The following is a 144,179-nucleotide window of genomic DNA, read 5'->3' as shown; positions in this document are numbered from 1 at the left end:
CGTTGGGATCTACCTATTACAAACCAGGCATTTCATGCCGACACAACAATAAATTAAAGATACAACTCGATCTAAATACAATTGCTACATACAACGCAATACATGACGACACACACGGCCGTTGGCCTAGAAAACCGTGCACATGAGGGGTGGCCCACGGCTCACATGACACACGGCCTTGGGTCACTCCTCGTAATGTGTGCTTTCACTTAATCCCATCGAATTAGACATAGGGCTACGCACCAAAGCATGCATTAGCATAAACCGGGCCATGTTGCTTTAAACAACATGCGGTTTACTACGCTCCTACAAGCATTGGGGAACAACCGTCTAACCAAACAAGACTAAGGTTTTTAGAAAAGGTTTTGACTCAATAAAAGTAAAACAAACTCGAAAATTACAACTCGATAAACCAACGATAAATTACAAACAATGAAACAACGAGAAAACAAACGGTATAAAAACAAAACGAGAAAGGTAAAGAAAATGGCCACCTCACGGCCCAAACCAACGGCCACCCTCACGGCCAAGATAAGGCCAACCTAGTTCCTAAGTTAGGCTCATTAGTTAGATCGAATGATTGCGAAAAGGGATAGGGAATAAGTTAGAAAACGAGTTAAAAACGATGTTGATTGATTGTCGCGCAAGGGTGCATTCTACACGGCCTAAAGGGTCTAATTAGGTCAAATTCGCTAATTAATTTAACTCATCGAGTGTCAATAAGAAGGTGCTAATCACGCACTCTTATACTAGCGAGAAATTAGGTGAAAGAGGGAGATGCATTCAATTATTTACAGAATCGTCGATTGATTTTATAACTTACGTCGAAGCCACCTATCGTGTCTAATTAGGTTATTAAATTAAATTAATGTCATCTAAATACGTCATAGGTTAACAATCAGAGGTTAAACTAACATACAACGGGTCCTAGGGTATGTCGAATTGGCCGAAACAAAAGGGGGTCGAAAGCGAAGAACGAAGTTAGACAATTGTTTTATTTATGCCCTACCTTGAACACGAGGATATGTAAATGAGACGGGGGTGTACGACCGACAGAAGTAGCGGTTTCTTTTCCCATCTCAAGTCAACGCGGGTGTTCATGGTGGTACTTTAACTCATACTCGGACTAACTAGTTTCATAGTTAATTTAAAACAATCGATAAATAAAACGAAAACCAACAAAAAACAAACTATAAAAAGAGCATAAGAAAACGAAATAAAAAAAGGAAAGAGAAGGGGATTTGATGCACCCTCAACCTACATGTATCGTTGACACCGTCTTGGGTCGTAATCGATGGTAGATTTTATCTCGAGAGGCCGTCGTCGACGAAGAATAAAGCAAACACGCGTTTTGGAAACTTTCTGGACAGCGATTTTCAAACAGTGATATCTCCCTCGTTTCACGACGAAAATTCGATTCGAAAGATGTTTTGAAAACTAGAAAGAGAGGAGAACAGGAATCTTAAAGCAACCCCTGCTCGTTTTGGGTTATTAGGCACGAAAAACGAGCACAAACAGAACTGGACAGACAAGAGTAAACCGCGAAAACAGAGTGTTATTTCACTGCTTTTTTCGAGGGATCTCGTGTACTCTCAAGGGCAATTTGGCTCGTAAATCTTTGTCTAATGTGTAGATGGATGTTATGTGGTTAATTAGGAACAAGAAACTCGAATTTTGATGGAGGTTTGATGGAGGAACGAGTTGCTTTTCGAGGAGGACACACAAACAGTTCAGTTTGTGTGTCGGTTTTGTTTAGGGTTTTTGGGAGGCAATTAGGGTTTGTTTCTGAGGTTTTGAGCTTGTGGGTGATGGTTGGATGTATGGAGAACTTAGAGGAATGAATGTATGGTGAAGGGGTTGTATTTATAAGGAGTTAAAGTAGGTTAAAAGAGAGGGAGAGACAATCGGGCTTCATCCCGTATGGCTGCTGCCCAGCCGTTTTTGTGAGGGTTTGAGGGGGGTTTTCTTGGTGATTAAGCTAGGATAATATGGGTAGGATACTAGGGTATGGGTTAGGGTTAATGGGTACGGGTCTTGGTAGTGTTTGGAGCGGGTTTTGGGCTCGGGATTGAGCTGCCAAAACAGGGGGCTGCTCGGTTTAGTGCGGGCTGTTTGGGGCCTGTTTTGGACGAGAATTTGGGCCGTGGTTAGGGGGTTCGAACAAGGGTGGATGGGTATTGGTCTAGGTTGGTTAATGTACTCGAGATTCGTGCCAATTCGTAAAGGAAACGGGCTCAAAAACCGAGCTAAAATCGAGCTCAAAAACAAGTGTTCAAAACGACTTCTTTTCGATTTTCAAATCGATTTTTCAAATCAATTAACCCATTAAAATAAATGACTTTTCAAATCAAATATACTCATAAAATGATTTTTCAAATCAATTATTTATTTTATTTTCAATAAAATAAACTTGGGAAAATAAATTCAAAATAAAATAAAATAAATTGAATTTACCTTAAAAAAGCTTTAATTTAAATATCATTTAAATTAATAAAATGAACTCACTTAAAAACATTAATTTAAATATCATTTAAATTAATAAAATACTTCATCGACGACGCCCATTCTACATCGTAAAACGAGCTCCAAATAATGACAATGACAACTAAAGAATACATGCGTCCTATCATCATCGGGTGTTTGTCGGGTTCTCTATAAATTCCAATATCGACGGATACGGGTATCTCTGAGCCCCCACTTTGACCGAGGCTTGGACAAGGCGAAAGTCAAAGTATACCCCAGTCCCTCTCGACCGAGGATTCTTCGGGTCGTTTATAGTCCATTAGACTTGCGTATATAAGCTCGCCAGCCATAAGAAGAGATCATACCTGAAACTTCGTTGGGGATTGACTCTTGCTTCTGTTGTATCAAATTATCGTCGTTGGTCGTCGACCCATAAATTGCATATATGGTGGATTGAGCCTTATCCTTAGGGGCCTACGTATCCGTTTCGACGGAATCAAACCCGCGTCGTAGTTCGGCAAGAATCGCGACACATGCCCAAAGTTTATCATCTGCCGGCGTTTGTCCAAAATTCATCATCTCGTGACGATTGCCCAAAATTTATCATCTGCTGGCGCTTGTCCTGAATGGGACGGGGCTTTCCAAGGAGGTTGCCGCCGCTTTCATCATTTGCTTTCAGCTACGGAATTCTTCCATTTCATACTCTTGTATCGAATTGAATTCTGAGTGGATGTCATCCTTTTCATCTTGATAATGGTCTCGAAGCCAACGGCTTCGAGCCCCATTTGCATAATGGCTCTAAAGTCGAAGACTTTAGAGCCCCCAGTTGAAGCATATCCTGCTATATTTGAAACACAAAACGTACAAGCAATAATCATCACATAAGCACATTTGGATCATCGATCTTGAAATTGGATCATTTGAAATACTGGGTCATCGACCCGAAAATTGAATTTGAAAATTTTGAATGATTGGGTCATCGACCCGAAAATTGAATTTGAAAATTTTGAATGATTGGGCCATCGACCCGAATTTTGAATTTGACATCACTTGGAATGTTGGGTCGTCGACCCAAAATTTGATTTTGAACTTTGAGATTTGAACCTTGACTTGAAAGGTACCACTACTTGGATCATCTATCCCATAATTCGCAAAAAGTTTTTGAAATTTTGGAATTCTGAAATCTTTGGCATTTTGAAATCGAACCTTGACGGGTGAGCAGGAAATACGACTCAGACACTCTGTATGACCCGTAAACAAACGTGGGCGTAGCCCGCTACCGTAAAACAAAAAAGGAAAATAAAACCGTAAGTGTGCCCGGGTTTTAATTCAATTATTGACTTGTTATGGGTAGAAATGTAAATTGGCCATTCCGGCGCCAAAAGATGGCAAATGAGAATCACAAGGTCGTCGAACTTGGGACGGAGGTATCGTATGGCATGGTCGTGCTCCCGAGGGCACATGGGAATCAAGATCACTTGGCATTGACAAGGTGGATTAAACTCACAGAGCAACAACGTTGGCTTCGCCCGACACTAAACACAGACTGATTTTATTAGAATACTTAGACATCACACATCACTCCTCTTAGGAACATTCTGTCACTCTTCTCCTCGCCTCCTTTCTTTTCAGCGAGTTTCATCATTTCTTGCCACCGCCTTCTTTCTTTTCAGCGGGCTTTTACTATTTTTTCTTCCACGCCTTCTTTCTTTTCAGCGGGTTTTTCATATTTTCTGTTCCCAACACAAACCCACATCTATGTGACTCAAAGATCTTTGCCTAAACCATTAGATAAAGCTCATTCTGAGACTTAAAATATTCATCTTGAACCTATATCCTTATCCTAGCCTACATCGAGTGCTAAGACCGACTCAAACAAAGGTGGCTTCATTTGGACTTGGTTAAGACCCGTAAGAAACCGACAAGATGACAACTTGGTTGATGAGTGGATTGAATCCCTTATTCTGAAGGACTGCCTACGTATTCGCGTGGAGCGAAATCAAATCCGACGTAGTTCGATCATGGTGCATAAATATGGCATTTTGATTGTGTGTACACACTCTAAGGTTTCACCTAAGGTATCATGTCATATCCCATTCTAGCCTGTAAAGTACCGTTAAATCCCGTGTCTAGGGTTAGGTGTAAAAGGCTTGGATCTTCTGGGATGTGGAGCTTGGTAATAACAAGTTGGAATGGTTAACCATCATTCTGAAGGTTTGTTTTGTGGTGCTAAGGCCAAGGGCTATGGCTGCTGATGTGGTTGGAATGGGTGTCTCGGGTTTGATGAAACCCGAGTGCAAATGGGTTGAAAAATGATGTGGGTTCAAATTTCCATGTCTGGACCCTAAAGGCTAGGTATAACAACACAAGCGGAATGATTCTCAAAATTCCCGACTATCCCCTTGTAACTGTCTTAGGAAGGACTTAAGGGTAAAGAGGTTACTACTTAAGCTTTTGGGCTTCGCCCATTGAACCTCAACTATGGGTACTTGACTTGAATTCTGGCTTCCGTAACTTCGACATTCAACCAAAGCATTCCGCAATAACTTCAACATCTTTTTTTTTCTTTTTTTTTCTTTTTTTCTTTTTCTTTCATCACTTTTCTTTTTTCATTTTTCTTTTCTTTCATCCTTTTTTTTTCATCTTTTCATCTTTTCATTCTTTTTCATCTTTTTCATCTCTTTGAAAATGATCTTCTATTCATTCTCTTAGTCACAAATGGATACACCTTGAAAACTGGGCTTCGCCAACTAATTTGGGTAAGAACTAACAATTCCTTGTTAGAACGGGTTGATATCTTCTCTCTTCGAGATGGGATGATTTTGTTGGGGAAAAGGCTTGCCTTCCGTCATCGATATTGGAAACAAGGAGCTAGTCCGGGTTTGTCATAGAATCATCTAAAAGCTTGTCACAAACATTGGTTCAGATGGAGGTTTTCTACCACCAGACATGGAATAGGTAAAGGAATCAAACACGGGATCCTAGTGTACCTTACATTTTGAAACGGGACATATTTCTGCCCCAGGGATTCCTTCGAGTGTGTTGTGCGTTTTATCATGTTTCGGAATGATTGAGGATTGGAAACAAGACAAATTTGGAAACGAAACTGGAACTTTTTATTGGAAAGACAAATGCTTAACAGACTCGAAGGAACGATTCCTAGGACACACCCTAGGTCATCGCGGAACAAACGACTCAACTTCAGGAAAAGAAAGTCCTAGACTCGACTCAACTAAGATAAGAAAACAGATCCCGACTCATAATTTCAAATCTGGTCATGAGCTTTCCCTTGTTCAGATGTCTGCTTAGATGCTCGGTTCTAATCCTTGATCCCTATGAGGGTCTGCCTCCATCCCGAGGTAGTCCTCTGAGGATCTACGCTAGTGATGAAGGTTGGTAAATCGAATTGTCTTTTATTAACTTCGTTAATAAGAGGAGTACATTCTAGAGCAAGACTCCCGACTTGAATTTCATTCTTCGGGTTTGGCAAGAATTCAAAGCAATCCACAAATATTTTCCCGATAAACACCCCTTTCAAGTGACATGGGTAGATAAGATGGGAATAATCGACATTGTCTTCGACAGAAACAAAGTTGGCGTGATTGCCAAATGGATTGGTGATGTTATTGGGTTTAACAGCTGGGATCGGGAGTGTTCCACTCTCAATCATGTCTTGAATTTCGTGCTTCAGTCGATAACACCTTTCAGTATCATGGCCTTTCCCTTGATGAAAGGCACAGTAGGCATTTGGTTTATACCATTTACCTTGTTGATCAGCGGGAGGGTCCGGAGTTGGACCAATAGGCTTCAGCTTTCCTTGGGCTATGAGCCTTTGGAGAGCGTATGTATAAGTGCATCCGATATCGGTGAATGCCCTAGGTGTTTGGCGCTGCGACTTCTTCGATTGCCCTTCTAAGAGATTGATGGCTTCATCAATATGGGCCGTTGCTGGGGCCTTGCCCTTAGATGATGAAGCCCCTTGGTACCCTTTCGGCCTTTCAGCCTCTGCCCTTATGACATCATCTTCCACCTTTATCCCGATTCTTATCAATTCTTTGAAAGAGCCAAAATTCTGGTATTTCAGAGCATTGCGGTAAATAGGTCATAGATTCTTTACGAACTTATCTACCATTTCAACTTCGTCAGGCTTCTTGGCTAATTTCACGCTTTCAGTGCGCCATCTTGCAAGGAATTTAGTAAAGCCTTCTTTGTCTTTCTGTGTCATCACCTCCAACGTTCTTATGTTGGTTTGAATCTCGACATTATCAGCATAGTGCTTGCAGAACTCCACTGTGATATCTTCGAAAGTAGGGAAGTTCTTAAGGTCCAGATTGTAGAACCACGCCTTCGGGTGTTCATCCAGAGATTGAGCGAAAATTTCCAAGAGCATGTCAGCAGGTACTCCCTTCGATCTGCTAAGTAACCCTTATAGGCCTTAACATGGTGGATCGGATCTTCCGTGCCCTTAAACTTTGGGATGTCAGTGAGTACCATGTTCGTGGGCAACTTATCCCGCACCGGGGCATAGGCCCTAGCATTCTCATAGTGAATGTTCTTCCCCTTGGAGAGTTTCAAACGGTCTTCGATGAACTTGAACCGTTTTTCCGTATCGATCGGTGGTGGAGGGGAATCTTCACCCAGCTTAGATTCGATTGCATCCATTCGGGTCATCATGAGGTTCACGGCCTCAGTAAGCTTGTTAACAGCATCTTCCATTGCTTGACGTCGGGTTTTTGGCGGCCTTTCTACAAGAAAACCCCGTACTGAGTCAATATTTAAAGTAAGAGCCCCTGCACACTTAAGGACACGACCCCAACTTGACTCAAACAAAGACTCGACTTGAGACTGACTAACCAAAGGTTCGACTCACGGTTGGATTTAGACCTTGGTTCATTTTAGACTCGGCAAAACGACATGACTCAAACTGTCATAGCACGATTCTAAACCGGACTCGGTGTGACTAAACCCGTGATTGGACCAACATAGTCCTTAGGTTCGGGTGAAACGTCCTAAAGGGCCTAGCTTGGACGTGTCTGTGGACTATCCTAGACCAAATGGTCGACCAATATGACTCAAAGCCCAAGAGGTGAGCTTGGGTGACCCAACAAGGTCGTGTTCTAGACTCTTAGAACGAAACACACCCGGCCTAACACGGCCATGACCTGGACACGACTTGATGCATTTCATGCTTGGTTGAGGTTCGAGAGGCATTTTGGATTGGTTTTGAAAAAAAACGAAAGATTGATTCGAAAATGAGATTTGAAATGGGCAGCATGCCGGCTATAAAAGCTCATTTTGGGCCGAAAATTCTAGTCCTATTTGGGCAGCATTCCGCGTTTTAAAAACCATGCTATTTTGAAAGTAAGTTGTTCAAAAGTTCGGTTTTGAAAAGGACATGGGAATTTTCGAAAAAAAAAAAAGACTCGGGAAAACACATTGCACATTGTCATTCTCATGTTATAAGGATGTATGCTCCTAGACATCTCTAAGTCTCGGCAAGTCTTCTATAAGAAGGTCTATGCCCTCCATCCTTTTGCGGTCTTATAGAGCAAGGTGTCTTAAGGTAAAGTACCTAGAAGATCGTCCCCACCCTCAAGAACCACGCGAGGCGAAGTGGAAGCGAGCAATGTGCGCTTCCGGCATAGTGGGACGTCGCCCCCACGCATCACGAAGAAATCTTTGGGACGGCCCGGCAAGTCCTTAAGGGTTTATGCATGAACCGTAGCACTATGAGTAATGTTTTACTTTCCAACACTTTCTTTTCAAGTTTCACCTCGGAGGAAAAGACCCTAGAAACACAGTGTAACTAGTCCTCTTTTCCCCAGCAGAGTCGCCAAACTGTGGACAAGGCCCTCGGGAACTGCGTCCGCGGGATCCACACTAGGCATAATCGACTCGAGGTTCTTTCGAATCGAATTAAGACATATTAGAGTCGCCACCAAGTTTTTTGGGAACTTGGAACCATTCAAGTCAACTTTACACCTTTCATCGAAAAGCATAAAGCCAATCGACTACGAGTGATTAAAGATAAAGACTTGTACCCTATATCACTCGATTTGAATGACTCTCGTAATCCAATGGTATTTAGACGGATCCACAAACCATAGATCTTGAGTAAGGGGTGAGGGTACGTGTTGGGAAGCCCATAAGGACACCCAACCCCGCCCGTCGATAACGGCCTCTACTAAGTCAAGTGTCGGATTTCAAACAAGGTCATAGCTACGTACGATGTATGATATGCAAACGTTGTTTTAACCCTATCATGTGACAACAATTTCTATGTCGTTTTAGATGCAACTAAGCTAACTTTGTCAAAGTTGTAATTTAGCATGCGGGTTGATTGATCTAGCAACATTCAAACGAAACAAACAAGGCTTGATGGGGAATGGGGGAGCCGTTGGGATCTACCTATTACAAACCAGGCATTTCATGCCGACACAACAATAAATTAAAGATACAACTCGATCTAAATACAATTGCTACATACAACGCAATACATGACGACACACACGGCCGTTGGCCTAGAAAACCGTGCACATGAGGGGTGGCCCACGACTCACATGACACACGGCCTTGGGTCACTCCTCGTAATGTGTGCTTTCACTTAATCCCATCAAATTAGACATAGGGCTACGCACCAAAGCATGCATTAGCATAAACCGGGCCATGTTGCTTTAAACAACATGCGGTTTACTACGCTCCTACAAGCATTGGGGAACAACCGTCTAACCAAACAAGACTAAGGTTTTTAGAAAAGGTTTTGACTCAATAAAAGTAAAACAAACTCGAAAATTACAACTCGATAAACCAACGATAAATTACAAACAATGAAACAACGAGAAAACAAACGGTATAAAAACAAAACGAGAAAGGTAAAGAAAATGGCCACCTCACGGCCCAAACCAACGGCCACCCTCACGGCCAAGATAAGGCCAACCTAGTTCCTAAGTTAGGCTCATTAGTTAGATCGAATGATTGCGAAAAGGGATAGGGAATAAGTTAGAAAACGAGTTAAAAACGATGTTGATTGATTGTCGCGCAAGGGTGCATTCTACACGGCCTAAAGGGTCTAATTAGGTCAAATTCGCTAATTAATTTAACTCATCGAGTGTCAATAAGAAGGTGCTAATCACGCACTCTTATACTAGCGAGAAATTAGGTGAAAGAGGGAGATGCATTCAATTATTTACAGAATCGTCGATTGATTTTATAACTTACGTCGAAGCCACCTATCGTGTCTAATTAGGTTATTAAATTAAATTAATGTCATCTAAATACGTCATAGGTTAACAATCAGAGGTTAAACTAACATACAACGGGTCCTAGGGTATGTCGAATTGGCAAAACAAAAGGGGGTCGAAAGCGAAGAACGAAGTTAGACAATTGTTTTATTTATGCCCTACCTTGAACACGAGGATATGTAAATGAGACGGGGGTGTACGACCGACAGAAGTAGCGGTTTCTTTTCCCATCTCAAGTCAACGCGGGTGTTCATGGTGGTACTTTAACTCATACTCGGACTAACTAGTTTCATAGTTAATTTAAAACAATCGATAAATAAAACGAAAACCAACAAAAAACAAACTATAAAAAGAGCATAAGAAAACGAAATAAAAAAAGGAAAGAGAAGGGGATTTGATGCACCCTCAACCTACATGTATCGTTGACACCGTCTTGGGTCGTAATCGATGGTAGATTTTATCTCGAGAGGCCGTCGTCGACGAAGAATAAAGCAAACACGCGTTTTGGAAACTTTCTGGACAGCGATTTTCAAACAGTGATATCTCCCTCGTTTCACGACGAAAATTCGATTCGAAAGATGTTTTGAAAACTAGAAAGAGAGGAGAACAGGAATCTTAAAGCAACCCCTGCTCGTTTTGGGTTATTAGGCACGAAAAACGAGCACAAACAGAACTGGACAGACAAGAGTAAACCGCGAAAACAGAGTGTTATTTCACTCTGTTTTTCGAGGGATCTCGTGTACTCTCAAGGGCAATTTGGCTCGTAAATCTTTGTCTAATGTGTAGATGGATGTTATGTGGTTAATTAGGAACAAGAAACTCGAATTTTGATGGAGGTTTGATGGAGGAACGAGTTGCTTTTCGAGGAGGACACACAAACAGTTCAGTTTGTGTGTCGGTTTTGTTTAGGGTTTTTGGGAGGCAATTAGGGTTTGTTTCTGAGGTTTTGAGCTTGTGGGTGATGGTTGGATGTATGGAGAACTTAGAGGAATGAATGTATGGTGAAGGGGTCGTATTTATAAGGAGTTAAAGTAGGTTAAAAGAGAGGGAGAGACAATCGGGCTTCATCCCGTATGGCTGCTGCCCAGCCGTTTTTGTGAGGGTTTGAGGGGGGTTTTCTTGGTGATTAAGCTAGGATAATATGGGTAGGATACTAGGGTATGGGTTAGGGTTAATGGGTACGGGTCTTGGTAGTGTTTGGAGCGGGTTTTGGGCTCGGGATTGAGCTGCCAAAACAGGGGGCTGCTCGGTTTAGTGCGGGCTGTTTGGGGCCTGTTTTGGACGAGAATTTGGGCCGTGGTTAGGGGGTTCGAACAAGGGTGGATGGGTATTGGTCTAGGTTGGTTAATGTACTCGAGATTCGTGCCAATTCGTAAAGGAAACGGGCTCAAAAACCGAGCTAAAATCGAGCTCAAAAACAAGTGTTCAAAACGAGTTCTTTTCGATTTTCAAATCGATTTTTCAAATCAATTAACCCATTAAAATAAATGACTTTTCAAATCAAATATACTCATAAAATGATTTTTCAAATCAATTATTTATTTTATTTTCAATAAAATAAACTTGGGAAAATAAATTCAAAATAAAACAAAATAAATTGAATTTACCTTAAAAAAGCTTTAATTTAAATATCATTTAAATTAATAAAATGAACTCACTTAAAAACATTAATTTAAATATCATTTAAATTAATAAAATACTTCATCGACGACGCCCATTCTACATCGTAAAACGAGCTCCAAATAATGACAATGACAACTAAAGAATACATGCGTCCTATCATCATCGGGTGTTTGTCGGGTTCTCTATAAATTCCAATATCGACGGATACGGGTATCTACACTAATATGAGCACCGAAACCCTAATTCCTTATTCACTTCATAAAAAACAAAATTAATGAAATTAAAATGCAAAGTAGTGTAGGAATTACTTACTTGATGATGAAGAACCTACAAATTGAGCAATTAATCGACTAAATAAGCTAATATGGCGATTTTTTTTGACTGAAAACCCGCGAAACCCAAGAATCCTCAATTGACCGTGTAAAGTAGCGTAAATCAAAGGGAAAACAGAGGGCAAATGACGATTAATTAGCAAGGAACAAAATGTAGGTGGTGGATTTGGTAAATGGGCAAGAAAAATGGAGGAATTGGGGGTTTTTTTATCGCAAATAATGGGGGTAGGACGAAATAATGAAAGAAGAAATGAATTAAGAGTAAAAAGGGAGGAAGTTAAGGAGACTCCCTGCGCGTCATTTCCAAAATCACTCGATCGAGTGGTTTAACACTACTCGATCGAGAACTTCTTGTGTGCATCTACTCGATCGAGTAAAAAGTTACTCGATCGAGCACTCCCCTCTTCAGCTTTTGTCGATCGAGCAGTATGGAATCATTAGATCGAGCAAATTTCACTCGATCGAGTACAAAAAGTACTCGATCGAGCTCTTTTCCTCGTGTAAGCCTTTGAATTTGAGTATAATTCCCCAAACCTGCATAAAAACACTCGCAAAAATATCCCGAAATACCAAATACAAAAAGTAACAGTCTATAGTCTTCTAATCTATGCTAAAAATGTCGAAATTCTAATTGTCCTAATTAAAAGCAATAAACAAATCCGACGGAAATTAAAAATTGTTTATACAATTTGTTACACGGGGCATTTCCCCGCTCACTTCTCAAAGCAATTCAGCAGCCCCTCGGAGGGCTCCTGACTGGAGGACGTCACCTCAGCAACATTAATCGTCCTCTTCAATTTCCATGAGCTTGAACTTGAATCGTTAGGAAGAGAATAGTTGGCGTCCACATACGCGCGAACTTTTCTCGTCCTTACTCCTTTCTCACCAGCTTTAACATCATCGCTCCCACTATGACTGACATTAATTGCACAATACTTCTTGACAGCTCCTGCATTATCTTCATCCATTACTGCAGCAAGGAAAAAGAGATTTAAACTTTCCTCCTTTTTGCTCTCAATCTGAGGCGGAGGGGTCACGATAGCAGCACGATGTTCCAAATATTCATTTGGAGTGTCAATAGAAGGGTCAATAGAAGAGAGGGCATTGCAAGGCTGAGCTTGCATGGGAGCCCTTCGGGACTTAGACTGATGGAATATCAATTCCTCGTCCCCAACCTGGAAAGTCAATATCTTGCCCCCGACGTCTATCACTGCACGGGCAGTAAATAAAAATGGTTTCCCTAAAATGATAGGGGTATATATGTCCTCGGGGATGTCAAGTACAACGAAGTCAACGGGAATAAAGAATCTCCCGATCTTGACAGGTATGCGTAGATACCCAGTATCTGCACCTTCCAAAAACCACCCGATGATGATCGGACTGTAACGTGTTTTTGATATGCGTGCGTGGATTGACTATATATGAGACGGTTTAATGCACTACTCGGATATTAAAAATTATTTCAAAAGTTTTCTAACTTCATTTGCATTAAAATAACACTATTTAGAGTTAAAACCGTCTTCGGACCTAAAACCGACTCAGAAACCCGCAACTCGAGTCAACCTGAGTCAACCCGAGTCAACCCAAATCCCGAATGTCAAAATTAATGCCATGAATGTCTTTATCATGTCATTTCCATTAAAATGACCCTAATTAGAGTCAAAACCGACACCGGGCCAAAAACCGACTCGAAAATTCAAATCCCGACTCACACGGGTCAAACCCGAGTCAAGCACACAAAACACCTACCTCAAGTAACACCTAAAATCATCTTATTAGATGCCCATATTGTTACACGACATCCTATTTGATTGCCACAAATCAAACCAACCAAACAATGGATGGAGAATTGGCCACGTCCAAATTGAAAAGGACAGGGCACCCCATTGCATAGCAGGCTTGCTCGCGCCTCAATGGGATGTCTGCTTAGCCTCCAAGAAAACTCAACCGACCTACCATCCCACATTTCTATATAAATACTCACCATCGTACCCCCATAATCTTCACGCGAGAGTCCGCCCCCTCACATCTCCCTTAAACTTCTATACTCGACTTCCTTAGTCACAAAATCGACACGTGTTTACGACCTAACGATCGTAAACACAAGCCTTACACATATTGTTTGGTACCGTTGCCGTGCATTCGACCGACCCATTCGACCAACTCAACTCATTAATCAACATGTTTTAATTAACATATTTTCAACTCATTTTCAAAACCAAATCCTTTTTTAAGGCACTCTTTTTAAACTTCTTTGATCGCGAGTAGTCACAACGAGAAAACCGTCTCTAAAGTCGTCTATGACGCAAACATCAAAATACGTAAGTTTGAGGGTGTAAATATCTCATTTATTTTATGTCTTTACTGTTTTGATGAGTTTATAAGCACGAACGATGCATAACACGATTCAAATTTAGGTTAGACGAGCCAAAACTGAGTTTTGCCCTGAGGCAGAAGCCCCTTATTGTGCAAGGTGGCTCGCGCCTCTATGGGGTGCCCAGGTCAGACTCAAACGTGTTTGAGTTCGTCTTTCCTTCAACACTTTCTTTTATTTTTACTTCTTTCCTTTTACGGTTTTTACCATTTCGAATGTTTCAAATCATTTCTATGACAAACTTTTTAACCATAAATCATAATCACCCGTGGTTCCATATACCATGATGGTTAAATCCGTGACTCGGTGATATTAATTGGTTAATTACATTTTAAAGGAATTTATATTCTTTTATTTACCATTTTAATTCATTTTTATGATAAACATATTTTGACCATTACAAAAATCATCCTCGGTTCCTTATACCATGACGGTTTATTCCGTGACTCGATGATTTTATGGTTAATTACCTTTTAATGGGCATTTTAACACCCTTTTATTTTATTTACCATTTTTCTCATTTGTTTACATTTTTAAACATATTAGTCATAATTCATAATCATCCTTGGTTCCTTATACCATGTCGGTTTAATCCGGGTACGATGATTAACTTGACTAATTACAAAGAAATGAACTTAATATATTTAGTTCAAATCAAACATTTTACATTTCTATTTGTAAACTATGCTTTTCAAACATGCAAGTCCGACAACGAATATTACTAACATAATTGTAATTATTCCGAGTCATGCAAACAATACTTGCAAATTATTTAATCACAAATACGGTTCTAAACAACCTTTTCAAAAACCGGGAGACGCCCCCTTGGGTTGCCCCATGGCTCGTGCCCCAAGAGGCCCTCTGCTTTCATATTTCAAAACCGGGCAGAGCCCCTTACCTCGCCAGTAGGCTCGCGCCTTAACGGGGCTGCCTGGTACTGTTCTGCCTCGTTTTTAGCACTTGTCTAGGACGATCCCGATTACGGTTAATCCGAATACATGACGGATCTGATTGACAAGTTTACATTTTTACACTTTGTTATTTGACACCCTTTTTCAATAAATGGATCGTGTTAAGCATCATAACCCGAACTCGGTAAATGGATGTTTAATTTCCGTTCTCACATGCAAATCAACCATAAATCCAACTTGACATCTTATGCTTGATATTTGGATTAACAAACCGACTTAGGAAGCTCACATGTTAGGTTAACACTTTTGGATGTGCATTCATGCATTTACACCGTTTTATGAACACTTGCACTTAAACAACCACGATCGATCAGTAGAGGCCGCTAACGCGGGCGGGATTGGGTGTCCGATTAAAGGGCTTCCCAATATGTACCCTCACCCCTTACTCAGAACCTTTGGATAGTGGATGGCCTTATCCAGGGCGTACGAGATTCATTTTAGGCATAGAATGCTAAAAGGGGGACGAGTCCTTATCTTTAGTACCTATGTCAAACACTGCTTTGTGCTTCGTTTGACTAAGGTATAAAGTGGATTTCGAACGGGTTCCAGGCATCCCACAAATGCTTGGTAACGACTCCGAACATCTCTAATCGTTTCGAGACTTTTACCGAGACGAAACCAGCCAATCTAAAGCGATCCGGTCGAAAGCATTTTTACGCCACCGAGCATGGCTCTCTAGACTGTTGCATGTCCACATTTTGGCTTGGCGTGCAGGTGGCCCGTGACTACGGACCGGTAGGTGGCCCAAATCCACAGACCGAGATGTGGCCCATGTCCACAGTATGTCCTCTATGACACCTAGTGGCCGTGATATACTACGGTCGGCCATCTGAACAGTCATATTTTTGCAATTAAACTTGGTCAAACCAAGTCTTTTAGCCAGAGAGAGTGGTAAGACACTCACGCTAGCGCCAAGATCGCATAACGCATTATCAATTAAGTGGGTATAGTACCAATATGACACGGAATCGAAAAACTACCCGGGTCTGACTGTTTAGAAGGTAACTTATTCTGAACTAGGGTCGTCCCTACCTCGGTCAAAGCTACCGCCTCATGGTCGTTAATGTGCCTCTTACGTGATAAAATTTCTTTCATAAATTTAAGGTAAGAGGGTACCTGTGTCAGCAATTCGGCGAATGGCACAGTGACTTGCAAGCTTTTCAGGAGTTCGCCAAATTTGCCGAATTGTTGATTAGCCTTAGTACTCTGCAGACGCCTCGGGAAAGGCACCGTGATGGGTATCTCGAGCCCTTTATTCCTCTCTTCCAATGTATCAGCCGGATCAAGCTCTAAATCCTTCGATCGAGACTTCTTTCCTCTCGAACATGGTCTTTCAGGCGATATTTCACTCGATCGAGCACTAGAAGGCTCTCGATCGAGGTCTTCTTTATCAGCATCACTCGATCGAGCAGAATTATTACTCGATCGAGTAGAATTTTCAACAAAATCATTCGATCGAGCAGTTTTATTTACTCGATCGAGCTCTTCTTTTTCCTGTTCACTCGATCGAGCAGGAATTCCACTCGATCGAGTCCTTTCTTCAGCATTTTTACTCGATCGACCCCCAGAAACAAGCCGATCGAGTACTTTCTTTGTCGTCAGCTCTTTTTCTTCAACAGAACATTGTTCATCAGCAGTAATTTCCTTCCCCGGGTCTGATTTCGGTCCTTCATATGAATAACCGCTCCTCAAATTAATTAAATTCACCGTCTCATGTGGATTCTTATCGGCTTGTGACGGTAAATGTCCCGGTTTCCTTGTGGACTGGTTCGCGGCTAACTGGGCAACTTGAGTTTCCAGTGCCTTGATAGATGCATCTTTTTGTTGGTCACTTAACTGCCACTACTTTGTCAAAGACTGCAACATCGTCTTAACCTCACCTATCTCACTTACCCCACCAGAAGATGATGTACCTTGATTAGGTGTAGAAAAGGAAGGAGGCTTCTGAAAGCCTTGTTGAGCACTACGAGGAGGGACATATGGTTGTTGCTGCTGCGGAGGGGTAGGATTGAGCACATTTTTACTTGTCCACCTCAAATTGGGATGGACTGCCCGTTGGTTATTATAATAAGAACCCCCTCCTTGCCTGTATTGTTGAAAATCAAGGACCTGTTCCTTCTCTGTAAGACAGCCAACAGCAGTGCGACCGTCGTTGCTCCCACACCTCTCACATGTGACAGTCTCCCCTCTAGTAAGCAAATGAACCGTCTGAGGCTCCCCAGCAAAATGCAACTCCAACTTATCAAACCTAGCATTCATGGCTTCCATCTGAGCCACAACTTGCTTATCGACTGCATGAACTGTTCTAATACCATCCCTCGGGTTCCCATACTCAGCACAGTGGGTCGCCATTTCTTCAATAAGGGCCCATCCCTTATCATCGTCAGTGTTCTTTTGGAATCTTCCGTTGGATGATTCATCAAGTATGGCTCTGTGATCATCGTATAGCCCATTGTAGAACTGATTGGACAGAAACCACGGATCAAAACCATGGTGAGGAAGAGACCTCACCAACCTCTTGAAACGGCACCACGCTTCATAGAAAGTTTCATCAGGTGCCTGCTTGAAACTAGTGATTTTTGCCCTCAGCTGATTAGTGCGCTGCGGAGGGAAATATCTCTTATAAAAAGCAAGAGCAAGGGTCTCCCAATCTATGACCCCCGCGGCCATACGGTCCAAGTCGATCGCCCACTCCCCGGGTCGAGTCAAAAGAAAAAGGAAACAAAGACCTCCTTAATCTTGTCTTGAGGTACCCCCTTTGTGGCGGGGATAGTAGAACAGTAGTCCGTAAAGACCTCTATATGCTTCCTCGGGTCTTCACCTGCCACACCCCTAAAGAGATTTCTCTCCACCAGATTGATATAGGACGGACGGATGTCAAAATTATTCCCATCCTCAGTCTGGAGATTGAAACCTTTAGGAATAGATGATGCTTTAGGCTCCGAATGACTAGCAATATTCGGCATCTTTACTGGTTGGTTTACAGAACTGAAAGTGTCTTCTTCAAAAGATGGATTTTCTGTAAATAGGAAATGCTGAAGTTCGGGTTCGAAAGTACTCAAGGCTTCCTTTCGTGATTCTCTTTGCAGACGGAGTCTATGCCTGAACAGTCTCTCTGGCTCAGAATCAGCTGGAACTAACTCCAACCTAAGTGACCTGGGCATACACAATACTGAAAGAAAATGAATAAGAACTGCGTCAAGGAATAAAAAATTCCCTGAGACGGATAAAATAAACGAAACAAAGACAGATAGGGCAATTGCCTCCCCGGCAACGGCGCCAAAATTTGACAGGGCTGTCATATACCTATCAAAAATAACTAACTAAACTAACTATATAGCTAGGGAACTCAGGTCAATCTCCTCAAGGAGGCAAGATATCTGTAAGAGTCCATCTATTTGGTCACAAATAGGGGGTTTGTAATTGGTTTTCTAAAGTAAAAGGTTTAAATGAAGAGAAGCAAGGAAAGAGCAATAAAGACAGAAAATGAGAATAAACTATCAATAGAGAGGGGACATGTCAGGATTTCGGTTCACTACGGTAGTCCAGTGACTCAACTGTAAACAACTTAGATAAATTACTGCGAGACGGATATGGAAAGGTCCTTCCGGTCCACTTTCTATCCTAGATTCCCACCAACTTAACTTCCGTCCTCGTCAAGGTAGTCTACTGTTCATAGCAGGCCTATTTAGTCCAATCTTCCGATCCAGGATTAAATTTAACCAGATTAAAGGGGTGACTCAGAAGCGTGCACTCAACTAAGTCGATAAATACAGTTATATTGCTATGGGGACAGACTCTCACAATTAATTCATCTAACCTATTCACTACATCGTCGCATTTCTACCGTAGATCCCCTAATCCCAACATGAAATGATTTAGCTACTCATATCGCTAATGTTGTCAGTAATAACAATATTGAAATAACTAATATAAAGCATAATGAAGTAATAATTAAATCGCAATTAGGAAATTAGGGCAGAAAATTAAAGAAACAAGATGAGTAATTAAGATGAATAAATGAAAGATTAAGATTAAAAGAGAGTAAGAGATTACAATCGCAAGAATCTGGCATAAAGAATGACTAATTCCGAGCTAATAACCCCGAAAGCAAAGTTACAGTGAAAGGAAAAGAGAAGCGTTCAAGCGTAATGTCCAGAATGATAGGTGAGAACTCAATGCTAATGACCTAGTTATTATCCGTTTAAATAGAAAATTTACTAAGTCCATAAGCTAAAACACGTTCACGGACTAATTAAAGCCCATCAAAGACAAAACCACTCGATCGAGCAATCTGAAACAGCTCGATCGAGTACTTCTCCAAGTAATCTACTCGATCGAGTAGAATTGTTGCTCGATCGAGTAACTTCTAATTCCAGCTCTATTGGATCGAGTAATATACTACTCGATCGACCATTTCCAGCTATAGAAACCACTCGATAGAGTAATAAAACAGCTCGATCGAGTATTCTTCCTCCAGAACAGCTCAAACTCGTGACCGACTGCTCTGTACACCGTTCTTTCACGCATCCCACTGCAAGATCTCACTCTGAACAATCCCGTCTCCTCAAAATACATGCAAAAAGGGACGAAAATGGTACGATTCTACTACTTCCACGTTCATTTCTACAAAATGAACAAAACGAACCAAAGTAGCCAATTCGGGGCATAATACTATATAAAGAGTACAAAAGTACATGGAAATACGTGCTGAAATAGGCTAAAAAGACTATACAAAATGCACGTATCAGCATTAACATGTTGCTTTGGTGAGTTTGAGGCTTCTTCAAGTTTAGCCATAGGCTTCTCAAACGTCAAGTTGATGATATCAATATGAGCACTAAGTTGAGCACCCAATTGAGTAATAGAGTCCACTTCATGCTTTCCTCCTCTATTAGCCTTGTGAGGTCTACTATATTGTGAGTTATGGACCGCCATTTCCTCAATCTTGTTCCAAGTTTGATTATCGTCAACTTCGGTGAACATACCATTTGATCCCATGTTGAGAATGTTTCGGGAGTCTTCATAAAGACCATTCCAAAATTGTTGTACCAAGAACCACCCGCTAAGTCCATGATGAGGACATGAGCGACAAGTTCCTTTGAATCGCTCCCAAGCTTCATACAAAGATTCTTCGTCCGTTTGCTTAAAACCCGTGATTTGAGCTCTTGGCAAGTTAGTCTTTTTCGGAGGGTAGAACTTTTTGTAGAAAGCAAGAGCCAACTTCTTCCAAGAGTCGATTCCAAGAGTAGCCTTATCAAGGGTTTTTAACCATTGTTTCGCGGTACCAATTAGAGAAAAAGGAAATAAGACCCATCGAATTTGGTCTTGAGTCACTCCGGTTTGTGAAATCGCATCACAATAGTCACAAAAAGTCTCCATGTGGGAATGAGGGTCTTCACTAGGCATCCCCCCAAATTGGCTTCTTTCGACTAATTGGATAAATGCGGATTTTGCAATGAAATTTCCGGTCAAGTGTTTTGGTGTGGGAGTACCATTGGGTAGGTTCTCCTTGGTTGGTACGGAATGTGATGAAAACTTAGGCATTGTGGGTTGATTTTGTGGTTGATTTAGTGTTGGGTTCTCCTCACCTTCTCTTGCAAAAGGGTTGATGAACTCAATAGTATTTGGTTGAATATCTACAACCTCACCAATACCTCTCAAAGTATTTCTAGCAAGTCTTCTATTGGTTGTCAAAGTTCTCTCAATTTCGTGATCAATGGGTAACAAGTTACCTTGTGATCTTCTAGACATGCAAAATATCAAACAACTTGAAAACAATTAGAATAAACCTTGAGGAGTTTTACTTCCCCAAGGTAAAGAAAGACATAACTAAGAACAATCAAAGAAAATCAAATCAAGTTAACACTGTCCCCGGCAACGGCGCCATTTTTGGTCGGACTATATATTTTGGTTACTTGTCATTAGGAGCACCTAGACCAAAACAATATTTATAACTTCACAAACTACTCTACTATTAGTAAAGAGGTAAGTAAAGGTCGGATCCCAAGGGACGGGTATTGATGTAGGATTGTCGATTGCAAGTAATGGTGTCTAAGGGTGTCACAATTTGGGTTGAGATAAGAAGATCACTAAACTAAATAACAATGTAGATGAACGAGCAAGATGATTAAGATGAGATGTAAACAATCGATTAAAAGCACTAGGGTGTCATGGGTTCATAGGGGATTCATGGTATTTGATCATACAAACATGTTTTCAACTAGATGCGAGCAATTATTGTTGTGATGGGATCGAGTTAGTGTATATCTTACAATCCCTAGGAAGGTTTGGGTCCCGGAGCTAAATCGATTAGATTGTAAAACACCTACAAGTCGACTTAATCCTCCCTATCCAACAATATGCATGGTCTAATAAGACTCGAGTTGGTTTATGTCTTACAAGTCTCATTGAAAAGATAAGTTATGGGTAAAAAATGCAAGGATTCATAGGCTCGCATTTCATCAAACATAACATGTGCATAAGTTGAAATCACAACAAGTAAGCAAATTAATTATGAAAGCATATTAGATTAAGCATGAATCAATCCCCATGTTGGTTTCCCATAATTCCCCATTAACCCTAGTTAAGGAAACTACTCACTCATTATCAAGTTTAACATGCTAACAAGGTCGTCAATCATATTAACAAAGAAAAACATGATGAATAAATGAAGATGATTAACAATAATTAAAAAGGGATTAAGAGAATTATACCTAATGATGATTCCAAAATAATAAGCAAAGAATAATAGAAGTACTTGATGAATGATTGGAAGGTTGTCAATCCTCCAAATAAACCCCGAATAATCTTCAATTACCCAAAATAAATGATGAACAATAGAGAAATTAAGGAAATGAGATTTGTATTAATGCCTAATTAAAAGTTGATTACAAGATTAAAGAGAGATTAGAAAGAACATAAATTATACTAAGGATTGATGATAATCTAATTAGTACAATGGGGTATTTATAGTGGGGATTAGGTACATAAATTAGGGTTACTAAGGGCTTAAATGACGATTAAGACCCTTAATAAAAGTTGAGGAAATGCTCCTCTCGAAGAAAGATGCGAGTCTCCTTTTTGCTAGTCTTTCAAAAATATGTGCATCCCGAGTAGAACAAGGAGAAGGCGTGCTGTACTGGATGACAATCCGAGCGGCCAAGGGGTCAGGACGAGCGGATTGTGGGGGTTGGACGAGCATACTGGAAGGTGGGACGCTTGGATTGTGGAGGCGTTGGACCAGCGTGCAGGCTGGAGGGACGCTCGGATTGTGGAGGCGTTGGACGAGCGTCCCGATGCTGTGACGGGCGGATTCTAGTTCAGCAAGCTTTTTCTTCTTTTCTTCTTCCAACAATCCTCAAGGATCTTGTCGGAGATGCAAGGATCGTCTTCATCATTGCCCATTATTTACAAAGGCCTTCTAGTCTTGTCTTCACTTTGATGCTTGGTCATTAGATTCGATCAATTTAGCTCCATTTTGCCATTAAAATGCAAGGTTTGCACTCCTCTCCTACCAAGAAAACAAAACCTCAAATAATATGCAAAACAAAGGACTAAAGATAGTAAATGACCCAATTATGCACTAAAAAGCATAGGAACGAGGCTAATTCGGGGACTAAATATGCTCAAATATTGGCCACATCAAGAGACCGTCTGATGATAATTTGAGAGCTTATACTTGTAATTTTTGGATTGTTGGTGAAAGTGTGTATATAGTAATTCTTTTAAATGTCCTTATATGAAAGTTTATATGTTTCAAGTATGTGTTGTTGTATATCTAAAATATGTGTTGAAAACAGATGTCGAGACCAATTGTGGGGACCCGTCAGTGCAAAAGGGGGAGGGCTTCTGAGCCCGAGGTAGGTGAGGGAAGTAGGGGACCTACGGTCCCAGTAGTGCCTGAGTACCCTTCTGTTATCTTTACGGACTTTACGCAAAGAGAAGCTTTTGTTGCCTTACAGAGACGACGGATGAGACCCGCCCGTTGTATTGACACAACTCTCTTGACTGACCTGGGAATTGAGACTGATGTTAGGCATATCTTCAATACCTTGAGTATGACCGGGTTGTACTATCTCCGGAAACACTCTTACGCCTTTATGACCTTAGAGTTTATGAGTTCTTTCAAGTATGATGCGGTGGAACAGACCGTTGAGTTTCGCCTCATGAACACCAGTTTCTTCCTTACCATGGACATGTTTGCCACCCACCTCGGCCTTTCTAGACCTGCAAAGGGAGCTCTTAGGAACATCCCGACTGAGTGTGGAGCTAGTAGCCTTATGCCTTGCTTTACCGGCAAACCCGCCCCCACCTCTAGCAACATGTTGATTAATAATGTTCAACATGTCACACTAAAGATCTTTCTTTGTACTTCGACATGTTTGCTTTATGAGAGGAAAGATGTGAGTAAGTTAAACTCACATGAGGTGATGTTGCTTGCGGCTTACCTTAACCCCACCCGATCTCAGAGAGTCACCTTCAGTGCCCCGGATATAGTGTGTGCCAACTTAGCCTTGATGGCCTCTTCTGCGCTCGTTTTCTGAGCTGTGGTGCCATTGCCACTCGGTTGGCGGAGAGGCTAACCACCTTTGTGGCCTCCTCGGCCTATACACCCTTGACCCCAGCGTTGCCCACCTTGGACCGCGAGTACTTTCTTGACCTCAAGTGGTTGAGGACTTTGGAGAATAGTGGGTTAGCATGGAGAGTTTGGGGGGTGAGTTGGATGCGGATATCTGCCCCCGAGCACCTTCCCGCGACCGAGCCTTTACCGGCGGCAGTGGTGGCTGCCGATTCTGATGATGAGGAGGAGGAGGGTCCTGAGAGGCAGCTTTATCTCATCGACCCGGATATCTTGGAGGTGATGCCTGAGCCGACGAAAGGGGATCGTGCTAGACCTGAGGATGCCCAGCCTAGGGTAGGAAGAGGACCGCGACGGGTGAGGGAGAGGGTGGTTGAGACCCATCCAAAGCAGCCTGTGCCTCCATAGTACCAGTTTCCTGGCTACCCTCCCTTCTACAGCCCTGAGATGAGAGTGAGTGAGCTCACGGAGAGAGTATCTGCGACTTTGACACTCCGGAACCTCCATGAGATGACGTATGTGCAGGGCATCAGGACCGAGGCAGCTCAGCCGGTGTGGTGGAGAGGAGTTGGGGACGACAGTGGAGTTTTCCACTCTTTTGGCATGGAGAGGTCTACTTGGGGAGAGCCTCGGTCATATCCCTACGATTGCTTGGCCCCATGGCGTATGGGAGCAGATTCCGGTGTTGGTGGTGTCGCAGGTCATGATGCAGCTGGAGCGGGCACGTTAGGTGGTGATGGTGGGACCGAGGTGATGGATGAGAAGGCTATGGAGTGATGATACTGCTTTTCTTTTCATATCATTTCATGGACTTGTAGTTGGTAGTACTTGTTTTGGTTGGCACTTTCTTACACTTTGGTATGTATGTTGGCCATAAGGCCGTATTTTGAGTACTTTTTAGACTGATTATGCAGGATTTTGGGTCGGGGAAAGCGTCCCGACTCGTGATTATATATATTGCTTGGTCTTGAAGTGGCGTTTTAGGGGATATATGACCTGTGGCTACTCGATCGAGTGCCCCTAACTCGATCGAGTAACTGAGGGGTGACTTTGGGGAAGTATTCTGATCTCAACTTACTCGATGGAGTAGCTGATGAACTCGATCGAGTAAGTCCAACTCGATCGAGTGTCTTAACAACTCGATCGAGTGCCACTGTTACAGCTTTTTTTCGTTTAAAACTTGTTTGCATCATCATGTCGTTAGTTGTTGTTATATTATTTCTTGTTGGGGTGTCTTATATCCTGGTTTAGCGTCAACGGTGGTTATATTATTGCGTGTGGTCGTGCAATTTATACAATTTTTAATGCTATGTATATCAATTAAAACGTTAAATCAAATTGCTTCCGGTAACGTAATGTCCAACGGTTGCAATTCTTGTTGGATTCTGGTATGGTCATATAAGGGAATAATTCATGCCATGTCTGATAGTTGGTGGGAGGTGCTCAGTGGTGTTGTTCAAATTTCTAATGGTTGCATATATATATATATATATATATATATATATATAGAGAGAGAGAGAGAGAGAGAGAGTAAGGGTCATTAGAATCCTCTTAGATGGCTTGAGTCCATAAGTCCTATTAGAGGCCAATGGATCACCAAAATGAAGGGCTTAGATTAGATCTAAATGAGTGATTGAAAGGCTAAGATTAAAGCAAATTTTGTGGACTAGAATGAACCATTAAAAGACACAAATTCACTCCATTTTCCCTCATTTCTCACTGACTCCCTCTCTCTCTATTTCATCTCACTTTCATTCCTCTCATCTCTACAAAATAAAGAAAAACAAATAAAATCATCTTCTTCCCATCGTCACTCACCACCATAACAACCACCATGGAACTACCACAAACACCCCCATTCTTAGATCTACAATCACGACCACCCAACTAGGCTGTTGCAGCCACCCACAACGCGCCACCACACACCACCGCCATCACCAGAATCAGCCACGCATCATCGCCATCAACCACGCACCTCCATTCCTTTCATCTACACTCCCCTCTCTCCTTTCTTTTCCTTCATTTCACCTTTACTATTCCACCTCTTGTCCTTTTTTAAATCTACCACCCACCGCAACCGCTGCTCACGCCGCCAACGCCGTTCTCATTTTTTTTCAGATCTATTTGTTGTACTTTTTTCAGATCTGATGTGGAGAATGGTGGTGATGTGGTGGTCGTGGGTAGTTGCCGATGGTGGCGATGATGTCGTGACTACTAATTGTTGTTGTTGTCGTTTGGAGGAGGTCGATGGTGGTAGTGTGGTGAGTGAAGGATGAAAGGAGGGATGTTGTGGGGACGATTTCAGGCTAGATCTACAATACTTCGATATAAAAAAACTAGATCTGAGTTTTTGGTGTGGGTCGGATGGTGGTCGGTCATGGGTGGAGGTAATGGCGGTTGGTGGTAGTTGTGGTGGTGTGGGTTTGCCTGGCGGTGGTGAATGGAGATGGAGGCTCGTGGTTCGGGGCTGACATGGTGGTCGGAGGACGTTAGGGGGTAGTTAAATATGATTAACGAGTAAAGTTACAAGATTGAAGGATTAAAGTTACAACATCAGGGTTAAAGTTACACCGGTAAAGGACTAAAGTTGCATAAAATTGGACCAAAGTTGTATTAATTTGTCTGAAAATTGCGAAAATTCAAATTAATATATTGAAAAACACATTATATAACTCCAAAATTCAAATTAATGGACTATATTAGAATAAAGCTATACCGTCAAGGGTTAAAGTTACATCCGTAAAGGACTAAAGCTGCATAAAATTTGACTAAAGTTATATAAACTAATCTTAAAATTGCCAAAATTAAATTAATATATTGAAAAACACATTATATAATCCAAAATTCAAATTAATGGACTATATTAGAATAAAGTTACACCCTTAACGGTTAAAGTTACACCCTTGAGTAACTAAAGTTACATAAAATTGGATTAAAGTTGTATAAACTTCTTTAAAATTTGGTATAAATTCAAATTAACATATTCAAAAACATATTGTATAACTCAAAATGGCCATGTAACTTCAATTCTGAAAATGTGTAACTTTAAATGTTCATGTGTACCTTTTGTAACTTCAAGACAATCCCGTGTAACTTCAAGTCTGTGTGGCTAAGAGAAGGACTCATGGACTCAAAAAAAGTTAGGGACTCATTTGAACCTTGCTCTATATATATATATATATATATATATATATATATATATATATATATATATATATATATATATATATATATATATCATGTGACTCGTGTGTACGTAATGTCAAGAAAGTGTCGTGGCTATCATGAGTCGAATATGCATATTGGTTAATTTGTACAACTCTTGGTGGTATTTATATAATTTTGTATACTATGTCATGCCGCCTTAGATAAGTAATGTACAAGGTTTATAATTTTGTTGCATAATTGGTGTGATAGTATAACAAAGTAATCGATGGCGTGGCTGCTAGTTGGTAATGGTATATCTTGTGGTGTGATACACGCTTTCCGTGGTTTTACGTTTATACGAGTCAAATTGTGTAATGTCAAGAAGTGTATTGGGTCATCATGAGTCAAGGTTTGCTTTGTGGTTCGTAAGTAATATCAATGTGGCATAATATGTGCCGGTTTGTGGGACAGGAAAGCTATTTGATGGTGAACTTCGGGGACGAAGTTCCTTTTAAGAGGGGAAGAGTAATGTCGCAAAGGAAAAATGATGTAATTATAACGATTTTATAGTATTTTGTGACATTTTAAAGTATTTTAAATGGTTGCTTGGATGATTTTGTAGTGGTTATTGTATAATTGCGTAGCAGTTTATAATTGTTGAATAGAATAGCATGCTGTTATATCTTATTTTCAATTGACTGTCCATTATATTGTCATGAGAATTGGATGTTATTAGCAGTAGTGGAGTTGCTATTAGTAGAATTGTGTTGTGTGGTTAAAGTAATAAAGTGGAATGAGTAATGTATCGTTGTGAATCAGTAGTACGATCGTGTTTTGAGTGTATTGTAACTGTTTGTTGTTGGCAAGAAATTGATGAAGGAATACTATGATAAGTTGCGTTGGTTTACATTTGAGTAATATTATGTAGGAAGTGCAAGTGATAATTGAATTAGTCGTTCTTGTGGACAATGTGTGTTCGGTGATTCAAAAGGAAGTTGGTGATTCGCTGAAAGTCGTGTTGTGTATTGTGTGCTAAAGTGGATGATGATGATGTCTGATGAACATACATAGTGGGATGGTATTCTTAAACGATAATGTTGACCTATGTCGGGTAAACGGTGGTGTTGACCTTGGTTCCTTTGTTTTGTGTCGCGGGGGAGGATGAGTCGAACTACGGGGACAAAGTTCTTTTTAAGGGGGGAATACTGTAATACCCATCCTTTTAGGGACCCGTTGACCGATGTTGGTTGACCTTAGATGTCGATCTTGACCTTGGGAAACTTTACGAGTGATGACTTGTGACGTGGTGAGCTTGGGTTTGCGTGGTACTCAATCTAGCTGAGGCTACTCGATCGAGTAGCTTGGGAGCTCGATCGACTAGGGGTCACTCGATCGAGTAAGTTAGTTACTCGATTGAGTAACGAGGTTGTAGTGGGGATTTATAATTCGATAATCGTGAAACCCCAAATCATTTCCGCACTTCATTTCCTAAACCTAGATGTCGTCACTCTCCTTATCCTTCACCATAATCCTTTCTCTTGAGATCCTTGAGGTTGCTTTCACCATGGGGATGGGATGCTTCAGTCGGGTAGCGGTCTTGAAGCCGGTTTACTATGTATAGGTATGTTATCGTCATCATCATCGTCATCGTTACTTTCAGTTAGGGTTGTAGTGATAGTGATAGATGGTTGTACTGTTTGTATAAGTGTGTTGCTTGGTTGGTTGGTATCATGTGATCGGTCGCGGAATCGCTGCAGTGCGCTAAAGGTAGGTTCTCCTACTCGGTATTGTTGGTTGTCTAGAGTGTCTTTGTTGTGGTTTGGTTGATGTAGTGTCGGTATGGTTTACTGATTGTGGCAATTGGTTGGTGTTGTGTTGTTTCGTTTATCGTTGTTGTGGTGAAGCTGATTATGATTGTTTGTCTATGGTTCTCGAGGTGCGTCCTCGGCTGAGTGGAGTCACTTGCGGGAGTGGCTTCAAGCCCGTAGTTCGCCCTCCGTGGAACCCGCCACGGGAGTGGATGTGCACATTAATGGACATGGGTTTATCGATCGGTATGATGAGCGGGGCTTAGATGGGAACGGCTGCGTTCCCTCACTGGCAGGGCTGGGCTAGTGGACAGTCGGTGATGGAGATTGATTGGAGGAGATGTGGTGTGTGTGTGTGTGTGTGTGTGTGTGTGTGTGTGTGTGTGTGTGTGTGTGTGTGTGTGTGTGTGTACTGTTGTGCCTGTGTTGTGTCCGTGGTTGTGTGTCTGTTTCTTTAGTTGCTGACCTTGTGTGGTTTTGCTTTGTTGTTTGTTACTGTTGTGTCTGCCGTGATCCACTATGGTGAGCAGTCAGTCTTAGCAGGTTGTGATCTGGATGATAGCTGGGTGCTTGGCGGGATGAGTCTATCACGTGTCACAACAGAAGTAGTTCACATAGCTGATAGTGGTTTTGAGTTGTATCTTTTATATATCTTTAGTTTTGTTAATCACTTGTATTATAACTTAATTGTTCTTCACAAATTGTTAGGAAGGACGGTCTTATAGTATAAGACCGGCCCAAACTTGCACTGAAGCCCAAATTGTAGTTTTTATCACTAAACTGCTCATCAAATAAATCATGATAATAAAATAGCAAATTAACTCTTTTTTTATGTTTTTTTTTTTGCTGTCAGTTATTATATTTCTATTTTTTTCCTCTTCCTTTTTTTAATCTTCCCTCAAACACACAGTTTCATAAGTATCATACATTCATACAAATCTTCTTCTTGTTCCTCCAGCAACAACGTCAAGAATATTTTGGTAAATAAGGTTAGTTTCTGCCTTTATTTTCTTACGGGTGATTAAGGATGTCGTGTTTAATGTTCATCCATTATTGTGTGTTAAAATTAAAAGTTTTTTTTGTCAAATTTTAATTAATTTGTAATTTAATTTGTAGAGGAACGAGATGGTAGTAAAATATCTCAATTCACCATTATCGATCATAAAAATTTTCTATTTTTGGATTTAAATGTAAAAAGTTTAAAATTATGGTTGTGATATAACTCATGTTTTTTATATGTATAAAGTTGGACTTATAATTCTGGCTTGTAATCTATATTTTTTACATAAATCAGAGCCAATTAGCTCAAATGGTAGAGCGTGTGTAATACATAAGGTGTGGGTTCAATTACCATATTGGCTATCTATATATTAAAACTTGGTGATTTAAGTTAAAAATTGGTGTTTTAACTTCACTACTACAAATCCAGGCAACTACAACGCCCCTTTAACAACGATTATTCACGAAAATCACAATAGACGTTGTAGAATGTATGGCGCGAATTTTACTAAAATCAATTACAACGGGTATGGTTATAAAAACCGTTGTCATTAGTTTTAACAACGGGTCACACATGCACAACCGTTGTTAATAATTTGGCGCAAAATTGGCGCAAAGTTAGTGAAAAGTAATCACAACGGGTGTTTTTTACAACCGTTGTTAAAACATATTTCACAACGGTTGTTGTTTAATAACCGTTGTCAATACCTTCCATACTATAAACCACACAAACAGAAGTCTGCTGCAGCCACAAAACACAACCCTTAATACACAAACACAAACACAGCAGACAAACAAACACAAAACACACACACTTTCTCTTTCTCTCTTTCTCATCGTCGCTTTATCATCTCGCCGTCACTGTTGATTTCATCGTCTCTTACGTTCTGTATTTATCAGGTAAATCTCGCCGTCACTGTTAGTTTCATCGTCATTATTTTCTTTTTCTATTTATTTCTTTTGCATGTATGTGTTTTTATCGACCATTATGTTATTTGTTTAAGTATTGTTCGCATAATTAGTTAGTAAAACAATGAAGAAGCAAGATGAAGAAGCAAGATAAACATAATTAATATATATATATATATTTATAAATACATAAATTAAAAAAAAAAATTACATATATAAAAATGCAATTCTTATATTTTCATAGAGGATCTTATTCTGCTCTATCGTATCCGTCCTCTCCTCCTTGGCTATTTGGAGGTTCCGTTCAGCATTGCTATATCGTCATATAGCCGCAATCTGCTAATGCTTCTCCGTCAAGCCATCTTCTTTGGCATGCTTCAGGTGCGGATCGAGCATCCGCAAGGTAGCTCCCAAACTTTCCTCAATATGGAGGAACCGGCGGATGAAGCTGTTGTTGTTCTCGATCATGGTAAGAGTCTTAAGGATGAAATCATTCATTTTGTTGGAGTTTTTTGGAGTTTGTTTTGAAAGATTAAGTAGAGTTTGTTTTAGCAGTTAGGGTTTGGAGATGTATATATTGAGATAATGGAAATGTTAGTTGAGATAATGCAATGTATTTATACTAAGCAATGTGTGGGTTGAGTTATTTTTTAATTAATATATATGTTAGGAAGTTGTGTCATAATCATCATCATTTCTCTCAATGCTGCTTCAAATCTTATTACTAACCCTTCTCATTCCATATTGTCCGTTCATATGCACAGTGATGTCAGTAATAATGCATGCATCGGAATTCTAACGGGCCGTAATATGCATGCATCTAGTAATATTTAATTTAATTTTTTTTTTATTTTTTAAGAACAAACAACAACGGTTATTTACAAGCAACCCGTTGTCTTTAGTTATAATAACGGTTTTGTATATTAAAACCTGTTGTTATAACTTTCCCCCCAAAATTGAGTCACACTTTCCACAACGGGTTTTTATACATAAAACCGTTGTTAATAGTTGTAACAACGGTTTCCTTAAGAAAACCAACCGTTGTTAAAACCTTCTACAACGGACGCTTTAACAACGTCCGCTTTTTTATATAACAACGGTTTTTGACCGTTGTTATAGCCTGTATTTGTAGTAGTGCTTGAAATCTTGTGGTTTGAATTTGAAAAATGTGTGTCTTAAGAATTTGAAAAATGTGTATCTTAAAATGGAAATGCAAGATTGAAGTTCCACATCGATTAATTTCAAAAACATAAGGATTAAACTTAGAATTTAAGACGTAGCTTAAAAATTTAGGCTTTTAAATTGAAATCTTCTGTTTTAAAATTGAAAACTTGCACTTAAATTTAGAGAACACTTGTGTCTAATTAGAAAATTGATGTATGTTAACTTAAAACTTGGTATTAATGTATTATGACTTGAAAACTAAGGATTTTATATTTAGAAAGTACAATGTCCTTTTAGCATACTTTTTAATTAATCGGCATTTTAAAGTTGAAAAGTATTTATTTTAAGTTAAAAACTTTAATTTCTAAAATTATAATATTAACTTTACAGTTTCAAGCTAAATACTTTTTTTTTATTTTAATACAAGAACTTTTAATTTAACTTCACAAATTGTTAGAGATATATCTTTAAATCTTTATGACTTAAAAATTAAGGAAATTACGCTATAAACTGCAAATTGAATTTTACTAGAAGGAGATTGTATTTTCGGGTTGTAAAGCTACGCTTATAAGTTGAGTGCTTTGGGTTTTAAGGTTAACAACTTGTCCTTTTATGTTAAGAAATTACTATATACTGATTTGTTAATTGTTATCAATAATTTACGTTTAAAAGGTGAAAATTTAGGTAGTTTAAGTAAATTTAACCGTGAAAACTTACTCTTCAACCGTGAAAACCAATGAGTTTGAGTTTAACTCATGATGGCTATTGTGTAGTGCTGAAGAGTAGTAGCTAAAAGAAACGCGGTCGATGAAAGGTGATCAATGAATGGTGGGACCCGTAGTGAGGAAATTTTCAGTTTTTATTTGTTTCCAATTTTCCAACCCACGTTCTAATGTCAAAGACTCGGTGGTTGTTCGTTCTCTTTTCTTTTTACTACTAAAAAGCATTTATTGGGCTAACACTTCTTATTGGACCCGTCCTATATTATAGGACGGTCCTATAGGAGAGTAGCTGATTATTCTTTTATCGACATTTGATTATTACTGTCCTCGGGCAACTGAGATGGTAACGCCCTTATATGCTAGGGAAAGTCTTGATAAGGCTCCTCGGTATATGGGGGTGTTACAGAGACGCATCACTTGTTGCGGCTATTCTAGAGCTGGGTTCTGACTGTGAAAGTCAGATCCACGAGTCAGTTAATGTTCGTTGGTTGATTTATGTCGATTATTTATGTACGACTCGAATAGAAGTGATTTAATCAGATTATATATGCTAATGTAGATACCTCATTTCTGCACCTCCCGCAAACCACCCGGTGATGATTGGGCCGCATGTTTGGTACGCGGAACGATTTGTGACAGTTCGTAAGATTATCGTCAAGTGATTGCTCAAATATTAATGTCTACCTTTTAGTTGTCATCTACGTCCCGATACGGTCGTTTTGACAGTAATTAGAGTACATTCGGAGTCCGGGCCTAAAACCGTCTTCATTTTCTGATAACCGTTAAATCCCGAGTCAGAATGTTCTGGAATGTTCCGGATATTTCTATTCCATATTTCATAAATTTTATCTTATGGCAAACAATTTCCCGTAATATTCACATAAGATATTAAGGAAAACCAAATTATTTCCGTCCTACCATAACTTAAACACGGAAATCTTTCTTCCGCAGGAGGAAACCCCTTGGGAACAGACGCAGCAGGTGTTGCGCCTCTTCCAAGAGACGCAGTGGCTGCTGCGCCTCTTCCCGTGCCCTTTCTCGTATTTCTCGTATCTTTTTCATATCTTTCCGAGATTCACTTCCAAAGAGTCTCCGAAACCCTAATTTCTCCACGTGATTAGTATAAATAGGAGCCTTCGCTCCTCATATTTCTCACGCGAGTGTCCGCCCTTCTCTTCTCCCTTTGCATTCTAGACTTTGTTCTTACTTTTTGGCGTCTACGTGCTTGAACTTCCGATCACGTAAGCTCGGATCCTTCTGAGTACCAGCCTCCCCGTTTGCATGACCGACCAATTTGACCAACTCCACCTCAATCAACTTAATTAATCTAATCGTTTTCCTCTTACGAGGGCACTTTCTTTGCATTCGCGTCGAGCATCACTAATCGATATCTTAGTCATTCTCGTTTCGTCAACATGTAAGTCTGAGGGTGTATAATCCTTATTTATTTATTGTATTTTATTTATTGTATCATCATCAATTGTAAGGTTTACGTCGAAAATACCATTAAAACCGATTTCTAAAACCATGCTTTAAAACCTCTTTTTTACGGATTTCCAGTAGATAACCGTCGAGAAAGGACGCAGCAACTGCTGCGCCTCTTCGAAGGAGCGCAGTTCCTGCTGCGCCTCTTCGTGAGGCTGCCGCAGTTCCTGCTTCCTTTCTTCTTCGTTCGTCCTCTGTTATTCGTCAAGTTCTTTTATTTGTTTCGTTTGTTTGTTAATTCTTCATCATGATAGCATATAATTCACATGCATATTATAATCATCATCATTAACATGTTTTAATCGTCACAAATCCGACTTAAATCCCTTATAATCCAATATTTGCGGGTTTTCGTCATTAAATTCAATTCCGGGTTGTAGAGATTCAATTCATCAATATTGGGTTTCTGGAATTCGTCTTTGATATAGTTTTCATCTGTCTTTTGTCATATTTATCGTATATTCGTCATTAATCCATCGTATCTAACCTAATTAATTGATTTAATTTGTTTAGTTTGTTAATATTTTTCACTCCTGTAACTAATCCATCTTATGTTAATTCGTTTAATTCCGTCTTATCCATGTTTTGTTGTTTTCATGACCCATTCATATGTTAAATAACATGCTAATCACTTCCCTCCAAGTAAATAATACCAATTGATCATTAAATCACCAATTAGCATTAACGGCTTGCAATTACGGCTTCACAGCCAGAACTGAGCCAAGGAACAGACGCAGCGTCTGATGCGCCTATTCCAAAGGACGCGGCTCTGCTGCGCCTGTTCCTGGCTGAGTTCTGTCCCTGAACTCCGTTTCTGCCTTGACGTCGTGTAATTAGTTTACATATTAACTAACTATTAACCGTAATATCGCGCTAATTTCTGTTCGTTAATTTATTTGATTCTTTCTTTCTTTTATTCTTTTTCTCAAATTATCCGTTTTAAAGGTATTTTCGACATAAATCGCCTATTCCAATGTAATTATTGTAATTTTCATTATTGTAATTCATAATTATTGTATTTCTTTTATTGCTTGAATGTTTTCACATATAATTGAGCATTAACTCCTTACTTCGACCTTATTGTATGTTAAACTAATTGTCAACCGACTTAGTATTAATTCTCACATGCTAGGATTAAAACTTGGATGTTGCATTGCATGCATATAGCCGACGATATATCGAGTACGAATAACTTCCCTAATCATTAGTAGAGGCCGCTATCGAGGCGGGCGGGATTAGGTGTTCGATCAAAAGAGCTTCCTAATACGTACCCTCACCCCTTACTCCAGATATCTGTGAACACCCGTGTTCATTGGCATCCATGAGAGTCATTCTAGACATAGAATGCTAAGGGTAACGAGTTCTTAGTGTTCATGTCTCTACTTTGTGTCTTGACATAACACGAGGTATTCGAACGGTTCCAATTTCCCATAAAAATTGGTGGCGACTCCATACAAAAATGCAAACGCTTGTTTCTCTTTTCCTCCCAAGCGCCCCGTGGGCCCCGCTGTCCACGCTTTGGCGACTCCTGGGGATAATACACTTACGTGTAGCAAGGGTGAAACTTGAACAAGGTTAGGGAATAGTTTGTACGAGACAATTGTCGGTTTTCATAACTCGGTCTTCCTAGACCGTTTTATTCGGCCTTCCTAGGCCCAACCCAACCCATTCGACCAATCATCCCGTCTAAACGGTCCTAATTCTTATTTGGGCCTAAGGATGGATAGCGATTGACGTCATCCATACCATGATGCTTACTCTTGTTTGTATCAAGGGCCTTCAATACTTGAGGAAATGGACTAGGAATCGGCCTTACTCTTGTTTGGTACGAGCCTCTCCACAGACTTCGGGTTTGATGGTTCGGTATGGCAACCCACCCTTTAAACCAAAACCCTTTTAAATGCACTCAGCATCCCGTTATAATGCTTGTATAAATGTTTGTACCTTACGTGATCACCTCTTCTAAACAAAACCATGACGAGTTTTCAAAAATCAAAACCCATTTTCAAACAAAAATTTCGAAATAGGCTTTCAATTAGCGCAAAATCCGGTCAAACCTCTGTCCGTTTGTCGTGTCAAAATTCGGGCCACAAGCCCATTTCAAAACCTCACTTCGAGTCCACTCCTACAACTACACTACAGTTGACTAGGACACACATTTTCAAAAACCTTGTCTTTCTTCAAAGATCACTCAACACAAGTGGCACACACCCACTTCACAAGTCAAAACATTTCTTCTTTTAGCAAGTGTGTTACAATGATCGATCGTGTTTTGATTCGTCGCCGATCTCTTATCCAGTTTTCAAGATGCCCGGATCAAGTGATGAAACAAACCTCCACCAACTTCAAGATGGTAATGATCGAATCCTAGCCGCGCTAGCCCAAATGCAAGTCACCCAAGACCAAGTCTATGACCGCCTTGAGCTCATTGAGGGTCGTATCTATGCCGTAGAGAGAAGGTTGCCTCCTCATGAAAGTGAAGTACTACGTAACTCCGATGATGAATCCAAGGATGAAAATCCTCTCATGGGGATGACTGTAGCTGAGAAAAGACTCCAATACTTAGAGGAGCAATTGATGTACCTTAAGGGGGATGACATTTATAGGGAGAACAATCGCAAGTATGAGGCCGTCAATTCCAAATTGCCAACCAACTTCAATATGACGGATATCCCTAAGTTCAAGGGACACGAGAACCCTTTGAACCACATCCGTGCCTTCAAGGATTACATGTCTATCAAAGGCATCAAACCCGAGATGTTCTTAAGGATCTTTCCTTCATCTCTTGACACCATCCCAAAGCAATGGTTCTACTCCTTAGATCACAAGAAGGTCGCTACTTGGGAAGACGCCGCAATCGAGTTCTCTAAACAATATGCGGATAATGCCGAGATCCAAGTCAACATGCGTACTCTAGAGGTTCTTACCCAAAATGACAAAGAAGGATTCACCGACTTCCTAAGTAGGTGGAGGAAGACTAGCACCCAACTAGTTGAACGCCCGGATGAGGCTACCCTTGTGGAAAAGTTTGTGGATAATCTCAAACTCATCTATGCCAATCATTTGAGATACCAAAACATCAAAACTTTCAAGGACTTAACCGTACTAGGGACAAGGATTGAAGATGACATCCGTAAAGGACTCTTGTCCAAAACGGTAGGTCGAGGATATCAAGGGTCCACAAGTCGTTCATACGGCTCTACTAGCAAGACCGATGAAGTTAACCTTCTCGAGCCATCCAAGAAAAGCACCCCACCAAGGAAATTCACAAATCTTGGGGACACTTACTCCAACGCTCTAAAAGGGTTAATGAAGCAAGGTAAACTCCAACCCATTGGACCTACTCCCGAACCCGAAAGAAAATCCAAATTCTGGGACGAGAACTCGTACTGTGAATACCATAGGGGCAAGGGGCACGACACAGAAAAATGCTATAAGTTGAAAAACGTGCTTCAAGACATGATTGAGATGGTCGACTACCAATACCACCGGGAGGAAAGCCCAAAAACACTCAGAATCCTCTTGGAGTTCTAGTGATCACAAGTGATGAATCTACCTTAGATTGCTCACACCTTATTTCTCCATGCGAAAATGAAATTTATGCAATCGAGAATGAAGGGCTCTACTCTACTATCTCCCCTACCATTTCCGACTTCATCACATGGGCAAGGAGTGTGGATAGACAAGTTTGGGAATTAGAAAATTTGGTGACAACTTTACGCAATCCCAACGCAACACCCGAAGAACATGTGCCACTAATCTTCTGTCAAAACGCTACTATGCAAGAAGTAATCACCGTGGTTGATAAACTAGTTGATCAAATCATACGGCTAGAGGGTGATATCATGAGAATGAGGGAACTAACTGCAGTCAATGGAGTTTGGGCCGACGATGACGAGGACGAGTATTTCACTGAAAACTCCCTAGTCAAAGAAATAGTCCAAAATGGTGAAGACCAAGATGTGGACCACCTAACTCGTTCGGGTCACCCATATCAAAACACTACTCAAAATGGTCCAACCAACGTCATCACACCAATTGACAACGAAGATGACTCCACTGATCATTTGCTCAAGCAATTACAGAAGACAAAGGCTGATCTTTCAGTCTGGCAATTAATATCAAGCTCATTCCCACATCGCCAAGCTTTACTGCAAGCTTTGGCCAAACTAAATGTAGCACATAACTCTACTCCTGAAGATGAAGTCAACTTGATCTTCCAAGAATCACCGAAGCTAAGTAATCCTATTACTTTCTCGGACGAAGATTTGCCACCTTTTGGCGCTAGTCACAACCTTGCTCTTTGTCTAAAGAAGAATGTGCCAATGACCTTGGTGGATGATGGCTCTGCAGTCAACGTCATACCCCTCAAAACGGCATACAAGCTAGGCATGAAAGAGTCGGATTGGACCCCTACCAATCAAGGTGTGCGTGCATATGACGGTACACGACGAAAGGTGGTAGGACTTGTTAACCTAACCATAGCCACAGGGCCAATCGAACGAAAGGTTAACTTCCAAATAGTGGACATCGAAGCTCCCTTCAACATACTTCTGGGAAGGCCGTGGATTCACGCTTCCAAAGCGGTAACATCCACTCTTCATCAAAAGATCAAGATCCCACTAAATGGCAAAGTAGTGACGATCACTTCGTCACCCATCAAGGCAATAATCGAAAAACAGTCAAACAATCAAGTCCTTGCGGATCCCGTGTACGAACTTGGGGGCTTCCAAAGTGTAAGTGTCATAGAAAGCGAATTGGCACCCTTATACTATAATCCCTACTCCAACTTGGTGGTCAACCACATACTCAAAACCCAGGGATACTTCCCTGGAATGCCTTTAAACCCTACTCGAAGAAACACCTTCGCACCATACAAGGAAGGCAACTCAAAGAGGATACCACTTGGACTAGGGTACAAACCCACAAAAGAGGAGGTTCTCGAAATGCTTGCCCAAGTCCAAAACCGTAAGCACGTAGGTGTCCAAATGCGACCCTATCTCCCTACTTTAAATGGATACTTTGTTCAAGAAGGAAGTCTAGAACTCTTTCACGGATTTCCTGAACCTTGGCATTATCTCGAGAGGAAGCTAGCCGGAATCGAGATCTTTCACGATTGCTACTTTATCCCTCCAGAAACGGTTCCTACCGTCAAAACCCGTCAAGCACCTTGCTTAGACGAACAAGCTGTTAGCCTATTGTTTGGAGAAGATCGATTCGTTAGGGCCGCGCAGGATGAGATCATTACCATGATACTTCAAGACGATCGCTTCAACCCCACCGCGTTAATCACAGAAACCAACGCAAGACAGCAGAAAGGATGGAGAAAATCAATCAAATGGACCAACAATCAAGGAAGACTCTTCAAGCTCACCACTGGAGAAGGAGAGATGTTCATAGGAGAACCAGAAGACGATGAGTTCGAGTCGGAGTCGGAGTCAGAGTCGGAGTCTAGAGAAGTCATTAGAGAGTCTACTCATGTCGTCATCCCCACTCCCTTTGTTTCTCCTAGCTTAGCCTCGAGTAGTCACAGTAGTTCGGGAAATGCCCCAACCACTGTCCCTTTGCCGCCACTGACCATGGATCAGTTGGCTTCTTTGTTTCAACGTTACTCAAATTTTAATATGAATAAATCAGGTTCTGCTTACTCTTTGTATTATCTTGAGTGCAATTCTGTTTACGATGATACTGAGGATGACCAAGACCCAGACTCGATCGAAATACCTCCCTACGTAGCCAAAGAAATACTACAGGAAGGGGAAGGGGGACCAGTAATAGAGGACACCGAATCCATCAATGTAGGAACCGAACTAGAACCCCAAGAACTTAGGATAGGGACTACCTTGAGCTCTACCGAAAGGGCCGATTTCATAGACCTCCTAAATGAATTCAAAGACGTTTTCGCGTGGTCCTACAAAGACATGCCAGGGATCGACAGGGATATCGCCGAACATAGGATTCCGATTAAGCCAGGTTTCAAACCTGTAAAACAGAAGCTTCGACGAATGAGAACAAAATGGGCTCTAAAGATTAAGGAAGAAGTTGGCAAACAATTCAAAGCCGGGTTCATCAAAGTTTCCGAGTATTCTGACTGGGTAGCTAACATAGTACCCGTACCCAAAAAGGATGGGAGAATCCGTGTTTGTGTTGACTTTAGGGACTTAAACAAAGACTTCCCTCTACCTCACATCGACATATTGGTGGATAATACTGCAAACCACGCGTTACTATCCTTCGTGGATGGGTATGCGGGTAATAACCAAATCAAGATGGCCATGGAAGATATGCATAAGACCGCATTTGTCACCCAATGGGGAACCTATTGTTATATGGTAATGTCGTTTGGATTGATCAACGCCGAAGCTACATATCAACGCACCGCAACTACACTACTACATGACATGATGCACAAAGAAGTTGAGGTATACGTAGATGACATGATTGTCAAATCCAAGGAAAGAGAGGGACATATTGCGAACCTTCGCAAATTCTTCGCAAGGCTACGAAAGTACAACATGAGGCTCAATCCTCAGAAATGCACATTCGGGGTAACATCTGGAAAACTCCTGGGATACGTCGTTAGTCAACGAGGTATAGAAATAGATCCTTCCAAAATCAAAGCTCTGATCGAAATGCCACAACCTCAAACAGAAAAAGAAGTGAGAGGATTCCTGGGAAAAGTACAATATATAAGTCGATTCGTATCGAAACTTACGATGATTTGTGAGCCTATCTTCAAGAAACTCAAGAAAACAGACCACACCATGTGAGATGATGATTGTCAAAAGGCATTCGACCGAATCAAGGAGATATTGGCTAAACCACCAGTGCTCATGCCACCACAACGGGATCAACCTCTTGGTTTATATCTCACAGTAACCGAAACGGCCATGGGTGCCATGCTGGCTCAAACTGTAAGAAGTTCTTGGAGTACGAGTGCAAATACTCACAACTCGAAAAGACATGCCTCGCTCTTGTGTGGGCAACAGAGAAGCTACGCCATAACATGCTTAGCTACTCCGTCAAAATATACTCCAAAATGGATCCAGTCAAATACCTCTTCGAGAAACCCGTCCTCAACAGACGCCTAGCAAGATGGACCCTGATGCTCTCAGAATTCGACCTCAAATACGTGCCACTAAAAGTTATAAAAGGTCGCGCCGTCGCCGAATTTTTCGCAGAAAATCCTATCAATGACGCACAAACAATAGATACTTGGTCATTTCCAGACGAGGATATACTCCAAAATGATGTAGACTCCTGGGACCTGTACTTTGATGGACCATCGAACTTAAGAGGATTCGGAATAGGAGTGTTGCTCATTTCTCCCGAAGGCGAGCATACACCAATTGCTGTCAAACTCGACTTCGAGGTGACAAACAATGCTGGAGAATACGAAGCTTGTCTCATTGGACTACAAGCGGCACTAAGCTTAGGCATTAAAAACCTCCGAGTGCATGGGGATTCATCACTGATCATCAACCAAGTTACAGGATCTTGGAAAATGCGAAGCGAAAGCCTCGCACCTTATCAGGCTAGAATAGACCAAGTCGCTCAATTCTTTGATCACGTAACCTACCTACACCTACCTCGGGAAGAAAATCAATTTGCAGACGCTCTTGCGAAACTTACATCTCTGATTAATATGCCAGATCACATGATGGAAATGCCTTTGTGCATCGAACGACGGTCAGAGCCGGCTTATGTCCACCAAATCACCGATGAAGAAGAAATCGCGCAGGAACCCTGGTTCCAAGCAATCCTGAATTTTAAGCTTAATGGTACCTATCCACCGGATATGGATAAGAGGGGACAACGTGCTATACGCCTACTAGCTTCCCAATACGTTCTCATGCAAAGAGAGTTATACAAAAGAACACCTCTTGGTGTAGTCCTACGTTGCCTTGATCATTCACAGGCACGAAAGGTAATGGAAGAAGTCCACGACGGAGAATGCGGTCCTCACATGAGTGGGCCTATGATGGCAAAGAAAATCACACGTATGGGGCATTATTGGACCACAATGGAATCCGATTGCATCAAATACGTAAGACATTGCCACAATTGCCAAATCTTCGGGAATGTACAACATGTCCTTCCTTCGCTACTCTACACAATGACATCCCCTTGGCCATTTTCTGCATGGGGAATCGACATAATCGGGAAGATAACCCCGGCCGGAACAGGAGGTCACTGTTTCATTCTAGTAGCAATTGACTATTTCACCAAATGGGTAGAAGCGGCTTCCTACACTAGTCTTACAGCTAAAAATGTGGCAAAGTTCATACAAAACAACATCATCTGTCGATATGGTTGTCCACATGAGATCATTAGTGACAATGGATCACATTTCCAAGCCGAGACCGAGCAATTTCCAGCCAAATACAAGATTAAGCATCACCACTCTTCGCCATATAGACCACAGACTAACGGCGCGGTAGAGGCGGCAAACAAGAATGTTGTCACGATTCTCAAGAAAATGATTGACAACTATAGAGATTGGCCAAGCAAGATACCCTTTGCTTTGTGGGGGTATCGTACATCTGTTAGGACGCCCACTGGAGCCACTCCTTTCTATTTGACATACGGCATGGAAGCTGTACAACCAGTCGAGCTAGAAATACCATCCTTGCGTATTTTACTAGAAAGCCAAATCCCGGAAGCCGATTGGAAGAGGGATAGATATGAAGAACTCATCCTCCTGGATGAACGTAGGCTACGCGCCTTACATAATGTCCAAACATATCAAGCACGTATCAAACGAGCTTTCAACAAAAGGGTTAGGCCAAGAAACATCAAAGAGGGAGACTTAGTGCTCAAATCGGTTAGAGCTCTTTTACCTGTTGACCCACGGGGAAAATTCAAACCTAATTGGGCCGGACCATTTCTAGTCAAATCCATACTCCCAAGGGGTGCGGTTAGAATCACAGACCTAGACGGTAATGAGTTTTCAAGCCCAACAAACCTTGACCAACTAAAACGATACTATGCCTAGAATAGGAACGAAAACGCGCCTCGCGTAACCCCACGTGTCGCTCTTGTGGCACTAAATAAACGGCCCCTGGCCAAGCTGAAATAAGCTAATGTCACTGTGCTCTTGCATTTTGACAAATTTGTCGTCCTCGTATCATCAAATAAACTAAATTCGCACCTTCAGAGTAAGCAAAAGCTCATGCTTATTTTCTACGTTCATTACAAGCTCTTGCTTAGAACAATTATTCTTTTACATTTACTCGAACTACGCGCAAGGGTTTGATTTCGTTTTTTAAGTGAATACGTAGGCAATCCTTCACAGGATTCAACCTGTTATATCTAAAATGTAAATAGAAGGACATTTGCATTGCATTTGAAATTCGACAAGAATAATAAATAGAGAATCACAACGGTTTCATAACCATTTAACCTTTTTTATTTCATTCTTTTTCTAATAATAATAGTACGCTACATAATAAAAATAGAATAGGCTAGGATTCTAAGAACCCCACCTTTTTATTACAACGATAAATAATAATAATAATCAAATAATAAATAAAGACTCGGGCTATTCCTCCATCTTCCTCTTGCCCTTGTCATTCTTATCATATTTCTTGTCACGACCTCGAGCCGGACGCTCCTGCGCCACTTCAGACCTAATCACCAACGGTCTTTCTCGAGGCCTAGCCTTTCCATTCTTGTCAATCACCATTTCCGCGACAGGAGTAGTCTTTGGTTTCTTCGAAGGATGAACAACTTGAAACCCGGCTTCTTCTTCTCCCTATGTCAGGTGCTTCTCTTTCTCTTTCTCTCCCTCGCGCACCTTGTAGTCAACGGGCTCGCGCTTCCTCAGTCTCTCGCGCTCTTCCGGAGTAGTAGCCTTTCCCCATCTCAGATAAGAATCCGACACCCACAAGGCATTGGCAGAGAAATTCAAGAACCACATGTTTCTTTGGGCCCATTTAATGGCCCACTCTCGTCGTCTCTTTGTAGTAAGCGCCATAGCAGTCTGCGGGACGGTGTCAAGTCTCGGGATCGTCTGTTTCAGCCCAACTTGTCTCATCAGTCTTTCCGGGAAGATGCACACCATAAACTCCAATCCAGGAATGCGCACGGACCTAGTGGGATCCAAAGAAGACGCTCCAGTGACAGATTTGAGGTGCCACCACGGTAAGACCCACCTAATCAACGGGCCATCGTCGCTCTTCAGCTTGTTCTTCCAATAATCACAGACCCGAGTGAAGTCCACCATGTACAACCTTGTCCTCATCGCAATCGAGCGGGCATGATAGGAAAGCGCATGAACTGGGGGCTCGATCAATCGGAGCCGTTCCATAAGCCAAACCTACCAAGAAGCAGGTATTAGACATCAAAACAAAAAAAAACAAAAAAAAACAAAAAAAAAAAAAAAAAACGCCTTTTACCTGCAGAAGGACAGGGCTTCCCAAATACGGTAGATCGCGGTTGGATTTCCTACTATCCAAGCCCAAAATAATCTCCCCTAAGCATAAGCAAGCTGGGCTCCTGCGCAGCTCCATCTGCTCAACAAGACCCAAAAGACGGGGATCACCTCTCAAGTCTTCATCAACATGCCCTTGGAAGACATACACATGCAACAAGCAAAAGCTAAATGCCCTCCTCCTAGCAACAAGGGAAACAGTGGGGTCGGCTCTGTTGATGAATCGATCTATGAAGTCCAACATTCTCACGCCTTTCGAGGTAACTAGACGGTCCACCTCAAGTCTAGTCAATCCAAGCAAGTCTCTAAATTTGCTCTTATACCCTTGCGAAGTAGAAGGAATGGCAGGCAAATGTTCGGGATCCCATCCACCAATAGCAGCAATTTCTTCAGGAAATGGGCAAATATCACCTCCAGGGAACGCAAAAACGTGGTAATTCGGGTCCCAATAGTCAAGGCAAGCATCCAAGAACGGTTTAACAACCTTGATGAGTTTTAAACTCAACAAAGACCCAAAATTATAAGCACCCATATCATGCTTCTCCATATTCGAAAATTCGTTGGTCCATTCCTTCAAGCGGATCTCCAAAGTATTCATGATGAAAAATTTATTTTGAGAATTTTATGTAAATAGACGAAGAAGAGACCGAAGAATTATGTGAGTAAAAGCTCCACCCGCGCTTCTATTTATACAAATTTTTGTTTCCAAAAATCCGTCGAACAGAGACTGATAGGACTTGGGAACAGGCGCAAAGCACTGCTGCGCCTCTTCAAAGGGACGCAGCTTATGCTGCGCCTCTTCCTCAGCTTCACTTCTGTGATTTTCCGCGTTGGATCTTTCCTAATTCCATGACGAATAATTTCCTATTCCTACGGGTTATTATTTTGGTAAATACGAGAAGATTACCATGTTTCAGGTTTCCTAATTTCGCGGGCACGCATTTCGAGGCGACATCGATATTTTTGCCATTTTATCACACTTGTATATTTTCATTTTAAGAAGAAATCTTCATTTTAATTCATCATTTTAGAAAATAATTTTCGTTTTTTATATTTTCTCATTTATTTCACCGAATCCCAACATTTCTATATTACTTCCAATTTCTTAATTTCATTTCTGCATTTCTAACTTATAGATTTCTTTTTTCTTTTTTTTTAAGGGGTAACCCTCCCTACCGTCCGGTCATTTCCGGCAAAATTTTTGCATTTTTGCATTCTTTTGAGTCACTCATTTTGCGCTAATTAAGGCCATATGTATATATAAATGTATGATTTGCGTGTTTTCTATGTAAATTTCGGCAGCATGACGGCGTAAACCGTCATCTACCAAACCTGTTCAAAACTAACCTGCAGATACAAGCAACACAACCCAGCAGCAAAGGCACTCAGGCCGTCGTATATACACCAAACAAAGGAAATATACAACAAACTGGGGGCTCGAGCCCCAAACAAAGTCCAAAAAAAATGTTCAAAATGATGGTCCAAATGTACAAATGTACAAAATACAGCCAATACAAAAAAAGCTACACAAAACTACTGCTGGCCGCTCTCCAACTCTGCAACTCTCACCGCAAGAACGGCGATCTCGGCGTCCCGAACCTCGAGCTCCCTCAACAAGCGAGCTGTCTCCTCCCGAGACTGGGTCAACTCTCGCTCCAGCTCGCGGTCACCCTGTAAACAATAAATTGGCTCATGTCAATCGATTCAAGCAAAATTGGAAAATCAAAAATCAAAAATGAGATAGGCGTAAGGTTCATACCTGACGACCTCGACCGCCGACAAGTGCCTCGACGGCAGTAGCTCGCAGCCGGTTGGCCACCCTCCACAACGCCACGAACCGAGACGGCGCAACCTGCATTTTCAAAAGAAATTCTCAACAATTGAACAAACTCAATCAAATGTGTTCTTACACAAAAGTTATACAAGTTAGAGGCTCACCCTCCAAATCAGATGCTGCCAATCGTCTAGGCCAGCATCCGTCACAGCCACGTCAAAGTCACGCAGCTCGGAGATCGTCGTCCTCCCGGTCGCGTCAGTGTACTCGAGGGTCTCGGGGTACTCTGGGGGCTCGATGCCCGCCGCCTCGACCTCCTGCAAAGACAAATGGTTCTCGTTAATCGATGATCTTTCATCATAATTCTCAAAATCAAATCAAGAGGAAGAATAAAAGATGTTCACCACTACCGGCCAGTACGCCAACCTCTCGTAAAGGAACGCCGAGTAGTCCTCGCCAGGAAGAAGAAGGGCGTCACCACTGGCTCCGGCCAAGTCCGCCTCCCTCTCAGCCTCAGAAGGCTCCCTAAACATCGTCCTGGGAGGATCGACGGGAACCGTCAACACGTCCCGAGAGCACTGACGAGCCAAGCGCTCGCCCAAGTACCACACAGGACCCATCGACGTCCTCAACAGCAGTCGGCTCGAGCTCCTAGGCCGAAGGACCTCAGCCACGAAAGGAGGCGCTCCAGCGTACTCCGCCCAAGGTCTGGGCACCCACTGTGACAAGATAAAAGGGATCATTCCTATGATCAATTAAAAGCAAATATAAGAAGCAAGTGAATATAAGTGAGATACTCACGCTGTCCAGCTGAAGAGCGTTCACGTCCCGCCGGTAGACGTTGTGAGAAGAACGCTTGCTCTTCGTCCGGCATATCACCCAATCCCTCACCACGGGATAGGCCCTCTCCAGCGGCTCCGTCCTCTTGGGCGCGAGGCTCGAAAAGTAGGAGTACACCCACGCCTATAAAGCAGAATAATCAATGACGATCTTTCGTGATTTGATAAAGAAAAGGGAATTAACATTGGTCTAAAGGAAGGTTCATACCTCCAGCAGCAGTCCAGTCCGACAGCACCAGGAGAAGTCCCCTTCTCCATCAACTCCGGACGAACCATGGCCCTCATGAAGCGGATGAGGACCGCGAAACCAGCAGTGATCCAGTCCCAACGCCCTAGGGAACTCAGGTCAGAAATAAAGGGAAGAAGCTTCGTCGACAACCTCTCGCCCTTGTCTCCGAGGTAAATCGAAGACAGAAACCACCAGAGCCACAAACGAGCCCTCTGCTCAGCTGTACAGGAAGGAGGAGCCGTCTCCCTCCCGTCAATCGTCACCAGCGCCGGGGTCTTCCCCGCAAAGTAATCTCGAACGTAGGAACTGGGTATCAAACCCGGCACTGTAACAGCCTTCGGCGACAAGTTCCAGCCGATCAATCTCCTCGCCTCGGCCGAGTCCGCCTTCATGGCAGTCTCCGGCCACTCCACCTCCTCGGTCCCGTACGGCAGACCAGAAATCATGCCGTAGTCCTCCAGAGTGACTCCCACCTCACCAAAAGGCATGTGGAATGTGGAAGTCGTATCCCAGAATCGGTCCAAGAAAGCGCGGACCAGGTTAAGGTTAGCCCGCAACTTCCTCTTCGCGATATCCCTCCGGACCTGCACCAAAGGACCGAACGCTCCACGCTCGATCATGGCCCGCTCCTCCGCCGACAGCCGCTCGTAGTGCTCCATCGCTGTCGTGTACCCCGAGAACGACCTGATGTTCCCGGCCTCCTATTGTGATTTGAAACAAAAGCTATCTTTAGTTTTGAATAGAATTTGAAAGGAATTTGAACAAATGAATGAAAAAGGATGAGTAATGAGTAGTGAATTCCTATTTACCAAACTCTTCACCGTCCTGTAGGACAGGTGACCTTCTGCAGCCCACACCAGGTGCCTGCTCTCCCAAGTCTCAGCCCACGCAGGAGCACCTCTAAACTGACGACCTCCTCGTCCGACGTTGGCCCGTCTCGGGGCCTCCTCCTCCTCGACGGCCTCCTCCTCATGGACCTCGTCCCCAGCAGCCATCACCACGGCGGTGAAGGCCTGCTCCAAAGCCTCCTCGACAGTAGCAATGTCTATCTCCATGGGAGCTCTCCCAGAAGTAGAAGCCTCATCACCTGCAACATTAAAGCAAAATTAGGCCGCGTCACGTGACGACAAGCCTTGGTTAAGGGACTTTCGAGCCTTCGGAAGCCCTGAAATCGCTCTCTTCTTGCCATCCTTGGCCATATTCCCACCTACCCGATCACTCATGTGGTAATTTGGGTCAAGTCAAGTCTAATTTGAAGCCTAGTCTCGGGTTCGAGCCGAAATTTCGGCAGCATTTTGTTATAACGGCGATTATGCCCTAGGAAAGTGTCCTGAAAAAGCTGTCACGAACCAAAATTCCGAGATGGTAAAAAGTTTACCCATCATTCAAGGATCCCAAATATCAAGTTTCATCGCAAATGGGCAATCCTAAGGCTATTTTCGAAGCAATTTATGGTTTAGCTGTGAAACCATCTCAAATTTCACTCAAAGGCTCAAAACTCAACAAAAATTCGAGACAAATACATGGTTATGTTCCTAATACTACCTACTTTCCATTTCTAAATGTCAATTTGACAAGGCAAATGCGTTTGGGGGAAAAGCCCCAAAATTTCGATCAAATGGGTCATAAACCCTAATTTTTTCGGCTCAAAATTGGACAAATATGGATGATTAATGCAAGAATGAGACACATACCTCAATTAGTCATGATTAATGCAAGCTTTTGGATCAAACCTTGGCGGAAATGGTGAAGATTTGAGAGAGAAATTGCGTGAATTGTGTTTTGAACAAATGAATATAAACCTCTGATTTATCGCGTTTTTACGCAGAAAGAACACTTTGGGGAATAGACGCAGCAGGCGGTGCGCCTCTTTCAAAAGACGCAGCTCTTGCTGCGCCTCTTCCCTGTGTTCCCTCCATACGGATTTTCAAAAATTCGTTATGAGTTTGTTATTTGTGGGCCCATCTTTGGTGCGCCCCTTCCCCGATGCTATTTTATTCTTTTGGTCCGTTTGACGATTTTCTTTCATTCCGGCTCGCGTTTCCAAGCCCGCAGCAAACTGTCGCACGTTATTTATTCCTTCCAAGATCTTTTGCTTGTCGCAACGAGCATTTATTCCTTCACAGAATTCGATACACCTTCATTATGTCTCTAGCGAGAGTAAGCGGATACACTTTCCCTCTCATGACAAGAAGAATAAATCCCGATCATGTCTCCAGCGAGAGTAAGCGGACGTACTGTCCCTCTCAAGACGTGAGGATTAACATCTACCTAAGCAGATTTCCCCTCAGCAGTTCCCGCCTGTGTCCTGCTACTCGCAATTGTTTCTCGAAGATTACCCAAGCAGTTTTCTCTCAACAGCTCCCGCCTGTGTCCTGCTACTCACAATATTTCGTGTTTCCCCGCGGAGTTCGACAAAGGAGTCGTTCTCCAGAAGTTCCCAAACCAATAGAGTTCCTATACCCAAGCTTTAGTTACCCTTAAGTTGAATTTATATTTGGCCTCCTTCCCGTCGATGTTTTCCTTTAGGGCCCCATACCCTAGCACAATCCTTATGTATCTTTTAGGTCTTAACCTTAGCTCCTATGCACCCCGGAAGCATCTCGAGAAGAAGTCTCAGGTATGGTCTCTTCCTATGGCTGGCGAGCTTCCTTACGTAGTCTAATGGACTTTAAACGACCCTCCCCGATAGTCGACAGACTCTAAAATGTTCCCGACGACAGGTCCTTGGTTCAGACCCCTTGAGCCGCCTCGCGTCGCCGTAGTCGTCAGGTTGTAATATTCGATTGACCTGATGGCTATACTTTGACATTCGCCTTGTCCAAGCCTCAGTCAAAGTGGGGGCTCTGTAGATACCTCATTTCTTCACCTCCCGCAAACCACCCGGTGATGATTGGGCCGCATGTTTGGTACGCGGAACGATTTGTGACAGTTCGTAAGATTATCGTCAAGTGATTGCTCAAATATTAATGTCTACCTCTTAGTTGTCATCTACGTCCCGATACGGTCGTTTGTGACAAGAATTAGAGTACATTCGGAGTCCGGCCTAAAACCGTCTTCATTTTCGATAACCGTTAAATCCCGAGTCGAATGTTCGGAATGTTCCGGATATTTCTATTCCATATTTCATAAATTTTATCTTTTGGCAAATAATTTCCCGTAATATTCACATAAGATATTAAGGAAAACCAAATTATTTCCGTCCTACCATAACTTAACACGGAAATCTTTCTTCCGCAGGAGGAAACCCCTTGGGAACAGACGCAACAGGTGCTATGCCTCTTCCAAGAGACGCAGTGGCTGCTGCGCCTCTTCCCATACCCTTTTCTGCGTATATCTCGTATTTTTTTCATATCTTTCCGAGATTCACTTCCAAAGAGTCTCCGAAACCCTAATTTCTCCACGTGATTAGTATAAATAGGAGCCTTCGCTCCTCATATTTCTCACGCGAGTGTCCGCCCTTCTCTTCTCCCTTTGCATTCTAGACTTTGTTCTTACTTTTTGGCGTCTACGTGCTTGAACTTTCGACCACGTAAGCTCGGATCCTTCTGAGTACCAGCCTCCCCGTTTGCATGACCGACCAATTTGACCAACTCCACCTCAATCAACTTAATTAATCTAATCGTTTTCCTCTTACGAGGGCACTTTCTTTGCATTCGCGTCGAGCATCACTAATCGATATGTTAGTCCTTCTCGTTTCGTCAACATGTAAGTCTGAGGGTGTATAATCCTTATTTATTTATTGTATTTTATTTATTGTATCATCATCAATTGTAAGGTTTACGTCGAAAATACCATTAAAACCGATTTCTAAAACCATGCTTTAAAACCTTTTTTTTTACGGATTTCCAGTAGATAACAGAAGTCGAAAAGGACGCAAAGAATCGCCGCGCCTCTTGAAGGAGCGCGAGTTCTGCTGCGCCTCTTCGTGAGGCCGCCGCAGCTTTCTCGCTTCCTTTCTTCTTCGTTCGTCCTCTGTTATTCGTCAAGTTCTTTTATTTGTTTCGTTTGTTTGTTAATTCTTCATCATGATAGCATATAATTCACATGCATATTATAATCATCATCATTAACATGTTTTAATCGTCACAAATCCGACTTAAATCCCTTATAATCCAATATTTGCGGGTTTTCGTCATTAAATTCAATTCCGGGTTGTAGAGATTCAATTCATCAATATTGGGTTTCTGGAATTCGTCTTTGATATAGTTTTCATCTGTCTTTTGTCATATTTATCGTATATTCGTCATTATCCATCGTATCTAACCTAATTAATTGATTTAATTTGTTTAGTTTGTTAATATTTTTCACTCCTGTAATTAATCCATCTTATGTTAATTCGTTTAATTCCGTCTTATCCATGTTTTGCTGTTTTCATGACCCATTCATATGTTAAATAACATGCTAATCACTTCCATCCGAGTAAATAATACCAATTGATCATTAAATCACCAATTAGCATTAACGGCTTGCAATTACGGCTTCACGGCCCCGGGCGAGGCCAAGGAACAGACGCGGCGTCGCGCCTATTCCAAAGGACGCAGCTCTGTTGCGCCTGTTCCTGGCTGAGTTCTGTCCCTGAACTCCGTTTCTGCCTTGACGTCGTGTAATTAGTTTACATATTAACTAACTATTAACCGTAATATCGCGCTAATTTCTGTTCGTTAATTTATTTGATTCTTTCTTTCTTTTATTCTTTTTCTCAAATTATCCGTTTTAAAGGTATTTTCGACATAAATCGCCTATTCCAATGTAATTATTGTAATTTTCATTATTGTAATTCATAATTATTGTATTTCTTTTATTGCTTGAATGTTTTCACATATAATAGAGCATTAACTCCTTACTTCGACCTTATTGTATGTTAAACTAATTGTCAACCGACTTAGTATTAATTCTCACATGCTAGGATTAAAACTTGGATGTTGCATTGCATGCATATAGCCGACGATATATCGAGTACGAATAACTTCCCTAATCATTAGTAGAGGCCGCTATCGAGGCGGGCGGGATTAGGTGTTCGATCAAAAGAGCTTCCTAATACGTACCCTCACCCCTTACTCCAGATATCTGTGAACACCCGTGTTCATTGGCATCCACGAGAGTCATTCTAGACATAGAATGCTAAGGGTAACAAGTTCTTAGTGTTCATGTCTCTACTTTGTGTCTTGACATGACACGAGGTATTCGAACGGTTCCAATTTCCCATAAAAATTGGTGGCGACTCCATACAAAAATGCAAACACTTGTTTCTCTTTTCCTCCCAAGCGCCCCCGTGGGCCCCCGCTGTCCACAGCTAATATCGTCACAAGTCATATTAGAGAACGAGTTTAAATGAATTATTAGAGCGATTCACATAATTATAATGTCGGGTTTTATAAAAGGTTAAAACTTTGAACTTGAAAACGGATTTAAAGTAACGAAACTGGAAAATAAACAAAGTGTGTACAAAAGTTGAATTCAAGCGACTCGATATGAGAAAATCGAATCTCTTAAACTCGGGTTCGAATTTATGACAAAAACCCGCAAATATTGATTATAAGGGATTTAAGTCGGAAAAAGGTTGAAAAAGATTTATAAAAACTAATTAGAAGATTATTGGACGAAATAAGATGAAGAAAATGAAGAAAGAAAATAAAAGACGAAAGAAACAAAAACTCGAGGAAGAAGAAGAAGTGCAACAACTGAAAGCAGCCTCTAGAAGAGGCACAGCAGATGTTGCGGCCTTTCCAAGAGGCGCATCAGTTGATGCGATTCTTCCCCACGTCGTTTCTCTGCTGTTTCCGCCAAAAGAGTTTTAAAGGATGATTTAAAAAGACGGTTTGAGCATACAAATGATATAAATTCTTACATATGTTATATACAGATAAATAAAATAAATAAAATTGGGATTTACACCTTCGGACTTACATGTTTGAAGAAACGAGATTGACTAAGTTGTCGTTTAGTGATTGCTCTGACTCGATGTTTGAATGAAAGTGCCCTTGAAAAGGATTTAAAACAGATTGATTAGGTGGAGTTGGTCAAATTGGTCGGTCTATGCAACGTGACTGGTACTCACAATGATCTGAGCTTACGTAGTCGCGTAGAGCAAGCACGTAGGCGTCGAAAAGCAAGAGCGTGGTCTTAGAATGCAAAGGGAGAAGAGAAGGGCAGACACTCGCGTGAAAAATACGTGAGGCGGAGGCCTCTATTTATACTAATCACGTGAAGAAATTTAGGTAAAAGTGGGATTAGGAAAGAAATTCGGAAAAAATCTGGAAACTGGGAAAAAAAACCGGCCCAGGAAGAGGCGCAACAAGAACTGCGACCTTTCCAAGAGGCGTAGCTCCTGCTGCGTTTTCTCTTGGGTGGTTTCCTCCTCAGCAAGAAAGATTTCCGCGGTTAAAATTAGTGCTTCCTTATTCCGCAAAGAAGATAATTTCGTGATGAAAGAAAAAGTTTAGGAATAAACAATCCAGAAAATTCTAGAATATTCTGACTCGGTTTTAAGACAGTTTTAGAAAATGAAAACGGTTTTTTACCCGGGCTGCAAATGTATTCTAATTACTGTCAAAACGACCGTATCGGCGCGTAGATGACGACCATGAGGTTGACTCGACTGTTTGAGTTATCACGTGTCAACGAACTTACTAAATGTTATAAATCGCTCCGCGTGATTAAACATGCGGCCCAATCATCATTGAGTGGTTGGCGGGAGGTGCAGAAACGAGGTGTCTACACCATTTATAGTATATTATAACATAATATTTTTTAGTATTTTAAAATCTTATATGTTTTTTAAAAATATTTATATTTGTATTTAGTTAGATTTAAAAAGCAAAAAAGTGAAAATAATATAAAGATAAAACGAGCTCGTTTGAACTCGAGCGGTGCTCGAGCTTTTTTCCGAGCCGATCTCGAGCTTCATTTTTTTAGGCTCGACGAGCTTTGAACGGAGCCCGAGCTCGAGCTAAAAACTTTGAGCCCACCCGAGCTCGAGCTCAGTTCGACTCGTTTACAGCCCTAACTCCATCCATAATTCCATATCCCACCGATTATCATTGTTTATCCCTAGACCCTAACTGTCCGTCTGTCCGTGATGGCAAAAAGAATGTGAAACCGTACACAACTCATAAAAAAGAAGTGTCCTAGTCCAAAATTAGGCCAGCTAGCAGGTTAGCGAAGAAGTGGATACAAAACCAAAAAGTATAAGCAGAGTAGGCAAATATGATATCTTATCAAATACCTACGGAGTAACTTTTATAAGTGGTCCGTCTGGCCGTACCTGATTCTCTTATATTTTACGAATATCCTCTCAATTATAGAGACAACGTCCAATGGCATATGCTTTCATCTCCATTGTAGGCTCCACTCTGTTTAAATATTTCGACTCATTTCGTGGGTCAACATATTAATTGGAGTCGGTTTCATCAATTTATTATACGGGGAATGCTGTAATTTCGTGACTTGTTGCTTTGGATGCTAATAGAAATATTTATAATAGCTGGGTTTCAACTATGACTTTAAGGTTGTGCTTGAGTTGGTTAATCTATCATGGTATCAAGTCTTCTTATTAGATGTGTCCATTAATACAGCATTAGACTAAGGACCGACGGAAATCTGCTTCGTCTTTCTGCTTGTATTACACGATATTAATATGTCATAGCCTCACAAGTCATAATAGCCGTGGAACATTTTTCCGATTCAATAATACGATGTAAACCAACACAAAATTAATAATCGAGGAAGAAGAGTCATAGGATTCGGAATGTGTGTTAGGCCGTTCGCTTACGATTAGAAGACTTATGACTTGCGGTACATGTGTGATTCCTTACTTGTTTCCTTGTCTCAATACTTTCATGTATAAAAAATACCGATCATTGCTTTATGTAATACTCCAAACATATATGAATAATATAACGATAATCGTAACATGCAGCAGGGGTACACGGTCAACGATAATCATGTTACATTAGCCCCTCCAAAAATTTTAATTAAATTATTTGAAAAAAATTTTAAATGTACCTTGTATCAGTACCAATTCGTCCTAGGCCCCTAAATTTTTTCGCCTCCTAAGTATGAATCCGGGCATCGTCACTGCCTATGTCTATGAGTATTAGACATTATTACTATCTTGTAGAGGTATATATTAAACGTAAATATGATTAATCTTCTAATCCAACAATGTAATCCTGTAACATTAGCCCCTAAAAAAATCATCTAATTTGAAATAGAAACGCAGAGATAGATAATAAAAATTGAAGGCCTAAAAGTATTGGATGATGCATGGCATAGGGAGAGAGCACACATGAATGACCCTTGGAAATGATGAAGAAACATGACCCTTTAAAGATAGGTGAATGTAATGCGGAGTTAAGGAAGAATACAGTTTTGGACGTTGGGAAAGGAAGTTGTGGCATTCAAACATGCATGGGGTGTCGTCCAGTGTCGGGGCTCACCAACTACACACATTTACCAGGGCCACATGGGTAGGACCTTTGCTTCTTTGTCATCTTCCTTTGGGTCTCAATGTCCGCCTAATTCTACTTCTTAACTTTTATCACAAGTGGACAACGGTTACATTACAAGTTTACAACAACGTACAATAGAGGAACTTACTCATGAGTCATGACATGACAACTTATCTAATTAATAATTATGGAGTGTCTACAACCTACGTATCATTACTACTAACATATACGAAGTATATTATACTTAATTAGCAATTTTTACACCCTACATTCCATGTGTAGACGGGATGTCTATATATCAAATCTTCAAACAAATGCTACATTAGATTTTTTTTTTTTTTTTTTATTTATAACGAGGGAACTCGCAGCCGCTACCTTCGGTGCGCACTGGGTAAACCCGCAGGTGTACATGATAGCCTGCAAACCACGTATATCAGGTAAACCACCAAAGGGTGACAGGCTCGAAGTCTATTAGGCATAGACTCAAGCCAAGAATGCTCCACAAAATTTTGCACTTGGGGAGGCTTGAACCTGGGTCTCCTGGGAATTTCACCCAAGTTTTAACCACTAGACTCCACCCTTGCGAATGTACATTAGATTTTCTTTTTAACTGAGTTTTATTGAGATCTACTTCTTGTTGACACTTCGGAGCATTAGTACGAATCCAATTGGGAGGCTAGGGAGGATACAATTTTTATTTAAGACAAATATTATTCACCTTAAATTTAAGGCGTTTTAGAAATAAACATGTGAGATGAGTAAGACAAAAACAGAATAGATTAAAAAAACTTAAAAAATTAATCTCTAATCTTATGTATATCCATGTTAACTCGTTTAAATCTTACTCCCTTCATTCAACTCCACTTTACATGTTTGCTTTATAACGTTTGCCAACGCGACTTTTGCGCGGTAAATATCTTTAGTTACGTATTTGCAAAAATTATGAAAGTTGGATATTTTAAATGTACGCTTAAAGACGAATCAAATAAGATCTCACATGAATATATTTTAACTTATGTATCGAGAGAAAATTGAAGTTGAATGTCCGCTTATGAATAATGTGTAAAAGAGAAACATGCAAAGTGGAGTTGAATGAAGGGAGTACTGAACAAGACTAGTTGGCCAGCTGGGAAGGGAGGGGGACCACATATATAGGTGGACCAAATACTAGAACAGCGGAGAATTCTAGAACATCAACATGGGCTGATATGTTATTCAACTGATCAAAACTACGCGGCACTTTACTTCTTTCTTTCTATTACTCCACTCGACAGTAGTGGACAATAGTCCACTCCCTATGGCGCATCTCATGCCTTCACGGCCTTTTCTTTCAACTTTGAGTGTCTAATTTTCTCATATTTCAACTTTTTTTTAATACGAGTATAAATTACACCATTTATTCAACTCCACTTTACATGTTTGCTTTATCACGTTTATCAACGCGACTTTCACACGGTAAATATCTTTAGCTATGTATTGCAAAAATTATAAAAGTGAAATATTTTTAATGTACTCTTAAAGACAAATCAAATAAGATCTCAAATGAATATATTTTAACTTATGTATCGAGAGAAAATTGAAGTTAAATATCCGCTTCTGAATAGTGTGCAAAAGAGAAAAATGTAAAGTAGAGTTGAATGGAAGGAGTATGATATGTGACCGTACAATTCCGTCACAAACTCGTAACCTTTTATAAGGAGCAAGTGGGAGAGCAAATAAGAGAGCAAATAGAAGGTAATGAGCTGTGAGAGGTCACAAGCTTGTGACTGTCACAAGTAAGACGGTCTTTCTTTTGTATACAAACATTTCAAAAAAACCGACTTTAGAAAGTAATTGTATAAGTGGGTATTCTACAAGTATAAATTATTTTTATACTCTCGTCGTTCACTTTATTTCTATATGTATTTAGAGTAATATCAATAGTGATTCTTATTAATATTCTTGTGGTTGTCAAAAAGAACCCAAAATAAAAATTAAAGTTCTATTGCAACCACAAGTTTGTTTTTAATTTTAAAAATTAAGTTCTAAAATAAGAACTTGGTTTATTTATACTCCCTCCAATCCTCTATTTTCTTCCTCTTTACTTTGGGCACAAGAATTAAGAAATAGAGTATTATATTGATAAAAAGTTGGGTGGGGTTTGGTGATAGGAGAGAGGGATGAATAATTAAGAGTTAAATAATGAATTGTGGGCCACAAATATTAAAGTAAGGAATAAAATAGGATTAAAAGAGTTGGGTGGGTGGGGTAATAGGGGAGAGGTATGAATAAAATAAGAGTAAAAAGTTACCAAAAATAGAAAGGGGAAGAAAACCTGAATAACCGTTTTAGGAAATAGGGAAGAATATGGCGAATTGGAGGGAGTACATGGGAATTTAAGGACAAATAAACATGACTTTGAAAATTGTGAATACCAATTATTACATGTTTACTAATTTCAATTTAAGAACTTTATAAAAATGTCATCTATTGTGAATAAAAGTTCTTAAACAGTGTAATTAATAAAATATGACATGGCAAAAGAACTTTATATAGAGTTCTTCTATTACTATTGCTCTTATATTTCTCCATTCAAATAGATAGCATATATTTTTCCGATTTGTAAACATCGACGACGTTTTCATTCCAAAAGACGATAACGCCCCCCACATCTCACTAGTCACTAACACTTCCATTTCCTCTCTAATTGAAAAAACCCAAAATAATAACTAATAATAAAATAATGGACGAGTCAGGAAGACGTGTTGGACCGAGTATTTAAAGTATAGTAGTAATAATAATAATAATAATAATAATAATAATAATAATAATAATAATAATAATAATAATAATAATAATAATAATAATATATGGCCCGCTGATGATGATGATGATAATAATAATAATAATAATAATAATAATAATAATAATAATAATAATAATAATAATAATAATAATAATAATAATAATAATAATAATAATAATAATAAGTCTCATCTGTTTTTTGGTTGTGATTATGCAAAGGCTGTTTGGAAGGAATTACTTGAATGGACGGGAATTCATAGGACAGGGATGCATCTAAAACAGGAAGTTGGTTGGATTAGCAGTAGAAAACATAATAAGCACTGGTCTTGCAACTGGTTCATATGCACTCTTGCCACTACTGTTCATCTGCTTTGGCATGAACGAAACCAAAGGCTTTTTGAAGCAAAGGAAAGAAACAAGCTCACCATAATCAAGCAAATCAAATATCTAGTAGGATTTCAACTGTTAGCCTGTAGTAATGATAAAGTTTATAATGATATAGTAGAGCATCTCAATAGTTAGCATCTTTTGGCTCTCCTAGCCAAAATAGTGGATAGTTTGTAAGACTTCTCCCTTTTAATTACCCATGATTGGATGAATAAAAGTGGAGATAATTCTCTTGAAAAAAAAATAATAATAATAGAAAAACGCTTCTCTCTCTAGTCTGTTTTAGAGAGATTTTTCTCTCTAATTTGGGCGTCGCCATTGTTGCTTCAGCTCCTGCCATGGCTCGAGGGAGGGGTCGCCCTCCAAAATCGCGGACTTCTTCTGATTCCTTACTAAATTCCGATTCTAATGGTACTGATTTCACTCTCTCTCGTTCTGTGGCTAAATATCCCCTTCGTACTCCTGTTTCTTCGCATGATCACCTAGATGATAATGATGATTATGTTAATGGTAATTGGCCTCCTAGATCTCCCATAATTGTTAATTTTGTTCCTTCTGTACCTATTCATGGCTCCTCTGTTTCTGCGGGTGCTTCGTCTGGTATTTCACCCCCAAAAACAGGGGAAGCCATTGTTGCACCTTGTACTGCACATAGGATAGATGGTAATTATGATGGACATGTTATTGGCCCTAGTTCTGTTGGTGGTGTAAACTCTGTGAAACCTAAAAGCTGGGTAGATGTTACTAAGAAGAAATCTCAAGTGGGAATGAGCTTGTTCTTCCATGAGGGTAATGCGAATTCCACTGAAATTGACATTCATTTGGAGGAAATTGAGGAGGAAATTTCAAGGTGGAAATACACCCTTATGGGTAATGTTCTTGGACCCAAACCCACCCTCAAACAAGTCACTGACTATGTTTATAAGAACTGGAATCATAGTCCTTTGCCTTTAGTCCAGTACTTTAAAAAGGGTTGGTTTAGTTTTAAGTTTGATTGTGAGGAGGACATGTCTGAGGTGCTTAAGAGGGGTCCTTGGTTTATTGGGTCTAACTCCCTAGTGCTCACAAAATGGCCACCATCTTTTTCCTTCACTATGGAAAGTGTCTTAACTGTTCCTGTCTGGGTCCTCCTCCCTGACCTGGACCCTTAGATTTGGACTGATTCAGTCTTAAGTAAGATAGCCAGTAAGTTTGGTAAGCCACTCTTTGCTGACCTCAATACCACTTGTAAGGCTAAGCTTTCTTTTGCCAAGGTGATGGTTGAGGTGGATGTTTCTCAGGATTTCACTGAACATGTCATCATTAATACCCCTTATATAGGCCAATCTATCCAAAGGGTAGTGTATGAATGGGTTCCTTACTATTGTAAGACTTGTAAGAAGTTAGGGCATTCTGATTCCTCTTGTAAGAAGAATAGACCTACTGAACCCAAGGAGGCCATGTCTTCTGATAATGCTCCTAAGAAGATGGGTGTTGCTCCTCCTAAGAAAGCAGCTATAGGGAAAATAGTAGTGGTAAAGAAGAATGCTAATAATAAGCATACTGTGGCTCCTTCTGTTCCTAACCAGCCTGGTCCCAGTGTACCTTGCCCAGATAAAGCCTCAGGATGTCACTTGCTAGGTGGTACCTCAGGGCCTCGGTCTGAGTGTGCAGGATCTGTGCAGGAGGATGCTAGCTCAGAATGCAATGTGCTAGGCTCATCCTCCCTGGCTCAGACTACTGTCACTCCCTCTAAGTGTCCTGAAATGCACTCAGGATGCCATGAGCTAGGGCAAATATTTGGGCAGGTCCCTGTTCTTTCTAGTGCTGGCCATGATTTGGAAGATGGGGAAGCTGTGTTGGTAACTTTTGGAGTGGCCATTTCTATAAGTGAGTCTGCTTCTGTGGTCTCTCCTAATAGATACCAACTTCTCACTGGTTCTGAGGAGGAGGATGTGGTCTTAGTGTGTGCACTTGAGGTGGAACCTCCTGATAAGCCCTCCCCATGATAATCTCAACCTGAAACATTACAGGCTTTAATAAGTCTCATAAGCATCTAGAGGTTCTTTCTTTTATAAAAAAACATAAAATTGATATCTTAGGTCTCCTGGAGACAAGGGTGAAGAAAAGTAAAGCTCCTAGGATTTTGAAGAATAAATTTAGTAAACTACACTGGTTTACTAACTACAATCAGCATAATAATGGTCGTATTTGGCTCCTTTGGGACCCCTTACTACCTCCATTGACATTATAGAGGAACATTCTCAGCTGCTCCATTGCAGAGTGAAACATTTTGCTACTGGTAGGGTCTTCCACTTGTATGTTGTTTATGAGAGTAACAGTCCAAGTGTTAGGTTTGATCTCTGGAATTCTATGAGTGCCTTTGCTAGTCAGGTTGGCCCATGGGTTGCCATGGGCGACTTTAATGTGGTTAGATACTTTCATGAAAAAAATCAGTGACTCCCCTCCTGATCTTTCTGATGTTGCTGAGTTTAATTCTTGTCTCCTGAATTGTGACTTGGATGATATGCAAGGGACTGGCTCTGACTTCACCTGGTTTAATAACCAGGATGTTGCCATCAGGGTCTATTCTAAACTTGAAAGGGTCCTTGTGAATTATGACTGGTTGCAAACTTTTACTCAGTCTTCTGCTCAGTTTCTTCCCCCTGGCATCTCTGATCACTGTCCAGCTGTTCTAACTTTTCACAATGACCCCATTCCTAAAAAGCAATTCAAATTTTTGAACTGTTGGGCCTCTCACCCTGATTTCAGTATTATTGTTGCTCGTGCTTGGGACTGAAACATATCTGGAAACCCTATGTTCAGGCTTATGGGAAAACTGAAAAAAGCTAGGTTATCTCTTAGGGAGCTCCATTCTACTACATTCTCAAATTTAAGTGGCAGAGTGGAGGCTATGGAGACTTACTTAGCCCGGTGTTTGAAAGAGTTGCATGAGGATCCTCTCTCTGCTAATTTAATTGCTAAGGAAAGGGAACTTTCTCACTCTTTAGCTGCTCTTAAAACTGCTGAGTATAGCATGTTAACTCAAAGGGCAAAAATTTATGACGAAGTATAATGACATCTGCTCCAAGTACCTTTTCTCTAAAATTAAGGCCAGGTAGCAATGTCAAATTATTGGTGAGATCCATGACACTAATGGCATATTACATGTTGGCCCAGCTGAGGTTGGCCAGGCTTTTGTGGATTACTATAAAACTCTTCTTGGAACTGCTTCCCAGGTCCAAAATATTGATCCTGACATTATTGCAAATGGCAAATGTGTTGAGCCTGCTGATTTTGATATCCTAACTAGACCTATATCTGTTGAAGAAATAAAAAATGCCCTTTTCTCCATTGGCTCTAATAAGAGCCCTGATTTAGATGGTTTCTCTGCTGGTTTTTTCAAGGCTGCTTGGGATATTGTCTCTATGAATTTTTGTAAAGCTGTGAAGGAGTTTTTCAAGTCCTCTTTCATGCCAAAGCAAGCTAATGTTATTGTACTTTCTCTTATTCCTAAGAAAAAAGTTGTTCAATCTGTTAAAGTGTTTAGGCCAATCTCCTGCTGCTCCATTATCTACAAAACTATTAGTAAAATCCTGACTAATAGACTGCAGTGTATTTTGCCTAAGCTTGTTGGTATTGAGCAGGCTGCTTTTGTGAAGAATAGGAGTTTGTTTGAGAACATAATGCTTACTCAGGGGCTTGTCAAAGGGTATCAGAGGTCCTATTTGTCTCCTAGATGTATGCTTAAGGTAGATATAAGTAAAACCTTTGATTCCCTCCAATGGGATTTTATCCATAACATGCTTGTGGCCTTAAATTTTCCCCCCACCTTTATACAATGGATAATGGGGTGTGTTACTGGCTCTTGATTTACCATCAAGATCAATGGCTCTAATCATGGATTCTTCAAAGGTAAGAGTGGAGTGAGGCAAGGTGATCCTCTTTCTCCTAGCCTTTTCATTCTCAGCATGAAAATTCTTTCAAGGTGTTTGAAGGTTATGCGTAAGGAGCAGGATGTTTTATTTCACCCAAAATGTGCCAAACTAAAGATTAATCACCTTGTTTTTGCTAATGAGCTCATGATCTTCACAAGGGGTGACCTACCTTTTGTTAGGAAAGCTGCTGACATTTTACATCTTTTTTCTACATGGTCTGGCCTCTATGCTAGTTTTGAGAAGACTGAAGCTTATTTTGGTGGTATATCAGCAAGTCTTAAACATGAGATTTTATCAGAAATTGGTCTGAATGAAGGTGTTTTTCCCTTCAGGTACTTAGGTATACCTGTCCATCATGCCAGGCTGACTCACAGTATGTATGATGGTCTTGCTCTTAAACTGGCTGATCTTCTGTATAGATGCTCCTCAAAATACTTATCTTATGCTGGCAGGATCCAAATTATAAACTCTGTGATATTTGGATTGGGATATTTCTGGGGCAGTAGTATTCTCCTCCCTAAGGCTGTTTGCAATTTCATGAATAAGGCCTGTAGGAATCTGATCTGGTACTCCTCTGAATCTAGGAAAATGACTTTCAAAAGTTGGTCATCTATATGTCTTCCCTGGTCAGAGGGGGTTTCCAAGTTAAAGATTTTGAGACCTGGAATAAAGCCTCTATGCTGAAATGGCTTTAGCATATTGATCATGGGACTGGTACGATCTGGACTACTTGGATCAGGTGTTATTTCCTTTCTGCATCAAACATCTGGCACTTACAAGTCAGAGAATTCCATCCTGAGAGCCTTAGAGGTGTTCTAAATGTCAGAGAATGGTGTGCAGCTAAAATGGGTAGTTTGCAAAAGGTGAAGGAGCTCCTCCTAAACTGTACTGTCAGAGGGCATTTCTCTATCAGTAAAGCTTATGAGAATCTTAGGCCTCATGTATCACCACAAGTCTGTTTTAAAGCTGTCAATAAGAGATGCATCATCCCCCGTCATAGAATCACTCTTCTAATGGTTGTTCAAGAGAAGCTTGCTACTGCTGAGTTGCTTAATTCCAGGGGTCTTCATATCCCTAACAGATGTTGTTTGAGTAAGGCTGCTGGTAAGAGCTCTCGACATCTGTTCTTTAACTGTAGGTATTCTAAGGAGCTCCTGTCCCTCATTGCCTCATGGACATGGCTCACTGCTACCTCCAATCAGCTAAAAGAACTCCTTATCCTGATTATGCGTTGCCAGTTCAGGAAACCTTGGCTGAAGAACTGGATTCTCTGTTGTATTGTTGTTGGCCTGCTGCTGTCTACTACATTTGGGCAGAACGGAATAGACGACTATTTGAGGGGCAGGAGAGGTCAGTGGTTGTCCTATAGAAGGAGGTTCAGTTTGTTGTGACTGTTTTTGTTCTACATAAGTCTCTTGTGACCATGCATGATGGTTTGCTTGAGGCTCTAGGCTCTTAGTGTGATGGTAGTTTCATTTTACTTGTTAGTGGAGCTTTTGCCATAACCTAGTGCATATGCCTTGTAAGAAAACTCATGTATCCTCTTGAATATATGAGAATATCTTTTCTTGCAAAATAATAACAATAAAAATAACAACAACAACAACAACAACAACAACAACAACAACAACAACAACAACAACAACAACAACAACAACAACAACAACAACAACAACAACAACAACAACAAACAACAACAACACCAACACCACCACCAACAACAACAACAACAACAATAACAATAATAATAATAATAAGAGTAATTTAATAATTACTCCCTTTTAGAAACCACTTTTCTAAAATTACTCACTTTTAAAAACTTTTTAATAATTTACTCCCATGAAATGTTTTAGGTCAAAAATTGCACCCAATTTGACACTCCGGTGACATATTCCGTCAATATTTTAATTTTCTGATTTTAAGCCTATTTTTATGACGAAAATGCCCTTCTACCCTCTTATACTATATTCTTACACTCTTCTCTCTCCTTTATACTCTTCACCTCACTTCATTCATTCACCCTCTTCTTGTAATTTCCCCATTTTTTCCCAATTAAGGTTACTCAGGAAGGTCCGACAACTCCCGAAAAGGTGATCCTCAACCTCAAGGGATCCTTTACCCATGAACTCATACACCAAAAGCCTCTAAAGCCCTTCAGCACAGTAACTCTCGATTTACCTGCAGGCTGTTCCTGTCTAGCTGCTTTACTGCAACAACCTATAGCAAAATAATGTCTATTATGTCTGTAGTCCAGTTTGTTTCCTGGCAGAAATATGTGAGAGAAAAAAAGAGCCTGTGTTCATTCACCTGCTTAATTAGGATTATCGATGAAAGCCTAGTAAACTTTCCCAAAACCACCTTCACCGAGTAAGTTTTATTTTGTGATTTGGGTTTTAAACACACAAATTTGGGTTACAATACTACTTACAAACCCAGAAATTATACTTAAAAACACATATATTAGGGTAAGAAACCCAGTAATTTGAATTAAAACCACATAAATTAAGGCAATGAACAAATAAATTTGTCAAATTAAACCCATAAACTAGGGTTCATAAGTCACGACATACAAAATATGACTATGAACAAATAAATTGATTCGCAAAAAACCCAGAAATTGATTTGCAAACCCAGAAATTAGGGTTTACACTTTACAACTAACAAATTAATACCATAAACATGATTTTGGGGAGAAAACTTACTGTTATGAATCTGGAATAGTCACAAATTAGGGAAGGATTCACCAAGCGCAAATTTGGGGGAGAATTTTTGAGTAAAAATTGGAATTTTAATGTCAATGAAAATGAAAGAGATGACTGAGAGTTGTAACACGTGAATGTTGGGTTAATAAAACAAGGGCATAACGGTCCTAAAACATGACTTTTCACCGGATTGTCCATTTGGGTGCAATTTTTAACCTGAGAACATTTTATGGGAGTAAATTATTAAAAAGTTTTCAAAAGGGAGTAATTTTAAAAAAGTGATTTATAAAAGGGTGTAATTATTAAATTACTCTAATAATAATAATAATAATAATAATAATAATAATAATAATAATAATAATAATAATAATAATAATAATAATAATAATAATAATAATAATAATAATAATAACAATAACAATAACAATAATAATAATAATAATAATAATAATAATAATAATAATAATAATAATAATAATAATAATAATAATAATAATAATAATAATAATAATAATAATAATAAGTGGCTCATTGGTTAAGAAGTTGGTGTATTAGTTTGAGGTCTAAGGCTCGAATCTTATAGCAATCAATTTTCAAGCGGATCCAGAAATTCTCTGTTTCTCAGGATGCAGGGGCTCGCGCGGCCGCTTGCATTTTTACTAGACTTAGCTTTGCTATTGCTAAGGGGTTGGGAGCCCAGATTGTATCTCGGTTGCCCACCAATTTCTTGTAAACTTTTGATTGGTTAATAAAAGTTTGCGCTTTTTATAATAATAATAATAATAATAATAATAATAATAATAATAATAATAATAATAATAATAATAATAATAATAATAATAGTAATAATAACAGTAGTAATAACAGTAGTAATAACAATAATAATAACAATAATAATAATAATAATAATAATAATAATAATAATAATAATAATAATAATAATAATAATAATAATAATAATAATAATAATAATAATAATAATAATAATAATAATAGTAGTAGTAGTAGTAGTAGTAGTAATTGGATTTCCTAATAGTAATAATAATACTATATAACATAGTTTCCTAAATACCGTTCTATATGACCTACCTTATCACTATAAATAGATGGCATGACCTAATTAGAGACCTTATTCACTCATAAACTTCATAATCTCACAATAAATAGAGAGAGGGATATTTAGAAGGGAGAAAAGAGAAGAACTCGGCTTATATTATCGTCTCAAGGTAAGATCGTCTTATATTATAATGTATTGATTTTCTAATTGTTATAACTCGTAAACTAGACTACCGTATGACGAACTAAGACCGTCACGATGACCGTAGATCACCAGGGTTTGACTAGGACCCATAGTTGACCACTGTTGACCGTCGGTAATGGGTGTTTGAAGGGGTTGTTGTATGGGTGGTTGCATATGCGGTTTACACGGTTTTGAACCATAACTGAGGCATGACTGACCTGGGCTCGGGTGTGGTGGTGCATGGTGGTGAGACGACCATCAAGGGGAGGTTATGGGTGGATAAAGGTGGCGGCTTGGGTCGTTGTTTCGCCGGAAAACGCAGGGGGTGGTGGTTTGTAATTGAGACCGTGTTTTAAGAAGAGGATTTAAACCCACTGGACTCGACTCGAACCGTGACTGTTTTGAGACAAGACTTGGGTGGTTGGCTCCGGGGTGATTAGTCGACCATATTGGTGGTCCTAGGGAGGCTGAAGGTTTCACATGGTGCAAGGGATGAGAGAGTTTCGCGAAAACAGGGGAAAACAGGGAGTTGTTGATTATTGTTTAAACCGTGTATGTATTAGTAGATTTAGGAACTTCGCTCTCGACTTAGACCGTGGCTAGGATGGTCTGCTTCTAGTGAGTCCACCGTGGGTTAGAGGAGACCACAGTTGTGGCTGCTGGTGGCGTGTGGTGGTATGTTGTGTGTGTTTGGCGGGTTGTGTAATACTCCGTATTTATGAGTCTTGGGGTACTCTATCGAGTAGGCCTTACTCTGTCGAGTAAGGGAGTTTTGCGAAATAAAATAGTTTCTGACCTGTTGGGTACTCGATCGAGTAACTACGATACTCGATCGAGTAGGGGGTACTCGATCGAGTACACAGGGCTACTCGATCGAGTAGCCGGTTTACGGAGGTTGTTTTCTCGGGTTTCGTTAATTATGCGATTAAGGTATATAATCTTTTCGTCATTCATTCTAATCACTTTTCTAAAACCTAAATCACTGTGAGAAGAGAAAGCAAACTACGTTCATCACCTTAATCGCATTGTTAACAAATCCCGGAGCTTGAAAGGTCGGATTTCACTTGTCTTTACACCGTTGTAATCCTTGCGTCGAGGGTAAGACCTTTATACCGTTTTTATTGTATTTCGTCAAAGTTAGTTAAACCCTAATATTGGGAATTGGGGATTTTGTTGTGTTATGTGCATAGTAGTAATTATGTGCTTGTATAATTAGGAGGAGGATTCGTAGAGGAAGCTTTTGACTTGTTTGTGAGATCGTCGACAATTGTGCTTTCCGGGTAGGGTTTCCCTACTCGATTACTTACATGTGGTGTGGTGTTGTCTGTAATTAGTATAGTTGGTTGATTCAGACGATGTTGTGATTGTGATTGTGATTGTTTGTCTGTGGTTCTCGAGATGCGTTCTCGGCTGAGTGGAGTCACTTACGGGAGTGGCTTCACGCCCTAGTTTCGCCCTTCGTGGAACCCACCACGGAAGGGGATGTGCACATTAATGGGACAGGGTTATCGCTCGGTATGATGAACGGGGCTTAGGTGGGAATGGCTGCGGTCCCCCACTGGCAGGGCTGGTCCAGTGGACAGTCGGAGACGGAGATGGAGTGGAGTGCTTGATCATATATGATTGTTTGAGCTGTGTTGGTTACTGTATTGTTGATTATACCTCTTGTGTAAATAGTACTAACCCCGGTGAATGTTTTGAAAACCTACGGTGATCCATTCGGGGATGGTGAGCAGATATTGAGCAGGTATGACATGAGTACTGGGATAGCTGGGATTGCCACGATCGGATGATAGAAGTCTTCCATTTGTAGTTTAGCGCTTTTCATATACATTTCGATTAGTTCATGAAGAGACCGTTTTGAGAACATGTATTAGTATTTGGTTTGGTTTTGGATTGTAACCTTTCGCTAAAGTATTACTATTTAAATATCGTTTCATTATTGTTTATTTGATTATCATTGCCTCGGGTAACCGAGATGGTAATGTCCTTATACCTGAGTGGTCCTGGTAAGGCACTTGGAGTATGGGGGTGTTACAAAATGGTATCAGAGCGACGATCCTGAAACCTGTAACCAATGAACCCAATGAATATAGGGAGTCAATTAAAATGAACCCGGGGTAAAGGTTGTAGGAGCTAATGCAAAGGCTTGGGAGACGTCCTAAAGTCGCGAACTCGCCCTACAATTTTGAACCGGTCACATGGGGGGAATTCTCTGTTAAGTCATATGTGTTGTTTGTTCGCTGGTGTGTGGATGTGATGAGGTGTGTTGTAAATGTGGGATGTTTGAAGTAGAAGTTGAGAATATGAATGAAATTGAAGAGATATATATATATAGAACTGTGTTGGAATGAGAAGCATGTTGAGTGATTACTATGTGGCATTAATAACATGATATAATTGTTGTTAATCGCATGAGCAGTTGAGTAGCATAGTATGCATAATTAAGAAATGATATCGTGTTTATAAGTTGTTTTACATGTTAGAATATGTTATGGCATGCGGGTAGCATATTCGAGTTAGCATGACTCGATCGAGTGGGACTGACTTGATCGGGTGGGTTTTTGACGTTTTTACGACCCGGTCGAGTTTTAGGGTACTCGATCGAGTAACTAGGGGTACTCGATCGAGTAGGGGTCACTCGATCGAGTAGCCCGGCTACTCGGTCGAGTATGTTTGAGGTCGAAGGTCCGTTTGTGTTAAGAGTCGAGGTACTCGATCGAGTATGGGAGGCACTCGATCGAGTAGCCACTTACTCGATCGAGTAGGTTGGGACACTCGATCGAGTAGCACCTGGGTAGCCTGTTTTCGTGTTTTGAGGTTTAGTACATGTGTTTATTTCTACCCTTTCTTATATATAGCTTCAAGATGCCGCCTAAGAGAAACGCTTACTATGCGAGAGCTGAGTCCATGAATACGGATGATATTGTTAAGATGTTGGAGCACCAGGATGCTCTTACGGAGGCCTTAAAGAAAGTGAATAAGGATAAGGAGGTTGATCACTCTAAGATCAACCTTTACATAGCTAGGTTCAACCCAAAGGAGTACAAAGGGACCGAGGAACCAAACCTTCTTGACAACCGGCATCGTGAGATGGAGAATATACAGACCCGGTTCATTGTCCCGATTAGATGAGAGTAGAGCAAGCTGCGTTCTATCCGAGAGAGGCAGGTGGTGAGTGGTGGGATAAGGTGAAAGTGAGTGCGAGAGAGATGTATGCTAACCAAGGCTTACCTGCTATACCTTGGGATGAGTTCCGTAGGGCTATGAGAAAAGAGTTTGTGCCGAGCATGTGAGAAGCAAGGCGAGGGAGGAGTTCGATGGGTTCAAGATGACATCGACATGTCCGTGGCTGAGTACTATAAGAAGTTTAACGAGAAGTCTAGGTATCTTTGAGGACATGGGATTGAGTGATGAGAATCGCGCCGAGGTTTGATAGGGGTTGACCCCTAGGATCATGGATAAGCTACCTGTAGGAGTCCTTACCGATGTTAAGGACGCTTATGAGAGAGCCGGGAGGGCCGAGAGGTTAGTGGAGATGGCTCGGAGAGGTCCGGTGTTGAGAAAAGAAAGGTTGAGAGTGAGGGTGGTGGCCAATCTAGTCATAAGAAAGGCAACCACAATCAAGCTAAGGGGTTTTCTCATTGGGTCGGGGTTTAGTGTTGGGGCTTCCTTCGGGCGTGGCCGCGGGGGTAGCGATAGATTGGGGTGTGACTTGCTTTGGGCCGTGGCGGTGTCGGCCACAAGAGACATGAGTGCACGAGTGTGCCCGGAGCTTTTCGGGGACGGGTCGGGAAGTTATTCTCGGGGACCGGCACGAGTTATGCGAGCAAATGACCAAGTGGGTCATGGTCTAACCGGGGGAGCCAGAGCTATCAGAGTGGAGGTAACCGCAACGGCGGTAATTCTTATCAGAAACCAGCTACGAACAACAACAACAACAACAACAACAATCAGGGGTCGGGTGCTAAGCCGGCCACATCAGCCAGTACTGTCCAGGGAGGTGGACAGAAGACCAGTGGAAAGCTGTTCATGATGGACAAGAAAGCTGAGGAGGATGCACATGTTATCACTGGTACCTTTCTTGTTAACGGTATTCATACCTTTGTTTTGTTTGATTCGGGGGCTTCCCAGTCGTTTGTATCATCGAGTCATGTTAAAAGGTTGGGTTTGAGAGTTTATGAGTCTGTAAGTGAGAAAGTTTTTATACCTTCGGGGGAGTCTGTATCTTGTGGGAGGTTGTTTAGGGATGTGTCTATGATAGTTGGGCAAGTCGACCTACCGGTAGACTTGCTAGAGTTTCCTTTTGACGGTTTTGAGATGATAGTCGGGATGGATTGGCTGGGAAAGTATAAAGCTAAGATAGACTGTCATCAAAAGAAAGTGTCTTTGAGAGGGCCTAAGGGTATTAGTGTGTCTTATCGTGGGTTTTTAGTCAAACCCAAAGTTAAGTTGATTGCAGCTATCACGTTGAAGTCCTATCTGAGGAAGGGATGTCCTTTGATCTTGTGCCATGTGAGAGATGACCGGATAGAGAGTCCGACAGTTGACGAGATACCAGTGGTGGGAGAGTTTGCCGATGTTTTTCCTGACGAGATTCCGGGGTTGCCACCGAAGAGGGAGATAGATTTCACCGTTGAGTTGAAACCGGGGACGGGGCCAATCTCTAAGGCACCGTACCGGATGGGTCCTAAAGAGATGGAGGAGCTCGGAAGCGATTAGATGATCGATAGAGAAGGGATACATTATACCTAGTGTATCGCCGTGGGGAGCACCCGATTCTTTTCGTGAAGAAGAAGGATGGGAGTTTGAGGTTATGCATAGATTACAGAGAGCTGAACCGAGTGACGGTGAAGAACAAGTATCCTTTGCCAAGGATAGATGACCTGTTTGATCAGTTGAGTGGTGCATCAGTCTTTTCCAAGATTGATTTGAGGTCGGGGTACCATCAGGTGAAGATTAGAGAGGTGGACATACCAAAGACGGCTTTCACGTCGAGGTATAGTCACTATGAGTATGTGGTGATGCCGTTTGGGTTATCTAACGCACCGGCCGTGTTTATAGATTTGATGAACAGAATCTTCAGACAGTTTTTGGACAAGTTCGTGGTGGTGTTCATCGATGAAATCTTAGTCTACTCTAAGACTAAGGAAGAGCATGAGGAGCATCTGAGGATCGTGTTGCAGACGTTGAGGGACCATGAGTTGTATGCTAAACTGTCCAAGTGTGAGTTCTGGTTGGAGAAAGTTGCTTTTCTGGGGCATGTGATCTCTAAGGAGGGAGTAGGCATGGATCCCAAGGCAAAGATTGAGGCAGTGACAAAGTGGGAAGCACCAAAGAATGTCGCTGAGATTAGGAGTTTCTTGGGTTTAGCTGGATACTACAGACGGTTCGTGAAAGATTTCTCCAAGATAGCTAGACCTATGACGGCGTTGATGAGGAAAGAGAACAGGTTTCGTTGGGATGAGAGTTGTGAAAAGGCGTTCCAAACATTAAAGGAGCGTTTGACCACAGCTCCTATCTTAGCATTGCCTGAAGGGATCGAGAACTTTGAGGTTTATACAGATGCCTCAAAGAATGGGTTGGGATGTGTGTTGATGCAGAACGGTAAGGTGATTGCCTATGCTTCTAGGCAATTGAAGCCGTATGAGGAGAACTACCCTACACATGATCTAGAGTTGGGTGCGGTGGTGTTTGCTCTCAAGATTTGGAGACATTACCTTTATGGGGCGACCTTTAAGGTATTTTATGATCACAAGAGTCTCAAGTACATCTTCACTCAAAAGGAGTTGAACATGAGACAGAGGAGGTGGATGGAGCTGATTGGCGATTATGACATGGATATTATCTACCATGAAGGGAAGGCCAATGTCGTGGCAGATGCTTTGAGTAGGAAGAGTGTACACTCCCCGTGTACACTCTATCTTTTGATGAGGTTGAGAGATGAGGTGGGGAAGTTTGGGATACATATGATTCGAGAGAGGAGATCTTTGTGGGAGATTTGACAAAGTGCGGCTGATCTTTATGATGATATTTGAGGTAAACAAGCTTTGGATCCTAAGATGGTTGAGTGGAGAGCTGGAGTAGAGAAAGGGACAGTGTCCCGATTTTCTGTTCACACAGATGGTAGTTTGAGGTTTGATGGTAGGTGGTGTGTCCCTAATGATGAGGAGCTGAAAAAGACAATCATGGCAGAGGCACATTGTACACCATATTCAGTACATCCAGGCGGAGACAAGCTATACAAGGATTTGAAGAACACGTTTTGGTGGCCTGGGATGAAGAAAGAAACAGCTGAGTTCGTGGCCCGTTGTTTGACATGCAAGAGAGTAAAAGGGGAACAACGACGACCACAAGGTAAGATTCAGTCTTTGGAGGTACCTGAGTGAAAGTGGGAATCCATTTCTATGGATTTTATCGTGGGTTTACCAAAAGTCAACAGGGTAATAACATGATATGGGTGATAGTGGATCGACTGACCAAGTCAGCTCACTTTGTTCCAATGAAAGATACATGGACTAAAGCACAATTGGCTATGGCTTATCGAAAGAATATGTTTAAGTTACATGGAGTCCCTAAGGACATAGTGTCTGACAGAGATGCGAGGTTTATATCACGGTTCTGGAAAGAGTTGCAGGAATCTTTGGGTACAACTTTGAAGATGAGTACAGCTTTTCATCCTGCGACAGACGGTCAGACTGAGAGAACAATCAAAACTCTTGAGGATATGTTACGAGCTTGTGTGATGGACTTTGGTGGTAGCTGGGAACAGAGGTTGGATTTGATAGAGTTTTCTTACAACAACAGTTACCACACTAGTATAGGCATGGCACCGTTTGAGGCGTTATATTGGAGGAGATGCAGGAGTCCGATTTGTTGGGACGATAGTGCTGAGGCAGTGGTTCTAGGACCTGAGATGGTTGAACAGATTAAGATGATCAGGGAACGCATGAGAGCAGCTCAGGATCGACAAAAGAGTTATGCAGATCTACATCGCCGGGATATAGAGTTTCAAGTTGGGGATAAGGTTCTTCCAAAGTGTCTCCTATGCGTGGGGTTATGAGATTTGGGAAGAAAGGCAAGCCGAGTCAGAAGTTCATCGGTCCTTATGAGATCTTAGAGCGAGTTGGGGAGGTTGCTTACCGTCCGCTTTACCTGCCGCGTTAGAGAGAGTGCATAATGTGTTTCATGTATCGCAGTTGCGGAAGTATGTGAGTGACCCGTCACATGTGTTAGAGGCAGAGAGCATAGAACTAGATGAGTCTTTATCATATCTTGAGGTACCTAAGCAGATCCTTGACCGGAAGGTTAGGAAGACTAGGAGTGGTGAGACAGTGTTGCTTAAGATCCTTTGGTCTAACCACGAGACAGAGGAAGCTACATGGGAGGCAGAGGAGATCATGAGAGAGCGCTACCCTTTCCTTTTTGATCAGGTATGTTTGGTTACGAGGACGTAACCTTGTTTCTTTTAGGGGGGTAGGAGATGATCGCAAAGAGTTTTTAAGAGTTTTTATACCCTTTTTACGTTGTGTCGGTATAGTTGTTGTCGTTGAGTCGGGTTGAGTTTGAGTTAGTAACAAGTTTTTATATTGAGTTTGTTTCGACTATTGAGTCGGGAGTGTGGTAGTGTGAGTCTTTGTTTTGTGTTGGTTTGAAATTCGGGGACGAAGTTCTTTTTAAGGAGGGAAGACTGTAATACTCCGTATTTATGAGTCTTGGGGTACTCTATCGAGTAGGCCTTACTCTGTCGAGTAAGGGAGTTTTGCGAAATAAAATAGTTTCGACTGTTGGGTACTCGATCGAGTAACTACGATACTCGATCGAGTAGGGGGTACTCGATCGAGTACACAGGGCTACTCGATCGAGTAGCCGGTTTCTGAGGTTGTTTTCTCGGGTTTCGTTAATTATGCGATTAAGGTATATAATCTTTTCGTCATTCATTCTAATCACTTTTCTAAAACCTAAATCACTGTGAGAAGAGAAAGCAAACTACGTTCATCACCTTAATCGCATTGTTAACAAATCCCGGAGCTTGGAAGGTCGGATTTCACTTGTCTTTACACCGTTGTAATCCTTGCGTCGAGGGTAAGATCTTTATACCATTTTTATTGTATTTCGTCAAAGTTAGTTAAACCCTAATATTCGGAATTGAGGATTTTGTTGTGTTATGTGCATAGTAGTAATTATGTGCTTGTATAATTAGGAGGAGGATTCGTAGAGGAAGCTTTTTGACTTCAGCTGTGAGATCGTCTGACAATTGTGCTTTCCAGGTAGGGTTTCCCTACTCAGTATTACTTACATGTGGTGTGGTGTTGTGCTGTAATTAGTATAGTTGGTTGATTCAGACGATGTTGTGATTGTGATTGTGATTGTGATTGTGATTGTTTGTCTGTGGTTCTCGAGATGCGTTCTCGGCTGAGTGGAGTCACTTGCGGGAGTGGCTTCACGCCCTAGTTTTGCCCTTCGTGGAACCCGCCACGGAAGGGGATGTGCACATTAATGGGACAGGTTTATCGCTCGGTATGATGAGCGGGGCTTAGGTGGGAACGGCTGCGGTCCCCCATCGGCGGTGGGTCCAAAGGGACGGTCGGAGACGGAGATGGAGTGGAGTGCTTGATCATATATGATTGTTTGAGCTGTGTTGGTTACTGTATTGTTGATTATACCTCTTGTGTAAATAGTACTAACCCCGGTGAATGTTTTGAAAACCTGCGGTGATCCATTCGGGGATGGTGAGCAGATATTGAGCAGGTATGACATGAGTACTGGGATAGCTGGGATTGCCACGATCAGATGATAGAAGTCTTCCGCTGTAGTTTAGCGATTTTCATATACATTTCGATTAGTTCGAGTAGAGACAGTAGTTTTGAGAACATGTATTAGTATTTGGTTTGGTTTTGGATTGTAACCTTTCGCTAAAGTATTACTATTTAAATATCGTTTCATTATTGTTTATTTGATTATCATTGCCTCGGGTAACCGAGATGGTAACGTCCTTATACCTGAGTGGTCCTGGTAAGGCACTTGGAGTATGGGGGTGTTACAGGTTGTGTGTGTATTGTTGTTGTTGGGAGTATTGTCGTGGAAGGGGTTGCTAGGGCGTGTGAGGGTGGTCGTGTGAGGTGGTTGTAGCTGGTGTAAGGTGGGCGGCTGGGTTGTCGGCAGTAGGGATTCATGGTGGAAGTGGTGGTTGGCGTTAATGGTGGCTGAGGGAGGGTGGCCGAGGGAGGGTGTTTTACTCGGGGTTGGCGTGGTGTATGACACGGGGTATAAACCGTAATTGGGTATGGGTGTTTGTTGACGTGATTGATTGTGTGACTCGGGTTTTTATAATTTAATCGGGTTTTGGAATATTGTAATATTATAATTAATAATAAGTAATTAACGTATAATTGATATTGAATTATAAATAAAGTATAAATAATTAATATTGGATAAATCATTATTTTATTAGATGACGGAGTTGTTGAGACGATTTAATTGGGTTTCTACTTGTTGGATTGCTTTGCTTTGCTTGGAGCGTTGTATACGGAATATTTGCTTATCAGGTAGGATAATCTACTCAACTAATATCATATAGGTGTAATGTGAAGATATGGTTGATCGGTGATTGAGTTTATATTATTAATTGGTTGTGTGGTTTATACGTGTTTATATGTTTAATTACGAGAATGAGTTTATGAGTATTGGACGACCCCAGGCATAGTCTCTGGTGGATAATGTGTATGGTTATTGGACTGCCCCAGGCTTAGTCTCTGGTCGATAACGTGTGTGATTAATTGGAAGGCCCCAGGCTTAGTCTCTGTTGGATAACGTGGACAGTTGAAATTGGAATGTGGCATTTTGACGGTTGTGAAATTATTATTGATTATTTATTATGAAGTATTTTATCCTACTCAACCTCGTGGTTGAAAGTGTATTCGTGAACACCTATGATGAACCATAATGGGGAGCAGATTTGACAGGTACTAAAGATTAGCTGACTTGGGAGCTATGGGATGCGTGAGGACTCGGCCAGTCTACCTAGAAGTCTAGACCACGTATATTATTAGATCACTTTATTTATTTCCGCTGTGAGTTGTACTTTAATTTATATTAAGTTTTATTTTGGTTAAGTTGTAATAAACATGTAATCGCGAAATTTTTATTTAAAGTACTTTGGTTTGTTGTACTTTGTTATTCACTACCTCGGGAAACCGAGATGGTAATAGTCCTATTTATTTGGGAATGTCTTGCTAAAAGCTCCTAAATAAATGGGGGTGTTATATTATATAAGAAGCGTCACCAATCATTTTTAATAAGCACAAACTACTATTAGAACCTCTGTTATGAAGCATGAAATGATGGGGATTTGACGAATTTGAGTTAAATTCGTGTACTATTTGGTAGGTTGATGGGTAATTCGGCTAACTAATAAGTAATGAGTAGATTATCCAGTAATTGGAATGGTAGTACACGTTAAAATATATCAATTAAGAAACTAAGGGTGCGTTTGGTTCGGGAAAGGGTAAGGGAATGGAATCAAGAAAGGGGAAGGAGGGGAAATGAATCAAATTCCCTTTAATTTATGGACTTGTTTGGTTGGTAAATAAAACAAAACTGAATGACGTCACTAAACAACCAACGACCACCACATAAACCACCAACACCCACGACAACCACTACTAACACCATCTACGGCGACGCCCCTGGCGCCTTGTCGCCGGTGTCGGCCTCCTTGTCGCGACCATACCCTCGTATTATCCCTAGGTCGACTATAAAAACTGGCGCCCTCACACCTAAGATCCCCTTCCCTCAATCGGAGACACCCTCCTCCACCGCCTCCCCCCACCCAATAAACGCTAGATCCTGGTGGTTATGGTGGTGGGGGAGGTTTTTTCGGTTGGGGGGGGGGGGGACGTTGGGGTGAGGCCGTCGGTGATGAAGCAGGATATGTGCGTGACAGTGGGGAATAGGTGAAGGGTCGGCCACGGTGGTCGGACACTGAGGAGGTCACTGGTGCCGATGTACGACTGGTGGTAGGTGGTAGTGGTGGGAGATGGGTCTGAAAGTTTGTAGTGGTATTTAATTTTAGGGAAGAATGGTGGTCAGAGGAGTAAAGGGGGAAACAAAATTGTTACCTTGGGGGGTGGGGTGAATGGATGTAGAGATATTTGAGGGTAAGGGAGGGAACCTCATTCCCTTTGTTTGTATCAAACAAACATAAACAAAGGGAATCATCAATGTTGATTCTCTTTCCCTTTCTTTTAGACCCCTAACCAAACGCCCCCTAAGTTAACAAAGACAATAAATAAGACTCATAAAACCAAGTGGTGTTAGTCCAGTGGTAGCCGGGTTAAACCTTGAAGCTTGCAGAAATACAGGAGTTGAGAGGTCCCGGGTTCGACTACCAGCTGGGGCGATGATCACTTGGCCACTGCAGCCCCCGAAGGGGGTGGCTTACATGGTCCATGTGGTGATGCGAGAATGCATGGGCCCGGGGGGATTTAACCTTCGTCATCAAAAAAATAAGACTCATAGTATAGACTAATGTATAAAGTTTTGGGCTACACCATGAAATTTTAATAATGTAGGGATACAACATTAAAACCGAAAAACTCGAGGGTACACCGTAAAATATCCTTATTTTCTTGTTAAAAGAGCTTTGAAATACCATAATATCTTTGTATTGTACTTCCCTATTCACAAAAGCAAGTTAGACCTTGTTCTTTTAGACTTAAACTCATTCCTTTTAGATTTTGATTATATTGTAAGTTCGGTTAAGAAATATTCATATTTTATAAGTTTATTTAAGATCATGTAAGTCCAGTTTAGAAAATTTAAGATAGTATAAGTTCATTTTAGATTCAATAAGTTTAGTTCATATACTTTAAGTTCAATTCACACTCATTTTCCTATAAATTAAGATCTTGTAAGTTAACTTCAGAAATATTCAAATCTTATACATTCAATTCAGATCCTAAAGTTCAGTTCAGAATAATTTAGATTTATAAGTTCAATTCATAAAATTAGAGTACAAAAGAATAAAACCTTAGTGTAAGTTCTCATTTATACAATTTACAAATTTATGTGTTGGAATATAAAATCACATGTGAGGTGTCCCACATTGTTGGAGAAAGAGATATTGTACCACTGTGGGGCTACTTCTCCTATTTCCAATTAGTTCTAGGATGGAACTTCCCTTGTATTGTCAAGTGGTCCGTCCCTCCTCCATTTGAGTGTGGTCCGACCCATTTGCATGTTCTAATATGGTATCAGTGTTGGAGTATGTGTCCTCGACAATAATGCGATCACATGTTTAAATTTCATGATAAGAATATATGAGGGAATGTTATACTTTATTGTCAACTGATCCACATTAATCGGTAATGGTTGGCTGACTAGAGTTTGACATTACTGTCGTATGACGGTGGTGATCAGTTGATCCCTTAAGGTCATACCTATAGGGTAACACTCTTAATTGATAAATTAATTAATTGTATTATGATGCAAGTTAATTAATCCTTTAAAATAGATGATGTTTTATTATTGTTTGTGAAACAATTATAATTAGAATGAATAATATATTATAATTACAAGCTCTTGTGAATTATAATTAAATAGTCCATTTTAAGTATAGGTAATCATGTATTGCTACTTGTGTTATTTATTTTGTATGTAATGATTTTTAATATGTTAAAAATGCATTACATGGACATATGTCTAGTAACATGTCACATATGTCACAACTACAATTGACAAAATAACAAAGTTAAAATGGAACTCCATTTTACAAATGGAGAACCGGTTTTCTCCATGTAGTGGGGGACAATGTTGCTTTTATCTTAATTGTTTTAAGATAACCTAATTATGATTAGGTTTAGGCATGCAAACCTACTTTTCATTGTGAAGAACAATTTGTAGGAATGAGGAGTATGCATTGGCCTTGTGTAACCCAAGGGTGCCGGCACCCCCTCTCTCCCCTACACAATATGAGAATTGTTTTCTCATTCATTATTCATTCTAACTCTTTCCATAATCTCTCAAAACAAAATCACTTCTATATTGTTTTGAGAAAAGAAGAAAAACATCATTCAAAATACTAATATTGAGATCTAATTACTAGTAGTACGTAGTAATAAAATTATATTAGTTAATTTAAAGGAACATCTACTAATTTCTAGTAATAAAATTAGTAAATGTATTAAGAGGGATTACCTTGGTACAATCCTTAAGGAATAGATCCTATAATTGGATCTAGGGTTTTTCACTTGGAGCATTTGGATTTTTACTTAAGAAGACTAATTGGAAGGAGTCCAATTAGTATATTCCATTCGGCCTCCATTGTAAGAATGATAGATTCTTCTCTTTTATTCTTTTGTTTTTGCATGCATAAGATCTAAATTAGTTTTATGACTAAACAAAGTTTTATTAAGTTACTAGTAGTCACTAATAAGAGATTAATGAATCTTTCAATTGGTATCAGAGCAAGAGTTGTTGCATGCAAAATCGGTTTTTTTTTTCCGAGTTAATATGGTAACATATAACACTTGTATTTTGTGATTTATGATGATAAAGGCCACGAAATTTTTGCATGTTAAACATTCTGGTCCTAAATTGATTTTAGGTCATTTTTGATGATCTATGGTATTTTATTGCTCTTTAATATGATTTTACTATTTTTATTACATTTTATGAATAAAATATCATTTAAATCACTAAAATTAGTTAGACTTCGTCTCTGCCCATGAAATTTTAATATGTTGTCACATGCAATATTTACACACTGTATGTAAATTTTGAAATGAAATGGTTTTATTTTGCACGATTTATGATTTTTAGATGTAAAAATCGCATAAATAGTGACTATTTTAGCCAAAATAGCTAAAATGAATTTTTATGGCATGAAAGTTTTTCCCAATGTTGTATATATGATATAAACATCAGATCTAAAGTTTCATGTTAAAATTGGTATGATTTTAATGGTTATTAATTTTTATGTGATATAAATTGATAAATAGCAACTTTAATAGTCATAATTGTAAATTCAATTTTTGAGCTTAAACATTTGTCATTTCCAGGTTTTAGAAACTTATTTAGAATATTTAAAATTTTAATTTTGATTTATTGCATGATTTTGTGTTTAATTTGGAATTAAAAGGTTAAAATTATGTTTTATATGATTTATTTGTGAAATAAATTTAAATAATCTAAAGGCAAATTTTATTAAAATTTTGGGATGTTGAGAATTTTCCAGAATATACAAAATTATGATTTTGAAATTTTCGAATTTTTTATGATTTTTTGGGAATTATTTCCTTATTATTATGAATAATAATGTTTAAAGAGCAATTATATAATATCAAGTTGAATTATTGTCAAATATTTAGTGAAGACTAAATTTTTGAGTCCTAAGATGGTTGGGGTAATTAACTTGGACATAGATTTGATTTATGTAATATTGTGTGATTTTAATAAGTTAATTATCACAATAATCCATAAAACCGGACTATATATACGATATTAGCTTAAATAGGGCGATTTGGCACATAACATAACATGTTTTATACATATATTAATGCTGTATTTTTATTATGAATGTCATATTTTATTTTATATAATTTTGAATTATGTAATTTGTACTTAGTATGGCCTTAGTTTTTAATTGGTATTTCCCGAAATGAATGGGGATATCGATTCGGTTGTAATTATTGTGATCTCGTTTCACTTTTATTTTATTTAGTTTTGTTTTTCTTTTTATAATGTATAAAGTAGAAAAGCTTTGTAATTTATTTGTCCCGGAGTTCCTAGAAGACGGTACCATTCGAGAAGGCGATCCAACAAAGACGATGTTGCCTTGGAGTGCGTGCCAAATGAAGTTCAAGGGACCAAAGGAGTTGGTTTTCGAATTTGTAAATAGTTTATTAGATTTAGTATTTAAGGAAGGCCATAGTAGGATTTTATCGTTTTGCTTTGCATTTGTTTTATATGTTTGCATGCATAGCCAAATCGCCATAACTACAAATGCATATTATTTTATCGAGTCATCGACCGTGTCAATTATAATTATCGTAGTTCACCGCTTTAGTTCACTTAAAACGTGATAGATAATAAATTGACATGACCTCTCACTAAAAATAATTGAGAATTAGCCTTACCAAATAGTAGAACCATGAATCCCAATTTCATAAGGAAGTAGGCCCGGCTCACCGGGGTGCTAAACTTGTTACGTTGGGTAAGTTGGTAGTAAATTGTTATTATATCGAAATTTGGATTGAGCTCAACGGAAGTATTCGTGACCGTAGTCGCATGTGTTCCGGGCTAAAGATAAATATTAATGTAATTTTATCGACCGAGAGTTCTAGAAGTATAATCGATTAAAGAGTTAATCCACCGAGTTATATTGATAAGAGATGAATCGGCTCACCGTGCCCGAGTTAATATGAATTTGGATCTCGGGATCATTTATAATAGTTGGGTAGAGGTCACTATATAAATGTTTGAAACTTGTATAAAACGTTTGCAAGTATGATTAAATGACAAATGTTAATATTTCCTTTACCTCCATGTCTGTAGTTTATATATCGCAATGGATCCTACTAATGCAACAACACCTATTACCATTGAGTCTTGTCATAACTTATTTGACGATATTTGCTCCAACAACAATCTCGATACTACTAGAGAGCTTCATTTTGGGATCGGTTCCGATGGAAACCTCAATTTCATTACTTCCTCCATACCTCCTACTATGACTAGATCTTTTGTGAATGTGTCTCGGGAAGACCATCTCGCTAAATCTATGGGATCCTCATCTTTGGAAGAAAGGGATGCCGAAACTAGTGGGAGTCCTAGCAAGCAAGCTCTTGCAACTAAAGGAAAATGGTTCGAAAGGAAGGGAAAGAAAGGTAGAAAATTCAACAATGGAAACAAGATGGCTAGTGGGACTACCAAAGGAGCCAAAGTTGATGATGAATGTCATTATTGTCATGGCATGGGACATTGGATGAGGAATTGCCCTATATATTTGGGAAATATTAGGGATGGACTTGTTATTCCACTCGGTAAAATTCCTTCTGAAATTTATGTTATTGATGTAAATTTTACTTCCACCACAACGTAGGTATTAGATACCGGTTGCGGTTCTCACCTTTGTAATCATTTACAGGGGCTAAGAAACGTGGAAAAGCTGAGCAAGGGAGATGTTGATCTCCGTCTTGGGAATGGAGCTAGAGTAGTGGCCACATCCAAGGGAACTTATGTGCTCGTTTTAGAAAATGGATTTGATTTGTATTTGCATAATTGTTTTTATGTACCTTCTCTTTCTAAGAACATTATTTCAATTGCTATGTTAGACATAGAGGGTTTTAAATTGCCATTAAAAACAATTGTATTATTTCTAGAAATGACTTGGTCATAGGCCGAGGCTCTTCTATTAATGGCATTTATGTTCTAGAAACTTCGAATCCAAGTAAAGACATCTATAATATACAATCGAAGAAACTCAAATCAAGTGATCCAAATGAATCGTGCATTTGGCATTGTCGATTGGGTCATATCAACGAGAATCGCATTAAAAGATTAGTTTCAACTAATGTTATTAAACCATTTGATTTTCAATCATATGGTATATGCGAATCTTGCCTCCTAGGCAAAATGACTCGTAATCCTTTTAGTGGTAAAGGGACTCGAGCTAGTGAACTATTGGGACTTATACATACCGATGTATGTGGACCAATGACTATCACCGCTAGGGGTAATTATGACTACTTCATTACCTTCACCTATGATTTAAGTAGATATGGGTATATATACTTAATGAAGTACAATAGTGATGCTTTTGAGAAATTTAAAGAATTTCAAAATGAAGTAGAAAACCAATTGAACATGGAGATAAAGGTACTACGATCCGATCGTGGTGGAGAATATCTTAGTAATGAATTTGATTCACACTTGAAAGGTAGTGGCATTGTGTCACAACTCACTCCACCCGGTACACCACAACTTAATGGTGTTGCCGAGAGGAGAAATAGAACCCTACTAGATATGGTTCGATCTATGATGAGTCAAACCGAGTTACCCGACTCATTTTGGGGATTTGCAATCCAAACCGCAATCAAATCATTGAACAATAGTCCGACAAAAGCAACCGAAAAGACTCCATATGAGATGTGGAAAGGAAGGGTTCCTAATATATCCTATATGAATATTTGGGGATGTAATGCTTACGTCAAGGTAAAGACCGACAACAAGCTAGCCCCGCGATCCGAAAAACGCATCTTTGTAGGTTACCCCCATTACCTCCCGAGGCTATTACTTCTACAAAACTCATGAAAACAAAGTGTTTGTGTCTAATGAAGCTATCTTCTTAGAAAGTGAGTTTATTTCTAAGAGAAAGAGTGGGAGAAATTTTGAACTTGACGAAGTTCAAGAGCCACAAACCGAAGTAGAGACGCAAGAAGACGTTCCTTCGTCGTCTAATTTTGTTGTTATTCCTCAACCGAGGAGGTCGGGTCGCGCGAGTTTCTCGCCATCCTGATAGATATGTTGGACTTATCCAAGAGGATGGGAGTCTTGATGTGTTGCTTCTAGAAAGTGACGAATCCGCCACCTACAAAGCTGCAATCTCTAGTCCCAATTCAGCTTTATGGCTTGAAGCCATGAAATCCGAAATGAGTTCTACGCATGAAAATCAAGTTTGGAACTTGGTGAATTTGCCTGAAGGGGCAAGACCTCTTCAATACAAATGGATCTTTAAAGTAAAGAATGGCATAGAAGGACATGATGATGTCTACAACGCTAGGCTAGTGGCAAAAGGTTTCACCCAAGTTCATGGTCTTCACTATGACGAAATCTTTGCTCCCGTAGCCATGCTGAGATCCATTCGGATACTGTTAGCGATCGCCGCGTTTCATGACTATGAAATATGGCAAATGAATGTTAAGACCGCCTTTCTAAATGGGCATTTAGAAGAGGGGGTGTACATGATACAACCTGAAGGTTTTGTAGATCCTAAAAATCCTAACAAAGTATGCAAGCTTAAGAGATCCATTTATGGTCTTAAGTAAGCATCAAGAAGTTGGAACCAGCGATTTAATCATGTCATAAAAGAAAATGGTTTTACTCGAAGTGTTGAGGAACCATGTTTATACATGAAGTTCAGTGGGAGCAATGTTGTGTTCCTAATATTGTATGTGGATGACATACTACTTATTGGAAATGACATTCCTATGTTCTCCTCCGTCAAGGAGTGGCTAGGAAATCATTTCCAAATGAAGAATTTAGGAGAAGCACAACGCATATTAGGTATCCGGATCTATAGAGATAGACCCAAAAGGATATTGGTATTAAGTCAAGAATATTATATTGACAAGATTCTTCGACGCTTCAACATGGACCAGTCTAAGAGAGGCTTAATTCCTATGGGTAGTGGGATAATTTTGAGCAAGTCTCAATCACCCTCCGCACCCGAAGATGTTGAACGCATGAAGTTGATTCCCTATGCTTCCGTTGTTGGATCAATCATGTATGCCATGATATGCACTCATCCAGATATCTCATATGCTTTAAGCATGACAAGTAGGTATCAAGAGAATTTAGGTGAGAGTCACTGGATAGCTGTTAAAAACATCCTCAAGTACTTGCGAAGGACTAAGGATTCTATCTTAGTGTTTGGAGGAGACTCCGAGCTATGTGTTAAGGGTTACACAGACTCGAGCTTTCAAACAGATAGAGATGACATGAAATCACAAGGTGGATTTGTGTACATGCTTAATGGTGGTGCCGTAAGCTGGAGAAACTTCAAGGAAGCTGTGATTGCGGATTCTACTACGGAGGCTGAGTACGTTGCAGCATCAGAAGCTGCCAAGGAAGCTGTGTGGATTAGGCAATTCATGGAAGGGCTAAAAGTAGTTCCTACCGCCAAAGATCCCATTACTCTCTATTGTGACAACAATGGGACAATCTTCCAAGCTAGAGAGGCAAAGTCTAGTAATAGATCTAGACATGTACTCAGAAAATTTCATATTATTAGAGATTTTATTGAAAGAAAGGAAATTGCGATTTGTAAGGTTGGGACGGATGATAACTTAGCTGATCCGCTCACCAAGCCTTTATCGCAGGCTAAACATGATGGACATGTTGTATCCATGGGGCTTAAACGTATGCCCAGTTTGTACTAGACTATTTGATATAAAATAAAATGTTGTTTTATTTGTTCATATAGAATAATCGCATTTGTCTTTTAAATTTTTTTATTACTTTGTCATATCCAAATGGGTTGTTGAGACAATATTGAATCCCATTAAAGTGAACTAGATTGACATAGTAAACGCCCATAGTTACTTACATGAGGTGACATCTCGAAGTAACTAGAGTGTGATGCGATTGATGGCAAGTTCAAATGCCATAGAGTCATGAGAGATGACTAGTCGATCACACAGGCAGACTGTATGGGACACTCTGTCGGGCTTATGACCGCTTATAGAGTTCTGGAAATTTTTATAGCCTGGTCGTGGCGAGAGCTACTATAGTATTCTTATGAGTCAATTCTTTGACTAAAGACTTTTCGCCTAAGATGGCACAACTTCAAAGTGACTTTGATTTGTGTTCAATGACCTTCGTAATTGGGGTCAAATGGGCACATTTTGGGTTATGATGAGCTGTGGCTATGCGAAGGGAAAAGTGCAATAGGAATTGTCCACCCCGAGTCAGGGTTATCTTATATCTCATGGCCACTCGAGGAGTAATGAACTGGAAATGCGTGGCCACGCTTGGAAGGTATCTACGGTAGATAATTCCGGTCAGACAGTTATTCTCCAGATCGAGGAAACCACTCTTGATATTAGAAGTGGCAAACAATGACACGACACGAAAACACGACACGAACCCGACACGAAATTAACGGGTTTGGGTTGAGACTTAATGACCCATTTATGTAAGTGGGTCGACACGAACACGACACAATATTTAATTGGGTTGGGTTAGGGTTGACCTCTCTAAACACGAACCCGACACGAATGACCTGTTTACTAAATTAATCCTAATGTTTCTTGATCATGCATCACATAAATATACTTAAACTTTCAAAATATGGACGTGACACAAAAATACGACACGAACCAGACACGAAGTTAACGGGTTAGGGTTGAGGCCTTATGACCCATTTATGTAAGTGGGTCGACACGGACACGACACGAGACTTAATTGGGCCGGGTTTGGGTTGGAGGGATTGTGACCCGTTTACATGTGACACGAACACGAACCCGACACGACCCGATCTGTTTGCCAGGTCTACTTGATATGATCAAATGCAAGTACGACCTGCAAGACACCTTGCATTGAGTGGGAGATAGTAATAGGACAAGAGAATTGGTGACGCACACTTGTCTCGGACAAGTGGGAGATTGTTGGAGTATGTGTCCTCGACAATAATGCGATCACATGTTTAAATCTCGTGATAAGAATATATGAGGGAAAGTTATACTTTATTGTCAACTGATCCACATTAATCGGTAATGGTTGGCTGACTAGAGTTTGACATTATTGTCGTATGACGGTGGTGATCAGTTGATCCCTTAAGGTCATACCTATAGGGTAACACTCTTAATTGATAAATTAATTAATTGTATTATGATGCAAGTTAATTAATCCTTTAAAATAGATGATGTTTTATTATTGTTTATGAAACAATTATAATTAGAATGAATAATATATTATAATTACAAGGTGTCGTGAATTATAATTAAATGGTCCATTTTAAGCATAAGTAATCATGTATTGCTACTTGTGTTATTTATTTTGTATGTAATGATTTTTAATATGTTAAAAATACATTACATGGACATATGTCTAGTAACATGTCACATATGTCACAACTTCAATTGACAAAATAACAAAGTTAAAATGGAACTCCATTTTACAAATGGAGAACCGATTTTCTCCATGTAGTGGGGGAGAATGTTGCTTTTATCTTAATTGTTTTAAGACAACCTAATTATGATTAGGTTTAGGCATGAAAACCTATATTTCATTGTGAAAAACAATTTGTAGGAATGAGGAGCATGCATTGGCCTTGTGTGACCCAAGGGTGCCGGCACCCTCTCTCTCTCTCTCCTACACAATATAAGAATTGTTTTCTCATTCATTGTTCATTATAACCCTTTCCATAATCTCTCAAAACAAAATCACTTCTATATTGTTTTGAGAAAAGAAGAAAAACATCATTCAAAATACTAATATTGAGATCTAATTACTAGTAGTAGTAATAAAATTATATTAGTTAATTTAAAGGAACATCTACTAATTTCTAGAAATAAAATTAGTAAATGTATTAAGAGGGATTACCTTGGTACAATCCTTAAGGAGTAGATCCTATAATTGGATCTAGGGTTTTTCACTTGGAGCAATTGGATTTTTACTTAAGAAGACTAATTGGAAGGAGTCCGATTAGTATATTCCATTTGGCCTCCATTGTAAGAATGATGGATTCTTCTCTTTTATTCTTTTGTTTTTGCATGCATAAGATCTAAATTAGTTTTATGACTAAACTAAGTTTTATTAAGTTATTAGTAGTCACTAATAAGAGATTAATGAATCTTTCAATCAGAGCCCAAAGTTTCATCCTAGGTTTCGAATTTAAACTGGGCTCAAATTATGCCACAAGTGGAGAGCCTCTTTGAGGATTCGTTAATTCTCACACCGGTGTTCTCTCGTTTCACCCTGGGTTTCGATGGGACCTCCCATGTGAGGGGCGTGTTGGAATATAAACTCACATTAAGGTGTCCCACATTGTTTTAAAAAGAGAGATTGTATCACTATATAACCAAGGATGTAACCTGTCAAGTGGTCCGTCTCTCCTCTATTTGGGTGTAACCTACCCGTTTGCATGTTCTAACATTATGAAATTAATACGAATTAAGGTAGTACAAAATATACAATTTTTTATTACAGATTTTTAACTTTTAAAAATAAAAAATATTATGAACCAAAAATTACACGCTATGAAAATTAAAAAAAATACTTTTTTACAAAAAGATATTATTAACCATTAAAAAATAAATATGTGTAAGACATTAGGTAATCTTTCTCCATTGCCTAATTTATTTTGTGTGAACTTTGACATAATGACTATGTTTGGTAAACAGTGGATTAATTTCAGCATAAACAGATTATAAATGGCAGATTTTATCGAAGGTTTGACTAGCATATTACAATTAACATAATTAATTTGAGTGTTTGGTAGTTGGCAGATTACGATTGGTAGATTGTTAACTTTCTTTGTAAAATAAAGTAAAATTTCGTATTTTACAATATACTAACCAATATGTTGAGGTAAGCAGCATATTGTAAAACAACATATTGACCCCAAATATGTTGTTTTCGTATGTTGTTTACCAAAGACTAAAATTAGCATATTAATCGGTCAAACATGCTAAAACCCTTAAATATGCTAAAAATCGAGCAATATACCGTTTACCAAATACGAAAAAGCTACAGTTACAGTCGGTGTATATAATCTTCTATATACTACGAGTAATGTAATGACACATAACAATGATGGAATTTGAGATAAAATCTTTATTTACATTGATTTTATTATATTTGGAAGCTAAAAAGTTTGAAAATCAAAATTAAAATATGAATATTTATTTTAATTGATATCTTCCCAAATAATGTTATTGACTCCCTAGTCCCTACTAACAAAATATTTAGAATTTGGTAATATTTCACTGCTTATAATTCTTAGAATTTGGTACGTATTTTCCTTAATCATCACCCACCAAAACCACCAACCCATGTCCCATACCAACACCACCCGCTCTTGACACGGCAAGCACCATACACCACCCGCTCTAGACACGGTAGGCACCATACACCACCAACCCATGTCCCATATAATCATCACGCTGGCGAACCCCCTCCCTTTACCACCTAGTCTTCTCCACCACTGGCCATTAAATCCCCAAACTACAGTGTTGAGTCCCATAACGTCCCCTTCTTTACCACCCAATCTTACCAATTTCAATAATGACGACAACACTATCGATCAACCACAACCAAGCAAACCATGGCTACAGATGCTCTTATCCCTTTTATTATTATATGAAATTTCAATATAAAAACTTAATTCTACCAAATATGCGAAGAATTTCGGAAAAATAACATCAAGATGGTTGTGTACGGAAATCGTTTATGGTGGGGGATGACTGGAAATGGAGCAAAGATAGTCTATTAGAGAATATATTATCATATAGGAAAGATAATAATATCCTATAGAGTACTAGGAATATTCTTGGAGTACCCTTCAAGACAGTCCACTATATAATGTAACTGATTCTATCATTAATAATCATCTCATTCAGTTCATTATACCTTCTAACATAGTATCAGAGCCAGTGTGACCAAAGGTCACCGGTTCAAATCATGGCAGCCTCCAATAACTCACGAAGTGGAAATTCAGCACATGGTATGAGGGGGCATGTGCACTAACTACTCTTCGAGCCAAATGGGCACTCGATTGAGGGGGCGTAATAAGAATAAATATAATAGTTGGGCCTCAACCAAAACCTCTAAAGGATATTATTAATATCTTTCTTATATGATAATATATTCTCTAATATAGTCACAGGAGACGACGAGTGGGTTGCCGGTGATCAGCGTGGTGGTGGATATCGAAGGGTTAGATGGGTGGCTGAGGGAGGTGGTTGATATGGGGATATTAAAAGATGGTAGTATAGGAGAACAATTTGCAATTTATGAAAAAAATTTATTAGCATAAGATACTCCCACCTATTCACTATATTCTTCCCCTTTCCTTTTTGCACAAGAAATAAGAAAGTTAATTTGGACCACTCAAAACACACTACCCCACATGCAATTGAATTTAGACCACATAAATCAACCCAAAAGAGGAAATAGGGAAGAAAACCTGAATAATCCGAAAATGGAAATAGGGAAGATTATAGTGAATGGGAGGGAGTATTATTTTAAAATTTGGTAAATATAATTGTGAGTAGTTTATAATTTCAAAATTAATAATTTTCCCTTTTACATGTCTCAGATTTCCTTCATTATTAAAAAATAAAATATGCCACATGTTGATATTTTATTTGTAGTGTACAAAATATTTTGTATATCAAGTGTAATTGTAGCATCTTCCTTACCAAACACCCCCAATATATCATTTTCTTAGTCAACAGAAGAAGTATCACAAAATATTCATTGAATTTAAATATCTTGGAATTGTTCAACTTGTTCTTTATGAATGAGAAAAATTCGTCATTCGGATTTATTTTCTATTTAAAAGAAGAAAAGATATTCCCTTATCAGTCAACGAATTGTATTATTAGTTTTATTTTCTATTTATTTTCTATATATATGTGTGGTTATATTAACTACCATATTTCTAGAGTATGAGAAATATTTTATGGGTTCATTATAAGGTATCGCTATTTATAATATGTAATAATATTGCACGATAAATAAATATAGCTAAAGTTGAGTTTGGTAGTGGAATATTACGTTTGTCATATACTCGAAATACTTAAATTTTACTTTCAACATTACTTTGTTAGTTCTTAATATCAATTTATTTTACCCTCTGGCCACATTTGTTAATCAGTAAAATGAGTTTTAGCTTAGCACATTGCCAATATAAATAAAATTAGTCACTTTAATTTGCAATTAGTTAAAGTCTATAATATACTAAATGTCAGATATATAATGAAACTTGTAAACGAAAATATAGGTTAGACATCTTACAACATGAGTAAGCTAGCCATTGTAGAAATAACCCCTATTTGATACGAATATTTTAAAACGAATATTAGACAATATTCCTGTGGAATATCCAAGTATTGACCAATAAATGTTTGACCTTCTGGAAGGGGAGAGGGAAGCCCAAATAATGGGATATAGAAGACGTCTTGAATGACCGCTGATGTCTCTAGAGTCGCCCAAGTTAGTCTCATATTCGAATTGACCAACTCAAAAGGAATAACTGCAATTGATGATGTATATTATCAAATAAATTGAGTTACGCATACACATGTGCAGTTACGTCCATTTTACCACCTAGTTATCTACTATTCGCTCGCTATTCCATTCATCCCAGATTCCCACTCTAATTTTTTTTAGGTGTATTCAATATTAGATTCGCAAAATATCGAGATTTTGAGATTTGGAATATATATAAAGCCATATAAGATTAATGAAAGATGGTCTTATGAGATCTAGTAAATTTGAAGATATTAATGGGGATTTTATCTTACATTGAAGGTCGTATAAAAGGTTATTTGTAATAATTATATATTTAGTGTTATTCAAGTTAATTTTGGCAATGATTGAGTAATTTATTCTTGTTAATATATTATGAATTAATAAGATAATTTAATTATAATAATGATTATCTTATGAGCTTGCAGATTTGGCCTTGTTAATATATCTTGAACTAATGAGATAATTATAACAATGATTGACGTTATACTTATTTTTTGGCAATGACTGAGAAATTTATCCTTGTTAATATATTATGAATAAATCTTCACCAAAAAAAATCCCCTATTTACTAAATGAATAGGCGATTCTACGTTTTTTCCCGCCTAAAATATTAACTTCTAATTGGCTTTTAATTTTTGCATTCTACTATAAGCCAAGTCTAACGTAAAAAATGATAGCAAAAAAAAAAATATAACGTCCTCCTATTCAAGATATGTGATATATTAACAAGGCCAAATCTGTGATAATAAAGGAAGATTTAGAAGGGAGGAATATTTACTAAATGTTTACTAAATGAATAGATCCGTTTTAGCATGAGTATATAAACCTAATAAACTTCCAAAAATTATTGTCTTATATCACGTGATCTAAACTAGGAAATAAGACAATAATTTATAGATGTAACGCATCCAACATTAGTTAATATTAATCAAGCTCTTAGCAAATTTACTGACAAGATTACTTAAAATCCCATATCTACTCAAAGAATAGGTGGAACTCTAAATTTTCGCGCCTAAAATATTAGAATCTAAAATTGGGTTATTATTATAGTCTATTCTATAGGTGTATCTTGAACTATAAATGGATATAATCTTTTAATTAGATATATCCATAAATTGAAATGCTCACAATCTGCAAGATTTGCCTCCATGGGTTTTATAATAAAAAATTCATTGATTTTCTATGAAAATATAAGAAATTGCGGATCAAAGTTACAAAATAAATAAAATGTTTTAAAATAAAATGATTATGAAAAATGATCTCATTAAAATAGACATAACCCTACTCAATTCTCTTGATTACTTTTTCAATATTGAGGTTTTTTTTTCAAATCAAAATATACAGATGAACGCATAAAAAATTAATGAATTTGTCAAGTTATAAACTAAAAAGTAAAACTTCATATATACCGTGCATAAATTGCACGAGGTCTATACTAATAATACATTAAAATGTGAAACATCTATATATACCGCGCATTGCGCGGGATCTAAACTAGTATATTATGAATTAATGAGTATCGTTTTTTACGTTAGATTTGGCCTATAGTAGAATGCAAAAATTAAAAGCCCAATTAGAAGTTAATATAGTTAGGCGGGAAAAAACGTAGAATCATCTATTCATTTAGTAAATAGGGGATTGGAAGAAATATTTGATGGAATATTTTTATTTTTTGGAATATATTTGTTAGATTTTTTTTTTAGAAAGTTTTTGGGAGATTAATTTGTTGGTATTTTTAAGCAATGTGGTAATCTTTTGATTGGCTTTTGTGGATTGACTCAGTTTGGGCAAAATATTAATATTAGTGTTCCCACTAATATCATTGTTATTATTCGAAATAATTGGAGAATCAGATATTGCTATATTATTGGCTAGAATATCAAATCTTGAACCTTGACTTTTCGAGCTCTGGCCAAAGTTGAAAATCGGTTTCTCAACTACTAGAGTAAAAGATTGCTTACCCGGATTAGCATCTAACTTTCGTCAAGGAGATTTTTTTACCATCATCCAGTCTCCAAAATCATCTTTCTCTTCGGGACGGAGGCCTGCTTCGATCGAATCTTATTTTGACTGAATAGTAGTCTCTGCATGTTGTTGCTTATCGGTTTCACCAATTAATTCCGACTCCTTCATAGAGTCTTTTTGACAACCTTCAATTGTGTGGCTTAACTTACCGCATTTAAAGCATATTAATTTAAGACATTCGTATTGGATGCAGTAAACTTTACCATACAAAAGGAATTTGGAAGGGAGAGGTTTCGAGATATCGATCTTGTGGACAACGCCCGCGGGAACTGCGTCCGCGGGATCCACACTAGGCATTATCGACTCGAGGTTCTTTCGAATCGAATTAAGACAAATTAGAGTCGCCACCAAGTTTTATGGGAACTTGGAACCGTTCAAGTCAACTTTACACCTTTCATCGAAAAGCATAAAGCCAATCGACTACGAGTGATTAAAGATAAAGACTTGTACCCTATATCACTCGATTTGAATGACTCTCGTAATCCAATGGTATTTAGACGGATCCACAAACCATAGATTTTGAGTAAGGGGTGAGGGTACGTGTTAGGAAGCCCATAAGGACACCTAACCCCGCCCGTCAATAACGGCCTCTACTAAGTCAAGTGTCGGATTTCAAACAAGGTCGTAGCTACTGCGATATATGATATGCAAACATCGTTTTAAAACCCTAACATGTGACAACAATTTCTATGTCGTTTTATATGCAACTAAACTAACTTTGTCAAAGTTGTAATTTAGCATGTGGGTTGATTGATCTAACAACACATAAAACAGAGCAAACAAGGCTTAAGGGGAATGGGGGAGCCGTTGGGATCTACCCTATTACAACCCAGGCATTTCATGCCGACACAACGAGAAATTAGAGATACAACTCGATCTAAATACAACGCTATACGCAAAACCATACACGACACACTACACGGCCAATTCGGCCTAGGGAAACGTGCACAAGGGGGGTGGCCCACGGCTTACATGACTCACGGCCTTGGGTCACTCCTCGTAATGCGTACTTTCACTTAATCTTATCGAATTAGACATAGGGCCACACACCAAAGCATGCATTAGCATAAATCGGGCCATGTCGCTTTAAACAACATGCGATTTACTACGCTTTTACATGAATTGGAGCACAACCATCTAACCAAATGAGACTAAGGTTTTTTGAAGAAGTTTTGACTCGATAAAAGTAAAACAAGCTTGAAAGTTACAACTCGATGAACAAATTATAAATTACAAGCAACGAAACAACAAAGAACAAACGGTACAAAAAAACGAAGCAAGAAAGACAAAGAAAACGGCCACCCTCATGGCCAAACCACGGCCATCCTAGTTCCTAGGTCAAGTTCATTAGTTAGATCAAATAATTGCGAAACGATTTCGAAAATGGGCTAGAAAACAAGTTAGAAACAACGTTGATCGATCAAGAGAAAATATCGCGCGAATGCATTCTACACGGCCTAATAGAAGGTCCAATTAGGTCACGAAGTTACAATATTAACGCTACTCATCGAGTGTTAATAGGAAGGTGCTAATCACGCACTTCTATGCTAGCGAGAAATCAAGTGAAAAGAGAGATGCGTTCAATTAAGTTATAGAATTGTTAGTCGATTTTTAAAGCTATGTCGATGCCACCTAACATGTCTAATTAGGTTATTTAATCGATCTAAAGTTGTCTAAGTGAATCATATGTTAACAAACAGGGGTCAAACTAACATGCAACGGGTCCTAGGGTAGGTCGAATTGGTCGAAACAAACGAGGGGTCAAAAGCGAGGAACGAAGTTAGAAATCGTTTTATTAATGCCCTACCTTGAACACGAGGATATGTAAATGAGACGGGGTGTACGACCGACCGATGTGGCGGATTTCTTTCCCATCTCAAGTCAACGCGGGTGTTCGTGGTGGTACTTTAACTCATACTCGGACTAAACTAGTTTCATAGTTAATGATATTAAACGATAAACAAAACGATAAACAACGTAAAACGAACAATAAAAAAACAAACATAAAAGAACGAAATAAAAAGGAGAAGAGGAGGATTTGATGCACCCTCAACCTACATGTATCGTTGACACCGTCTTGGGTCGTAATCGATGGTAGATTGTATCTCGAGAGGCCGTCGTCGACGAAGGAACAAAGCAAACAACACGTTTTTTTGCGAATCTGGACAACAACTTTCAAACTGCAATTTCTCACTCGTTTCACGGTGAAAATTAGATTTAAAAGATGTTTTGAAAACTAGAAAGAGAGTAGAACAAAGTTATTAAAACAAACCACGCTCGTTTTGAGTTATTGGGCACGAAAAAGAGCACAAACAGAACTGGACAGACAGGAAAAGCCGCGAAAACAGTGTGTGACACTCTGTTTTTCGAGGGGATTCGTGTACTCTCAAGGTCAATTAGGCTCGTGAATCTTTGTCTAAGATGTAGATGGATGTTATATGTAGTTAATTAGGAACAAGAAACTCGAATTTTAATGGAGATTTGAAGGGGAAACGAATTGTATTTCGAGAGAGACACAAACTGTTTCTCAGTTTGAATGTCTCGGTTTTGTCGAGGGTTTTGAGAGGCAATTAGGGTTTGTTTCTGGAGTTTAATGCTTGTGAGTGACAGTAGTATGTATGTAGAACTTAGAGTCATGAATGTATGGTGAAGAGAAGGTATTTATAGGGAGTTAGAATAGGGTTTAAGAGAGCAACAAGCAGTCGGGCTCGGTTTGCATAGCTGCTGTCCATCAGCTATTTCGTGGGGTTTTTAGGGTGTGTTTTCTTGGTGGTAAAGCATGGTAATATGTTTAGGATAGTCAGGTGTGGATGGGTGGTCATGGGCACGGGTTTGGTAGCAGTTTGGAGCGGGTTTGGAAGTGTTTGATTGGGCTCGGGTTTGGAGAACGAAAACAGGGGGGTTGCTTGTTGCGTGAGGTTTGTGAAGGAGTTTGGACGTGGGTTGCATGGGAAAGGGCTTGGAATTATAGCTTGATATGTGGGCTAGGTGGGAGGTGAGATATGGGTCGCATTGGAGTCGAATACGGGGCAGTTTTGGTGTCGGATTTGGGGCTGCAAAACAGAGCAGCGAAGGTGGTGTTGGGCTGTTTGGGACGTGATTTGGGAGGGCTAAGCCAGGGTTTTGTGGTGGGTTTTGGCTGGGATTTGAACACGGGTTGGAGGAGAGGGGATTGGGCCGAAAGTGCGTCGAAAATCGAGCCCAAATCAAGTAGAAAACGAGCTCAAAAATCGCGTATAAAACCATCGTAAAAAATCGAGTTCTTCAAATACGGTTTATAAACGATATAAATTGATTTTTCAAATCAATTAATTAAAGAATGATTTTTCAAATCAAATATCTATTTTATTTTCAATAAAATAAAATTATGAAAATAAATTCAAATTAAAACAATAAAATGAATTCACTTTAAAAAACATTAATTTAAATATCATTTAAATTAATAAAATACTTCGTCGACAACGCTCATTCTACATCGTAAAACGAGCCCAAATAATGACAATGACAACTAAAGAATACATGTATCCTTATCATCATCGGGTGTTTGTCAGGTTCTCTATAAATTCCAATATCGACGGATACGGGTATCTACAGAGCCCCCACTTTGACTGAGGCTTGGACAAGGCGAAAGTCAAAGTACACCCCAGGTCCCTCTCGACCTGAGGATTCTGCGGGTCGTTTATAGTCCATTAGACTTGCGTATATAAGCTCGCCAGTCATAAGAAGAGATCGTACCTGAAACTTCATCGGGGATTAACTCTTGCTTCTGTTGCGTCAAATTGTCATCATTGGTCATCGACCCATAAATTGCATATATGGTGGGTTGAGCCTTATCCTCGGGCGCCTACGTATCCGTTTCTGACGGAATCAAACCCGCGTCGTAGTTCGGCAACTGCTGACACTTGCCCAAAGTTTATCATCTGCTGGCATTTGTCCGAAATTCATCATCTGTTGACACTTGCCCAAAGTTTATCATCTGCTGGCACTTGTCCGAAATGGGACGGGACTCTCCGAGGAGGTTGCCGCCGCTTTCATCATTTGCTTTCAGCTACGGAATTCTTCCATTTCATACTCTTGTATTGAATTGAATTCTTGGTGGATGTCATCCTTTACATCTTGATAATGGTCTCTGAAGCCAACGGCTTCAGAGCCCCCAGTTTGTGATGGCTCTAAAGTCGAAGACTTTAGAGCCCCCAGTTGAAGCATATCCTGCTATACTTGAAACACAAAAAAATGGACGAGTAGATAATCATCACATAAGCACATTTGGATCATCGATCTTAAAATTGGATCGTTTGAAAGATTGGGTCATCGACCCGAAAATTGAATGTTGAAAACTTTGAAAAACTGGGCCATCGACCCGAAGTTTGAATTTGACATCACTTGGAATGTTGGGCCATCGGCCCTTCAAAAATTGAATCTTGAATTTTGAATTTCGAAGGATTGGATCATCGACCCACAAAGATTCCACTACTTGGATCATCTATCCACAATTCGCAAAAAGTTTTTTTTTTTTTTTGGAATTTTGAAATTTTTTGAAATCGAACTTTGATGGGTGAGCATGAAATATGACTCAGACACTCTGTATGACCCGTAAACAAACGTGGGCGTAGCCCGCTACCATAAAACAAAAAAAAAGAAAATAAAACCGTAAGTGTTCACGGGTTTTAATTCAATTATTGACTTGATAGGGGTAGAAATATAAATTGGCCATTCCGGCGCCAAAAGATGGCAAATGGGAATCACAAGGTCGTCGAACTTGGGATGGAGATATCGTATGGCATGGGCGTGCTCCCGAGGGCACATGGTAATCAAGATCACTTGGCATTGACAAGGTGGATTAAACTCATGAAGCAACAACGTTGGCTTCGCCCAGACACTAAACACAGACTGATTTTATGAGAACACTTAGACAACACACATGACTTTTGTCGGGAACATTCTGTCACTCTTCTCCTCGCCTCCTTTCTTTTCAGCGAGTATTCATCATTTCTTGCCACCGCCTTCTTTCTTTTCAGCGGGCTTTTACTATTTTTTTGTCCACGCCTTCTTTCTTTTCAGCGGGTTTTTCATATTTTCTGTTCCCAACACAAACCTACATCTATATGACTCGACATCTTTGCCTAAACCGTTCGATAAAGCTCATTCCGAGACTTGATACTACTCATCTGAACCTATATCCTTATCCTAGCTTACATCGAGCACTAAGACCAACTCAAACAAAGGTGGCTTCATTTGGACTTGGTTAAGACCCGTAAGAAACCGACAAGATGACAACTTGGATGATGGGTGGATTGAATCCCTTATTCTGAAGGACTGCATACGTATTCGCGTGGAGCGAAATCAAATCCGACGTAGTTCGATCATGGTGCATAAACATGGCATTTTGATTGTGTGTACACACTCGAAGGTTTCACCTAAGGTATCATGTCATTCCCATTCTAGCCTGTAAGGTACCGTTAAATCCCGTGTCTAGGGTTGGTACAAAAGGTTGTGGTTCTTTGGGATGTGGAGCTTGGTAAAAATAGGTTCGTAAGGTAAACCATCATTCTGAAGGTTCGTTTTGTGGTGCTAAGGCTAACGGGTTATGGCTTACATCGTGGTTGGAAAGGTGTCTCGGTTTTGACGAAATCCGAGTGCAAATGGGTTGAAAAATGATGTGGGTTCAAATTTTCATGTCTGGACCCTAAAGGCTGGGTGTAACAGCACAAGCGGAATAATTCTCAAAATTCCTGACTATCCCCTTGAATCGTCTCGGAAGGACTTAGAGGGTAAAGAGGTCACTACTTACGCTTTTGGGCTTCGCCCATTGAACCTCAACTATGGGTACTTGACTTGAATTCTGGCTTCCGTAACTTCGACATTCAACCAAAAAGCATTCCGCAATAACTTCAACATCTTTTTTTCTTTTTTCTTTTTCTTTCATCTTTTTTTCTTTTTTCTTTTTTTTCATTTTTTTTTCATTTTTCCATTTTTTATCTTTTTCTCATTTTTTTCATTCTTTTTCATCTTTTTTCTCTCTTTGAAAATGATCTTCTATTCATTCTCTTAGTCATAAATGGATACACCTTGAAAACTGGGCTTCGCCAACTAATTTGGGTAAGAACTAACAATTCTTTGTTAGAACGGGTTGATATCTTCTCTCTTCGAGATGGGATGATTTTGTTGGGGAAAGGCTTGCTCCGTCATCGATAGGGGAAACAAGGAGCTAGTTAGGGTTCGTCATAGATTCATCTAAAAGCTTGTCATAAGCACTGGTTCTGATGGAGGTTTTCTACCGCCAGACATGGAATAGGTAAAGGAATCAAACACGAGATCCTAGTGTACCTTACATTTTGAAAGGGGACATATTTATACCCCAGGGATGCCTTTGAGTGTGTTGTGCATTTTATCATGCTTTCGGAATGATTGAGGATTGAAAACAAGACAAATTTGGAAACGAAACTGCAACTTTTTTATTGGAATGACAAATGCTTAACAGACTCGAAGGAACGATTCCTAGGACACATCCTAGGTCAACACGGAACAAATGACTCAAATTCAAGAAAAGAAAGTCCTAGACTCGACTCAACTAAAATAAGAAAACAAATCCCGACTCATAATTTTCAAATCTGGTCTTGAGCTTTCTCTTGTTCAGCTGTCAGCTTAGATGCTCGGCTTTGATCCTTGATCCCTTTGATGGTCTGCCTCCATCCCGAGGTAGTCCTCTGAGGATCTACGCCAACGATGAAGGTTGGTGAATCGAATTGTCTTTTATTAACTTCGTTAATGAGAGGAGTACATTCTAGAGCAAGACTCCCGACTTGAATTTCATTCTTCGGGTTTGGCAAGAATTCAAAGCAATCCACAAATATTTTCCTGATAAACACCCCTTTCAAGTGACATGGGCGGATAAGATGGGAATAATCGACATTGTCTTCGACAAAAACAAAGTTGGCGTGATCACCAAATGGATTGGTGATGTTATTGGGTTTAACAGTTGGGATCGGGAGTATTCCATTCTCGATCATGTCTTGAATTTCGTGCTTCAGTCGATAGCACCTTTCAGTATCATGGCCTTTCCCTTGGTGAAAGGCACAGTAGGTATTTAGTTTGTACCATTTGCCTTGTTGATCAGCAGGAGGGTCCGGAGTTGGACCAATAGGCTTCAGCTTTCCTTGGGCTATGAGCCTTTGGAGAGCATATGTATAAGTGCACCCGATATCGATGAATGTCCTCGGAGCTTGGCGCGGAGGCCTTTTTGACTGCCCATCTAAGAGATTGATGGTTTCAACAAAGTGGGACGTTGGTGGTGCTTTTGCTTTAGATGACGAGGCCCCTTGGTATCCTTTTGGCTTCTCAGCTTCTGCCATTCGGACGTCATCTTCTACCTTTATCCCGATTCTTATCAATTCTTTGAAAGAGCCAAAATTCTGGTATTTCAGAGCATTGCGGTAAATAAGTCGTAGATTCTTTACGAACTTATCTACCATTTCAACTTCGTCAGGCTTCTTGGCTAATTTCACGCTTTCAGCGCGCCATCTTGCAAGGAATTCAGTAAAGCCTTCTTTTTCTTTCTGTGTCATAACCTCTAGCGTTCTTATATTGATTCGTATCTCGACATTGTCAGCATAGTGCTTACAAAACTCCACCGTGATATCTTCGAAGGTAGGGAAGTTCTTAAGGTCCAGATTATAGAACCACGCCTTCGGGTGTTCATCCAGAGATTGAGCGAAAATTTCAGAGAGCATGTCAGCAGGTACTCCCTTCAGTGCTAAGTACCCCTTATAGGCCTTAACATGGTGGACCGGATCTTCTGTGCCCTTAAACTTTGGGATATCAGTGAGTACCATGTTTGTGGGCAACTTATCCTGAATTGGGGCATAGGCCCTAGCATTTTCGTAATTGATGTTCTTCCCCTGGGAGAGTTTCAGACGGTCTTCAATGAATTTGAACCGTTTCACCAGATCAGTCAGAGGTGGGGTAGATGAAGAGGGATCTTCACCCAGCTTAGATTCGATTGCATCCATTCTGGTCATCATGAGGTTCACGCCCTCAGTGAGTTTGTTAACAGCGTCTTCCATTGCTTGAAGTCGGGTTTTTGGCGGCCTTTCTACAAGAAAACCCCGAACTGAGTCAATATTCAAATGTAAGAGCCCCTGCACACTTAAGGACACGATACCAACTTGACTCAAACAAAGACTCGACTTATGACCGACTAACCCAAAAGGTTCGACTCACGGTTGGATTTAGACCTCGATTCATTTTGGACTCGACAAGACAACACGACCCAAACCATCATAACTCGATTCTAAACTGGACTCGGTGTGACTAAACCCGTGATTGGACCAACATAGCCCATAGGTTTAAGTGAAACGCCCTAAATGGCCTAGCTTGGACGTTTCTGTGGACTATCCTAGACCAATTGGTCGACCCACATGACTCGAAGCCCAAGAGGTGAGCTTGGGTGACCTAACAGGGTCGTGTTCTAGATACTTAGAACGAAACACGCCTAGCCAAACACGGCCAGGACCCGGACACGACGCATTTCATGCTTGGTTAAGGTTCGAGAAACATTTCGGATTGAATTTGAAAAAAAAAACGAGAGATCGATTTGAAAATGAGATTTAAAATGGGCAGCATGCCGGCTATTAAAGCTCATTTTGGGCCGAAAAATCTAGTCCTACTTGGGCAGCATTCCGCGTTTTTAAAACCATGCTATTTTGAAAGTATGTTGTTCACAAGTTCGGTTTTGAAATCGATATGGAAAGTTTGAAAAGACTCGGGAAATTCACCTTGCACATTATCATTCTCATGTTATAAGGATGTATGTTCCTAGACATTTCTAAGTCTCGACAAGTCTTCTACAAGAAGGTCTATGCCCTCCATCCTTTTTGGGTCTTATAGAGCAAGGGCCTTTAGGTAGAGTACCTAGAAGAGCATCCCCACCATCAAGAACCACGACGAGGCGGAGCGGAAGCAAGCAATGTGCAAGTTCCTGGCATAGTGGGACGTCGCCCCCCACGCGTCACAAAGAAGCGCTGGGACGGCCCGGGAAAGTCCTTAAGGGTTTATGCATGAATCGTAGCACTACGAGTAATGTTTTACTTTCCAATACTTTCTTTTCAAGTTTCACCTCGGAGGAAAAGACCCTAGAAACAAAGTGTAACTAGTCCTCTTTTCCCCAGCGGAGTCGCCAAACTATGGACAACGCCCGCGGGAACTGCGTCCGCGGGATCCACACTAGGCATTATCGACTCGAGGTTCTTTCGAATCGAATTAAGACAAATTAGAGTCGCCACCAAGTTTTATGGGAACTTGGAACCGTTCAAGTCAACTTTACACCTTTCATCGAAAAGCATAAAGCCAATCGACTACGAGTGATTAAAGATAAAGACTTGTACCCTATATCACTCGGATTTGAATGACTCTCGTAATCCAATGGTATTTAGACGGATCCACAAACCATAGATTTTGAGTAAGGGGTGAGGGTACGTGTTAGGAAGCCCATAAGGACACCTAACCCCGCCCGTCAATAACGGCCTCTACTAAGTCAAGTGTCGGATTTCAAACAAGGTCGTAGCTACTGCGATATATGATATGCAAACATCGTTTTAAAACCCTAACATGTGACAACAATTTCTATGTCGTTTTAGATGCAACTAAACTAACTTTGTCAAAGTTGTAATTTAGCATGTGGGTTGATTGATCTAACAACACATAAAACAGAGCAAACAAGGCTTAAGGGGAATGGGGGAGCCGTTGGGATCTACCGTATTACAACCCAGGCATTTCATGCCGACACAACGAGAAATTAGAGATACAACTCGATCTAAATACAACGCTATACACAAAACCATACACGACACACTACACGGCCAATTCGGCCTAGGGAAACGTGCACAAGGGGGGTGGCCCACGGCTTACATGACTCACGGCCTTGGGTCACTCCTCGTAATGCGTGCTATCACTTAATCTTATCGAATTAGACATAGGGCCACACACCAAAGCATGCATTAGCATAAATCGGGCCATGTCGCTTTAAACAACATGCGATTTACTACGCTTTTACACGAATTGGAGCACAACCATCTAACCAAAAGAGACTAAGGTTTTTTGAAGAAATTTTGACTCGATAAAAGTAAAACAAGCTTGAAAGTTACAACTCGATGAACAAATTATAAATTACAAGCAACGAAACAACAAAGAACAAACGGTACAAAAAAACGAAGCAAGAAAGACAAAGAAAACGGCCACCCTCACGGCCAAACCACGGCCATCCTAGTTCCTAGGTCAAGTTCATTAGTTAGATCAAATAATTGCGAAACGAGTTCGAAAACGGGCTAGAAAACAAGTTAGAAACAACGTTGATCGATCAAGAGAAAATATCGCGCGAATGCATTCTACACGGCCTAATAGAAGGTCCAATTAGGTCACGAAGTTACAATATTAACGCTACTCATCGAGTGTTAATAGGAAGGTGCTAATCACGCACTCCTATGCTAGCGAGAAATCAAGTGAAAAGAGAGATGCGTTCAATTAAGTTATAGAATTGTTAGTCGATTTTTAAAGCTATGTCGATGCCACCTAACATGTCTAATTAGGTTATTTAATCGATCTAAAGTCGTCTAAGTGAATCATATGTTAACAAACAGGGGTCAAACTAACATGCAACGGGTCCTAGGGTAGGTCGAATTGGTCGAAACAAACGAGGGGTCAAAAGCGAGGAACGAAGTTAGAAATCGTTTTATTAATGCCCTACCTTGAACACGAGGATATGTAAATGAGACGGGGTGTACGACCGACCGATGTGGCGGATTTATTTCCCATCTCAAGTCAACGCGGGTGTTCGTGATGGTACTTTAACTCATACTCGGACTAAACTAGTTTCATAGTTAATGATATTAAACGATAAACAAAACGATAAACAACGTAAAACGAACAATAAAAAACAAACATAAAAGAACGAAATAAAAAGGAGAAGAGGAGGATTTGATGCACCCTCAACCTACATGTATCGTTGACACCGTCTTGGGTCGTAATCGATGGTAGATTTTATCTCGAGAGGCCGTCGTCGACGAAGGAACAAAGCAAACAACACGTTTTTTTGCGAATCTGGACAGCAACTTTCAAACTGCAATTTCTCACTCGTTTCACGGTGAAAATTAGATTTAAAAGATGTTTTGAAAACTACAAAGAGAGTAAAACAAAGATCTTAAAACAAACCACGCTCGTTTTGAGTTATTGGGCACGAAAAACGAGCACAAACAGAACTGGACAGACAGAAAAAGCCGCGAAAACAGAGTGTGTGACACTCTGTTTTTCGAGGGGATTCGTGTACTCTCAAGGTCAATTAGGCTCGTGAATCTTTGTCTAAGATGTATATGGATGTTATATGTGGTTAATTAGGAACAAGAAACTCGAATTTTAATGGAGATTTGAAGGGGAAACGAATTGTATTTCGAGAGAGACACAAACTGTTTCTCAGTTTGAATGTCTCGGTTTTGTCGAGGGTCTTGAGAGGCAATTAGGGTTTGTTTCTGGAGTTTAATGCTTGTGAGTGACGGTAGTATATATGTAGAACTTAGAGTCATGAATGTATGGTGAAGAGAAGGTATTTATAGGGAGTTAGAATAGGGTTTAAGAGAGCAACAAGCAGTCGGGCTCGGTTTGCATAGCTGCTGTCCATCAGCTATTTCGTGGGGTTTTTAGGGTGTGTTTTCTTGGTGGGCAAGGCATGGTAATATGTTTAGGATAGTCAGGTGTGGATGGGTGGTCATGGGCACGGGTTTGGTAGCCGTTTGGAGCGGGTTTGGAAGTGTTTGATTGGGCTCGGGTTTGGAGAACGAAAACAGGGGGCTGCTTATTGCGTGAGGTTTGTGAAGGAGTTTGGACGTGGGTTGCATGGGAAAGGGCTTGGAATTATAGCTTGATATGTGGGCTAGGTGGGAGGTGAGATATGGGTCGCATTGGAGTCGAATACGGGGCAATTTTGGTGTCGGATTTGGGGCTGCAAAACAGAGCAGCGAAGGTGGTGTTGGGCTGTTTGGGACGTGATTTGGGAGGGCTAAGCCAGGGTTTTGTGGTGGGTTTTGGCTGGGATTTGAACACGGGTTGGAGGAGAGGGGATTGGGCCGAAAGTGCGTCGAAAATCGAGCCCAAATCAAGTATAAAACGAGCTCAAAAATCGCGCATAAAACCATCGTAAAAAATCGAGTTCTTCAAATACGGTTTATAAATGATATAAATTGATTTTTCAAATCAATTAATTAAAGAATGATTTTTCAAATCAAATATCTATTTTATTTTCAATAAAATAAAATTATGAAAATAAATTCAAATTAAAACAATAAAATGAATTCACTTTAAAAAACATTAATTTAAATATCATTTAAATTAATAAAATACTTCGTCGACAACGCTCATTCTACATCGTAAAACGAGCCCAAATAATGACAATGACAACTAAAGAATACATGTGTCCTTATCATCATCGGGTGTTTGTCGGGTTCTCTATAAATTCCAATATCGACGGATACGGGTATCTACAGATCTCCACACTACGCCGTGTGAATTGTCCTCTTTCATCATATGCCGTATTCTTGTCAATATGAACGACTTTGCCTATTTTAGACCCGATTTTTGTGAGGAACATTTCATTAAAATACTTAACTGGCAGATCGGGTATTCGTACCCATGCCGTCAAAGTTTTAATGTTGTCTTCAAAAGGCACGAAATTCGGAATCCACCTCCTAGTAGTTAGGTAATGATCGTCTATCATCCAAGGTCCTTTTGTGACGACAAATTCATAGTCTTGCTTCGAAGAGAATCTCGCTACATAATATGAACCAGTAAGATCTGTAAGGGTGAGTTTCCTCTTAATTGACCATTTCGCTTGTAGTTTTCTCATCAAAGAATTATAACCTATCGTTTTGTCGAACATCTTAATAATTAGGGAATGGCACCAAGGTGTACGAATGGCTGCTTTTTCAGTCTTTGTGAGGCATATCTTGGGGCATAAAATATCCTCATCATCCTTGGTGGCTTCGATATCTGTTGGAGTATGTGTCCTCAACAATAGTGCGATCACATGTTTAAATCTCATAATAAGAATATGTAAAGGATGATTCAATTATATAGTCAACTGATCAACATTAATCGGTAATGATTGGCTAACTAGAGTTTGACATTACTGTTGTTTGACGGTGGTGATCAGTTGATCCCTTAAGGTCACACCTATAGGACAATTCCCTTAATAGATAAGTTGATTAATTGTATATCGATACAAGTTAATCAATTCCTTAAATTTGAATAATTCATTTGTGAGTGAGAATATTTGTCTTATTGGAATTTGATTAAGTAAGATTTATTTTAGTAATTGAAAGATTTCATTACTAAAATTCATTATTGTTTGTGAAACAATTAAATTAAGAATGATTGAATAATTATAATTGCAAAATGTTGTGAATTATATTTATATGACCCATTTTAATAATTGTAATCATGTATTACTAGTTAATTTGTCACAAGTAATTTATTTGTTATAAAATGATATTTAAGGGGTTAAATATGCATTAAAATACACGTGGGCATGGTGTGTGACATAGGACCTACCTTATTACAAATGACAAATTGACAAACATAAAATGGATGTCCATATTATGGGTGAACCGAAAAATGAAGGGTATAAGGAGTTAGTGGATGTTTTCTTTTAAATGATAAAATAGACATCATGATTTCCTACTCTAACTAGCCATGCAAACCTACATTTTAGAGAAGAGCAAAGGAAAAAGGGTGAAGGCCATGCATTGGCCTTCTAGACCCCAAAACCGGCTCCCCCTTTCTAATATTGAGAAATTATTCTCTATTATTCATTCATGCAATTTATCATTCTTTTTCATTTTTCTCCCACTTCTCTCTAAAAATAGTTTTTAGATCATATAAAATTGTTCAACCATATTCTAATATTACAATATATTATTACTGGTGTAGTAATACATATATAATTAGAATTATTAAGGATATCTAATATATTAATCTAGTTAATTAGTATATTAGTATTAAGGGATTGTTTTGGGTACAATCAAGAGGAGACTTTCTAATTTGAAAGTTTGAGTTTATGGAGGATCATTCCAATGTATTAAGCTCAAGAACAAGTGAAGGTAAGAGACCTTACTTGTGCCCAAAATTCGGTACATTTACAATGTAAGGAAACTCGATTTTCTTCCGTATTTTATTATTTTGTTATGCATGCACTATATCCACATAAATATAAATTATGGGTAATTTATAAAATGAATTAGATGAGTCTAATAGAGGTATATGAACCTAACAATTTGCATCAAGAGCTTTGGTGTTGCATGCATAATCGGTTTGGTTTTTCCGAGTTAAATGTAACTTAATTAAAACTAGTTATTTTGTGATTTATGTGATAAAGCCATGAAATTATTTTGCATGTTACATATTATGGTTCTAAAATTTTTTTAGGTCATATTAATGATTTATGGATGATTATTGCTTATTATAATGATTTTTAGTGAAATAATTACATTTTTATGAGTAAAATGAACTTTTATTTACTAAAAATAGTTAAACTTCACTACTGGCCGTGATTTTTTAGGATGACCTCACATGCATATTTTATGTATTGTATGTAAAATTTCGTATTAATGTGATTAATATTGCATGATTTATGAGTTTTATGTGATAAAAATGCTATAAATGGAGGATAAATGACTAAAAATAGTTAAACTTTGAAACAGACCATGAAATTTTAATATAATGTCTCATGTATATTTTACAGATTTTATGAAAATTTTGAGATAAATGTGATTTATTATGCATGATTTATAATTTTAATGGTTAAAATGATATAAATAGTGACTATTTTTAGCAAAAATAGCTAAATTATTTGAATTTTATGGCATGAAATTTTTCCCTAATGTTGTATATATAATATGGACATCATATATAAAGTTGCATGATTAATTTTGATTGATTTGGTATGTGATAAAATCGATAAAAAGGCAACTTTATTAGTCATAAAAATAATTTCGAAATTTTGGTTTAAATTTTGCCATTTCCAAGTTCTAGAAATTATTTAAGAATGTTCAAAATTTTGACTTTGATTTTTCCATAATTTTTATGTTTAATTTGGAATTAAATGGTAAAAGTTATGATTTATACGATTTATTAATGAAGTAAATTATAATATTTTGTGGGCAAATTTTATTGAGTTTTTGGAATCTTGATAATATTTCAGTATTTGCAAAAATGTGATTTCTAAATTTTTCAAATTTATGATTTATTGGGAATTATTTCATAATTGTTATGATTAAGAGAAGTTTAATAAGCAATAATTGAAAACCAAGTTGAATTATAGTCAAAAATTGAGTGAAGACTAATTTTTGAGTCCTAAGAAGGTTAGGATAATTAACTTGAGCTTAAATTTGATTTAGTATTGATTTGTGATTTTAATAAGTTATTATCACGCATTTCCATAAAACCGGATTATATACGATATAAGGTTTAAATAGGGCGATTTGGCACATAATTTGGCATGTTAGATCATACTCCCTCCCAGTCACTATAATGTTCCCTCTTTCCCGAAACGGATTATTCAACTAATGTTTCCCTTTCTATTTTGAGTAACTTTTACTCTTATTTTATTCATTCCTCTCTCCTATCACCAAACCCCACACAACTCTTTTACTCCTATTTTATTACTTTTCTTTATGTTTTGGCCCCACAATTCTTTATTTAACTACTAATAATTCATCCCTCTCTCCTATCACCAACCTCACACAACTCTTTTACTCCTATTTTAATACTTTTCCTTAAGTATTGTGCCCATATCAAATGGGAACAATATAGTGACTGGGAGGGAGTATAATAATGCTGCATATTTCATTGATGAATGTCATATTTTATTTATGTAATTTTAAATTATGTAATTTTATCTTAGTATGGCCTTAGTATTAATCGATATTTCCCGTAATGTAAGGGGATATTGATTCGGTTGTAATTTAATGTGATCTCATATCACTTTTATTTTTACTAATTTTTCATATTACAAATGTATAATAGGAATAGCTATGTATTTTGTTATTATTTGTAATTCTGGAGTTCCTTCAAGACGGTGCCAATCGGAAAGGCGTTCCGATCAAGACGGAGTCCTTTGGAAGCGTGCCACTTGAAGTTCAAGGGACCAATGGAGTTGGTTTCCGAATTTGTAATAGATTATTTGATTTTCTATTTTAGGAAGGCCATACTAGGAATTTTACTTTTCTTTGCATTTCTTTTAATATATTGCATGCATTGCCAAATCGCCATAAACAACACATGCATATCATATCGAGTAATCGACCGTGTCAATTATAATTATCGTTAGTTCAATAATTTAGTTCACTTAAATTTGATAGATAATGAATTGACTCGACCTCACACATTTTAAAGATTGAGACATAGCCTTACCAAATAGTAGGAACCCATGAATCTCAATTTCATAAGGGTACAATACGATTTTTCGGGGTGCTCTCTATTGACGTTGGGTAAGTGGGGTAATAAAATGTTATTACATTTCGAAATTTGGTTAATATCAATGAAAGTATTAGAGGGACCGTTGTCCCAATAGGTTCGGGCTAAAGATGAACTTAACGTAAATTCATCGACCGAGAGTTCTAATTGTAGAATCGGTTAAAAGGGTTAACCCAACAAGATTATATTAGCAAGAGGTGTAGAGGGCCCGTAGGCTCACATCCAAGAGTTAATATGAATTTTGGGTCTCGGAATCATTTATATAATTGGGTGGAAGTCATTATATAAATACTAAAACATGCTAAAATGTTTTAGATATAACGATGAATGTTTAATTTTCCCACTATTTCGTTGTTTTTAATGTTGTTCTATTTCATTACTCCTACTCATATGCGATATCATTCGTTTATAACACGGGTCTCTGCTAAACCATTATTGCTAACGACAAGGAATCTTTTTCTAAAAATGAACTGTATTATAGGTTATAGACTAAATCCAAAGGAATCGTTCTATTCCATAGAACTCGATAGGAATTGTCCTATGCAAATATAAGATTAGCATCTTAAAATCCTAACATACCAATGTATGATTTCTTGTGAAGAAATATGACTAGTGGTAATGATTAGTCAAAATATGTTTTGATAATATCTTCTATGCATCCATGGTTCAAAAGTCTTATTGCTCAACCTTAACACTTGTCATCAAGCACTTAAATTGTTAAGAACATGACAATGTTAAATTGGTAAATTAATTTGTTAGAAATTTTGATTGACCAAACACCACAATAGAATTCATCCTTGTGAAGGATTAACTGGGAATTTATATGAAGATAAGTTTTCATCTAGTAGAAATTCTTGAATTCAGTGGGAGCGATAAGAAGTAAGTACCTATCTTAATTGTTAAGGATAGAACTAGGCTCGAAAGAGAACGTGTTAGACACTAAAATAGAAACAAACCCCAAACAAGTAAAGATCTAGGAAGTCGGTCGTGTGACTCCAACATATTCCTTCCTAAATATCCGTGACATTGACATTGCATAATTGCCAATTACCACATCATGAGTATTTGATACAAATTTATGGATTTTGTCATAATATTTGGCATCATCATGTGACGACTAGCAAAAATAAGTTCAGAAATTTGTATGAATGGAATAGGGTAGTTGCCATTTCATCCATGAACATATGAATGTTGTAGTATACTCATTTTAGTTTTGTATTTAGATATGTACCTCAATAATTGTTATGATGTACACTAACTCTAAATAAGAATATAATTCAAGTTTTTGTATAAAACGTAAGGGGTTTCTCTATTATGCAATTAAAACAAGCGTCGTGCCCTTACATACCACGATTAAGTTTATGGTGAGACCATACAAATCAAGGTAATTATATTCAAACTAAAATAAATGTCATATATACAAGACTCAAGTTGGTGACCCCTATTATTTCTCAATTCTCGATTGAAATTCGCATTTAGAAACTAGTTTTGACTAGTATCCCAAACCATTTGATTGGAAATCTCTTGGTGTGTGCGAATCTTGTATTCAAAGCAAGACAATTCAAGATTTTTCCTTGAAAAGAATTATGAATAAAGCAAGATATTCGCCCTATTTACACTTCAAAGTGTATGGTCGAATACAATTTCAATCAGAAAAGGTTATTACTTCTTCATCTCTTTTACCAACAAACTAGGTAGATACTTGGTATCCACTTAATGAGGTAAGAAGAAATTTTTTTTGAATAAGTTCAATGAATGTTTAAAAAGTATCAAAACCTAGAGATTATAAAACCAAAGTACTAGTACTTTGTTAAAATATGAAACAATAAAGTGAAGACTTTAATTTACACCAAATAGAGTGTGATATGGTATCACAAGATCACTATCATAATCACACCCTATAAAGATAAGGTGTGTTATAAGGATACGAAGAATCCTATATGATATGATTGAATCTTTACTATAAAGTTGGAAGTAGTTTCTATCACAATTTGTCTAGTATTTATTTTTTCCACTTAAACAAAACATAGTTAAAGCAATCAAGTACAATTCATATATGATATGATTAGGCATGGTACCTAAGTTGTAGCTTGTTTCGAAATAAAGCATGTGGCTTTGTAACCCAACTATCACGAGAACAACAAGTTTGTGGCTCGTGATGCTGTCTTTTGAGAAAAGCAGTTTATTTCATAAAGATAGAGTGGGATAAAATGTTCAAGAGCCACAAACTGAGAATAAGATGTAGGAAGATGTTCCTTCTTGGTCAAAATCAGTAATTATTGATTCGAAGTCTAAAATGTTGATTCAAAACCTAAGTGGACAGGAGTCATTTTATTTTTAAAAGTAACAAACTTGTAACTTATTAAGATGCTTTATATAGTCTCAACTCCACAAGAGTCCGAAATAAGCATAAACATGAAAATGTTTATTTAGCTTGGTTGGTTGGTGGCAAAGGGTTTTGCACACAACAACAACGCTTCATTGTATTCGGATATGATTTGATATAGTTGGATTTTAAAATCATCTTGCATGAGTTTTGTAAATCGCAACTATCCTAAGTTAGAATACAAACTTAAGAAGAAATCTTAAGTAGAAGTTAAGGAGTTGAATTGTATGTTTTGATCATGTGATAATTTTTCTCGAATTGTCGAGAAGTTCTGTTTATACATGGAATTTAGTGGGAGTAGGGTGGTATTATTAGTCTTATAAGTGAATGACATATTGATCATTGTGAATGATGAAAGACTTAGGAGAAGAATAATACATTTCTAATGTATCCAGACCTATAAAGATAGTTCTAAGAGGATATTAGCGTTGAATGAATATTCTTATGTTAATAAGAATCTTGACAAGTTCAACATGTAGAAATTGAATCCACATGCTTCCGCTGCGGGATTAATTCATTACGCTAAGATGTATTACCATTCTTAAACTTCGTATACTTGGAGTATGACGAGAAGTTATAAGTCGAATCTTTGAGAGAAGTCTCTATATAGCCACATAGTTCATTAGTTAGAACTCAGGAAGTACTAAAGATATGAAGCTAAGCATTTAGAAATGAGATGGATTTATGTGCAATGAGTTACACAAAACCATATTCTAAACACATAAGGATGGTTAGAGAACCATCTTGGCTATATTATTTAAGGAGGATATCTGCTAGAAACATCCTAGGCAGTTGAACAATGAGATATACACAACGAAAATTTAGTACACTTGCAATAATGACATATGCAAGAAGGAAGGGATAATATTAGGATTCGGTTTTGTGAATTGGAGGAACTATGGTAGTTCGTTCCAATAACCGAAGTTCCTATCCCTACACACTGTGAGGACAGTGGGAGTTATTCAAAGGCAAGAGAGCCCATGTCCAGATAGGATCTTGACACGTACTCAAAGAAGTTCTTATAATATAAGATTATACACAAATGGGAAATAGTATAAGGTTAGGGAAAGTGCAAAGTGTTGCTGAAACTTGCTAACCAAGGCATTTTCATAGGCTAAGCATGATAAGTCATGCCATTTCAATTGAGTTGAAATGTGCAATTATATACAAAATGGAATATGGATTATAGATTATGTAGTAATTGATATTGTATCAATTTTACATATGTGATAATGCATTCATTGTTTGAGTTTTATTAAAAACTATTTTATTGCTTTGTTATATCCAAATAGGTTGTATGGACAACGTTGAACCCTATTAAAGTGAACTGGATTAACATAGTATTGGCCCCTAATTGCTTATATGAGGTGACGTCTCAAAGTGACTAGAGTGTGATGCGATTGATGGCAAGTTCAAGTGCCATAGAGTCATATGGGATGACTAATCGATCACATAGGCAGACTGTATGGGACACTCTGTCGGGCACTGACCGCTTACAGAGTTCTGGTAATTTTTATAAAGCCTGGTCGTGGCTAGAGCTACTATAGTATTCTTTTGAGTCAATTCTTTGACTAGAGACTGTTTGCCCAAGGTGGCACAGTTTCTGAGTGACTTTGATTTATGCTCTACGATTTTCGTAACTGAGGTCAAATGGGCATATTTTGGGTCATGATGAGTTGTGGCTATTCAAAGGGAATAGTGCGATAGGAATTGTCCACCCCTTGTTAGGATTATCTTAAATATCAGGGCCACTCGAGGAGTAGTGAACTGAAAATGCGTGGCCACGCTCGGAAGGTATCTACGGTAGATAATTCCGGTCAAACAGTTACTCTCCAGATCGAGAAAACCACTCAAGATATGATCAAATGCAAGTACGACCTGCAAAACACCTTGCATTGAGTGGGAGATGATGTAATAGGACAAGATAATTGGTGACGCACACTTGTCTCGGACAAGTGGGAGATTGTTGGAGTATGTGTCCTCAACAATAGTGTGATCATATGTTTAAATCTCATAATAAGAATACGTAAGGGATGATTCAATTATATAGTGAACTGATCAACATTAATCGGTAATGATTGGCTAACTAGAGTTTGACATTACTGTCGTTTGACGGTGGTGATCAGTTGATCCGTTAAGGTCACACCTATGGGACAATTCCCTTAATAGATAAGTTGATTAATTGTATATCGATACGTTAATCAATTCCTTAAATTTGAACAATTCATTTGTGAGTGAGAATATTTGTATCTTATTGTAGTTTGATTAAATAAGATTTATTTTAGTAATTAAAAGATTTCATTACTAAAATTCATTATTGTTTGTGAAACAATTAAATTAAGAATGATTGAATAATTATAATTGTAAAATATTGTGAATTATATTTATATGACTCATTTTAATAATTGTAATCATGTATTACAAGTTAATTTGTCACAAGTGATTTATTTGTTATACTCCATCCCATCCACTCTTTTCTTCCCATTTGAAGTGGGCACGGAGATTAAGGATGAGGTGTATAATATTGATAAAGATATGAGTGGGGTTTGGTAATTGGAGAGAGGTATGAATAATTAGGATTAAATATTAATAAAGGGGATGGGTGGGGTTTGGTTATTGGAGAGAGAGGTAGGAATAATTAGAATTAAATATTAATAAAGAATATAGTGGGGTTTGATGGGTGGAGAGAGGTAGGAGTATTATATTAATAAAAACTTTCTCAAAAAGGAAAGGGGAAGAAAACCTGAATAATCCGTTTTAGGAAATAGGGAAGAAAAGAGTGGATGGGAGGGAGTATATTGATATTTAAGGGGTTAAATATGCATTAAAATACATGTGGGCATGGTGTGTGACACATGACCTACCTTATTACAAATGACAAATTGACAAACATAAAATGGATGTCCATATTATGGGTGAACCGAAAAATGGAGGGTATATGAGTTAGTGGATGCTTTATTTCAAATGATAAAATAGACATCATGATTTCCTACTCTAACTAGCCATGCAAACCTACATTTTAGAGAAGAGCAAAAAAAAAGGGTGAAGGCCATGCATTGGCCTTCTAGATCCCAAAACCGGCTCCCCCTTCTAATATAGAAAAATTGTTCTCTATTATTCATTCATGCAATTTATCATTCTTATTCATTTTTCTCCCACTTCTCTCTAAAAATAGTTTTTAGATCATATAAAATTGTTCAACCATATTCTAATATTACAATATATTACTACTAGTGTAGTAATACAAATATAATTAGAATTATTAAGGATATCTAATATATTAATCTAGTTAATTAGTATATTAGTATTAAGGAAACCTTACTTGTGCCCAAAATTCGGTACATTTACAATGTAAGGAAACTCGATTTTCCTCCTTATTTCATTATTTTGTTATGCATGCACTAGATCCACATAAATATAAATTATGGGTAATTTATAAAATGAATTAGATGGGTCTAATAGGGGTATATGAACCTAACAATATCATCATCCGAATCCGAGTCAATATCGTCCATGGACAGATCCTCAACGTCATTATGACTAGAATCAAATCCTTGGACCATATGTCTATAGGTCAGACTTGTGTGGTTATCAGGGCTCTTATTCTCTCTTCCGACTTCCTTTCCCGCCGGCATCTGATGTGGAGGAGAATGAGATAACGGGTTAGCAAGGAACTCATCGATGTGCATCATTTTTATTTTTGCGTTTTTTTGATTGGGTTGTGTGGGACTAGCAGTAGGCGGTCCTCTGTTGATAGGGAGAATAAGGAACGGGGAGATCTCCGGCGGGAGATCCTCCATGGAATCACTCATATGAAAATGGAAATAACTTTTTTTCTCTAATAACTTTCTCTCTCTAGTATTGTGCCTATTATCAATTAATTTGTTGAGATGAGAATCTCAACCAAAATGTTAAAGCGGTGGTTGTGATCCAATCAATATTTTTAATATCCTAATATGAGCCCTCAGTAGAATGCCCTTTGATTAGTACACCGATTCGTCCATGCCATGTGAAACTCGCTTGTGAGATATTGGCGCTCCCAGGATTAAACATGTGACATGTGAAAGAGTTAGTGCGCTCATATGTCCGGAATATTGTATAACCGATTAATTCAATGTGGCTACAATGTTCTGCTAGGAGCCGCTTGTAGGATCGAGTTCTAAATGAATTAGGATTCGGGTAGTATTAGTCGTTCCTACAATGTCACATACTAGATGAGTTTTGGGCAATATTATAATTAATATAGATTAATTATAAAGGTAATAAGAATAATTAACGATTATTCTAATGGGTCGTGCTTTTTCACATACGGATATTACTCTTTCACATACGTCTTTTACAATTTTACCCTTCTCAATTTCTCATTCCATCTCCCAATTAATCGTTTTCTCCCTTCCTTGTCTCCCTTCACCATCAACATCACTTGCTCCGGTCGGAAAATTTATGTTCACCCCTTGCTCCGGTTGTCGGCCGACATTGCTCCGGCCAACCAATCGAAATATTTAATATTAAAAAAATTAAAACAAAACCTCACCACAACAAACACGCAACTCCCGTCATCTCCCTTCCCGATCACCTCCTGACCACCAAACCAACCACTCCAGTCATCCGCACAACCCACACTAGTCCAGTCGTCACCATATCCGACAACACAACTCCATCCCAAACGCACCACACATTCCGCTCCGCTCCGACCACAACAAACCGCACCACTCCCTATTACAGTCGTCCGCTATCCACCCTCATCGTACCACCGTCACCGCACCACCACCCTAACAACCGACCACCCTCCTCTTGCGGATCCATTTCCGATGTCCCTTCCGCCTGATGCAACTTTTCTAACCACCTTATAACACAACCTCTAATTGGGGGAAAATCCAATTAAAAAAAAACCCTAATTGAAAAAAATTTGATCTAGTGAAAAATTATAAATGTTTATGTGATCTAATCATTTTAATGGAGTAATCAATTGTTAATATGCAATTTATATATAATAATTAAAGTGATGGAGAAAATTTTGATCGAGTGGGGAAAAGAAGAGAAAGAGAGAGTTTTATTTTGTTTATGGGAGGGGTAATGTATGGAAAAATAATGAAAAATTGTATGTGATTGAGTAAAATTCGTATGTGAAAGAGTAATTCCGATTCTAATCCTAGACAATCTAAGATTCTCCTTGAACTCCCTATATATAGAGATATAAGGGGAGATGTTTAGAGATAAGTTTTTCAAAAAGACAAAAGCTCAAGGGAGAATTAAGGAAGAAAATTGCCCTTAAATTTGTACTAGCATGCATACTCATATTGTATGGATACCGGTAGAGGCGCAACACTTGGGGCGTTATTGTGAGACGGTCTCACAGATTATATTACTATTCAAGGAGCTGCGATTTGGGTTTTATTATACTTCTTATTATTAGTAAATTATTGAAATTCTTCCGCATCCAAGTAAGTTTTCTAATCACTCTTTTTCTTTAATCTTAATACTTAACATGCATGAGATCTTGGGAATTCTGTAATTCAAATCTGTTGAAAATCGTAACAAGAACCCTTCAACATGTTGGTCACGCAAACGCTAACTCTGATAAATTGATACCATGTCATCTCAACCAAAATCTTAAGTCAATGGTTGAGGTTCAATTAATATTTTAAGGGAAGTGCTAGGGCGACGTCGGGTGTTACCGAAACTCGGTAACACCCTAATAAAAAAAATGAAAAAAATAAAAAATTGAAAAGTAATTTTCGTTTTTGCGCCAATATCGCAGGGGTAAAACCGTACTTTACAATTTGTTAAATTAATAAAATAAAATATTAATTAATGATACTAATTAAAACTAAACTATATCTAATATCATATCATAACAAACTCTACTTGCTTATCTTCTTCATCAAATCATACATTCATATGTTCATAAATTTAACAAAAAAACAAGAGAATTTAATTGTCAAACGACAATTACCTTTAAAAAAAAAATTCCAAACATATTATGCGCTTGTATACATAGTTATTGAGATATGTTTAATTTAACAAATGAAAGATGAAAAATAATTTTTTCATTGAATTTGTTGAGTTTTAATTCACATAGAAGAACAAATAGCTATTTAGTACTCCGTAATCATTAAAGGCGAAGAGATGAACTTGACCTTGACCTTGTAAGTCATAGTTACTCTAATACGAGGTCCGATATTTTATTCTCGAAGTACAGTTAACATTGAATTACTCCGTATAATGTGTCGTCGTGTCGAGGCCTGAACCATAAATGAAGTCTCGAACCTCCGAGTACCTCTACAACTCATAAGACTCCAATGTCATTATACCCAGATGATTATGTGCCAATGCTTTGAGTCACTAATACAAAAAGTAACGGGAGTCTGATCTTAATCAAAGACTACGCAAAAGCCGAGAAATGTAATACTCCCTCCACTTTTTTATATATGACGTTTTGCATTTACGAGGTAAGCCTTTGACTTTAATATTTATAAAAATATATTTGTTCAAAAAATATAAAAATGGTACCATTAAATTCCTTACGAAAAACTCTTTCATATGAGTATACATATCCTAATATTTAGTTTTATATTTTAAGAGATATTGAAGAGAGAAGGGAGTGTCTCGAAATGTGAGAAAGTCATATATAAAAAAATAGAGGGAGTAGAATTGTTGAACAAAAATGGCACAGATCTTTCAAAATATGTTTTTCTTTTAATTTATTATTATCATTTTGTTAAAATTAATTAATTAGTGTTAAGTCCCTAAATTACCCTTTAATATTAATTAGTTTAAAATTCGGATTTTGATGGGGGAAAGCAAAATGGCTAAGGAATTTACAATGATACCCCGGGTATCATTCAATTTAAGTAACACCTGGTGTCGCCATCTCATTTTTCATATTTTAATATGAATTTTTTTTGTCAAAAACTACCTAATATTGACCTCATTTTCATAAATACTACCTAAAGTTTTTAATTTTGCGAGAAACTACCTAAATTTTTTTGAGTTTTGTTGGACACTACCAAATTGAAAAATCCGATCAAATTAGACTAAATTCTAACTCGAAAACATTGTTTTTGGCATTGAACATACATTATTTACTATACTTAACCTTCACCAACTGTTTTGATTAGCTACTAACACAGTTATTTCAAATTTTTTTACTACAATTTTGACTAGTTTGGCAGAGATTGTGGCTAAGTTGGACAAAATTATGATTAATTCGATTGCCATCTTTACTTATTTGTCGGAATTTAAATTAATTTGGAAAAAAAATTATCGAATTTGCTCATTAATTTCAATTTGGTAGTTTTCGACAAAAGTAAAAAAATATTAGATAGTTTCTCGCAAAATTAAAAACTTTAGATAATATTTTTGAAAATGAGGTAAATATTAGGTAGTTTTTAACAAAAAAAACTCTTTTAATATCTTAATAGAATTATCGGTATAAAATTTAAGTTAGCCTTATGCCGGAAAACTTCCGTATTTTTTATGGACCAATTAAAAAGTAACAAGAGAAATGTGAATATGATCAAATCATGAATGGAGATGGCTTTTAGCAAAAAGTCATAACAAACAAGTCCTTAAAAGCAAACTAACTGTTTCAGCGGTATAGCATATGAGTATACTTCCACAATTTAATTCCACTCTACTATTTTTAATTTTTTACATGATTCACAATTAAACATTCAACTTCAAATTTCTCTCAATACATAAGTAAAACTATATTTATGTAGGATTTTCTTTGATTCGTCTTTACGAGTACATTAAAAATATCTAACTTTTATAATGTTTTGCAAATACGTAGCTAACGATATTTAACGTGTAAAACACGTGTTGGCAAACGTGAAAAAGTAAAGTGGTATAGTGGAGTTGAATGGAGGAAGTATATAACTATATTATTATTATTATACTAATAATATACTGGGTTTTTCTAACCTATGCCAACTAGGCATAGGTTAAAAAACCCAAAATAGAAAGTAATAAATGTATTTTCTTGTAAATCAAAGTAAAAGTAGTTGATATGCAATTTCCCATACAAATATCATTTATTTCTTTCCTTTTTGGGTTTCTTATCCTATGCCTAGTGGACATAGGTTAGAAAAACCGTAATATACTAAAAGCATAATTTGTAATTGTACTCGTTGGAATCAAATTTACATGTACCAACGCTTATCATGCTTGTCCACCGGCCACCATCATGGAGATTCACAAGCAAAGCACAAACAAAAGTTGGGCATAATTCCTAGCATATCCTGTCACAAATGAGAATTTGTGTATAACTATATTCTTTGCTTGATTCAATATAGATGGACTAAATCTTTATAAATGTAAAACATAACATCATTATTATGCAGAAGAGAATCGCCAAGATTTGCAAGGAAACATCACCAGCCAGTTGATATTCAAGACTTTGTATAGTCACCCGAATATATTAGTCTCTTATATAATTATTTTAAAATTGACTTATATTTTTTTTTCGACAATAGTAAACTGATATATTAAAAGAAAGATAGTAATGTGAAACTACAGACAGAAAAAAAAAACAAACATAGTAGGTTAACCAATAGCTAGGCTAACCGACCAATTATGATATAAACGAAGTAAAAGACGAATTTCACGTAAGGAATTTCGCGCAGCTATTGGGACTGACGCTTGAGAAGCCAAAACTAAAGATAGTTTTCTTGAGGTCACCCAGAAGGTGATTGATGGAGAGGAGTCAGATCGTGCCCGCAACATAAGCTGAAGTAAAGCTTGAGAATATGCTGCGAACACAGAAGTGGCACGGACGTAGAAACTCTCAGTCAAGCCAGAGAGGGAGTCCGAGAAAGAAGCTGTGTAACAGTCCTTAAAAGAGTTCCTGCAGATGTAAATGTAGTAAGATAGAAACAACGAGGGAAGCGTACAATGGTTACCTGCTTTAAACGGCATGGATTTCGGCGGGGAAGAGTCTCGTCGTAAAGTAGATAAGCTTAAATGTGATCCATGCATAGAATCGGCAAACCGAAGGATGTGTGCAAGAACAGCTGTATTGTTCTCAAACACAACCGAGTTGCGAATGAGCCATATGGAGCGCAGGATACAAAAGAAATAGAGCAGAGAGTTCAAACCGGATGAAGAAATCTGATGAAGGTAGGATATGTGATCAGCTAGCCAACGGTAAGGTGAGAATTAAAACAATGATTTATGCTTCGAGTTACTGGTCAATAGGTATATATGAGTATATTTGTATTTAAAGAAAAAAATTGTTCAAAATCCCAATAACATGTTTGCAACATGTGCTTCATTTTTTCACCCATATTTTTAATGGCGGAGCCAATATTTGAACTGGGTAGAAGCAAAAAATTTCAACAGGGCAAAAGGATAATTGTTTATGGAAAACTCCGAAAAAGTTAGAAAATTTTAGTTGACAATAAAATTTTCATTTTCTAGCGGAGGCGAACGCCGCTGCTAACCACTAACCCCTCCCTAATTCCACCTGTGCATGTCTAGTAGGATGACAGTTCATCAATATGAAGGATAATAACAATGCTTGCAATTTTATGCTAGGTTTTTTTTTTTTTTTTTTCATATCCACCATTAACTTAAATTATCACATTTGAACCTTTTATATTTTTCTCAATGGTAGAAATTGGTATCTCCTACAAATCAGGTTCTTTACTTTAAAAATTGCTTTCATATATGAACTCCTTATTTTACAAATCAATAGAAAATGAGTTTCTAATATGGAGTAACTAAAAGATAAAACAAATTACTTTGTAAAGAGAATGGTAGAGATAGAGAGAGAAAAATAAAAGAAAACCTAGCTTTCAGCGAAAAAACACAAAAAACAATGACAGCCGCCAAATCTTTATCGTTGCAATTAAAAAATGTAAGATAAATTATAAGGATCATTGTATAGGGTACATACCTTTAGCGGAAGCAACAGTCATATCGTCTGGAGCGTATAATAATAATAAGTAATAAGATGATTAGTATACTAGGATCTTCTCCTCCCTCTTCTAGGTTTTCCTTATGTTGACAATCAATGGGGCATGTCAACCCAATAACCTATTTATATAGGTTAGAGGTATTCTAGACAGGAAGAGAGACCTGGCCATAATAGAACTGTATTTGGGTCCCCCATCAGGCTGCCCACTGTATAATAATCAGGCCCTACGCTTATCAGTACCATCACACTATGTACTTAACCGTACTGACTGAGACAGGCCTAGGCCCAATGGATCATATAATTGTAGTGGGCTTTACCGGTCATATTCAACCCGTTTTCATAAATAAGAAAACCGACCAATGAAAGTCCAAATCCAACATTCTCCCACTTGGGCGACATTTGTTGGTTTTATTAAAAGAAGTTTTATTTTACGAAAATATTTCGAAAACCTTTATTTTGGAAAACGACTCTCGGGTTGAACAACATGGCCATAAAAACATCTCAGTCTACAGAACTCGGTCCAATAAGTAATTTAATGTGAACCATAGCGGACATAGTACAATTAAGTCATACAAGACCTTCCATGATCACAACACCAAAAACTTACCGACATGAGTCCCAAGTGTGACAAAGTGTAGTGTGGTTTTAGCATAATAGATCCAAACTTTAAGATGAGCATGCTTAACCACATTCGATCACAGTCTCAATTGAGACCCACTTCTAAAGAAGTATTTCCCTTAATTACCTTAAAAGGTAAATACCACTTAAGGTATATTAGATATTAAACCACCCAGTAAAGGGTAAATACACCAAAAACAGGCAATGGCTAAACAGCCAACATCCATTAAAGGATAACTCCACCCACTAATGGGCAAATACACCACAACTGGCAATGGCTCAATAGCCAACATCCATTTCAGGATAAATCCACCCACTAAAGGGTAAAAGCTTTAATGCAGAACATCTCTTAACGAGACACAAATTGAACTATAACAATAATCATACATGCATTAAGCTTATATTTAACATGCATACACTTAGTGAGAATTAGAACATCAACTTTATTACGGGAATCATATAGTACATTAAGTACCAAAATATCTTAACTACAACTCCCACTAATTCAGTGCATCAAAAGAAATCATAATACTCATATCTTTAACATACTTTTCAAAACTCAATAACCATGAGTGCTTTAGTCAATGGGTCCGCAATCATCTCCTCATTTAAAAGAGACACAAACTCGATATTTCCAAGTTCAACCCATTCTTTAACTTTATGAATGTTCAAATCAAAAACTTAGATTTGCCAGATTTTACATTCTTCTCAGTGCATAAGACTAAACCCCTATTATCACAACTAATAGTGATAGCTTGTGTGATATGAAGAATGACCATAAAGCAATAAATGTAATCTCTCAATTTCTTGACATGATGAGTGGATGTATAACAGGCTGTAATATTTGCCTCCATAACAGAGGTAGACAACTAGACATATTCTTTCAAGAGATAATACCACCATCTTACATAAAAAAAAATCCTATACCGGATTTCACATCATTAAACACAGCCTCGAAGGTCTAATACACACTTCAGTATACATCAAATTATAAACAACACTATCATAAAGAATCTCCTACATAGTGTTCTCATCAAGTATACTTTAAGGACGGCATTCATTCTTACTTAAATTGTCACTTTTAGATATGAGAGTTACACCAGGTTATTCAACATTATTTCTCCCTTAAGATAATCCTAGCTAACATTCTGTTAGACATGTCACACACAATCTTAATACCAAACACAAAACATTCTTCCCCCAAATCGTTCATGTCAAAGACAATGAAAAGATTTGCTTTTGTGTCATGCAACAAACCAAGATCATTACAAACACGTGAAAGACATCAACATAAAGAACAAGGAATATCAATTCAATATCCTCCCACTGATCTTGTAATATATGCAAACATCATTAATATTTTCAACAAGTCCATTAGACTCCATAAATTTATGAAACTTTATATATACCACTCACAAGAAACTTGTTTCAATTCATAAATTGATTTCTTCAATTTACATACCATATGTTATTTAACTTTCTCAACAAAATCATTCAAAGAGAACAATGAGAATATCCATTTTAGTATAACTTTAAATCGTGAACAATGAAAGACCTAAGAATCCTTTGAAGTAACAGGTGAAACTATTTCATTGAAATCACACCTTCTCTTTTAGTATAACCCTTTGTCACAAATCTCTTCTTATGTTTCTTAACAACACCTTCAAAATCCAACTTTATTTTAGAGATTCACTTTACACCCGATTGGATTTAAAAAACAAAACTCACTGGAGTAACAATTAACTCCTAAACTTTATTATGTGTCTTATCGATTACATCTCATCATACATATATAACCTCTTTTCATTTATCTGCTTGTACAAAATAAATACCTTGTTTATAGGTTATAATCTTAACTATTTCACTCAAGTCATAATCAACTTCCCCGATATAGACAACAAAATCACCATAGTTAAATGCTTGATGCCTTTTTGAAAACGCTTTAAAATATGCAACAACATACGGGTTATGTGAAATAGCATTACTGGTCATCATACTTCCCCCATTTGAAAAAGAAGAATAAATATTTTTCTAATGCATAAATAAAAGACTAATAAACTCATGATGAGACAAACATGCCTTTTGTTACGACAACAGGTCTCTAAGCCATTCTCTAGAAATTTAACTGCTATATACTCTACAAATCTTAAACTTTAAAATCTACAGGATAAGTGATAAATAATTTAGGAGTGGTTTTGGGATCAAAATTTTCCAAAAAGAATATAAATATAAATTCTCAACTTAATTGACAATCCCACACCCTAAGCTGTTTAAACTCGATTTTTTTTTCTTCATCCATAATTCAAAAAACACTTCAAAAAACAAATTAAAGTTTTCAGATAGGTATTGGGTCCAAGATAATATAAGGCTGATGTAAAAGCTTTACTTTAGCTATAAACTGTTAATTTGTATCTCGAACCAAACTTCTCACCCTATCTTTATAAGTACAATTACAACGCTCAGTCACACCGTTTTGTTCAAGAAGACTTGGCATCATATATTGTCCAACAATAAGTATAAAACAAAAAACTCATATACAACCACGGATCACCATGTTTAATTTAACATAATAACTTTCCAACTCGGTCTCATCTTTCAGTCTTAATGGTCATACAAAACAAGCTCTAAACCTTGACAATAAATACTTTAAACTTAACAAGAGCCTTAGAGTTACTACTTATAAGGTAAACGTAACCACATCTAGAATTATCATTAATGAATGTGATATATAACGTCTTTCCACAAATAGTAGTGGTTCACTAATGTTAGTGTGAATATCTTTTAAGAGTTCCTTAAAAATTAAGTCCAGATACGATTTCACATTGGACAAACCCATGAATTTTCTCTTTAGAAACATGGCTAAGAATCCTATGCCACGAAATAAAAGAAAATAAAAAATTCTTTGGTCAATCTTCTTTAATTCCAACACTCTCAACATTCAAGAAAATATCATGGGAAATCAAATGCAAAACATCACGAAGGAAAGCATTTTCAATCATATGAGAGTTATAAAATAATTCAACTTTTTAATTATTAGTGACCAAACGAAATCCACACATGTCAAATTATGAAATAGAAATCAAATTTCGTCTCATATACGACACATAAAGAAAATTTTCTAGAGTCAAATAAAATCCTGAACTAAGCTTTAAGACAACTGTTCTGATGAAATCCACATCAAGTTTCCCGCCATTCATTGCGGACACGCTGACTATAACCTCACCTGATATTTATTTGTTTTGGAATCCCTTAAGGAAAATACTTTTTATAAACAAATGAACCACTATCTAACCATCAAGAATGAGGTGACACATCTACTAAACATTCTTCAAAACAAACTGAGGCCAATAAATTACATCTCTTTATTATCCTTGTTAATTACCAGATATTGTATTTTAAACACTTTCTCAATTTATGGTCAGTCTGGTCGCAAAACCAACAAGTAAGTCCAGTAGTAATACTAGATTCTTTATTAATCTTAAGTCTTAACCCCAAGACCCTTTACAAGTATTCTTGTATAAATGTTACCTGACTTTCCCTTCGAATAAAGTTGCTTAATGAATAAGTTCGCTACTTTTTCCTTTATCTCCTTCCCCTATTTTCTTTTCAATACTCACCCATATAAAATAAGGCATCGATGGTCCATGTATCATTTTGGGTGCAATCAGCTATCTTGAAGTGATCTTACTCTTTTCAGGGAAGAGAATTAAGGATTTTGATACACTAAGAAAGACTCAACAGTTAGGTAACTTGTGTTTAATAAGACGATTCCTTATATCCTCGTTTTAAAAATATAAGCTTTATTACCATGAACCCCATCATACTTTGTGTTAAATAGTAAGATAATCCATTATGTTCCTCATGTTCAACACTTTCAAATTCTTTAGCATCAAAATAGATTGAATCCTATTAGAAAAACATGAATTCCCAGATATCGAATTCTTCATTATCAACATACACAATTTATGTATGTATCAATTCCCACCTATAAAGGTGATAGTCATTTTAAGCTTGAGTATTCTCATGTAGTACGAGTGCAAGACATTTGTGCCAAGTTAAGTCGATATATCCATATATTAATCAAATAAACCAATGGCCAACTTAACATCACTTTCCACTTAACAAAAGTATTCTCATTTATACTCTTAACAGCACAAATTTCATTGCTCAAAGAAAATTTGTTGACTAAAACAATAGATCAAGGCCACTATTAGCATGATATGGGTATAATTTCTTTATAACTTTACACAAGAATATGCTAGGGGAGTCGCAATATTCTCACAGAAATTCATATTATATTTTATGCATTCACCTTTGCGCAGAATACACAAAACACAATAACTACCTCCAACAGGAATCATATTATACCTTATGCATTCCCCTTTGGGCAGAATACACAAGACATAATAACTACCTCCAAGTAATTAGACAATAAAATTTCTCAAAAATAAATCACCTTTGGGCAGATAAATTTCCAAGAAATCAAATTATCACACTTGTATTTACTCAACCACTTACTCAAATTAACTTATACAACTTCCCCTTTTGGGCGAGAAATTATACAAACTAATTTAAGAAGCACAAACATACATTCCGGAATCCTTATGATTTATTTTAAATATTGACAGATAGCCCGCTTTGGCCAAGCTACCCACCGCAATTAAAATAAATCACCGAAACAATACCCATATATTTACATACATGCTATATAAAATCTTAGATAATCTTTAGTTTGTTGTTGACAAACATGATACTACTTACAATTTATATGGGTAAACAAACATATAGAAGAAACATGTACCATTAAAATATTATATCAACAACAAACTTTTATTATTTCTTTTACCTTCATCTACAAAGTAATAATTAATGTTGGTGTCCGTATATAGCACTACATTAACCACATCCCCATTACAAAACGAAACAAGAGGCATGGGAATATTTGGTAAACTTGCATGCAGTGAGAGTATAAAAAGATAGACGAAAATTTTGGCAACTTGCAGTGAGAGCTTATGAAAAGATAAGACTAGAATCCCTAACCTTTAAAAAGAGTAAACTTACTCTTACTGTAGCTATGAATAGTATGGCCTCAAGTGTATCCTCCACCGTTTGATCCTTCTTCAAGATCTCGTCCCTCCATTTTTATCCTAAAATCACAGCCACAATCTCACCTTTTCCCTCAGCCATTACACTCCACCACTTATTCTCATCCCTCTCTTGTTTCTCACACTGCGATTGAGTTCCCTCGGCAAAACCTAGGTATGGACTGCTAATCTGAATTTCTATTTGCTTTTGATGATTTCAAAGTTATTTCGTTCCGTTCTCGTTTCACTGCCTTCCGCTCTCCACCATTGATGGTTGAAAATCTGAGAATGTAAAAACTAGGGTTATGGAATTTGGAATTGGTTTATTTTGGTTTCATTTGATGGGGGAAAATCTATTGGCATGTTGAATGTCGCTCAAATGAGTTTTTTTTTTACATTTTGTTGCAAACTAGGGTTATGGAATTTGGAATTGGTTTATTTTGATTTCCTCTTTTATTCGCCTACTGATTTCGATTGTTTTATTAGGGTTTTGTTAGGTTTTTAGTTTGCTTAATTAGGGGTCTGATAAATCACAAGCACTGGTTTTATTGGCCTAATTTCTACTGATTTATTTGGCGAGTATTGATTAGGTTTGTTATTTCTATTGCAGTCTTTCTTCTTTTCCTGAGGCCAGTATCCTCTGTATATGTCTTCACGGGACTTGCGGGCGCCATTAGTCAGGGTCTGGGGGCAGAATTTATGTGCTGCAAACTTCAGCATCGTTTTTACACGGTTTTCCCCTGAATTACCGCTCAATAGATATTCGACTGCTCTTGTTCATTTTAAACACGCCTTTTGGTTTCCTTATTTAGTTCCCCGATTTCTGAGATGGTCATTTTGTGAGCCATTAGTTGTGGGGACGAGCTTGGAGCTGAAGATGCGTTTAGTTCTACTAAAAGGTTAGCCATTTAGCGGCCATGTTGCCCATGTATTGCTTTTCTTAATGTGGATTTTGTGATTTTGATATTTTTGAAGATCTCATGTTTTTTTTTGTTAATTGTGGTTTTAATTAGTGTTATGGTTATTGGTGCTAATATTTGCAGATTTTCGTTTCCGGATAGGCATTTCTGATCCTGGCTTTCCTTAAAGGTGTCATCTCATTTGTAAGCTTATTACTTAGTTCCTCCCTTTAGCCTCCTTGTCGATTTTTGTGTTGGTCTATTTAATCATAAATTGGCCGGTTCATTTATCAATTCCTCATATATGTTGGTAGAGTTGTTTGTTTTGACTATTTTATTTGATTTGCTGGGCTTTAATTTTGTTGCTTTATCAGGTTATGTACTACGCTTCGATGGATATGCTGACTCTTAGAAGAGAGGCCTCCGATTTTCAAGATGTGTCGTCGTCTCTGGCTACAGGTATTTGCCTATTACATGAGTATTATTTTTGGTGCTGTTATTAGTGTTATTATCCAATGCTTTTTATTTATCATTTTTATATAAATGTTATTTGCTTATGCCTTGTTGGTTTTGTTATAAGTCATGATTAGTTTGCTGATTTTGCTTCATTCTATGTTTAATGGTGATATTTGTATGAACTTAGGGTGCAGTAATTCTTGACGGTCGCTACTCGCTCGTGAGCAAAATAGTTTCCTGCTTTTCTCTCATAATATGGTAGGTGCTCTTTCACTTTCTCATCTGTACTCCACTCCATTATCAGTTGGGTGACCCGTCAATTCTTGTGTTGACCGATTCAATAATCAAATGGTCGATTCAATTACCAGGAATCGGAAAATATGATGGTTGAGATGTGAGGCCTTGCTATTTTATTTAATGGGTTAGGGTTTTGTTGCTTTATAGCAGTTCCTCATATATGTTGATAGAGATGTGAGTGTTATCTTTTTTATTTAATAGGTTTTGATTTCTTTGCTTTATCAGGTCATCTACTTCTCTTCTTTGGATATGATGTCCCGTCCCTTTGCTCCTTCTGATGATGGTAAGCTTGGTAGCTCTTTTGATATACTTTTGTTTCTGTCCTTCAGTTGTTTTTAATTTTAGGGCAGTATAAGAGTCTGAGTCTGTAAAGAAGTAGTCATAAGCCAAGTTGCGGAATCCTAAAAAATCCGAAGCAGCTTTGGCAGGGCTCCACTTTTACATCTCTACAAGTCTGATTGTGGTAAGCTTGGTTGCTTTTTATATATATTTATGTGATTTGGATTGTTGTTTTGTTTCTGAGAGTTTCATGTCATGTATCAAGTTGATCCATTTCTACGGCATTGGTATTGTTGAATTACAGGGTTTTTAATCAATCATCAAACTACTTTTTCGTTTCATATCAGGGCTTCGTCAAACAAGATTGTAGATATGGTCATTCAATTTGTCCTATATAGGTACCGTCTACATGTCCCTTTTCAATTTATGTTGCAGCCTGGTTACTGAATGTGGTTTTAAGGATTCTCCCTCTCAATCTTGCCCTTTATTTTTTCTTTTGCCCCGCTCTGCTTCATTTGTTCACCCTCATTCTTTCTGTTCTATTATTCATTCTGCCCCACCATCCAATTCAATCCTTGCCTTCATTCATTCTCTTCTCACCAATTCTTACGATAGATCACTCAATTCTTACAGAGTCCAACTCACTACTCCCAACTCTCCCTCATTTTTCAATTTTCTCCTCAAAGGGCAATTCCTTTCCATCTCATCATCTCTTCTCCTTATCTTTCGTGTTCCGTCTTTCGTTCTCCTCTTGTGCTTCGCTTCTAACTTTCGTTTGCCTCTAGAACATGAAGTTGTACAGCTCGTTTGGTACCGCTGATCGATTTGGGCCTTTTGGTCTTATTCTTTCAACATCCAAGTGATAATCAGCTTCTGGGTTTCCAATTCCAGGTTTGTTAGCACTAATCGTTTTGCCCTTTTTGGTTTTGTTCTTTTTATGATAAGCTTTTGGAATTAAATTAGTTTGTTATGTTGGATATGGTGATTATGTTGTTTTTTGGAGTTTTGGTTATACGATCTGGTGCTTATATGTTTTTTTTTTATTATTATTATTGTACATGGTCTTTTTCCCCTTGAGTTTATGTTTTGCTGGGTTATTGTTGTTGTTAGACATTAGGCTGAATATGGGATTTGTGTGACATTTTTGGTGCCTGGTGATAAGAGTTGTTACTTAAAATTCGTGGTGCGTTGTGTGGTTCTGTCTTGCTTCAATTTCCTGAATTGTGTTCATTTTGTTTTCGGGACTTCTCGTCGACTTGCAGGTTGTAAAGGCTTCCACATCAGGTGGATTCATTCATATGACGTCTAAGCCATTGTACCCCGCGGTTTTTAAAACATTTCGTACGTGGAAATGAGATAGAGCTTGGGTCAGTTTGATTAATCCTCTCCACTCCACTGCATTCTTTCAGTCTCAGGTTACTTCTTTTTCTTTTATTTAATTGTGAACAAAACATCGAGGTGTAACTAGCTGTCTCAATTGTTTCAACTTCAATTTTAGTTTGCCAGCCTTCCTTTTATCCGTCTTTATCTGGAATTTAGGATTTTACAGACGCCCGTGGTTAACAATGGCGAGTGTGATGATCCTACTGGCAGTGTCAAAGATCCATGTTAGAATGGTAACGTTACAACCTAATCTCTGTCTTCCATTCTCTACTTACCATTTTGTATGTTTAATTTCTCCTTTTTTGTCTGCTTCCTTGCCCCAAATATCCAGGTGTAGATAGATAGTTAAAGTTGTTTTTTGTGATCTGCCACATAACACAGACTGAAAAAATGGACCTCGCTTTTTTTGCAGGTAGCCAGGATGGTGAGTGGCGGCTGTAAGTGGTGAAAGACCGTGGAAGCTTCGCTATATGTGAGTTGTGCTATTGGTTGCTCAATTTTTCACTCACCGCAGTGTCGTCTTTCCACTAAGCTCGTCTTTTATTTTTTCTGAGTTTGCCTATGTTTGGTGCATACTCATGTAATTTCGAGGTTTGCTTCAGGTCTTATTTTCGCTAATTTGGGTGTTTTGAAAGGTCAGTGCCCTGCGGCGTTTAGTGTTTACAACGATATGTCGATTCTTCCTCTTCTGCTACTTCAGGTAATACATACTTCATATGGTGGGCCAATATCACATCCAAAGGCAGCAATTCGATGTCAATATACTTCACATATGACTAATATTTCCTTATAGTAGAAATTTTAATGATGTTTTTTGGCAATTATATATACACTATAAGAGTGAAGAAGGAAAGAGTATTATCATATATATTTTTTAAAAATATTAGATGGAAATCAAACTAATTGAGTACAAATGACAGCTACATAATTATTAACGCGGCCGGGACTCGCCATGTGGGTGGTGATACACACACATGCAGCCTACTTTACTATTTCTCGCGACAAAACCCGAGTGTTCTTTCCTATTGCTCATGGTCAGCAAAGAACCAAGGCAACCAAATCCAGCAGGTAAATCTCTAGAGTAGTTTTGTTTTTCAGATCACAATTAAACTTTTCGTGATGTTTTTTTTGGTTGTATGTGCTATTATTATTGCCGCGTGATTTTGCATTGCTTTATTGTACTCGGTAGAATAGTATTCCGTATACTGAGTTGTGTCGTCACGATGCCTTGCCCAGTTTAGAGTTTTTTTGTTTTATAATGGCTCCTCTATTATTAGCTAAAGGCAGCCTTAGCTGAACTCTGGTGAACTATGCTAATTACGTTCCCTGTTGTTAGTTTTACTTAATTTACGGTTCTTAAACTGGAGGGAGATCTATGTCTAATTGTCGATTTAAGGGTGGCTACTTAGTTAACCTACTGCGTTATTAGATTAAGGGGCTCTGTGGTGGTAGGCAGTTACTATTGACGACTGCCCTTAGACGCCTCTCAATGTCCTGGATATGCAATTGTACGGGTCAATTCCCTACGCTTAGAGGACTATAAAGGTGCTAAGAATTCCTTTTGCTAGGTGCTTGAACATCTCATACCTTAAATTGAATAACTAAACTTCTCCTGTAAATGGTTTTAAGCGGGGAAGGGGCACGAGGTAATTTTTGTTAGGTGTTGGCCTGTTCGTTTTGCAATGTCTGTCCGCACAAATTACATTAGTTTAGGTATGAGGCATGACAGTTTAACTAGATGAGTACTCCTGTTTAATTAGTCACATACAGTTATACGTAGGTGTTTAGTGAGCTGCCAGCAAGTTGGGCGCTGTCAAAATTACCTGTTAGGCTAACCCTTGTCAACGCACCAATAGTGTACAGCTTCTAGATAGACAACTGTAATTAGCAAGACAGCTGCCTTCCGGATTAAACTTCGCAACTTGAGGTTCACTTTAGTTTTGCAGGCCACTACCATTTAGAGCCCTTGGATTATTAGATTGCTGCGTTTTCTGGGAGCTACGGCCGTTATTTATTTCATCGCTTAATTAGAGTTCAAGTTAGGAGATTAGTGTGTTTGACCATGGTAAATTGTGAATTTCAGGGCTTCTTTTTACAGTGCATGGTGACTTCAGCAGTAGTTCAGCCCTCAATGGAAACCCGTGACTTAGTATATTTAAGGCAAATGACATTTGACTTTGTCAATTACTTAGAATTTGAGTAATTAGATAGGGCAATACAGTTCATTAATGGCGGGTTATTACAACTGAGGTGTTAATGTAATCGTTTGGGACATTTAGCGCCAGCTCTGTTCAGAACTTCAGATATCGCTAAGTCTTTCACGGCAGAATGCTTACATTAAGATGCTTTCCCCTGGTATTCTTGACCAGCATCCTTGGCGATCTCTGGCTAAATATGGATGAACGAAGCAGATTGTTTTCAGCTTACGAGTGGTTAAATGGGATAAAATGTCGCTCTTCATTACCCTTATTACCGTTTTTTGTACAGCTGTGTCCTCTTTCATTCTGTATGATGGGATTTCCTTTAAACCGTTTACAAGGCCTAACCGTTCCTTAGGAATAGCACCTCGGTAGTGCACCTCAGTCCAATTGTCCATTTCAATCTTGGCCTTCCATTTCTTCTATTGCCCTGCCATGCCTCCTTGGTTCTCCCTCATTCTTTCTGCTCTCCATCACCGATACAGCAGGCTTTACCTTCCATTTCATCTCCAAATTCTCACAATCTTATTCTAACACTTGATTTTTGCCTTTCAATCGTTTTGCTCTACATCACTGATACAGCGTACTTTTGTGTGATTTTGCGAGATGAGTTGATGTGTGGTTTTCCAGCATACTATTGCGTGGTTTTCAAATTGCTACTTCAACCATTTATTTTGTATTTTTTTAAATATATATTTCAGCGGTTGCGGTAGAATTCCAAAAAATATTTAGCAAGGTAATTACATTTACTAGGCTGGTTTTGGTGAGTGATTCGGTAATGTACTAGCAACTCGAGCTTGTTTTACTTGCTGCTACTATTTTTATGATTAATGCAGTTTCTTTAGCTTGTATTTCTACCTTTTGCCTATTTGTGAGCCCACCATTCCTATATTTAAAGACACATAGGTATTTTGCTTACCATACGAGGAATGTTCCGTAAGCAGTTGCTAGCTGGTCTGTTGTTTAATTTTGGTGCATTCTAACACGTACTACTTTCATTGTGTCATTTATCAGCTCTGTTATTGAGTTATGACTGCTACTCTACTTCAGGTCGCTATGAAATACGAAATTCTTTAGATTAGGACATCTTAGACGTACCCTGTTTTCATTTAACTGAGTTTTTACCCTCGCTAATGCTTATTATCGTGTGAGAAAGAATGCCCCCCTTGAACTTCATTTTGATCCGGAGAAAGTTAAGAGGGTGAGCAGGTCTTTGTACATTTTTAGTTTCACAAAAACATACATGGTTTCTTCACTCAATTGTTGCCTTGTTTCTGTCCATAAAATAGTCATGCTATTTATTCTTCCAGGGTACTTGGAAGTGTGAAATTTGTGCATCTACGTCAGGGGAAAGGATTTGGTAAGCTTTTCTAACTACAAATGTATTTAGTAATTCAGGACTAAGGAGTACTCATTAATGTTGAACTATGTAAAATGTATTTTTTCCCCATTTTGATCCACTGACTTCATGATTAATAGGAGCTGATTTTATATGTAACCTTTTCTTATAACAGTAGAAACTGGAAAAATTTGATGCTCTCCCATGGTTGAACCAACCTTACTTCAATAGGGGCGACATAGTCAGTGAACTTTTATATCTCAATGTTTCGAAAGAAAAGATGCTTCCCGATAGGAGTCTAATGTTGTCTTTTACAAAACCAGTTCAAACTCATGGAGGACAACTTCAAGTTTTTTTCACTCCTCAATACAAGGTAGGTAGTTACACTTGCATAACTGCCATCACACTTAGCTTTTTATGTGCAGTTGGTATTTAGAAAGGTGGTCTCGTGTTGATATAAGATGAGACCAACCTATGTAACTATGAATCTACCCATACACCCGATAATCCACTTACTCCAAATAATGGTTATTACCGTATTATAAATATAGGTCATTATGATGATAATAGTTGCAAGAGGTTGTTAAGTTTGTTTATCCGTTGTTCTCACTGCAGATAATACCTTGGGTAAGGGTCGGTAAAATGGAGGGAGACGAGAGCGCTGATAATTTGTGCTTAGTTTTGCTCTGATTGATAGGGATAAAATATGGGGGAGGGGGAAAGGCTCGGCAGAATAGTAGGAGGGCTGGAGAGGGTACTGTAGTCGGTAGGAGAGAGGGAGGGAGAGGGAGAAGAGGAGGGAGGCAGAATGTACGTGCCTGGGTTTCTTCATAATCTTAAGATTGCCTTCGGATATGTAGCACATCTGTCATTGATATGATTCTTATTATATGGGACTAGCTACCCATCCATAACATCATCATGAAATGACCGCATCAGGATTTATGTTTCTATACAACCGAGTTTTATAGGCTTCTTTTTAATTATCTGTAGTTTCCATCTAAGTTTTCATTTCAAACACAAATGACCTGTGATAAGTAGACAAACAAGCCAAAAGGCTATGCTTTTGTTGAGCACGACAAGTCGACAATACACTCACACAAGGGACATTGTTTGTTCTATATAATTAGCTACATTTTTCACCTAATACACTTCACGTGGCGAGATAGAGGCAAAGTGAAGGAAGGGGTAAAAGGAGAGGAAGGGGGAGTAGGATCAGGGAAACGGGCAGCTGTAGGTTTGTCCAGTACAATGAATAGTTTATGCAGTATACTATGTGGAAGGTGGATTTTTATATGCATCTTTATTTCTAAGAGTTGGGTTCGTTTGATTGAATCTTGAATTTTTTTTTTTTTTTTTAAAAAAAAAAAGCCAGCCTCAGTTTGGAAATCAACTTATCAAAGATGGCGTATTGCAACTGGACATCATCGAACGAGTTTAAAGGTCATTTTAAAGATCGATGGTTGCAAGCTTCTCATGGTACTACAAAAAGGCAGGTACTAGCCCGTTCATGTGTCTTAAGGCCTTAGTTTTATTGTTTTAAGTGTTCTTAATATAGTCATTGCATGTTCATATGTTTACTGTCGGTAGTATTGTTGCGGGTCACTAAGTATTGTCGGTGGAAAGTATGACAATACTTAGTGGTGGCGAGCGTCGATGGACGATGGCGCTTGGCGGTTTGGTGTGTGCGTGTGTGGGTTGTTCTTTTGTTTGATGGGAGGTAGGATGGAGATTGGAGAGTATGATAACGATACGAGCTTTGACTCCCTTTGTAATGCTTGACATCGACTTGATGAACAACCATTGTTATTTGTTGTGCGTTAGATATTCCTTTCCTTTATTACCTTTACATCAGTGCACGTCATGTAATCATGTACATAGGTTGTCATTAATCTTAAGTTTTGTTTAGTTTAATATTTCCTGCCTAAAACCATGTTAAGAATTAGTAGTAATTCCGAATTTGGTTGAATATAACAAAGACAGTAAACTCTAATATGCGACCAACTGGTTAACACTTTCTACTTACCCTATTATTTCTTTGGGAGTGTCATTTAAAAGTTTTAGCCAATGTTACTCTGACTGATAGAGAGAGTGTCGAGTTTGATATGGTATTAACTAATCGAGCTATGTTTCGTTTTTCGTGTCCTAAATATTGTTTTGAAATTGCAGTGCAGTTTTATGTTCCAGACGTTGAGCGGAGTTTTGCTTGAGGATCTCACTTCATAAAACGCCAATTCCATTACAAATTTGAGAATTGTACTTTGTAATATAGTTCAGCACTATATCATTTGTAAATGGCTAAAGTCGCCTCTGTCCAGATGGTGTTAGTGAAAACTGAAAACATATTCTGCAACACAAATTCTTGTTTCAGACCGACACTTTTGGTCTTATTTGTCAGACGGATAAAATGTTGCCATTTTTTAAGAAAATGTAACCAATTAATTCACAAAATGTTATGACTAGAGGTGTCATTTTTTATCCTGAAAATGATGTGAACAATAATGGTAACATTTTATCAAAAATAACATTTTATTGTAAAATGATGACATGTTACCCGTCTTATTTCAGACCAAAAGCAATGGTCTTAAGAAAAACGGACCGATTCTGCAATGCATAAAGTCCGAGGCCCATGCCTATGTTCCATTTTCGTTTGTAGCGTTACACATTCGCACTCGAATTTCTGACTTTTGTGATGTGAAGTTTTCTATTATACATGATATTTTAAAGCGTCTTACATCTGCTGATCTGCGTCGCCATTTCCGAATATGTGGTGGATGACATAGGGTTTTTGACTTGATAATTCCAACTTACTTCCACTTACCATGTCACCAAAGTGAGGCACCGCAATTTATCAGTTACGATAAAAAAAAGATGTTTTCATTTACTTTTTACAGAAGTGAGATATATCATTAAACACAAATTCTTGTTTGTGACGGCACATATCCGTCACTCTTGAGTGACGGATACCATTTTACCTCACAAAGTACCCACTTTTTCTCTCTCTGCAACACTATTCATGTGGTCTCCTTTGTCCACTAACCCATTTTGTTACCATTTTAACTCACAAAATATCCGCCACAAATGGTAACCCGTCACAAGGGAGACCAATTGATCATTAAAACCTTCTACATATGATTTATTGTTCAATTTGGTGGTGGTGGTAAACAAGAAGATTGGTGAGTTTATTGGGAATATTGGTACTCGGCTGGTTTTGTGGTCTTGGTGTCATTAATCACAAATTCTCATTTGTGACGGTCGATATTCCTCAAAAGGTTGTGACGGGTCAAATAAAATCCATATACTTCCTCCATTCGATTTCACTCTACCAATTTTTTTACACTTTTTACAAGTGAGTATTCAATTTCAATTTTCTCTCGATACGTAAGTGAAGATATATTCAAGTGATTTCTTATTTGATTCATCTTTACGAGTACATTAAAAATATCTCTTTTATAATTTTTGTAAATACGTAGTTAACGATTTTTAACGCATAAAGTACGCGTTGGCAAACATGAAAAAGGAAAGTGGTAGAGTGAAGTTGAATGAAGGGAGTAAAATGGTAACTCTTTTATACGTGACGGAATAAGATCATTCTGAAACACGAACTTGCCTTATTATAAGATTTATGAAAGCAAAATACTCTTCTGGTTTGAAAAGTGTATCATTACACCACTTGCCTTTGCTCCACGCACAACGTTTTGTTGTTAACAAACACAAGATCTCTTGGCTTTGTTGTTAGTTATGCTCATCACGTCTTTTATTAATCTGTGTTTTGTTGTGTACCCTTTACCATGCTATTAATTCCAATCTTTTACAACATAATATGTTGTACATAGTGTTTTCCTGTCGTGTAATACACAAATAGTACGAAATGTCACTCACAATATCAAACTTCACTACGATACATGCTAACGAGGTATTTTATACGATTAATCAAATTGGGGCACCGCGCCCGATAGGGCGCGGAGCAACGACTAGTTAAACCAAAAGTACAACACTCACTAATTGAAAAGCATACGATTTGATAAAGAGATAGACTGGAATTTGGTAAACTTGCACTGGGCCACTATAACGTCTACAAATCATGACGTCTCTGATACAATCCATTGTAATTACTTATCAAACATGCGACAGAGGTACCAAATCAGACGGATACAAATCACACATGTTAGAGATGATTAGACAATATTAGACAATTACGATCAAACATTATTGCCAATCAGAATTTCAGAAGAGGGTAAAAAATTATTTAACAATAAATCCTAATACAATCCTGCTCTGATACCACATGTAAGATAAATTATAAGGATCATTGTATATGGTACATACCTTTAGCGGAAGCAACAGTCATATCGTCTAGAGCGTATAATAATAATAAGTAATAAGATGATTAGTATACTAGGATCTTCTCCTCCCTCTTCTAGGTTTTCCTTATGTTGACAATCAATGGGGCATGTCAACCCAATAACCTATTTATATAGGTTAGAGGTATTCTAGACAGGAAGAGAGACCTAGCCATAATAGAACTGTATTTGGGCCCCCCATCAGGCTGCCCACTGTATAATAATCAGGCCCTACATTTATCAGTACCATCACACTATGTACTTAACCGTACTGACTGAGACAGACCTAGGCCCAATGGATCATATAATTATAGTGGGCTTTACCGGTTACATTCAACCCATTTTCATAAATAAGAAAACCGACTAATGACAGTCCAAATCCAACAAAAAATTCAAACAAAAATAAAAAAAAATGGTAATAAATTTGTTCTTCTTTCTGCTACCAACTCTGAAGAATTCCCTGCTCTCTCACGTACTGTTGGACCGTCAAGCCAGGACAATCACAAAGAGAAGAGCATGGGGACAATTTTGGGTATTCCTCCTCTAAATTTAGAAACTTTGGTTGAAGATGTTGCTGAAGAAGAGGAGGAGGATGCTGAGTTGGAAGAGGTCTCTGTCAACGATACTGTTACGCAGAATGTTACCCTAGAGGAACCAGTAAAGATGATGCAATTCACTGAAGCAGAAGTTAAAGTGGAAATGGAATATTGGCGTAACTCAGTTTATTGCTTCATCCTTGGTGTTAACTCTCCATGGGAGATTGTGGATGGATTCATAAGACGTTTATGGGCTAATCATCGGGTAGATAAGCTATCTTTTTTACCAAATGGTGTTTTTCTTGTACGTTTTAAGAATCGTGCTACTAGAGAGGCAGTACTCAGACAGGGTCACTTCTCTTCGATAACAAACTCCTTATAGTCAAACCATGGACTCCTGATGTTGAATTAGTAAAACATGATGTGAAAACTGTACCGGTATGGGTTAAGCTCCATAATTTGCCATTGAAGTTTTGGGGGAAAGGGATTTCTCGTATCTCAGGACTGGTTGGTAAATTTATTAAGTGTGACCCTGCTACTGAGGATAAAACTAGACTGGGGTATGCCAGAGTAATGATTGAAGTTGGTTTTGGTGAAAGTATCCCTGAAAAGGTCCAGTTTTTAGATCTAATGAATATTGAGGTTGAATTTGAGTGGAAGCCAATAGTGTGTAGTGGGTGCAAAGGAGTAGGACATGCTGAAAAAGAGTGCAGGAAAAGTAAGAAAGGTCCTATTAAGGTAGTCCCACCACCTAAGAAGAGCACTACTCAAGTTTGGAGGCCAAAAAATTTGGACAAACCAGTCACTCAACAGAGTAAAGGTAAAGAAAAAGTGGATGACACTGGAGAACAGACTAAACAACCTATTGAAATCCAACTACAAACTCCTGTTGTGTGGCATAGATCAGGCAAGTACTCTATCGGGTATACTCATGCTAGACCAATCATGAGGTTGGCTAGGCAAGAGGTTACAGATGAAGCCTATACTGTGCATAAATTTGGGCAAGTTACATTCATGGAAGCCTTGAATAATTCCTCTACACCCAAGGAAGGGATTGGGATAAGTGGTAGTGTTCCTCACCAATTGGTGGGGAATGTATAACATTGGCTTCTGGAATGTTAGGGGTCTTAACAAACCTACCAAACAAAGATATGTCAAATGGTTTATGCATAGTAACCAGGTTGATTTGTTTGGACTCCTTGAGACTAAGGTGAAAGCCTTGTCTCAAAATAGTTTACAAAGTATTCTTATGGATGGTTGGAGCCTTACTACAAATAATAGCTGCCATAAGGGGGGAGAGTGTGGGTTTTGTGGAATCCTGCTATATTTAAAGTTGACTTTTATGACTACTCTCCTCAATGTATCAATATGAGAGTCAAAGAAATTGCCATAAGTTCTACCTACTGTGTGTCAATGGTTTATGCCTTCAATTATTTAAATGGAAGGAAAAGCTTATGGGATCAACTAGCACATTTTGCTGCCTCAGTTCATGAGCCTTGGTTGGTCTGTGGTGATTTCAACTGTGTTTTGTCCTATGCAGAGATGCTAGGGGGTACTACTTGTGATCAGGAGATTGATGATTTTCAGAATTGTGTGAACAAATGTGGTCTGACTGATGCCCCAGCAATGGGATCTTTTTTACATGGAATAATAAACAAGATATAGAGTCTAGGAGATATAGTAGATTGGACAGGGCTCTAATTAATGTTGAATGGAGTCACGGTATGCCTGATGTTTATGCTCATTTCCTCCCTGAAGGTATATTTTACCATACCCCATGTCTTATCAAAAGCAAGAGTCAGGTATGAGGTCCAGGAAGCCATTCAAATATTTTAATATGTGGGGTAAATCAACACAGTACCTCACTCATCTTGCTGAATGGTGAGAGTATCAAACTCAGGGTACCAAAATGTTTAAATTGGTTAGTAAGCTTAAAAATCTTAAGCATCATTTCAGGAGATATAATAAAGACTATTTTACTGATATAGAGAATAGTATTGGGATTGCCCTGAGGAATCTTGAGTATATTCAAAAGCAAATTGCATGCAACCCTGGGAATGTCTTTTGGATGGAAAAAAAACAAGCTGCAAATCTGGAATATAAAGATCTTTTGGATTCTTGTACTCATTTTCTGAGTCAAAAGGCTAAGACAGCTTGGATTAAGGATGGGGACTGTAACTCTAAGTATTTTCATGGGGTGATCAAAAGGAAATTTCTGAGAAATCAAGTCCTTCATATCAAGAACATGAAGGGTGATGAGTGTGATGACCCACAGAGCATGCAGGATGCTTTCTTGGATTATTACAAGCACCTGCTGGGAACTGAAGTTGAAACTGCTCATGTTAATCCACTTATTATTAAAAAGGGTAAAGTTTGCACAGAGGATCATAAAGATATTCAGTTGAAGCCTGTTACTAAGCTGGAAATCAAAGAAGCTATTTTTTTCTATCCCAGAGCATAAGGCACCTGGCCCTGATGGGTTTTCCAGTGCATTTTATAAAGATTCTTGGAGCATTATAGGAGATGAAGTGTGTGAAGTAATTTTGGATGTGTTTAAATTTGGGAAGCTAATCAAGTAGTTGAATACTACCATTTTAACTCTAATACCCAAATGTACTTGATAGGCTATCGCACACCTATGCAAAGATAATATTTATACTCTAGGTAACAAATTAATGTAGTACTTAGGGGTTGAACCCAAAGGAGACGGGAGTTTATAATTTAGTTGTTATGGATTGAATTTTACCTTGCTGGATTAACGTTTGTTTTGGTTGATTGGTTTGATGTAAAGTAAAAACAACAATAAAAAGAGAATATCTAGGGAGGTCGGGTCACACATGCTAATTTTGTAAATTATCATGTCAAGTTAGGAAGTTGATTATACGATAAATGTTTAGGCTTAAAGACACCCACCTTACGATATTAGTGTCAACCATAGACCGGGTCCTAGAGAAACTCTCGTCCATAACTAGGTCGTCCTACTATACATGCTTAGTCTAATTCAATTCCATGCCTCTCGACTTTTAGAACGAATGAATAAACTTAATCGATGAATAAAACCTTTAAACATAGATTAAACATTGCGGCGCAAACATGTGATAGAAACAATTATACAATATTAACTTATCCTTATTTTGACATTTACATATTACTTAATCATGCATGACTTCCTTTATTCCCTAGACAAATGTAACTACTCGAACATGATAAAAATATAAACTACACTAATGATAATTAAAATGATAAACATAATGGAAATGTAAATAGAAATTACCTTGCAATATGGAAATGAACTAGAAATGGAAGAACAATGCTTGTAATGAAATAACTTGAAATGAAACTTTGAAATATAACTTGAATAGAAATTGTATTGAAATGTTTATAACATAAAGTAAGTCTAAGCTAAGCTAAGTTAATAACTAAACTAATCTAACTACTAAACTTATAGAGAATTATGAGAAATTGTGTATGTGAATGGTGTCTAGATGTTGAAGTCTACACCCTTTATATAGGAAATAAGGGGTGAAACTTAGAGCAAATACAAGGGGTCAACCTCAAATATTTTCTCTTAATTACTTGAGTAATTGCCTAGAGAATCCCATGTTGGCCATCAACTCCTTCTTAATTGCACAATTAGCATCCCAAGAGAATCTTAAGATGAGCATCCAAGGCATTCTCCCATCTTCTTCTACTTGGGCTTTAACACTTTATTTTATACTTGGGCTTATTTCTTGACTTTTGTTGTGCATTTCTCAAATTAATCCACCACATTTGCTCATGAAAGTTCATGCTTTACTTCATTGTTGGTCCATTCTTCTCTTCAACTTAGCTTTGTATCCTAGTGCTTGTAAATATGTGGAATTAAGCTCCCTAAAGCTTAAGTACCTACAAAATATGATAGAACGTGCAAATGCAACTAGAAATACAATATTAGCTCAAAATCACTAAGGTTAGTGCATACTGTCAAATATATTAGAACTAAAAGAAGGAGATAAAGTCTATATAAATTGGACTTATCAAACTCCCCCAAGCTAAACTCTTGCATGTCCCCAAGCAAGAAACCATACCCCATCAATTGCAATATCCTAAAACAAGATAAGCATAACGATTCAAAACCCGAGACAACATGGGCATAAGGAATAATGCAAAAACATGGATGAGATTTACATGACGGCGTAGCACGAAAGACTTTGAATGAACCTTTAAGCTCTTGCATGATCTTTTGACTAATGGACTCTCACGATGCACTCAAACTTTTTTATATGTGATAGGACAATTTTGTGAATAAACACTCAACTATCCTCGACTTATAACAATGTGCCCGCAATATAATATGGTAATCAATCAA

At 38.5% G+C, this 144,179-nt stretch overlaps 3 protein-coding genes, 1 non-coding gene and 1 pseudogene across 4 annotated transcripts; all 5 read left to right on the top strand.

Moving 5' to 3' along the window:
* The first annotated feature begins 17,489 nt into the window (after positions 1 to 17,489).
* On the top strand, positions 17,490 to 17,595 carry LOC141658224 (small nucleolar RNA R71). Its single transcript, XR_012549122.1, has one exon. It is a non-coding gene; the product is annotated as a small nucleolar RNA R71 (small nucleolar RNA).
* A 2,477-nt stretch (positions 17,596 to 20,072) lies between these two features.
* Positions 20,073 to 20,172, top strand: LOC141658143 (small nucleolar RNA R71; annotated as a pseudogene).
* A 40,949-nt stretch (positions 20,173 to 61,121) lies between these two features.
* On the top strand, positions 61,122 to 61,496 carry LOC141655320 (uncharacterized). Its single transcript, XM_074462406.1, has one exon. It carries the CDS (start codon positions 61,122 to 61,124, stop codon positions 61,494 to 61,496), a length of 375 nt encoding a protein of 124 aa, XP_074318507.1.
* Positions 61,497 to 61,526: 30 nt separating this feature from the next.
* Positions 61,527 to 133,817, top strand: LOC141655319 (uncharacterized). The gene is made up of 11 exons (XM_074462405.1): positions 61,527 to 61,766; positions 61,936 to 62,448; positions 62,581 to 63,260; positions 63,374 to 63,984; positions 128,712 to 128,833; positions 129,375 to 129,459; positions 130,835 to 130,923; positions 131,531 to 131,639; positions 131,828 to 131,839; positions 132,018 to 132,115; positions 133,695 to 133,817. Exons 1-11 carry the CDS (start codon positions 61,527 to 61,529, stop codon positions 133,815 to 133,817), a joined length of 2,682 nt encoding a protein of 893 aa, XP_074318506.1.
* A 7,923-nt stretch (positions 133,818 to 141,740) lies between these two features.
* LOC141655318 (uncharacterized) lies at positions 141,741 to 142,292 on the top strand. Its single transcript, XM_074462404.1, has one exon. It carries the CDS (start codon positions 141,741 to 141,743, stop codon positions 142,290 to 142,292), a length of 552 nt encoding a protein of 183 aa, XP_074318505.1.
* Positions 142,293 to 144,179: the final 1,887 nt, after the last annotated feature.

This window comes from Silene latifolia, chromosome 5, assembly GCF_048544455.1.
Source record: "Silene latifolia isolate original U9 population chromosome 5, ASM4854445v1, whole genome shotgun sequence".
NCBI classification, from domain to species: Eukaryota; Viridiplantae; Streptophyta; class Magnoliopsida; order Caryophyllales; family Caryophyllaceae; genus Silene; species Silene latifolia.
Note: the sequence above shows the minus strand (reverse complement) of the source record. Positions and strands in the feature narration are given on the sequence as shown.

Coding starts and splice junctions, on each gene's coding strand:
- LOC141655320 (XM_074462406.1), top strand. CDS start 61,122: ATGTGGTTAGATACTTTCATGAAAAAAATCAGTGACTCCCCTCCTGAT.
- LOC141655319 (XM_074462405.1), top strand. CDS start 61,527: ATGGGAAAACTGAAAAAAGCTAGGTTATCTCTTAGGGAGCTCCATTCT. Junction 62,449..62,580: donor CTCCTAGATGTATGCTTAAG/GTAGATATAAGT, acceptor TTTACCATCAAG/ATCAATGGCTCTAATCATGG. Junction 129,460..130,834: donor GTCGTCGTCTCTGGCTACAG/GTATTTGCCTAT, acceptor GAAGTTGTACAG/CTCGTTTGGTACCGCTGATC.
- LOC141655318 (XM_074462404.1), top strand. CDS start 141,741: ATGTTTAAATTGGTTAGTAAGCTTAAAAATCTTAAGCATCATTTCAGG.